Here is a 132,691-nt window from a genome sequence, read left to right as displayed (position 1 = left end):
CCACAAACTACATCCTCCTCCACAGAGTTCAAACCAGGTTCAAACTCTTCGAGATCTTTTCTTCTTTTCTTTTTAACCCACAGGGATTTTCATGCTTTCAGTTGATTTTAAGTATTTCATGCTTCTCATGTGTTGAGGTATTTCTTTAACCCCTCTGAAATGACTTTAACAGCAGTAGTAATTGGATAAAAAAAGTATTCACCTGAAAAATGGTTTGGACTAAGACCTTTTGTTCTAATGAAGGGGAATCTTCTAGCTGGGGTAGGCAACTTTGTAGAAATAGCAAGAGACAGCTAGATTTAGAAAGTATTGAACCGCAAAAAAATCCCGCCCCTACCCTCAAGCCTCCCTCCAAAACCATCTGGTAGGCAGGTAGTCAGTCCGAATGAAATGATTGGCTGTGCTTATTACAGTCAGATATACCAGATTTCTTTCAATTTTTGTGTCGAAGCATTTGATTTATTGATTGCTGTCGGGATGTAAAGAGAATTTCAACTAAAATAACAAAAAATAAAATAAAAATGCTACTCACCTTCCTCAGCTTTAACGTAATTATAAGTAAGATTATTGTCAACAAAATACAACAACAACAAAAAACCCAGAATAAAACAGAAAGGTACAGGATTTACACTGAGGGTTAAATTATTCAAGCAAGTGAAAATAGACAGGTCTCAAGGTCAGGTCTCAATTTAAAGGTCTCAGTGGTGTTTGCCTCTCTGATCAAGTGTGATAAATTATTTTGCAGTAGTGGAGGTCAGAATGAAAATGCTCTGCTGGCAGTGGAGCGCATACTAATCTTCAGGATACTTAGACAACTAAGTCGTCCTGTGATCTGAGTGTACAGGGTGGAACATTGGGACTGAGAGGTTGAGGGGATGACAACAGTTACAGTCCAGGTGGTCCAAGATGTTTGTAGGTAATAAGCAGTAGTCCCAATGTACCTGAGTACATTTACTCAAGTATTAAAATTTGAGATACTTTGCTTGAGTATTGAGTGTTTCATGAAACTTCTATATATACTTCTACTACGCTATATTCAAGAAGGAAATATTGTACGTTTCTGACAGCTTTTTGTGACAGCTTTAGTTACAGTTACTTTACAAAACTTATGAAGAGCTGTATGAATCATAATCTACAAAACAGTATATACAAGCACAGCTTAAACGATTAGTTGGTAAAGCAGTTTGTCAATTGACATAAAATTAATTGACAACTATTTTTGTTGTTAGTCATATCCCATGCAAAAAACATGTCATGGTTCCAGCTTCACAAATGTGAGGATTTGCTGCTTCTCCTTTTATTTATTTTAATAATTTTGAGATTTGTACTGTTGGTTGGAAAAAATACATAAGCGTTGTTAAGGTGTCACTGTGGAATCTGGGTAACTTTAACGCCATTTCTCACTATTTTCAGAAATTTTACAAACCAAACAATGAATGGATCAATGGAGAAAACATGATGAAAATAATCATTAGTTGTAGTCTGATACAAAATAGTAAAAAAATTGCTCGACCTCAACCAACTAGCAGCAGCGATTCTGCATTTAATACTTTTACCACTTTAAGTACTATTTCTTCATATTACTTCTATAATTTTACTTAACTAACATTTTCATTGCATGACTTTTACTTGTAACAGAGTATTTATTTAATAGTGATTATTACTTTTACCACAGTAAATAAGAAGACTTCCTCCACCGATGGCAAATGTTTTGTGTGCTCATCAGTCAATGCATGTAAAATGGGGTAACTGTGTCTGCTCCATTCAATGTATGCAATGAAGTTAGACAGACAAGCATTTTGTCTCACACTAATATATTTATTTACTCATTTTGTATGTGCTCAGTATCTGTGAAGACTACCCTTTTTAGAGCATACTGTACCCCTATGTATACTGCCTATTTGTGTTGGTGCTACAGAAAGAGCAGTAGGCAGAAACTCAATGTAGCATATAATGATGGCTCGAGGCTGCTGCTTAAGGTGCCACGATGGAGCAGTGCAAATGTTTGTCAGTGTTGGCGTGCCCACCTGCTCTGCTGTGCTGCGCAATCTCATGTACAGATGTAAGTGTAGGTTATCTGACTCTGCATACAGTATACTTTCAGCACTGATGAGTCCGGCGCTAAGATCATTGGAGTTTTAGCCTATATGTAAATATGCAATATTGTGGACTGTTTTTCTTTTGTTTATTTTGTGTTTGTCTGATTTTATTGTATGTATTTTCACCAGGTGTGTGTGCTTAATAAAGCTTTGATTGAAATACAGTCTACTGAGATGGGGCCGTGGTGAAGTGAATACAGAATCTGTGTTGTGTGTATTAGTTAGATGTATCCTGCTGTGTTTTGGACTGGTTTGACTTTTTTATGATGCAACAAGGTAGACCTGAGAACAGCATGATACAATTGAGCTTTGTGGCAGCTGTTTGTGTTTGTCACTTTCCTGTTTCAACATGTCAGTGTTTTGTGGTAAGAATTGCGAGAGAGAGTGGAAGCGGAGATCAATGGCCATAGTTTTGGAGTGGCATGTTCAACAATTAGGTGCAAAATGTTCAGATATACTCAAAGTTAAGGCATATTTTTGGCATGTTTGTCTGTTGTTGAGCACCAGGAGTGTGTCTGATTTTGATTGTTTTGGTGTTCTGAGTAGCATTATTCATAGTTTTTCTGTGTATGTATTCCATGCTCTTCTCATTCGTTTTTACCACCAGCTAGTCACAACAGAATGACAAAGGGTCACAGACACATGACCTGAGCTGCCTCATTAATATGCCGTGTGTCCAGATAATGCCCCTCTGTGATTTATAATAATGGCTCAGTGTTTCTGAATGTGTGGACGTTGCCCTCTCAGTCCACTTCGCAGGGGAAGTGGCTGGATTACACGCTAATCCCATTATGATGCTGCTGCTATGTGAGGGCTGCTTGGAGGGATTAGGAACCAAAGGCTCGAGCTCCAGGACAGGATCAGCAGCAAACCGGGTGACTCTAACTGTGACACAGACTCTAATGGCACAAGTAAACAGTTTATATGATACAGTCACAGACTGACAAGATAGGGCAATGTCTCTTTGCAATATCATCTGGAGATACACTAACATGGTATGTATAATTTGTTATCATGGTTTGATGTTTTTGTAGCTCTAAGGCATCAGCAGTTTTCAAATGGACAACCCAGCAAACAGTTGATGGATGATGACGTGCAGGAGGCAGCCAAGTTTGGTGTCAGCTTAAATGAGCAGTAAATTCACAATATGTTATGGAAGGGTAAACAGAGTTTGTATGGAGTCTGGAATGTGCCATCAAAATTATTCTAGACATCAACGGTGTTTAATTAAAATCAATTACAATACAAAACTTATTTTTTAAAGGCAAATTACAAATTGATTTAATAAATTAATATTTAAAGGATGCATCAAAAAAAGAAATTAAATGTTCCCATTCTAATGCCTTATGGTGTTTTAACATTATATAGTTATGCATGGTGTGGTTGGAAGGCGATTTGTAATATTTTTTGTACTAAATTTCTTCTTTAACTTCTATAGAAGCTGTTCAGTTACATTTTGAAGGACTTTCCTAAAAATCATCAGTAAAATCAGTCAGAGACACGTTATTCCTTGAAGAGCAAATTAATTAAATTAAACTTTTTAGGAGACTGGCTTGTTGCTGGACTTTCCTGCTACATTCTGTGAGCAGAAAACCAGAAATCACTCATTTGTTCCTGTAAAACACTAGCCCACAAACACCGCCCACATCTATGATTTGTTAAGTGATTCAAAGAGTAAGTAAAATATAGGGAATCTAATTAAACAAAAGGAAATTCTGTTTGATTATCGGGCTGGTTAAACACAAGACTGCTTCAGTGATTAATGCTATCCATGAACATGAATTTACAGTCATAAGGCTACTTAATTATAGCTGTTCATTCCAGTCATATTTCAGGATCTTTTTCAGGTAAACAAAAATGTTAATCAATGTGGTGGAGCGATTTTTACCTGTGCACAATTACTCGTCAAAATAACCTGTACAGAACCAGTGGAAATTTTTCTAAACTACACTGTTTATATTTTACTTTACCAAAACCACTTTTAAAAGTTATTTTTATTAACATTTTCTCATTTTTAAACTAATGCTAATTTTACTATTGTTTAACATTTTGTATGCTAAAGTGTTAACATGGACTATAAAGGTAAAAGTTTAAACTGGGAGATTTTGGTGTGTCATGTTAAAAGGGTGATTTGACAAAACAAACAACACTTATTTACTTACTTACTTTATTAACTGTTTTTGATCTCTAGAGGTTAGTCTTTTGTTGAGCCATTGGAACTGGACAAAAGACTCTGAGGACAACTGATTATAGACTTTATCAATGAACAAAGTCATGAATTCACTGACTGAATCATGAGAACAGAGCAATATGGGAAGGAAGGAAGGAAACGATAAATTAAAATTAAAGTAATGCCCAGACAAACACATTGTTTAATGTTTACCTTTAGTCTATTGTCTTATTTCAAAATCATGTCACACAGACGGAAATGTCTTTGTTGAAAAATGCAAAATAAAAGATGTAAAATAAAACAAAAAACTATTAAAATAAATGAAGACACACATTCATCCTTCCCCATCTCTCTTGCTTCAGGCTGGTTTGTTCCATTGCTGCCTTTAATTAAAAACACAAAAAAAAGCTCACAAGCAATTTTTGGGATTTCTGCAGACTGAAGAGACTCGAGAACATGAAAGGATAACTGTTCTCGAGCTCTTTTCAGTTCATTATATTAAAATGACACTTGCTGAATTAAACATTTCTCACTCAACTATAAAGAAAACTAATATCCTGAAATGTTCGTACTCTTACAGGGGTGTGCATGACGATTTGTTTTTGGACAGAGCCGCTGCCGGTGGTGTATCATCTGTTTTGGAGAAATGACCGATGAGGGAATGATTAACCTGGCTGGCAATAAGGATGAATGTGTGTGTCACTGTCAGAGGTGTGTACATGACAGGAGGTGAAGGTCTGGATAAGGGACAGAGATCACACACATAAACAAAGACAGCAGAGTATCTGACCCAGACAGAGAGACAGTGACAGAGAGACAATATGCAGGAACACAGACTGTAACAGCGTCTATTATTCTGCATTACTGGTGGTTTTAAGTGGATTTCTTCTGCAACAGGCAGTATATCGAACTCAAAGGATCTTCTTAAAAAGCATTTGTTCTGAAAGTGTTTTTTGGCTCGCTTAGTCCAAATGCAGCCAGCAGAGTAGGTGCCATTTACAAGAACAGGAGCAGCACAGCAGCTGCGACTATGACAAGGTCTGAGGAAGCAGTCAGAGTATAATACAGCAAGCAAAAAAAGGAATTTTTTTTTCCACTGGAGAAGCAGGAGCAGGTTCAACAGAAATACCAGTAGTGAATACAATCGGTTCTGGCTGCTGGCTCTGCTGTGTCTTCATCCTCTACCTCCTCATCCTCTGCTCCAGCTGCAACTTCATCCCCTGCAGCAAACGAACATAATCAAACCATCAACTAGTCCCGCGCCTGGCTCTTCCATAATCTGCAGCAGTCTCAGGTAATGCATGAAAGTGGGCTGTGTGTTTGGTACATATTACTGTATTTTCAGGTGACAAGATGTTTTGAGTGTATGAGGTTCATAATCAGTTGACACAATGTTAATTCATGGAAAAAGACTTTAATTTTGAATTGATTCAGTATTTAGAAACATCTAACCTATGGGACCTGCCATTGTGCTAGTATTGCAACGGCTAATTGGTTCCAGTTAAAGTAATAGAAATAGTAAATACTAATAGTAATTAGTGGTAGTAGTAGCAGTAGTAGTAATGGCAAGGAGTTGATGTTAATTTGTATCTGGTTTGAGTTGAAACGTACTGTAGAAGTATTAATGTTTGTTGGATCTGTTGACCTCATCATATCTATCAGACCGTATTTATGAGCAGTAAAGTGGTAAAAACCTAGCTGAAGTAATTCTGAGACAGAGATAGCAGGAATTTCAGACTACAATTTTCGTCTTGGCTGAAAGATTTACAAAAGTACCAACAAACCAGTGGCTGAATAGCTGCAAGCCACCTTTGCTGGCAGTTACGTTTAAATAAAGTTTCAAATCAACAGTACTACGGTCAATTTACCTCATTACAATGGAGCTACAGTACTGTTAAAAAACACTACAGTTATAAGTGAGATGTGAAGTAATTTTTCTGTAGTGGTTTGTAAACATGATACAAATAGCTAACACACTGTCAAATCAATTCATGATCTCATGAACAAAATGGTAAAATAACCTGAGAATTTAAAAAAGTAGCAAGCTAACTAACTAGCTTTTATCTTGTAAACTATAACTATGTAATGTTCAAATCCAGTTGAAGTAAGCGTGAGTGCTTACTAAAATAGACTGCTTGACAATTAGCATGCTGACAAAGCCAAAAAACAGTTGCTTGCTCAGACTGGCTAACCTGAAGCTAAATTTTTTTTAAGATAAGGAACTTAAATTTAGAAAGAAATACTAGTTTATTTAAATTTTTGGAACATATACTTAGCTTCTATATCTAATATACACTGCCACCCATACCATCAGGTAATGGTCTTTTTCTGGTTGTTAAATATTTTGACATTATTGCACATATTATTGTGTATTGTGTATTATTGTGACTTCACCAGTTGGTGATGATGGAACCTGTCAAAAAAACTGAAAAGCCCTTATTTTAGTGTCCCTTTAAATAGTTGACAACTCACCTGACATTATCTAATCTGGAGTGATTTACTATTGCCACGTTCTCATCATGTGGGTAGGATGGTAAAAATTTAAGATGTACATTTTTACAACATCCAAGTGCTTTTGCGTCTCCTCTATCACAGTTGTTGCCATGGCATCTGCAGCTCTGGAGCTGATGGGCTTCTTCTTGGGCCTGCTGGGGATGCTGGGTACCATGGTCGCCACAGTGCTACCATACTGGCAGATTTCTGCCCACATTGGCTCCAACATTGTCACAGCCGTGGCCAACATGAGGGGCCTGTGGATGGAATGCGTCTACCAGAGCACAGGGGCCTTCCAGTGTGAGACCTACAACTCCTTGTTGGCCCTGCCTTCCAACCTGCAGGCCTCTCGTGCCCTCATGGTCATCTCCATTGTGCTGTCTGTCCTCGCCATTGCCATGGCGGTCCTAGGGATGCAGTGCACTCTCTGCTTAGAGGGTTCAGGTGGAGTTAAGAGTCAGGTGGCAGGTGCCAGTGGGGGCTTGTTTCTTACCGCGGGCTTCCTGGCACTCATACCGGTGGCGTGGACCACACATGAGGTGGTCCAGACCTTCTACCGACCCACCATATCGGCCAGCATGAAGTATGAGCTGGGGGACTGTTTGTATGTTGGTCTGGCTTCTGCTCTCGCCTCCATGCTGGGAGGGGGGATGCTTTCTGTGTCATGCTGTGAGGAGCAGGATGGAGGCCGTGGGAGACGCCATGCTGGTGGGTATCCATACCCAGTAGGAGGTGGCATGCCGGGCACAGGGGCACGGACCACCTCACAGACCTATCGCAACCCCAACCTGCAGGTGGGGGGCATCAACACAGCCAGCATGGTCCGCAATACCAGTGGCAGCTCCCAGTCAAGTGCACATGGAGTCCAGGGAGCCAAGAAGCCCAATGCAGCAGGATATGACATTACAGGATATGTCTGAGGTTACTGTTACTCCATCACACGTTTAAATGTGGTCCGCTGACAACTTTGTTTGATTAACTGTATTCATAAAGTGTATTTAAATGAATGTTCACACTATATACTTGACGGAGAATCAAGACAAATTAAATACATGACAAACGAGAGATGAGTAAACTGTATGACAACAATCTGGCTTGTCACGCTGTGTTTGATGGCCTTTCTGCAATCTGTGGTGGGTCCTTTTTTAAAGATTTGTTAAATAAAGTGCAATTGTGGCATTTCCGTACAATTAGACTGCAACAAACTATTTTACTGTTTTTTTCTCTGTTAAAGTTTCATCTTTGTGTAGGATCAGACACATTTCCATTACTTTGATAGCAACTTATCTGTTATGTAGGAAAGTCAAATGACACACACACAGAGAAGCATGTCCTCATACTTAAACAAATAATGGGTAATTTGTCAAAGCGGCCAAAAACGATATGACAATACCAGTTCAGCAACAGGCATACCGGACCTTAAATCTGCTATGGAAGTCATATGACGAATGCGCCATATGGTACAAAATGTTTTGATTGGAAATATATGGTTCTACAATTTTACATATCAGAAATACTTTCCAAAGATCCAAATTACATTACACAAACTTTTCTATGATCTTACTGCAGCCGCTGTGTTCTGTTTATACATAAAGCCAAACAATGCTTTGGTTTTGCTGCACGAGCACTGCAGACTGTAGGAAAAGAAAAATAAGTCAAATTTAATGGCATTGTATTTAAAAAATATTAATGGTTCATGGAAATACATCATTCTGTCACTGATGCCTGGACTGTTCGAACATTTTGACTTCCTGTTGATATTTGGTAACTCTATATTACTTGGACAGTCCACTGTTGATAACTGTTAACTGTTTGCTGCTTTTGTAGATATTCACCGTCACTGTCAAATCTGAACCCAAACCTGACATTTCCAATCTGAGCCCTACAGAATACCTCTCACAGTACTGTATCACCTGAAACCTTTTTTACCGACTCATTACAGCCTATCCATTGCCAGTTAGCTAATACGCTACTGGACTTCCCACATGAAGTGTAACCAAAAGTATTCAAATCTGTTTTCATACTAAATAATGTTGTGCCTTATTATTATTATCAAAGTGTGAAAATGTTATGTGCATTTTTCTAGTTTGTTTTTATTTTGAAATAAATCAGAACTTTTCTTATCATCATTTGTTGTATTTTTGCCCCCAAAACACCATTTTATATGGCACCCCATGAATATTTATGTTATAGACAACTGAATTAAAAATTAGATTATAGATTATATTCAAAATCAGCATGCATACCAAGAAGCACTTGATATCTGATATTATATATATCTAATATTGATGGGCACTAATGTCAAAACGCAATGTACTGAGAAGCTGCTCACAAAAATGCATATAAATATAAGAAAGTGTTTCCTTTAAGACATTTAGGTCTGTATTGAATAAGTATATTGCCCTCAATATGTTAAAAACACAACTTTAAAGTTTAAACATACATAAGTGGCACATGAAGGCTCTTTTATAGAGCAGTTGTTAATAAATAAAAACTGCTGGTGTTTTCAGTCTAGAATAGGAAAAAGATCACGGCCCTGAACTGAAGGCAAACAGAAGATCTACACAAACAAACCTAGACAAACAAAGTCACTACTTTAGCTCGATCAATATGCAATTTCAGTTCAACTCACGTGTGGATTGTGAGACCGAAGTGCACATGATAACACTTGTTCTCTAAACATAGAAGTACTTTAGGTGATGATTGGATCTTGATCCTCTTAAAACTAGTAGTCTGTGGTACAGGTTCCACTGGATCTGTGCAAACTTTTAATTGGGTCTGAGAGGACTAGAGTTCAGAGTTTGAGTGTGTTATAAGGTCATTAGTATTGCAGAACTCCATATAGGGCTGTATATAGGCCAGGAATTGAACTGGTTCAACCAACAGACATTGACAAAGAGAACCCCAGAGATAAGTGAACCAGACAGACACACACACACACACACACACACACTTTGTGAGAAAAGCAAACACAATCTCAAAAACACAAAGTAGAACGCTATTTGCCCCACATACAAGCTGTGCAACCAGCAGAGAGTCGTCCTTCCTCATGCATCAGGGAGATCCAGGGTTAAACAAAATAAGGTAAACAAACACCAAATAAAAAAAGATTTTAGTTCTGCAGTAAATTAATACAATTATAATATTAGGTTGAATACCAGTTTTCAGCATTTGTCTTCTGTAAATGAAACCCTGGAAAAATAACAATTACAAAACAGCAAAAAATAATTGTGTATGTATCATCATCATCATCATCATCATCATCATTGTCACAATACTGTGCATAACAACAGAATGAACATTCACAAAGAGGAAGATGCCAACAAAAAATTTAACCAACCAAATAGTAATGGTCAACAGTAAAACTTAAAAGAGATGAAATGGCAGTGGAGGAAGAATCTTACTCAGATCTTTTAGTGAAGTATAAGTAGCACAGAGTGTAGAAATACTCTGTTACAAGTCCTGAATTCAAAAGTAAAGGTACATAGGTATAATACTCATTAGAGAATATTAATATGTATGATAATACAGGGTTATAATTAGTGATGCATTAATGTGTAAGCATAACAAATGCTGAAAAAGTTATCAATCAACGTTTCTGTTTCCTGGATTTTGTTCTCCAGCTGGCGGATGTTGCCTTCCAAACATGAGTAAGTCAGACTGGAGCTCTGTCTCTTTGTAAAGTTATTAATTGAGAGCAGAGGACTTGGTAACAACACCATCCTACAGTAACTGATTTCATGTACTTGAGAAACCAGTTGAAGACAGGCACAGGTGTGTTTTTGCAGCCAAAAGTTTAAAGCAAGGGAGAGCGACTTCAGACAAACAGGTGCAAAAAATATTAATGATTGTGGAAAACATTTACATAAACATGAGAAAATAATAGTTTGTGTTGTCAGGGGAATTCGTTCACTAATAAAACATTGTGTGACAAAGTTGCTGCGTCTGATAGGTTGACATATGGTTGAAAAATTATTATTCCACTAATAAATTAAGATAAATTATTCATCCAACAATTGCTTTGTGTGGGGTCAACGCATCCATCCATCCATCCATCTATCCATCCATCGTCAACCGCTTATCCTGCATACAGGGTTGCGGGGGGGCTGGAGATAATCCCAGCTTACATTGGGCGAAAGGCGGGGTACACCCTGCACAGGTCGCCAGTCCATCGCAGGGCCACACATAGACAAACAACCACTCACACCTACAGACAATTTAGAGACACCAATTAAACTAACCTGCATGTCTGGATGGTAGGAGGAAGCCGGAGCACCCGGAGAGAACCCACGTGGACACGGGGAGAACATGCAAACTCCACACAGAAAGGCCGGGGAGGTCAACACAAATGTTACAAAATTGCTTTACAAAGAACAGGTGTAGCTCAAATTCTGACCATAGTCTACGTGTGTCCCGTTACAAGAGATTAAAATACATTAGGCTGTTAGAAAAAGTCAATGTGGTTTTCTTTTAGTGATCATTTTAGTTTCTTAAAACGTTTGACAACATTTGAAGAAACACAAAGTTCAAGCTTAAATTTCCTGCTAGCCCACCAAGATGCACCGCTTTGTGCTTCCGTACATCACCATTTGTGTGAAGATATAAAATAAAGACATTATTGGGGTTTTATGCTGAATTAAGTCTTTGTAAAGAAGCTTAATTTAACTGTAATAGCTGTATAGCTGATGGAACATACAAGTCAAAAAGCAGACTAGCTGGTAATGATTGAAAGGCTCCACCTAGTGTCCAAAAGAAGAATAACACTTTTTTTGTTTTAAACTGAGGAACTGCATACTGCATTTCAATTGACCTTCATGTTGCACTGGAGTCTAATTGGTTAGGGTATGCTGCTGTACATTTGTGTCCCTTTTGTAGTAATCTTTATACAACCAAACAGGTAAATCTGAGCACATTCATTCATGACTTACTGTAATAACATCCCTCTGACTGATGTACATGCCTGCATTTATTGATGAAAAGAGGGTTCAGTTTCTGTAAAGCCCGCTCAGTCAGTTTTACAATGAAAAGCTTTGTCTTCATAAGTATTGGAGAGAATGTGGTAAAACCGTACCTTATTTTAGTCATATTTTTTGTTTGGTTCACCTAATTATGATATTTTGCAAGATACAAAAATAATCCCAGAGCCATTTTGTTTTTATATAGAATAAATATTAATTGGTAAAATTCCAACAGAATCTCAATCAGAAATTACAAACATTTAATGAGGACTTAATGAGGCTCTAAGGCTTGAAATGTTTAACTGGAGGTTAATGATGTGGAAGATTTAACAATGGAGTACACTACGTTGAAGAGGCGATATTTAATTACATGGCAGAAGATGGAGGAAACTGTGTCGTCTGTAAAAAAAAATATAAACCTGAACTTGTTTAATAGGTAGACCTATCATGTCCCAGGTAGTGCATCTGCATTTTTGCTTTACTTTTGCCATCAACAACTTGAGTGTTATTTAATTTATTATGTTAGTTTTATTAATAGAATGTGTTCGACAGTAATGTCTAAGCCTGCTGTTTTAGCAAAATGACAATAAAAAGGCTAAGAAATGCCTTTTATTAAGATGAAACTGGCAAAGATTATCATTTTTTAATACATAATAACAAAAATAATATTACAATCACATCCATCTCAGTCTGTTATTCACAACTCTAGAGGATCCATGTTGTCAGGAATAAACATGTTTTGTTCTTCTATTTCCTCTCCTCCCACACTTCCTCTTTCTTCTGTTTCTCCTTTTCCTGTCGCTCATGGCCAAACTCCACCACCAAAGGTTTCCCTAGCAACCGGTATCCATGGACCAGCTGCAAGGCTTTCTGTGCCGTTTCAGCATCTGCCAAAGAAAAACAGATAGACGTTATAACAAATACGACATGTACTGTATAATGGACACGGCTTTTATTTGTACATTAAAACATACATTTATTTTGCAAAGCTACCAGTGTGGCTCTAGAGATGTTGGTCTGTTAGTCTGTCTGCCACTTTGGTACAGAGTGAAATATAGTATGCGAAATCTCATACAGGGCATCATGACCAAAGAATGCCCTGGTTAAAGAGGCAGCAGACAGCACCGCTTTCACCTTTTAGTGTGTGAGAAACTGTTTCTGACCTGGCAGAGTGATGAAGGCCTGCCCCTTCATCCTTCCAGTCAGCAGGCGGTAAAGGACTGGCGGCTCATTTTCCCGCTCAAACCTGGAGAACAGTGCCACCAGCTGGGCCACCGACGCCTGTGCACTCAGGTTCTTTACACACAGCACCTACAGTGAGACGCACAGCAACAGAAATCCTCAATAAGCTGCAGATGCTTTTTTGACAGCGTTGCATAGTGACAGCTGTATGTACAGCATATCAGCTCCACAGCACTTGAACCTCTTCCCCTGTGATGCCATAGAAATGACTTTAATATCTATGTGGTAATCTCTCTCATGGATAGAAAGCAAATAACCACATTTATGTAAATGCTTACCTATTTATTTCAATGTATGTCTGATGCTATGAGGGTAATATAACGCAGGAAAATATAATTACAGTAAACAACAACAATCATCCTTTTCTTTTGCCAGACTGAAACAGGTCCATCCAACATGTCAGTGGTTTTTAGCCTGCAGAACTTGAATGTGAGATGATCTAATGCTTCATTTTAGAAGCAGAAGGGCAGGTCCACACATTTTCAAGTCTGTGTTAAAACAGCAGGCATGTGCCCATTAAAGACATTTTGCTTGCTGTAATCATTTCTCCTGTTCACACTGGCCATCAAGAGATCCATTCCTAAATCAGAAGATTTTGGAAGATATTCACTTGACTTAGCGGAGTCAGACTGCTAAAATGTCATGCTAGCCTCAGATAAACTTCAGAATACATTTTCACACAGAACAAGGACTGTAGATTTTGTACTTACATTGGAAGCACATTAGTAAGGGTTCCTTCAACGGCCAGTATGAACAAGATGAATGATTACAGCAGCAAAACCTGTTTTAATGTTCATATGAGCATCTGACTTTAAAAACTGCAAACCTATGCTTTTAAGAGACATCAGTTCTGACACTCATTGGATGCATATACAGTAGGAAAAGGACACATCCACCATCATTAAAAAAGCGTTACTTTCAGGTGACAGCATGACAGTATTCTGCCATTTGATGGGCACTTCTTGAAAAGTGGCTTACAGTACCACTTGTTAATGAGTCTTAACTCATAAAAATGTGACACATGAGACAGGAAAAGGATTTTTGTAGAAGCGACAAGCAGTTATACAGGAAGTTTAGTTTCATATCTGCTGATATGGGTGCTGCTGACTGCACCCATATCAGCAGTTCTAAAACTGTGTCTCTAATCTTATTCCTTTGGAGAAAGCATTTTAACGTTTGTGGCTTTGTGGCTAGCAGATGTAGCTGTTGATACCTTGGAGGGTTTTCCCGGCAGGTAGTTTCGGAACCTCGGGATGCTCTGGATCTCTTCTTCAGATTCACGGTTCTTCAGGATTTCTTCGTCTGAGATTGTCTCAATTTCCCCTCTGACAGTCAGGGGTCCCCCTGACCTCGCCGTCACAGCTCCACGCAGACTACCAATTGGCTGACTTATATTGATGTGTTTTGGAGCAGCCAGTGGTGGTTGCCGTGGTCTGTCCTGAGTGAGATGCGCCTCTGAAGTGTCTGAACTTGGCACTGAATGTACTGACAAGCTACTTTTTTCACCCTGCAGTTCTGATTGATCAGAAGCTTCTTTTGATTGATTGTTGTCTCTCTGTGAGTCCCGTAATTGGTCAGATACAATTCTGTTCGAAGGCAGGTGTGATGCTCCAGTTGTCTCTCTCTGTGAGTCCTGTAGTGACACTTGTTGACTTTCCTTTATGAGAACGTCTCTGTAGAGAGAGTCCATGGGATCAGAGGACGACTCCCCCTGCTGGCCCTCCTGTTTATCTTCATCTGTGACAGAAAATACAACACAGGTGAGATCTTCTGATATGGACTTAAGGGACTCGACAGTGACTGTATTTCTCTCCTCTGTGCTTTTGTTTTTGACAGCTTTATTTTTCTAATTTACTAATTTGAATTTCTTTAGAATATCCATTCCATGTTGTCAGACTTCTCATTCAAAGAACACAGGATTGATTTCTCCTTTCATTAACCTGGGTTTCAGAAATTATATGATACGTATTAATAACATTATTAAAAAAGTATTGTTGCAATGTTGCAAATCAAAATACAGGCCAACAGCAACTTGTTGAATTCCTCACTGGCAGTTGCATAAAGAACCCACAGCATATTTAAGACTGACCTGTAAATGTACACATAATAATATTAAACATACTATAAACTATATATACGCTATAATTTAAGACCTGGAATGTAGATAACATCATTTTAACCTTTCCAGAAATTCTAAACTGAAGTCTATTATACTATTACAAAGTTTCTAAACTGCCTTGGGTAAGAAAATCTGTAAAGTGACTGAAATTTGATAATAAATGTGTCTCTTTTGCTTCTTTTGTGTTTGGAGTTGGAGGAGGAGATGTCTTTGTATGATTCTTGGGATTAAACAATCACCCGCAAAACTTTCTTTCTGACTTTTCTTTAACATTTCACCTCTCAGCATGTTTTCAACATGTCTCTTAAACTGGTCGTCAGAAACACAACAGTATTTCTCTTATGTCATTTATATGTAGCTTTGGCAATATTGTTGTTATACATTCATGCCAATAAAGCTGATTTGAAATGAATTGAAAAAAAAACACAACAGTACCTCTATGGTAAAGTGCAGTGAGAAAACCCAGCCGGTCATTTCCCTGGAAAAGCGCCCGTTCTATCTCCATCTCCCGGCGCGACAGTGGCCGGCTGGAGGCGAAGCGTTGTGGGCGGGACAGGAGCTCTGCCCTGGCTTCAATCTTGTCTCTGATCACCTGCAGGCGCTGCTGCTTCGCACCTGGAGCTGCGCACACACCATGGGACTGTGTGGGCACACAGCCGGGGTTAGGACATTAGTTTGTTGGATGAGGTTTATATATAGAATGTATATCAGTGTTACCTCAGAGATCATGAAGTTAGATTTGGCCCAAATGCGTACATGATTATAAAGGTATATTTAATGCTTAATCTGACTTACACAATCAGTTATATATTTGGATGTTTAATTAATTTGTTGTTTAAACGTTGAGCACAAAAATCACATAACAATACATCCTTTGCCCTGGCTACATGAGACCTCTAAGTAGTTTATTTCAGTAGACGAAAAAATAGACACCAATCATTTATACCCATGAGCAAATTCAGAGTTTTAAATCCATGTGACATGAATGTATTTTGATAAAGAAAATACATGCAGGACCCTGAAACTAAGCCAGATCCTCCAGTTCTGAGCTACCTCTCTGTCTGCAGCAGGTTTTACCTTCTCTGATGCCTCCGGTGCGTCTCTGCTCTGCCACAGCTGGATCTCGGTGTCGGTAAGGCCCAGCTCCCGCAAGCTGGCCAGCTCATTCTCCCCATCCTGCAGGGCCTGGAACTGGGAGAGGCTTCTCACTCCAGCCGCCTGTTCCCCAAACGGCCGATAAAGTGATGCCGGTGCGAAGCACTGCCTCTTGGCTACACATCTGAAGGACAGAATAAAAACAAAAAAACAAAGAAATCAAAATTACATCATGCAGGATCCACTTATAGCGCTACCTCAAAAGCAGCTGCAGACACTTTCAGGGTCCCATGGCCTAAATGTTGTTTTTCATGTTTTACAGTATGAATGTACTGATAAAAAGAGGGCTGAGTACGAATATGTAGCCCTGAGGGTTGTGTTTAAAAATCCTTCAGGCTGCACTGTGGGACCCTGTGAAGGCAACATAACAGCATTTTTTATACAGCACAGAGAGCACCGGCGGGAATAAAGTTGCAGACACAGCTTTCTTCTCCCACTGAGCTACACAGGAACACACAGGCAGGCTATATTTTTGAGAGGTTAACCATAATTTGCATTTGAATGAAGCTTTGGACAAATATTTTTGGAAGCAACAGAGCCAAAAAACTGATCCTAAACTCTGTGATTATAAATCAAATTGATCTTCAAACAGATTCATGTTTTGTGGGAGGAACAACAAGTATTTGATCATAAAATCATTTCAATAGATAAAAAAATACAGTGTTATACAGTGTCTGAGGTAAATAATAGCACCCTGCAGTATCTCTAATCTGTAGTCCTGTCTTCAGACATGATCTTCTAAACTGAGTTGAATTAAAAGACAAATTACTTAATGTCAGTAATTATTAACATAAATATATCAGTATATTAAGTTTAAAAGGCTTAAAGCACGTTTACTAGTTGTAAGGTAAGATAATGTTTTATAGTAGCTGGAATTTTATGCAACTGTCAAGATCTGTTATCAAGAGGCAGATCTGTTTTCAGAATGTACTGTAATATTGGTGCCATTGTACTGATAACATTAGGCTTGTATTGTGGTACATTTCTGTTAACAATTTGTCCCAGCACCAGCACTGTAAGAAAAATCTAGTTGGATGGAAGTACAAAGAATGTGCCCAGAGGAGATAAATTGTGCTGCACTGTAAAACCATACGGAAACCAAATGTTATCAAGGAATGTCCGTGGAGGTTTGGATTTAATTTCTCCACACATTACAATGTCTTATTTTTATGGTAAACTCATTTTACGGAGATACAAACAGACAGTTTCTGACCGATCGATGTCAACGTCAGTGTGAAGCTGCTGCAGCAGGAGGCTGTGCAGCTGCCGCTGGCCCTCCGTCTCCTGCTCCTCCAACAGTGGGCCGTCCTCACAGGACTGCCTGCTCACTCTGACCAACACAACACAGAGACATCCGTCGCTTATACAAGGGTAGGAAAAAGACACATCCAACATCATCAACCAGTTGTTACTTTCAGGTGACAGTATGACGTTATTCTGCCATTTGGGGGACACTCCCTGAAGAGGCTGGACTGGACTGAGTCCAATTTACAGTCCAAAACCCAAATATATTTAGTTTACAATCATATACAACAAAAAAAACAAACAGAAAATCCTTACATTTGAGCTGAAACTAGGGGAAATTATGCATTTCTTCTAGAATAAATGACATACATGATCAATGAATTATCAAAATAGTGGCTGGATCATTTTCTGTTGATTGACATTCGATTAAACGACATTAACATTAGATTTAACTATTACGTTTAATCGATTAGTCAGAATCAGAAACAGAATCAGAATCAGCCTATGTTTACACATACAAGGAATTTGACTCTGGATTGTACATTGCTCACGATGTGCTTACTTATACAATAATAAAATCAGACACAGGCAACAGTATAGAGAACACATATATACACACTATATACAAAACCAATATAGACAGATTGAGACAATAGTGCAATGAGCAGAGTGCAAAGGATGCAGGAGTAAATTATTATTACCATTATTATTATTATTATTATTATTATTATTAAAGTGGATGAGATATTTCAAATCAGTTAGCAGGGTTACTTTATGGCAAGGATTTTTGCATCAATATGATAAAGTACTTTAATTTGTTAGGGATTTAATCCTGTCAAAAGCTTACATTACTGTCTTTTATTTTAGCTATAAACACTTTTTCAATTGAATTTCCACATAATTGACTGAATCTCAGCATATATCGATATCACTAAAACATACAGGTGTTATAATGTAAGATTTTATCAACGTCGTTCACCCCGTATTTCAGTGAACTCAAATGAACTGAGAAAAAAAGCTGTGCAGTGGGCAGACATTTAACTACATGTGCTAATAAAACGTAACAAATATCACAATACCGTGACAGCCTCGGTAGAATTTTGCAGACCACCATAACTGGCTTTGACAGAGAAAGAGGAAAGATGTCTGTTTCTATTATAATTTTATTCAACTTTGTTTTCAGTTCTCTGTAACGTTATTGACATTTTCATGAGATAAATTGCATAAATTGAGGCAACCTGGACGAGGATAGCTGCCAGAGGTCAGACGGACTGTAGATGCTAAACTATCCATCTACAATGTAGTTTAATAAAAATGAAAACGTTAATTTTGACGTATTTATAGTTAAATCGTGAATAACGAAATATTTAACGCTAGCTTGGTTGGTTGTCGCTATCTCCACGACAACAGCAGTAACGTTAACGTTACCTGATTGATGTAAAATGTACGTAACAGATATAAACTGGTATTTTCTGGTTCCACTGGTGTCAAATTGGGTCTTAAACCTGATCCGTTAAATTAAAAACACCACAATCCTTATAAAAAATACTGGTATTTCACACTGATAACTTAAAGTTGTGTTTACCTTCGCATGCTTCCGCCTTGTGCGTCAACTTCCGGGGTGTGGAATCATGGGAAATGTAGTAGAATCTCCACATTTACAGTTATGAACTGTACGTTATGTTTCATGGTTACACTCGGCGACAAATAATGCAACAGCCTCGATTGTGGGGCATCTTGGGCTGAAAATAGAGCCTCTGGTCTTGCACCTAGTGCATACACTTTCACAATTAAAAAGAAAAATCCTAACCGGATTGTATTTTTCAGCTGTTAGTCTGTTCTTTCTATATTGGAAACACACACCAGACCTAACATGGTGCATGTTGTTTTTTTTTGTTTTTACAAAGACAAAAAACACATGAAACACTTTAGAGTGCCACACCCTGCTTTATTAGAAAGGGTGTGGTTAGAACACCATGTTTATTGCCAACTATCAGACTTGGCTGCCTTCCTTGATCAATCTAAGGTCTTTTATCAAACGTAATGCTGCAAAGTCCCGAATATATCCTACTGTGAAAAGCTCTCACCCTCCCCACCCAGCTGAAGTGTCCTCAATTAGCCTGCTGGCTGACGTCAGTAAGGTGACATGGGTGCTTCTCTTCACCATTGCCTGGCAATAAGCAGCCCGCTGCTGCAGCATGGCATTAATAGACTGGGATACATGGATGCGAGCAGATCCGTGCTGGTTGCATGCGATTTAAATCTCCCATGCATTAGTGCGCGGTTCTGCTGCAGCTCCTCTCCTCCTGCCGGTCCGCCTGCCTGACTGCCTGCCTGCAGCCGGTGTCGGGTCGCCGGTAACTCAGCTCCTCTGCAGGGCTGCGTAGCTCATGACTGACAGAGAGATGAGGGGTGGGGACGCAGGGTGGGGTCACAAGCAGGGAGAGGCGGAGGAGGAAAAGGCAGAGAGAGAGAGCCCAACCCTTGAATACACGGCAACAACACGCCGTCAGAGAGAGAGGGAGAGACACAGAGAGACTGGCTGTTTTTGGGGGAGCAAAGGGAGCCTTCGACGCTGCGGATATGAACTGAAAAGAAACACTGGAAGAGGCAGGGATCGTGTTCCTATATCCCGAAATTTTACTGTAAAGGTGGAAAACTAGTCCCCCCCAAACCCTCATCTCTCCCTTCTTATTCAGATAGAGGTAACGTTACACCCAAAGCCCCGACCGACCCCCTCCTGCTCCTGCTGCTCCACCCCTTCGCCGCTGCACCGCTCCGGCAACCGAGATGCACACGGAGACCCGTAACAAGAAAGTAAGTGCACCTTATTGACTTTGCCCTGGTCAATGAAAAAAAAAAAAGAAACACCTATATGTGCGGATGGTCTGCCTGTACACAAGCAGAGTTGACATTGTCAGCTCAACATGTGCCAAATACGAATGAGTGAGTATATATAACAGTCAATTACAAGTGTATCCTTGCAGGCAGGCAGGCTATTTTGCAATTAGGGGAAGAGTTTTGTAACAGTGACCTCATTGCATTGCTGAGAGCACTGTCATTTCCACGGTTAATACGGAAATATTTCTATCTCTGTCTTTATCTCTCTGTGCCAGGTTGGTTCAGGTTCAGGTTCAATTTTAAATTCTCTGTGATCTCTGAGAGGCAGGAAGGAAACGGAAGGCAGAAACTGCAGCTTGTAGGACACCATCTTAGCTTTTAAAGGGCCAGCAACCTCTTCTAAAACACACAAGCACACAACCCTGGGAAGCAGCCAGGTGCACTGCCTCCAGCTACACTCTGCCCTGCTGCCTACTTGCGCCTTTAAATGAGTCTTGCTTCAACAGAGTATGCTTATACTCTAAAAGCAAATTAAATCTGGTGAGTGATCAGAATGTTATGGAATGCAGAGGTTAAAGCAAACACCAGTATCCCCACTGCAGCTCCTGATCTGTTTGTTTTGATGGTTTGGAGGGAAGATGATGGAGACAAGTTACAGTTTGGCATACAACAAGTCCCTAAATGCAGAAGTGAACAACTACAATGAACAATTATTTAATTATCAATTTAGTCTGCTGATTTATTTTTGGATTAATCACTTAATTGTTAATATAAAATGTCAGAAGATAGTTAAGATAGACCACATTCCCTAGAGCCCAAGGTGATGCTCTTCAAAGTGCTTGGTTTGTCCAACCAACTGTTCAAAACCCAAAGATATTCAATTCATGAATATAAAAGACTAATAAAACAATTTATCGATTGTGATATAGTTGCCAATTGATTTTTTGTTGATTGGCAAATTGATTAATTGGCAATTGTCCAAGCCTTTCCCTCCATTGAAGTTAAAGTTCAAAGCCTGCAGCCACTTGTTTGACGTTGATGAGCAGTTGCAGGCGATGGTGAATTAAGAGGTCGTAAAGGAGGAACATGTTTCAGTTTAGTGCTGGGGGTAGCACTTTATTTCAGAAGCATTTTTGTTAAATTTGTTGAAATTCTCTTTACGTCCCAAGAGCAATCAATAATTCAAATGCCCTGACAAAAAAGGAAAGAAATCCGGTGGCTGTGGCTGGAAGCACTGCCAGCCTGCCTGTCTATCTGCTTACCTGCATGCACTCTGACCATGCATGACAATGTGTTTTTGAGGAGTGACTTTGGAGGGAGGCGGTGGGACTTTTTTTGGTTGAATACTTTAATGGCTCGTTCCATTTAAGGTAGTCAGAATTTACAGCTAGCCAGGTTAGCTGTTGTTACACTAGTTGATAAAAATGTATTACGCTGTTTTTACGCATACTAACACATTACTTATCAAGTAGCAACATGTCCACAGACAGCAGTTGGACAGTACTTTGCATGTGACAATTTCTATGAGACACAGAAGTGCTAATAAACAGTATAAACTACTACTCTTCTCTTAACTGTTGACAGCCATCTTGGATCACAAAGTTGGTGTTAGTCTGTTCTCCCGACTTTTAGAGTCAGAAATCTGACTTAAGGGCGAGGTGAAATTTCTGACTGGGAACTTGGAAATTCTGACTTCCCAGTAAAACGCACCATAAAAATCTAGCTGTGCTCTTTTCTCCAATGTTGCCTACCCTGGCTGTACGTTAGCTAACGGGCAAAAACTACTAACAAAAACACTCAAATAGAAAGGATATTTCATCACTTCAGAAAGTTAGCATGCTGGTGTTGAACATGGATAGTTATATACTCCATGTGATCAAATATATGTACTATAAGTCTTTCTTCAGTTAACAAACAGAATGCTATTCTTCACAATATTACAATTCCTCCTCTCTCAACTCTCAGCTTTTCCCACCGAGCTTCACTGGAGCGGCCTCCAGGTAAAGGTAAATTAGCAGAGCTAGCAAGTTAGTGGTACCCTCTTTGAGTGTCTCTTTTGTAAAATCTGTGTGAAGGGCCAAAGTACTTTAGGCTCCAGAGCAAACATGTGACTGCTTTGCTCAATGAAGGGCTTTTAACTGAAAGTGGAAGCCAGTAGATCCGTCTGTAGCCTTGTGACTGAAGAAGAAACGCTTTTACACCGCATAGCCATTTGAAAAGTAGTCACCACAGTAAGTAGCTTTCAGTCTGCAATAAATTTAGTGAGGTGTTGTCATGACTCCCCTTGTACAATTATAATTAGCCTCAATGAATCCATTAAATACAACAGGGGGATTTATGACTTATGACACAATGTCAGTAACCCAGGCTATCCACATGAACACCAGCATCTGAGTCACAAGCACTTTGTTTGCCAAATACAGTAAGTCTGCAAGAATTTGCAGCAAACACTGCACTGGAACAGCAACACTTTATCCTCAGTCATGTAATTAACTGCTTTTTTTTTTTTTACTAATGCTATGTGCAGACTAAAACACATTTGAAAACCAAAAGTCAAAGCAGCAAGATTGGATAAAAAGCTGCTTCCGTCATGGCAAACATTGAAAGAAGGCATACTTGTCTTTTCCAGTTGTATCTGCATGGATGCTATGAGGTCATTGCTATGGTTTTTCTGCACTGTGCTTTCATGCTGGTACTTTTTGTTCCTCTTATCGGAGATCCAATGCAGGACCCAAGTTCAGATAGGTCCAAATTATTTTCTGTCTAATCTGGGCGACTACTGTCCCCTTTAATTGGTTGGTTCTTGGATCCATATCTCATAAAGCCTGAGTGGATCCGAGCTGGATCGTTATTAGCTCTGCATCATGCAGTGTGGCATTATTATTGTAGGAGAAAAATTAGTTTTTTAGAGGCAGATGGCAAATGTGAACTGTGTGTACTGTTGCTCTTTTCGTCCGTTGCTGCTTGTTAATTGTGTTGGTGTTCTCTCTCTATTTGTTTCTTTTAACGTTTTGGATCTTATCATCCTCAGATCTGTCCTCAGACTTCTTTCTTTAGGTGGCACCCTTTCTTTCAGAGCGAATGCAAACTGCCAGCATTGTCTGCTGTTTATTCCAAACAAACCAGAACATGAAACGCATCACTTCCTGTGTGGTGGAGAAATGTTCCCTTATAAAGAGCCGTATAACAAGCGCTATTTACAACAGTGACTCTAAAAGCTTTTCATGAACTTTAATGAGGATAGTTAAATACATTTTTATGTTACATCAGTCAGTTGATGGTAGCAAACCAGACATTTATTCACTCACTCTAAATATTGTGGGTTCTTACTTCATTAATGATGTCTGTCACTATCACTTGTTTAGACACAATAAATCAGTGTAATATTGTACAGATAACAACAGGTAAGATGAATTTGATGGACCACACAGTAACAGTAGTGATAAGTGTGAAAAAGGACTCTTAAATCTGCTTAAGATGATGGTTTTCATTGTTCTTATTGCTGAATGTGTAGAAACACTCATGAAGCTCTTTCAATCTTTCCATTCTTTCTGACTTTCTATCTTTACTTCTACCTTTTACCCAGATAACTTTTTTTTTTTTCCACTGTGGGAGTGGAAATCAATTTCCTTCCATCAAACTTAAGGGCATGCGTTATTGGAAGTGTAGTGAACAGATAGCAATGCACTGATTCTGCATCACAGAAGAACAACTGAGCATGCTCCATGGTGTTTGTGTGTGTGTGTGTGTGTGTGTGCGCGCGTGTGTGTCTGGGATCAGCTGGGCTGTAGATGTGAGAGCAGGGTCAGCTGTACATTCCTGGGCAGGGCATCAGCAGCAAAGGGCTCTTGAATACAAAGTCTGCCTGTTCGTATGAAAGATGGCGAGTGTGTGTGTGTGTGTATGTGTGTGAGACAGAGCGAGAGAGAGAGAGCTGATGCCACGCAGCAGGCAATGATTAACTATGCTGAACAAAGTTTGATCAGACCACTGTGATAGTGGATACGTGTATCCCTGTTCTTTATATTACCTGTGATTTTGCATGTTTCATGCATGTTGCAGCTCATTATGTAGACATTGTGCAGTGTTTTAGATTATTGATTTTGTAGCTTGTATGCGGCCATTGGTTTCAATTCATTTCAGTAGATTATGAAAACTAACTTGTAGAGACTTGCAGAAACTGCTATGCATAGATACGTAGTTTATCACAGTGAACCATTACTCACCTTTATCTTTTGTCTAGCGTTGTTGTTATTGTTGTAGAGCAGAGACTAAAAATCCTCTGTTTTGGAATTAAAAATTAAGATTCGGGTGCTGAACAGAAACCATCTGTGTGCAAGAAATGAGCCTTAACACAACATCTATGTTTATTTATTGTTCTAATCTCATTTTATTGGTGCTTTTGAGAAAACGACAAACATTTCTCAGATGTTGGATAATCCTTGAATGTGACACCATAGAGAGTTTTAAAGATGCCGCTAAAGCCAGTAAGCTCAATGACATTGTAGCTCCGACAAATCCAAGCAGCAGATTGTTCACTGTGATGGATTTGCTTTGAATTAAAGTTCACTTAGGAACCAAAACATTCACTGTATACAAATAATTTCTAAATGCAAGTCAGTCGGACAGAGTTACATTTTTTTTATTTCAGTAATAACAAATGTATCCAATTGTGTCCCTTTAAATTTAGAAATGACTTCATAGGACGTATGGATGTTTACTTCACATTCATGAGCAAATCCTGTGCGAACAGTATCATGTCAAACAGAAGTATTACCAGCAGCTGCATGAAGTTTGATATCAGAAATATTTTCAGGGATCTAAAGTATCAATGTGCATGTCATGTTTTTTTGTAAATTATTTTATAAAATAAAGTGAGAAATCTATCATAGAAGACATAAACTGTTTTCTAAACTGGCTGTAGTCAAATATAGATTAGCATACAATGCATCTGCAAAATAGATTGGGCTTTCTTCACTGGAAAGAAATTATTCCAGTATTGGTATTGTTCAGTCCACCCACACATATATTTTATATTCCACTTCTGAATGAAACTAGTTCACAGCAGGGGTGCGTTCCTTTTGAAAGTCCTTTGTGCTCTTTTGCAACATGTCGGTTGAATTAGATTTATTCCAACAGATGTGTGACTTTGGTGATTTTGCAGGATCGTTGGTTAAAAACAAAATGTTCAATCAGTGACACTGCAGTGTTTCAGTCATCCGTTATTGCAGCATAGAGGGAAATCTACTCTAGGGTTGGGACAATGGACAATGTCATTGTCAGCCGATTGCTGATAGCCATTGACCACCGGAGTAAAAAGCCAATAAGAGTAATTTATCAAAACATTTAGTGCCTTAGAACTGATGAGTGTATATTTTAAGGAGTGTCAGTCAGAGAGCATAAAAATGAAGGATGGGCTTCTTCTAATTTTTATAGTAGCTCCTTGGAGCTGATTTACTAAAGGAAATATTTTAAAATATACCTGATTTGCACCTGCTGTAGTAAATTCAGGGGAAGTCTTTATTTGTATCACCAAACTGATAGTTACACCATGACTAGTATTTAGAATATTTTTATTATTATATGTTACGTGTGGAAAAATTTGTTTGTTGCTGGAGTATCAAGCACCAGTGGTTGGCATCAAAATGTTAATTGCACCATTATTATTTTAATTTATGGGAAATATATTTTCACTCCATGAAGAGCCAATTCATATTTGTGACCCTGGTAACTGGCAGTACAGAAGAAGTAGATGAGGCAGTTTGAGGGAACGTAGGTGCACAAAAAAATGCATTTCAACATTGATCACATGGAAGAACTTGTCATGTGTTGGATGTCATAAATCGATTCTTTGTAATGATAGGAGATAAACTATCCAGGGGTGCATTGGCACCTGTGACCTGGAGATCATGCTTCACTGACTGAGCTAAGGGCGCTCTAATAAGCATCCTGTAAGTGTTTTCCAGGTGGTGAGGAGGTGTCGGTGCTAACCGGCTCACTGCACTTTTCCATTTTCCATTTTAAATTATGTTCTTATTCAGAGTAATTTTGCAGCGTGTGTAGCAGTACAATAAGCTTCAGTTCCTTGATCACCAACATTAAAGGCGAGCGGCAGGGATGATTGCAAAGGGTTGAATGACGGTGTGAATGACAGAAATGCTTCTGTGACTACCAGATGAGATGGAGAGATTTTGTTTCTTTCTTCTCTGCATCCTCCTGCAGAGACATTGACGTTCCCTTGCAGAAGCTTGTAGTGGCCAGCTGGCTGCCTGACTGTGTGTGTGTGTGTGCGACAGGAGAGATAAATGAGACTGGGGTATGAAGACACGGTGTGAGGAATGGACTAGGTGCGTTAGGGCCATAGCAAGGGTCACTGCTGGCGGGTGCCGTTTGGTCGGGTCATTCAGGCAGCTGAATCACTGACAATTAATGGGAAGCAGGTAGTCTGAAGAGCAGAAGGGAAGTAAATGTCAGATCTGTGCTTTTCATTAGTCTGCAATCCACTATAGAGCCAAACACAGCTGAACAGAGATGCAATTTTTTACATCTTCTTATGGACACAAGAAATAAAAATTATATTTTATGATTAAATTATATGCAAAGTCATAACATACAACTACAAAGCAAGACTTAAATATATCTAAACAATAGAAAGAAATACTAAAACTACACAAATCCAATCAAAGTTTATTTATGCTATCCATTGTATGCAATGGAATTTATGCTAGTCCTAGATTCTGGACGGACATATCACAAAACCAGGACATTTCAGTCAATCAGGGGCTCATAGGGGTTCACAGAGTTGTTGGTGGTGTCACTCTTTTCTTTCTGTGTTTGTTGGGCGGCCTTGCTCAGGCTGGCCTGCCCCAGGGCTTCAGGGCTATTTATAGAGACACAGCACAGTTTATATGGTGAAGGCGTAGCAGAGCAGAGCTGGCTGATTCTCTTGTCACGGTACCAAAATTTAACCCTAGACACCATTACTAAGTTAAATTTCCAAACAGTTGAAGCTTTCCTACCTCATCACAGTGAACAAGAGTAAAAATCAAGCAACGTGAGTACATGGTAGAGCCATCTTCACACAGTGTTTATACGGAGCTGCCGATGTGTTGATCTGACCTTGATTTGGTTTCTCATCTTCGTCACCACCTTAAAGAGGATTCAGACCTGGACTGAAGTGCGTTTGCTTGTGTAGCAAAAAACACAAACACCTACTGTAATGGGGGCCTTTTTAAAAAGTTATATTATGAAATAAATAGGATTGGACTGGTTCAGTATTTGTCAGATCTGTAAACAAAATAGCTCCCTGTTCGCCTACTGGCACTAGCTTTGTCAACCACTTTTGGTGGAACTAGTATCCAGTTCAAGTCGTAATGGACTATTTGACTCTGTAACAAGATTCACTGATGCAGTACTCGGATAAGAGGCAGACTACAGCTGTCTATTGCAGGCCTCTTACTCCTTATTATTCACTACTATAGTCTACCATTTACACCATCTGGAGGTGACACCGAAATTAATACAGTTTCTTCCTCTAGAATTGTTGAAAATATTTTGTGTGTAGAATATAATCAGTGTACATGCGTTAAGCCAAGTCAATAATAATTATTTTGTTAGCCATTACAATCACAAAGATAAAATGAAATAAAATGTTTGTCAAACTTAGAAATATGCCAGTTTTAGAGCTGTTCTGTAAGGCGACTAAAAACCTTTACATGCTTGTTGGCATTTTTCTGGTTCTTTGTCTAACTCTGGCACAGAAAGATGACTCTATCTCCATTCCTAAGCTCTCCAAATTAAAAGAACAAAATACATCGTATGTCTGTATTCTCTATAACAACACACATAAACCAAAACTGTTACACATCACACAAAATAAATCAGTATTATTATGTGACACCACTATGGTAAAGGTTTGATTGGATTTAGGCAAAAACAACTTGGTTAGGTTTAAAAAAAGATCATGGCTTGAGTTATTATACTGTATGTACTGTAAAAGTTAGAACACATGGTTGTGTTTAGGGAACAATTATGATAATGGATTAAAGAAACCAACAGTATACCAATGTCGGTATAGGAACAAAATAAACAGCAGTTTCTGGTGCTCCATTCACCGACCTCCCAATGCGGTCGCTCTATAATAACGTTACCTTACTTCCTCCTTTGTTCCATCATAATTACTTCGGCTGCTAGAAGGGTTTGTCATTTAAGCATAAATGTTTTTTTTTATTGTTTTGATTAATCGTTTAGACTATAAAATGTCAGAAAAATGGGAAGTAGCACATCACAATTTAAAAGCGATGTCTTCAAATGGCTGTTTCTGTCAGATTAACAGTCCATAACATTAATGGACTCAATTTACAATGATATCAGACAGCAGTTTGGAATATAAAGTTTGAAAATAATGCATTATTTGTAGTTTACTGCCAGTTTGGTCCGACTAGCTGGCTGCTGTGGATTATACAGACATAGAATTGTCAGGTGTTTGTGAATAATTCACACCCAGACTGTGTCTCTTTTATTTTCCATTTTTAACTTGCCTGTCAATCACCAACAGGACAAGAAAAGCAGGAGGTTGGTGAGATTGAGGAGAGAGAGTGAGAAAGGTGGTGGTAGAGTTGGGAGAAAAAAATCTCTTGTTTACACATTCACATCCGAACACACTGAGTTCCTTGGAACAGCTTGGCCGGCCCAGTAGCCATCTGTGTTGACTATACATTGAAGTGACAGTTTAACTCTGTCTGTGTTAATGTGCAAATCTGTCATCCTTGTATGTTTCATGATTACTCTGAAATAATTTAATAAAGTAGCTCTCCAGTTTTCCTTTGGTTTATTCTAAACAAACCTGAAACGCATATGATTTCCTATTTTTCATATGAGGTAGCTAATTGAGTGTTTCAAGGTGGAATATATTGTCATTTTCTACATATTCTGTATTCAGTGGCATTAAATTGTGTTCCTTTGGGGCTCTGGGGTACACAGCAACGAAAAAAATGGGTACGAAATACAAAAGAAGTTGGGGTAGGCAATATTATATTTGTTGAAATTCTCTTAAGCATCAATCAGTAAATCAACCCAGCTCATTGTTTTTGTAGTTTTTGTAGTTTATGTGATCAGTCAGGTATCCAAACCTGTTATGTTGATGTCCACAAACATAACCACAGAAGAATACATTTAACAGTTTATTAATTAAATCACATATTTCTTCATTGACCTGCTGGTGCAGAGGAGGACAGAAAAACTAACTCGACTGGACATACATAGAGCTCACATACGCACTCCCACACCTCTGAAGGGACAGGGCGGACATATTTATGTCAGTCTGTGATTAAGCTAGCAGTGCGTCAGTGATTTTCTTACTGTCTAATAAAACTTAAAAACCTTCATTTGGGTTTTGGAAAGTCTTGTTGGTTTCTTTACTCTTGTTCTCCCTCCTCCTCCTTTCTGTTGGGTCATGGTTTCTAAGTCTCAGGCTTTTGTTGCTCCATCCCAGCATCAGCGCCATTACTGTTAGCGGGCTAACTGGCTCTTCATGGAGTGAGAGGTTAGATTAAGTTGGTTGGCTGACCACTGACTATTTTTCTGACCACGTTTATTGACTTGTTGGCTGTCATTTACTGACTGCCTTGTTCAGCTGTTTGATTGGCAGATAAATGAATACCACTTAGCTCATTGGCTTGTTTACTAGTGCAGTGAGTGAGACTAGTAAAATGCACTTGGACACAGAAATCCCATGCATAACAAGAGTTAAGGAGCACATACTCAGCACAAATGTGTTTGATCCTTCATAGAAGACTACTGGTCACAGTACTTAGCTGTGACCGAAAGTGTGGTCAGAGGAGCATCTGTTGTGTCTTTACGCTGAAGATTCATCATGGTGGATTTTATTCTATTTTTATTTGCTCAGGTTTTGAGATATCTATCTTTATCCACTGAACAAAATTATGAACGCAACACTTGCTGAAGATCTAAGATTTTCTCTATGTACACAAAAGGCCTATTTCTCTCAAATATTGTTTACAAATCTGTCAAAATCTGTGTTAGTGAGCACTTCACCTTTGCCGAGATAATCCATCCACCTCACAGGTGTGGCATATTAAGATGCTGATCAGACAGCATGGGTATTGCCTTTTATTGTGGCCAGCCTAAGGCATACCTTAGACTGGCCACAATAAAAGGCCACTCAAAAATGTGCAGTTCCATCACACAGCCCAACGCCACAGATGTCGCAAGTCAAAGATCTAAGATCTGCGTTTATAATTTTGTTCAGTGTATATCCAGATTTGTGACCCCAGTACAAGAGAGATGAAGTTTATGCTGCTCACAATACTGAAAGATTATGTTTGTTATCATTCATCTTTTTTAACTGAGGATAGTCTATCTCAGGATGAATTGTACAAACTTTTTTTATTGATCTCCTTAATTTGTATCTTGCACCATCAAGTAAAAACTTTAATTCATAAATGATCATTTATGACCAAATATCTGTAAAAGTAATGACATTCCCATCAGCCTTAGTGGTACTTTATATTTAGTGCTAATTTGAAAATTTTATCATGCTAAAACTGTGTTTATGTGTACTTAGCACCTTACTATTGCTTTTTAGTGTTTTTGTGAGCACAACAAATCATATTCCATTCACCTCCACTGTATTTAAGTAAAAGAAGAAATCTCAGTTAAAGTAGGAATGTGAGTTTCAAGTAATGTTGTTGATACTTGATTATAAAGCAAGACAGAAAGCAAGAGAGTAGGGGGAGTTAGCTAGCAAAAGGAAGAAAACATAATTTGATTGGGTCCTTTTTATATAATGTATATTAAATGTGTAATTGTTTAAAATATATTATTAATCGACTGGTGAGGCTGTTTGCTAGTGTCTTGACTGCTTCACTGCTAACTGACTGGTTAAGTGTCTAGCTGCTTTTTAGAGTGGTGGCCAGTGTTAGGCCTGTTAATGGAGCCTGGCGTGGCTGAGGTAACGCCCAGAGTCTTCTGGAGTAAACAAGATCAGCTCTAGCTGTAGGAACAGCGTTTAAGTTTATCTGAAGCTGCTGGGAGTTTGTCATGTGAGCTGCTGCTTCAGAAAGCAAAGCGTTGTTAGGATTGGGGTTTCTAAAAGCTCATGTCTCTTCTCTTTCTGTGTGCCGTCCATGTTCTCTGGCATTTCTTCTTCTCTGCGTTCATCTTTCTTACCTTCCTTCATCAGTCCTTCTCTGCTTGAACGTCATTCACATCATGACATACACATTTCAGTGTGTTGATAATGGGTTTCTCTGCTACACCAGCCACATGCACCCAGCTCTGTTTATGAGCTCTGAGTCAAGTATGTTCATCATCATCCCCAGTACCTTACAGTACCACAACATGATGACGGTCACTGTACCCAAAATATTTGGTCCATTCTTGCTGCCGAGTATTAAGCGCCTTTGGAAGCTTGTAGTTTTGGCATCGCAGCTTGAACCAAAACAAGGACAGAAACATGTTTACAAGCTTTGTAAATCATTCAGAGCAGGAAAGTGTGTGGAGTGTGAATTGCACTGTGGTAGTTTGAAAGCATGCAACGTTTCCTACCAGCATACAGTACTTCCCAAGAACCCTGACAGGTAATTGTTTGTATAAGCACACACAGACCCACACAAGTTTCAGTGGAAGCTTAATTTGAATGTCATTCTGTGGAACTGGGATTCTGTATGGGCATGTGTGTTGTTAAAGGTAATTTAAAAAAATGAAATGAATCACTTTTTTATCAACTCTGTGTGGAGTGGTTGTAACCTCACATAAAAATGATCCACTTGCTTGGTTATTCTGTTATTCTGTTAACTCTGGACAGCCAGTACGCCTAATCCTATGTGAAGTCACCGGGTCGGATTTTCCTGGGAAATCCATTGGCTGTGATTGCATGCCCGCTCCCGAGCCTCTTGCCTTCCGATTCTGCACTGTACAAACAGCAACAACACTGCAGATAATGAGATGGAGTCCGCTAAAACCAAAAAAAACGGCCGGCTCCCAGCACAACACAGACTCCAACACAAACTCCACGTAAGGATAAAAACCAACCACAAAGTTTTATGTGCTGGAGTCCGTCAGGACTGAGAGAATCAGATCGACTTCAGGTGGAAACACAGTCAGCATCAGAAAGGCTTGAGTCAAGTTCATTTTGAAACCAACAAAACCGACACAAAGTTGGCTTTCATCCTCTTGGACAGGTAAACTAACATTACTGCAAAGCATGTGAAATATATTGTGATGTTTACTTGGCTCAAGTTAGATAACGTTAGCTCGCGGGCTAACGGCGAACAGATGCTAACATTATCTGGTGCAAAATACTGTAGTTGTATAGCTTTCTACAATAACGCCGGTATTATGTCAAAGTGTGAATTTTAACTTGCAAGAAATAATGTAATGGTACAAAGCAAAAGGGTAGCGATTTGTTTATACTAGCCGGTAGTGATGCAAGGGCAGCTAGTTGTTGTTACATTCACACGGATCCACCTCTGTTTGCATCATGAGGTTCAATTTAGATTAATTGTCTTACTGATTCTCACACAGATTCTCCATCGTCTCAGTTGCTGTAAGTTTCGTGACCCACATAATATAAAATAATAAAACATAAAGGCGCAGGAGAACAACACAGTGGAAGACCCATTCAGTACAGTAAGGTTACTTACTGCAGTCTAACTTTGGCAACAATTTCATTATAATATTCAGTCTAGCTCACTAACAGTTTCGCTATCATCCAATACATTTAGCTGTGCTCACATTGCTGAGCCTCGCTTGAAAGACACTCAAATAGTTATTGAAAAGGGGCAGGGGAGCTAACGCTGATGTATCATGCTAAATGCTGTTATTGTAACGTTATCATGCAACCACCATTGATTACTTCAACCTCAAGCTGATAAAAATATTATTGCAACGTTACAGTGGGAGTTTACATGAGTTTCCAGCATGTTGTGTGAAGCTGTCTCCAGGTGTTTCGGTCTGTGTGTCCAAATATGCTCGGCCATGAGCACGCGTACAAGAAAGTAAAAGTAGTGTGTTGGCAACCATACTGGGAAAAAAAAGGTCAATGGGAGCAGCAGTAACGTTGGGGAATTTCTAACGCAACCTGTGACTTGAGATTTTCTATAATTTTAAATTATCTGGGGGAATCCCAGTTTAGACAGGATACATTTCCGTAATCGATGGCCTCGATTGCATCAATGAGTCGCACCAGCCCTATTGCACAGCACAACGATTCACATGCAACCCACATACATAATCATACATAGCTGCCACTTCGTCAAACAGTAACACAGCCATTTTATTATTTTCAGCAACATGCTGACCGACTTTTACTTTTGAGCATCTTTTGAATTTTTTGACTACACCCTGGAAGAGCTCTGCACTGGGTTGCACCAGCTGTGTGTAAGTTCTCTCCTTAGTTAGGGGATAAAATCGACACTAGAGGCTCAGTCACTACTAGTTTGAAGCTAAATCAGCTACTAAAGTTAGTTTCACCATGATTACTTGGGGCATGACTTAACTAGTTTAGATGTAAATTCGTATCTAAGTCAAGTGGCCAATTAATGATTAAAGATAGCTTTCGGGCTGGCATGAGCCACTTGTATTGTAGCACATCGTACTAAGCTAGATTGATATTGAAGTATCATATCAATAAATTTGCTCTCTACTGGATGTCTGTGGTGCAAAGTAACATGCAATTAATTAAAAATGATGCTGTGTGGCAAAAAAATGGCTGTTTTACCGTTAAGAAGTATAATTCTGTGACATTTTATAAGTTACAACTATCCTTGGACCTGTGTAACTATTTAGTTGTTACGTAGATTCATGCTGTAATTTATATAGATGGAGCAATCAATCACAACTTAGTAATAGTTTACAGTATATCTAGGCTAAGTTTGAACTTGAGCTGGTACAACAGGCTGCAGAACTGTAAGTATGGTATCTGGAAAAGGGAGTTTAATGTATATCTAAAAAGTTACAACTCAACAGCCAGAATTTAAACGTCTTTCCTCTTGTAAGGAAAAGGAAAAGGAGAGGGGAAGCTTTAATACTGAGTGTATGTGTGTGTGAGTGAGGGTTCATTATTGGAGGCTTGAGTGTAGCTGAATGTGTGCTTCTGGTGGGAATGTGTGACTGTGAATTATGTGAATGAGTCTGGTGGGAGGGTGGTGAGAGGTAGGGCCTGTGCACCATGTGTGTGTGTGTGTGTGTGTGTGTGTGTGTGTGTGTGCTTGTGCATGCACTTGTACACACACAGTCTTCCCAGGGGGCTCCTGTGAATGTTTGCCGCATGCCTGTGTGTGTGTGTGTGTGTGTGTGTGTGTGTGTGTATGTGTTTGTGCGAGGATATTGGCTGTGTCACCTCAGATTAGGCCATGATGCGGCGGCGGTGGTGGTGGTGGAGAGTGACCCCCTACCAACCACGCCACAGTCATTAACGAAGGGAAAGAATCCCGTCGCCATGGCAACCAACTGCGCTGCCAAAGCGGCCACAATGAAAAGAAAAGGGGACGTGGGAGGGGGAAGGGGGGTGTTGGGAGTGAAGGAGGAGGAGAAGGCGGAGGGTGGGTGGAAGTTAAGGTGGGGAGGGTGTGTCTGGAATTGTGTATGTGTGTGGTGAGAGATGGAGGTTATGGGAATGATGGAGAAACATGGAGAATCGCGACAACGATGAGAGGGATATGATCAGACAATCGGGTCACAGTTTTTCAGATGAACACACATACTTGCAGGTTTTCTAAGGAAATAATACTGATCTCATTTTGTGATGTTTTTGAAGCATTTGTGTTTATTTTTTGCGTTTATTTTCGCACCAGTGAAGCCAGATTGAACTGGAAGTGGAAACGGGGTTAAAGGTGATTGAGGTCGGCTAATCATCATCTTTATGACCACACCAGGTTTCTTTCCACATAATACAGGGGATAATAGCACAATCAAAAACACTAAAATTGTCTGTACTTATGTAGTGTCTTTCTAGTCTTCTGACTACTCAAAGCACTTTTACATTACGTCACATTGACATTGACAGTACATTTGATTGATTATTTTGTGTTTTCAAGACATTCCTCATTGTAATCTTCCAATCTTCCAATTTGGACCTTAAATGCTTCACAGAACCATCTTAGTGGATGTTTCAGGACTCCCGCTGTATGTGTTTGCTTTCTTTATGTAGACTTTACAGTCACGTGAAATCAAAGGCGGTGGTGATGTGTGTGCATGTCTCTCAGACAAACAACTAGAAGTGTCTTCAGAGAGCTACAGTATACATAGCTGTGTGTGTGTGAGGCTTATTTTCACACACACACACACACACACATACAACAGACACAGCGGAGAGCACTTTCTCTGGCTGTGATTGATGGTAAGAGGCTGCTCTCAAATAATACCCTGGACACAGGTAAACAGAGCTACATGTACATGAGACCCTCAGAAAGAGGAGAAATCACAGGGAGAGTAACGTAACCACCAGCTGGTCCAGGACCTTCGTCTGGATGATGGTTGGTTTGAGGCTTATTTTAGGATGAGTCAGGGACAGTTTGATAATCTGCTGTCAATACAGTTGCTCCTGCCGAACGGCTGAGTATTTGTTTGTGAAAGGTTATTTTTGTTTTAATGTCAACAGTATAGTTTAGATTTAGTCCTAGTCTATAGTTTATCTAACAGCCTAAAAATCTGTGATACCTTTTTACTTTGTTACAGTGATAATGTTGATGAAGGTGAGCTAACATTAGCTTAACACAAACCATGAACTAAATGCTACCAGTTAACTATTAGTACAGTTTACATAATTGAAAACAACTTACCCAAAATCTTAAAAAAACTGCACTAATTTGCTTCCAGGCCTGCCGTTTTCTATTCAAATCATGGTAACAGCAGTTGGTAATAGCATATAGCTTTGGGTATCCAGCAGCAGCCACCACTAGTTTGTCCTCTGCTATTGTCATATTATTGAACACCAGGCACATTTCTGCTCTGAGTTTAAGTTTTCACAACTCAAGGCGTTCCTACAAAAACGTGATGCAGTCTAATCATCTAAAAAGCTAAGGCGACCAGTGTGCATTAGCAGCATGCAGAACGCTTACTGCCTACAGAATACAACTGGAAGAAGGCACTGATTGCTACTTTAGTAAGGTGAGTCCTCCTCAATGTGTACAGGAGGAATCTACAGGTGCAAAGAGAGCCAAGTGTGAGCGTTTGCGTCATCGTTTGTAAAGTCCTCTGTTTTTACCCGTTGTCACTAAAACACCCTCCGGAGTTTCAAAACTAAAAACGGGGTCGGCATTGTTTCCAAACATCTCCATTTTAGGTCTTCGTTATCGCCGTTTCAGTCTGGACGGGAGGTGCAAACGTAGCAAAAGGTCTCGGTTTTAAAACGAAAACACCCTAATGGGGTGTCAGTCTTATCCAAGGCTCACACCTCCTCTGAGATATCTGCCAGGCAAGCAGTGATATGCACCTGAGTGTTGGATGTGGGGGAAGGAGTTGAATTGCCAAGTGTGTTTGTGTGTCGTTTATGTTGAAGAAAATGCTTCATGTTTTCAAAACTTAGTAAAATGAGTGATTTCACAGAGCACGTTTTATCGGTGATTGTCAAAGATCACTTACCTAAATATTTCTTCTTTAACCATGTCAATGTCCAGGCCACTACATTGCACATCCTCTGGAATGGAGCCTGACCTATAGCACTTAAGAAATGAACCAAGCTAAATTAATGATGATTAACATAACCCAGGGGACCCGTGATGATCTTTGCTATGGACACCTGTTGTCCATTACATTTGTTAAATGTTCCTTTTTTCTTCTTAGCATCTTGTCGCTGTCTACTGTTAAAAGAAGACAAAACACAGTAATAATAAGAAAAAAAAGGAGCTGTATTAAATCTCACTTGTATTGTGTAGAAGGGGTCATATTGGCATTTGATGGAGATGGATCAGCTTCTTCTTGAAAACATCTGCTCAGACCACCTGACATACATGAGACACCCCGTAGCAGTAAATTTGTTGTTGTGTGCGTGTGTGTCTGCCCACATTCACTCATGTTTGAGGTTAGTTCTGGCCTACATACGCTTTGAATTCAGTGTGAGCTTTAGAGAACTGCTCTGACCACAACTTTGTGGTTTTGGCACGTGTGTGTGTGTGTATGTTTGTGCTTATTCTCTGTGGAGGTAGTATGTATTTAACTTAGAGTCGAGTACACTAACTTTGTTTAGTGTGTGTGTGTGTGGATAAGAGGGTGTGTAGGGAAATGGTGGCAGGCTTTGCGTCAACAGGGTGTGGCATGATAAGCCAGGCAGCTTTTCTCTCTCTCTCTCCTGCTCTCTTTGTAGGTCTGTCTCTCACTTGCTCTTTGCCAGCCAGATGGAGACACACCCAGTTCCTTTCTGCACTTCTCTGCATATATACAGTGAGTGTTTGTTTGTGTGTGTGTGTAATATTATTTGTTTTGACCAAAATTTTAAGGGATCACAAGACAATAGTATGTCACTACTTTTTGACCAGCATGGAGGTAGACAAAATAATGTAAACACATCATGGAGGAGGTCTAAAATAACTAAATTGCACTTACAAGTAATCCTACAGAGATGGGTCATATTTGGCTGGTTGCCAGCTAGATGCATCTGTTGGCCATAAAAGAACCAATCAGCAGCAACATGAGTCAACTAGCCGAGCTCCAGATGATGCCAAATAATCTGAGCCTAAACAGCATGATCAAAAAATCCATTGTGTCAACATGGGAACATCATGGTACCTAACTGCATCAACAAAGAACAGCAGTGATCACAAGCTGAAACTAAACAACAGGGTAGGGCTGAGCAATAAAACAATGACAAGAATTATTATAAGTTTGATTTAATTCCTCGAAATCACGAATAAATCAGCACTTTTCCAGTATTTGGCAAGTATTTGTCATGTTCGACTATAAAGGTTTAAAACCCTACTTGACCATCTGGTTTCTTCAACTTTCACTTAGGAACAAAAGTCAGCCTTCGAACTTAAACTCAAAATAATGATTTAACATTTACTGATATGATATGAAACATTTTTGTCCATATCGCCCAGCCCTACAACAGGGACAAAAAACAAACACATATTAATAAACTTATATTACAGACTCAAGTGACCATGTGTAATATGAAAGGGGTCACTTGCATTGAGTGTGCACAGAATAATCACTAAGTCTGCTTCTCTACGGACCTCTTCACCCTCTTTTAGCTTGTGGGTTTACTGCACATTTACTGTGTGGTCCAGTCTCACTGCTCTCATCAACCGTGTTTCCAGCAGCAGCAGCAGCTGTTTTAGAGAAGAAGCTCTGATGAACCACATTGCCTTCCCACCACAGTGAGAAAAAGTTATAAACTAGCTGGCAAACATGTAGAGTGTTTAGCAACTAAAGAACCAGATAATTCCCTCAAAGGGTTGGTGGAGACCAAAGCAGAGCTAAAAGGAGAGTGAATATTGGACTTGGAGTCATCAGATGGAAACAAACACAACTCCAAATGAATGCTAATGTTGCTCTGTGTCTGCTGGCTGTGCAAAGAGGCAACTTTTTTGGTAATATGTTGGCCAAAACAATTTTAAGTGATATTGTGTCATGGGCTTGTGTTTCTCATCCTGCTTTTTCAGTTATTCTGCAGCCAAGAGGCCACAAAATGTACTTAATTAACTTACTTACATAATTTACTTAAAATAAAATAATATAATATATAATAATACACTTATTTTGTAAAGCAGCTTTCATACATAAAATATAACTCATAGTGCTTTACTTGAAATCACAAAGAAGGAAAACATTTTAAACATTTGAGCAAATAAATTCTAAGGTTCAAAGCAAACAATTTGAAACTAAATATTGATAATATTTAAATAATTAGTGCAAAGTGCTTCACAATACAACAAGTTTAAAAACATAATAATTAAGGAAAAAAAATATGGATAAATGGATAAACAGTAAAAGAATTAGTAATGAAAAGGCAAATAAGACAAAAACATGTACAGCATGGAAAGGGTTAACTTTACAGCTAAATGCAATGCAACCTTAAATTACCCGTCTGTGGAGCAGTGTTTGCATTAGTGCTGATGTTACATGTATTGTAACATCTGTTTTTTTGTGTGTGTGTGTGTGTGTGTGTGTGTGTTTGTGTGTGTTATTTTATGTTAAATATGAACCTGACAGTGAACCAGCGTTACAGGATTCCTCTGGGTCAGTTTCCTCACAGCTGAGAAAAATCCCTGCAGCGTTTTGCTCCCAGACATCAAAGAAATGACACCAAATGTTTTATTTATTTTTCTTATGAATGTCAAACGTGCACAATTTCTCAGCTGATTTGGAAGTCAGCAGTGAAAGTGAGCGGAAAGTGATGCTGCGATGCCATTGAATTACCGGTTACGCTGCACACAGATAATTATCCTGATGGTTTGTTTGTGTAACTGCAGTAAAGGAGCCGTTTATTGATGTCCGCATAATGGAAAGAGGTGGATTTATGAATACTGATATAAGATCATGTGATAATGGTCAATATTTAGGGTTTTATTACAAATGCAGGTGCTTAAAGTAGTTAAGCTACATTGGATTCTAATAAAACACAGTGATATATTCATAGTGTTTTTTAAATGTAGAATTGCACATTTAAGTTTAGGACCTCATTACTTTTTGACTACTGAGTAACTGATGTCATATTCTTTATCTTCTCATCTAATATTGCTTCATTTAGTTTAGATTTTTGTTAGTTTTACACTAAAGTTTATTTTGGCAAATTTCTTCGCACAGTTGTTCCTGGTAATTCAACATTAAATGATGCATTCGATGTTTTAGATAAACAGTGAAAAATGAAGAGAAATGCCTTGGGGTAATACAAAAGCAGTATGAAATTGCTATTGAAACTCATAGTTTTGTTTTTAGTAATGATACCCAGTCTTAATAAAAATTATTTACAACTAGAAATGAAAATAAACGCAAACACAAAAGTGACAATTTCATAATTTGAAATTATACAGTTAACGTTAGTTTGGGAAAATGTGCGACAAATAACCATGATAACACCTAAATGGAGAATGTGCAAGTGTGGAAATAAATCCTCAACCAGGCAAGAAAACCTCCAGTCAATCTGTTGTTAAAGTAACAAAGAACAAAAACATAATGGTGCTAAAAGTATTTGCAATAAAGGGGCCTTACAGAATGGAAAGGAAGAAAAGGAAAGGAAAACCCAGACGAGCACAAAATGTTACTTTGTTCAAGCAGAATGAGTCATCACAATGTTCCTCAGAAATGAAATTATTAGTTGTGATGCTCTCTGCCTGATTGACAATTATACGTTTTCTTAAATGTATTGTGAAATCAAATGTGTACCCAACTGAAACATTTGGAGTCATGACAACTTCTGAATCCCCGACACATCCGTCCACTCTGTCTTCTTTCTCTTCATCCGACTACTCGCAACTTTTCTTTGGTCTCTCTCTCTCTCTCTCTCTCTCTCTCTCTCTCTCTCTCTCTGCACATTTCATGTCCTCTGCATGACACCCAAATATTATACAAAAACAGTGACCTTTGACTCTGGGTAGCTGTAAAACATATCTGGTTGGTCAATGTTGACTTGTCCCTCCTGTTGTTGTCAGGGCCTGACAGATGTTTGAGAGAAGGAGAGAGAGAGAGAGAATCAAGTCATTGTGATGCTCGAATTTCATGAATTCTTTGAAAAAATGCGACATTAATTGTGCAAGTTCAAATTGGACCTCAAACCCCCGGCAGTGCTCTGTGTTTCCCATATTGATGTTGCCATGCAAAAACCTTCTAACAAAAGATTTTGTGATTTTTATTATTCCAGTTGAGTAGAAAGACAACACTCTCCTTTATAGATTTAGATTAAAAAAATGTTGGGATTACAGACGTTCAAAAAAGAAGCAAGGTCCAGTGCACTCTTCTGGCAAAAAGTCTCATCAGATGGCTATTTCATGGTGGAATTCTAAAAACATAGACTATACTTTTACATTTAAAATAGAGCAGAGTAACACCCAGGCGTAGCTGCATAAACGGCCTTTAAACTTCAGTTTGTTTTCCATATTCATATGTCATATATAAATCACTAAGCTCTTAATTTACTTAAAGTTAATTGTACTGATTTTGCCATGACGTCTGATTTTTCAAGATCACCAAGGGTCTGTTGTGACTTGGGCTCGCGGACTGAGCACATCTTATCTGTCAGTATGTGTGGGATTCACATCTCTCGTCTCCAATGAGCGTCAGAGCATCTCCAACCTCGACCTCTCTGCCGTACCTCCTGCCCCGGCCCTGTGCGCAGCTCCAGGGGAGGCCCCTCTTAGGAGGACCGTGGCCCCTTTAAGAGGCGGTGGTCTCTCCTCCGCTGAAGGAGGGGTGGAGGGAGTGAAACTGTCAGGGAGTGGTTGGGGACGGAGATAAGTTTGTCTTCTCTGCCACAGCGCAAAGGAGAAGTAGACGTGTAGTTGATTGCGTGTGATGATGTAATACCACAGCATCATGTGACCACCCCCTTTCCCTTCGTCTAGATATTTCTTATTTTTGAGTGAATTAGAAATAAATTTGTGTAATTACCATGTTGTGATGGAGACAAAACTGAGATATGACTGAAGGATAGTGAGAGGGTTGCTAAGAGGAGAGTGGTATGAGTTAAAGGAGGAGGAGGAAGATGACGAAGACATTTGCTTGTAAGGTCACAGCTGTTTGAGAGAAGGTGAGAAAATGTTCCCTTCTTTTACTCCTCTACCCTTTCTGTCTCTCTACAGCTGGTTTTAAAAATGTTGTTACACTTCTTCTGTCTCTGGTTTGTGGTTTTCTCTACCTTGCCTCTTCACCTCGCCCCTCCCCTCTTTAATCTCTTTCTGTCGTCTTTATACCTCCACTGTTTTCTGACTCTCCTCTCCTCTCCTCCTAGCTCCTAATTAACTGTTTTCTGACTCTCCTCTCCTCGCCTCCTGGGACTTTTGCTCCCCTCTTGCAGGCCAGTACAGAGATGGCACTGCTTGGTACAGCGAGCCTTGGGCCACAGCAACATGGCGGCCATTTGCATGCGATGTACACATTTGAAGGGAGAGGCGATCAAGGCTGAGAATGAATGAATAAAAGTCACAGTGTTACTCTGGTGATCCCCTGAATTTTCCTCTAGTGCCAGCGTGACGTACATATTTATGGTTTTATGTGGGATGTCTTGACATATACTGGATGGTTTTGATTGTCATGAAATTTGGGGGACACATTAATTACCTGATTAATTGTAATAACGTAAGTGATCTCTTAAGAATAGCTCTGACTTAAGTAAGTTTAACCTTGCCTGAAGCAATATCCCCCATCAACTTAGCCCAATGTATAGTTTTAATTCAGGAAGGTTTTTGGTTTGAAGTCCACACTCATTTCGTTTGTTTCTTATACCTCAAGTGATAAAAAACTGCGAAGACTGTAATCACAGGTAGTCCTGTTACACTGTTACAGTTGGACCTCAAATTCTCTGATGACTTTTTTGTGTGTTGTTTGTGAAATAAAACAGATTTTCACACACACACACACACACACACACACACACACACGCAAGCACCAAACCAGGCTCCACCAAACACCCAACTGCCCGTCTCATCTCTGTAAGTTATTAACCAGACCCCACCCTTTCACACATACACACACACACATATATATATACAGACACACACACACACAGCAACAGAAAGTAAGGGAGGTTAGGAGGAGAATGAGTGAGGGAGGAGCGGGTGAGCAGAGCAGAGAGGGGTGTGTGTGTGTGTCTGTTCGTGCATGTGTGACTTTGTCTATATAAAGGAAGTGCAGGCCAAAAGCTTGTGACCCTAATAGCTCGCACACCATAAGTATGTAAGCACACACACACACACACACACACACACACACACACACACACACACACACACACTGAGTTTTCCTTCACTTTTCTTCGAAGCCTCCTTCCCTAAGAGGGGGTCCTCTTATTTCTCAGGGTGGAGGCTGTTAGGGGAGGGGCGGGATGTGTGTGTTTTAGTGGTGTGTGTGTGTGTGTGTGTGTGTGTGTGTGTTAGGGACTCCAGTTACAGGAGTTGTGCAATGTTTGGACCCTCAACTGGAAACCAATGGGAACTGACCTCCCTGCCCTCTCCCAACGTATCTGCTCCACCTCCTCTTCTCTTCTCTCCGAAAGTTTGATTCTGGATTTCAGTTTGCAGTTTTCTTTTAACATTTAGCTGATAGACACTGCTTAAATGTCATTGGCCAGCTGTGTGTCACAAATATCAGCCATGTTTGATTTGGACAGGACTTGCTCAAGTTACAGTTCTCAGAGTCTCAGAAGTAGCAGGGCACTGACCCTCCTGACCTGCACTTGAACTACTTTTGTCTGTAAGTGTACGACTGCCCTCAGTTGCTTGATGTAGCTTTCTTTTTCCCATTAATAACTCGCCAAACATGAACAATGTGGTGTCACATCCAGATTCTCCAGTACTTTGTATGTAAACGCTCCAGTGAGCGTGCACAGCTATTTGTTTTGAGTTGTTGATGATGGCTGCTTTGCTTCATCTAATAAAAGCATGACAATTCCTAGAAATACCTTCAAAATCACAAAGAGACGTATCGGGATGTTATCTTTGTGTTCATGGGTGCTAAAAGCCAAAAACTTGGGACCCCACCTCCAAGATTTCAAACTCGCAGGAGCAGCGAATAAAAAGAAATGTGATGAAGCCTTGGGACAGGCTTGGTTTGGTGTAAGGAGTGACTCTGCGCTAACTCTTCCATTATTAATCAACCTGTAACCGACCTGGGACTCCTGTAGCACCTCGTCTTTATTTCTCTCTCTACTGAAATGTGCCCAAATAATCCTAAAAATACCAGAAAGTCTATAAAGATGGAACCTCCATCTATGACTCAACCTGAGTTTTGACAGCTTTGTATTCAGTGCACTGAAAGAATGAAGAATTTATATCTGAATTCTATCGACACCGTGTCGGGAGGATGTTAGATTGCGCTATGAACTGAGATTGAACCCACAGCGGAATGAGCAGGCGGCCATGATGGGGGGGAAAAAACCTCTTCTGTCTCTCTTTTCATTTCAGTTATTTCTCTTCCTCTTTTCATGCTGATTGTACTCTTAGTTACAACAAATGATAGAGAACCCTAAACTGAAGCTGCTGCTGCATATTTTAAATAACAGCACTATTAAAAGAAACTGAGTCTAACAGGGGTAGGGTATAGACAGAAACACAAATCTGGAGCCATAGAGAGCAAAATTATCTTCATCTGCACTTCTGATGAAAAGGACTAATTGGTGTGTGTGTGTGTGTGTGTGTGTGTGTGTGTGTGTTCGATGTTTTTTGGAACTGCTTGGGAAAATTGCTGCTTGTGCGTTAATGGGTGTGGACATTACCAGACGTGAACCGTGCACGTATACATATGTGTTTGTGGATTCTGTGGGGGCTTGAACTAGAATGAGTGTGGCCGACTGGGGCAGTCCCCCGACCGCCCATCCTAAACACACGCACACACAAACACACATGTACACAGAAGGCCGGGGGGTGGGGGGGGTGGTCTGGATAGAGGCAGCAGTGACAGAAAGGAGAGCGCTGACCCAGATAGTGTCTCTGTCCCACCCTCTCTCTCTCTCTCTCTCTGACACACTGTAAAAAATAAGCTCAGCATGTGTGATTCTCCTGTAATAACGGATTAACATAGGACTGCAACTAACCAGTTAATATGTACTAATCTGCTAATTATGTTTTTGAGTATTCCAGAAATGCCTGAAACAAAATGTCAATCCCAAGTGCCAAAATCTAAGAGTACGTCTACAGTAAGCTTGTTAAATTAAAAAAACATGATATGTTATGTTTCTCTCTGTTTCACTCCTGCAACGTTTTGCTAAAAGACAAAAAATGGAAACTCTTTTAAAGTGGTCTCCAGAGTGTATAAATCTTAAAGGGTCTACTAGGTGTTTTAGTGCGTATGGGGAAAATGGACTAGCTTTCTTTTAATGTCTCATTTTAAATGTCAGTGTAGCCATCTCATATCTTTATCTTTATGTACTTTATGTTGGCCATGTCGATGGGCTGCGATTAAATCTACTATAACTATTAAATCATGAATTTGGATTTATTAAAACACAGAGAGCAGAAGGGGACAGATCAGAGGTCTAACGGGCTGTGTCTGTCCCACTCATTACCAGGTGTGGGTTGTGATGCACAGTTGTATTGTCTTTCTTCTGTTGTTTGGGTTTTTCACTGTGCACAGAGGTTGTTTAAAAGACTAGTAGACTTCATTTTTATTTAATCAGTTTAATTTAGTGGGGACAGTGTACATTAATAAGCGTAGATGCAAATGCGCCAGAGTTAGCCAGAAGACTATTTTTCATCAGTAGTCCCTGGACAGTTACATAGTCAACCTATAAAACTTAAAAAACTATTTTAAAACATCAATCTTTTAAAATGAAGTCATACATTATGAATGCATGCATTAATGCATAGTGCAATGCGATGTCTTGTCCGACCAACAGTCCAAAAACCAAAGATGTTCAATTTACAGCATTATAAAACAGATACAAGCAGCAAATCTTCACATTTAAGCAGCTAGATTGACTTAAATGATTGAGCAGTTATTGTTAAAGTTACAAGCTGCTGATCACTTATCAGTCCCAAGTGGTAAAGTTAAATGTGACAAAAAAAACATGTTCCAAGTTGCAGCAAAAAAGACATCATCCAGATCTGTCTTCTAATAGGATGCAGAGACACAACGTAATTTCTGTTACTGAATGTTCTTGTATGGGTCCAGATAGGCTTCGACAACATCCTGCCTGTTTTTATTACTTTGTTTTTGGCCGTCTACCACTGAACATGAAGCCTTTTGAAAATTCTAGGGAAGATAAAATTTGAAAACCCTCTTACACTGTGATGCAGACACGTACATTGTGTTTTAAAATATCTGATCACACGATACATGTGGTGTTATTACCAGTCTGTCTCTGTTGCTTGTAAAAACTACATTAAAACACAAAATAAGCCTATAGAGACCTGAGGTTACCGTGCAAATGTGTTTTACTTGTGTGTCTGAATACAAAGTAGGAATGTTTGGGAAACTGTCATTTTTTGCAGCAAGTTCATCCAGCACCCGTCCTGTCAAGTCTCCATCCTGTCTGTCTTCTTGGAACTGCCATGTACTTTCACTGTCCCACATCAGAAAAACTGCCTTGGCTAGTGGATGATCTTAATGTACCTTGCTTTAAATCCTATTTATTGTTTTTATGTGTTATTTCAGCGAGGTAGTGACAGGGTTTGAATCCCAGGCCAGCAGACAGAATTTGAATGAAAAACCTGCGACATGACTCTTCTCTCAGCTCACTACAGCTCAGAAGTAACAGACTGGTTGTTCTGAGCGGGTGTGAATGTGTAGGACCGTATGAGGATGAAGCAGTGTTCAGTTCACGCTCAGTCAGCCTTCACCGGATAAAAATAGATTTAAAAAATGTTGAGATTGGCCTGTTTGAAGCCCAGAAACAGATCCTCTAGTGGACAGCTGTATTACAACTCTATAAACACAACACTTTTGTTTTGGCCCCCATTCATTATTAGCTGAACTTAAAGATCTAAGACTTTATCTATGTGCACAAAAGGCCTATTTCTCTCAAATAGTGTTCTGGACCCAGTGGCCTTTTATTGTGGCCAGACTAAGGCACACCTGTACAATACCCATGCTGTCTGATCAGCATCTTGTTATGCCACACCTGTGAGGTGGTTGGATTATCTTGGCAAAGGAGAAGTGCTCACTGACACAGATTTTGATTTGTGAACATTGTGAACAATATTTCACAATTTTCCATCTGGTCTCATTTGCATTTACAAAGGCAAAACTCAAACAGTCAAGAAATTGTGAACAAAAGCCATGTGGTTGAAATGGTGTTCGATTATTGGTCATACAGTCGGATAACAAACCCCTCCAAATTTCTACCTGGATATCGTAAATCATGGAGCACCGTCAAGTTATGTTGGTGTTGGTCTGGAGCGCATATCAGCGGCGGGCTGCATGTATGAACGTCTTGTTAGGCAGCGGGTAGTAAATAAGGCGTTTCGACAAAGATGCTCTGCCATCAGGTGGTCTCGTCACAGATCATACCATAACTTGCACTTGCCGTACAAGTGGACCGGTGAAGTAAGTAGGCCACAACCAACCACAGCCAAGAATAAATACTACATATTATAATTATTATTATATAATTTGTACTTATTTGATGGCATTTATAGTTTCTTTTTCATATTCTCATTGTAATTTTTCTATTCTATATTTATGATCGTTAATACATTGTAAATAAATATTCTCTGTTGATCGACTACATTTAACTATACAATGGCTTTGCCTACTGGCCCTTAAAGAGGTGGTATTATGCTAATTTTCAGGTTCAAAATCTTATTTAGGGGTTGTACCAGAACAGGTTTACATGGTTTAATTTTCAAAAAACAACATTTTTTTCATACTGCACATTGCTGCAGCTCCTCTTTTCACCCTGTGTTGAAGGCTTAGTTTTAGCTATGGAGTGATGCATCTTGTCTCTGAATGATCTTTGTTGGGAGTTGCACGTGCACCGTTCCTAGTTAAGGACTACTAGCCAATCAGAAACAGTAAAGGCCGGGTCAGTGAGAAGCCGGTAAACACATTTTTGGTTCAGCTGTATATCAACAATCAATCAACATTTATTTGTATAGCACTTTACAGCAACCAATAGGTGTCCAAAGTGCTTTACATCAACCAAGAATAAACAACACAGCATTCAATAAAAGACTAGAAGAAAACACATGAAGCCTAGAGAACAGTAAGTCAGATAAGGTTGCCTAAAATCATCATCAGAAGAGGGAAGTTGTTGCACCACTACTCTGTATTAAAAGCCATTCTAAATAAATAAGTTTTAAGTTTTGATTTAAAGTGAACAACATCCGATATAGTGCAAATGTCAAGGGGGGAGCTTGATCCAGAGTTTTGGGCCAGCAACAGCGAAGACCCGATCGCCCCCACTGTTTGTACCTGGACCTCGGGACTTCTAAAGTCCGTAGATCCAAAGACCGCAACAGCCGAAAGTTAAAAGCTCGGACAAATACTCCGGGGCTAGCCCATTTAAGGCTTTGAAAACAAACAATAAAATCTTAAAATCAATTCTAAAACGCACCGGAAGCCAGTGTAGTGTAAAAAGAACGGGAGTGATGTGTGCACTTCTAGATGTATTTGTTAAAAAGCGAGCAGCAGCATTTATCCAGCAGCAAGTATATCCCCTTACCAGCTTAGCAACATGGACTAGAGCAAGAGTTTCAGAGTGGTGAGTTATTAATTTGTACCAAAAGTATCTTTCATCCATAAAGTTTTAACTGAGCTCTCTCTATATCACAGGAACAACTTTATGTTCACTGACTGCCTGGAGGGTAGCTAGTGTTTGGAAGGGAGAGGAGAGGTGTGTGCTGCAGCTCAGTGTTTTTCCACTGTTTTTTTAAGGGTGTGTCGGAGTAGCCGTTGGCGAGCATTATATGACGTGCTTTTTGCTTTCATCCCTGTGACGTTACAGGGATGAAAGTGAAAGGACAGCCTAAGTGAAAGGACAGCCTAAGTGAAAGGACAGCCTTCAGAACAGAGTTTTCTGCGGGAGATGGGAACTTCCTTTGGGGTGGACTTTGGGCTTTTTCACTTTGCAGACCTGTTACATGCACAAAAAAGTATATAACTCAATAAAGGAGAGGGGAAAAAGCCAAAAAACTATACCACCTCTTTTAAAAACAACAAAATGAAAACTTTCTGCCAGACAGACATGGCTGCTGATTGATCCTTCTTGCACATTAACACTGATCAAGCGTAATAGTCTAATTATTTTTTTGTTTTTATAAAGAGACGCAAAAACAAACACAGTGCCCATGTTATTCCTGCAGTTTTTGGTGTGTAGACAAACCACTCACTCCTTTGTCTTGACTCAATATTCATTCGAGCCAGTTATAAAATATGCTACACACCTTTTAGAGCATGCGTTGGCTAGGGAACACTGGGTCTTAGCTACTTGTCAGGGGAAAAATCGTCTCTCACACAGAAGCCGGCGAGTCGTTCGCCACCGACACATCACTACTAGCTTTACTGTTAGTTGTTCACACTCTGTGTATTTTGTGTGAAACAAAGTATGTAGTTCACCATCGCTACTGTTATGCCTTATATATTTTACATCCTTCATTTGATGATGTTATTGTTAAGCTATCAAATCAGTGTTGATGTGGGCCATGTTGTAGAAAGGTTTGCTGTCTCCTCAACTCGGCAGCGACGCCATGTCAGTAAAAAAGTCCCATCTCTGTCTGTCTCTTTCTGTCCTCCTCATCCCTCTCTGCCCCCATACTAACTTCCTGCAGTCGGCTCAGAGGCTGACAGAGAGTCACACCCACCCCACCCTTTTTATTCCTGGAACTCCACAGTGAGACCCCCTTCTCTGGGGGGGGAGCCACACACACACACACACACACACACACACACACACACACACACACACACACACACACACACACACACACACACACACACACTCACTCACTCACTCTCACTCTTGTCACTATTCATTTACACACACACAACATGAGCATATACACCCACACAGTCTCTCACTATCACTACTCATTAGTGCTGCTCTCTCCACACGCTCACAACTCCTGACCCCTTCACTGTACTCCTTCCCCTTGACTGCCTTGTCTGCCAGCAGATGTGGATCAAGTAGGATTTGCAAAAGATTTTCAGTGTTTGCTTCATTGTGTTCTGAGTGGTAGAATGGGTGTGGTTTGTATGCTGAAGCACAACTCCGGAAAGTTCAGACAGCTTAAAATTTCAATTTAGTGCGTTTATTGCTGTGATTTACTGCTTACGTGGCTCTGCCTGAACTCCACCTAGCTCCCTGGAGCTCCAGATTAGGCGAAAACACACACTTAAGAATTATTTGCAAATCCTATTCGATTCAGGTCCGGCTGCAGCACTTTTCTCTTCCAATTCAAAATATTCAGGATACAAGACTGAACTGTGCTAAAACAAGCAAGTTTCAGGTTGCTCATTCCCAAGAGGGCAGCAAATACAGAAAGTTAGAGATTTAATATAATAACTAAACTCAGGATTGATATTTGAATGGACTAATTTTTATATGACATAAAACATGAAGGTTATAACTTTTTAAATGATCAAAAATATTTTCTGTGAATATCAATCACTACCCCGGTAGGTTTGGTGACTTTAAAAAGTTGGTTGTTTACTCATTAAAGGCCTGGTTACTGTACTGAAATGAATCTGCCTTCTGATGTATGGACTACTGGCAGGGCTAGTTGGTGAAATACTGCAGCATAGGAGCTAACCTCTAACATGCTAGCCATTTGGGAACATGCTAGCACTAGTCAGTCACAATGGCTTTCAGAGCTTCTTTCTATTTTCTGTCAACTCTGCCATTTACTCGTCAGTGAAATTGTCCTCAGGATTGTTGGCTACTTCTATTCATTCAATAAAGAGGTAAAAAATTAAAAGTTCTCCAAGCTAATACACTTGCTAACTGTCAGCTGTTTGAAGTTCGTCGCTAAAGGGAAAATAAGCTCAGGCAGTTTTTTTTATTTTTTGTTTTTTACAATATGTATTTGTAACAGTGACTCCTGTGTCTGTAAACCATTCCTCTTTTGGGAAACAGCTCATACTCTGACAGAGGAGGTTAAAAAAAAACTGTATGGTGACACACAGGGGCGGCTGTGGTTCAGGAGATAGAGCGGGTTGGCTGTTAATCGGAAGGTCGGCGGTTCGATCCCTGGCTCCCCCTGGTTGCGTGTCGAAGTGTTCTTGGGCAAGATACTGAACCCCGATTTGCCCCTGGCGGCTATTACTCAGTGTATGAATGTGATGTAAAAGCGCTTTGAGTGGTCGAAAAGACTAGAAAGGCGCTATACAAGTACGGAGCATTTACATTTACACAGCTAATAAGCTACGATAGCTTCCTCCAGTTCTTCGTCCCATCAAAGGTCAGCACTGTCACAGCGGCTTGCTATTGGTCTTGGGTGGAAACTTCAACCAAGAGTTATATTTGAAGGAATGTGTTCGACTTAAAGCCGTTGGTGGAGGGTTGCTTTGCTGTCCGCAGCCTTCAGCTGTTTCAAGTAGACAAAAACAAATCCTCCCTCCTCTAGACTGACATTCACCTAAAAATGTCAACAGTTGTGCTTTCACAAAAAAAGTGCACCAAATCTAATATATTCGTAAAAAAATATGTTTTTCAATTGCAAAAGTCTCCCTATAGACTTCTCCAGTCATGAGAGAAAATGTCGAAGACAGAACGTGATTTGGTTTAGCAAAGTGAGTTGAGTGAGCACCTCTTCCATCTTGTGAGTTCATTCATTCAGGATTGTCTGATTGTTCGGGGGGATTGTTTTTATTCATGCTACCTCCTGCAGAGCCGAATAGACAGGTTCAACATGAAAGACAGGTAAGAGATAACCAATCACAGAAAACAATATGCGATAAACGAGGCCATCAGAAGAGTCTAAAAAAACATCACACTGGAACAAACCCCTAAAACAAACTAAAGGACTAAAGGCCAAAAAACAACAGGTTGTAAAATATGGACACACATTTTCACAAGTTAAAATTCAGCATGTTTAAATAACATCATTTCCACTCACTTTTCTTAGTTTTTCTGTGCGCATGATGCTATTTCTTGGAATTTACACTTCTTGAACATTTTCCACTCATATGGTTTTAATTTACATGTAGTTAAATTTGTAATGGGAGGTTAGCATCAGTTCCTGTTTCCTCTTATATCATCATCTTAGCTCTGTACACAACTACACAGGATTTTTGTCCTTTTAGTATTTTTTGTCCTCCTTACTTCATCCATCTTCTAGCTACAGTGCATTGTCTTACTTTTCCTGCTTTTTAAAAATCTGACTGTTTCACTTTGATTTCATCCTTTGTTATTGTTGAATGTTGCTGCAAAACCCGATGTTACACTCAATGTTTTAGCTTGGATAAAAATTAAACTCTGTGGTAGCGTTGATTGAAATAACTGGATCTGGCACATCCCCTGTTTTTCCTTTTGTATAAAATAAATTAATTGTCCAAAGTCCCATGAAATAAAGAGATAGAAAGTAAAGTACAAGATACTTTCAAATGTTTTAGAGAGGTTGTTTGGTGTAATTTCAGACTGGGGCTGTGTATTGGTTGCCGGGTGGGGGGAAGGTGTGACATCAAGCTGCCTTTACCTTTGTTTAGAGACATAGAGGGGGCTCTGTCCCATCACAATGGGACTGAGAGGCCAGTGTGTGTCGTCTGTGCATACGTGTGTGTGTGGGTTAGCTGCTTGCTGCCACACCCAGTCTGATTGGCTGAAGCCACACCTTACTGTGGAATCCACTGTAGCTGGGTCACATGTCGGCATGCAGTCCCTGATATAACAAAACACAGCACCCCCCCCCCCCCCCCAAAAAAAATATTAAAAACACTTGTTAGTGGTTTGTGATTGTTTTGGTGATTATGTCTCATTTAGGCTGACATTTTTCTTCATGGCTTCACTCGGCACTGAATTTGGGATGAAGAAAGACTGAAAATTAGCTCTGTGGCAAAGTTTATTTTCAATTCTTGAATCCCAGATACTGTTAATCTTATGTAGACAAATGTTTTTAAAATGTCATGTTTGAAGTATTGACTCTATGCTGTAGAAGAAAATGTAAAACTCAGATTTTCAGTAGTTTAAGATATTGTTCATAAATGAACAGCTGTGTGAAAGTGAAACAGTAGAAATCTACTGAAAGAACCTGTGACAGACATTTTAATACCGTGACTGATTACTACCACTCCTTTATATTATTATTATCTTGAAAACGTTCCCTTTGAAAACTTACCGGCGATGCATCATGTGCCCTAAAATACTCCCATCCATTGTTTTCTATGTTTGTCGTCTTGATACTCCATTGTCCATGTTTCAAGCTCTGTGTGTCAACACTGTGTACATCCCCGCTGTACCTTTGCTACTTATTCCTTCTGTATGATGTACCGATGCATTGTTATTGTTTGGTAACACACACAAATGGAAAGTACAGTAAGTACATTTCCTGTAGTACTGTACTGAATACAGCGTCGACCTGCTTTACTTGAGGACAGTTAGATTTCCTTTTACCCCATTACATTTTAAACTAAATATTATAATACTTATTCTCTGCTACATCTATGGATGCAGTTACTTTGCAGGTTATAGATGTCACAGGCAAAAATAAAGACAAGCTTACAAGAGTGATGTATTGCTGTACGTTGATCTACCCAACTGTGTATAGAAGTTAGACCCACCTAGACCAGTTACAACATTAAAATTCTGCCTACAGTTCAACACATGTATAATTTCACAGTCTAAGACAAACAGCTAAAAGGTTTACCTCAGTGGTACTGTTCATTTAGATTATTTAAATACATTGTTTGGGTGGTACTGTTTAGTCCTGTTTAATTCCTAGAGGTTATTATAACACCCCTCATCCTTACAGTACATGGTGGACTCTACTGTATAAAGCACTACATTTGCCATGGCAAGCAGTGGGTTGTACTGCAAGGTCGCTACTGCAGACAGGAAGTTGAGAACTAGTTTATGTATTATAGTGTCTATTTGCGCTGTGAGAAAGAGAAAAAGGTTTGAAGTCAATTCAGCACCACTTCCTGTTTTAAAGCCGGCTCACATAGGATAACCTGATCAATACTAAGCCATGCTGGATATTCCTTTCCATCAGTGTGATTGTCCTTTAGAGGTACAGCAGAGATGCTCACAAGTCTAACTCAAGTCTCTTATGTTGTAATGAGTGTTTTATGAACATACAGCTAAAGTCGCAACTTCAAATCCCCATCTGTGGTGTACAGGTTCAGCAACGCAACTACCTTCAGGAGACCCAACAAGATGTGTCCCCTTTGTTAAGTCAGGTCAGTTTCACATTTAAAGCCTCTTGACTTAAAGAACTACAGCCCAAGTGTGGGAAGTCAGATTTCTTTTTAAAACCACAGCTTTAAAAAATTCCGCTGAAATGTCAGCTGTAACCACATTTACATCAGCAACAACTGAGCTCAAGGGGGAAGACGAAAAAGAAAGAATTGAAAGGGAAGTAATCTTCTTTTTTTTTTTTACAACTTCCACTATTGTAGATCAAACTGGTCATGACCCAGCAGTGGGTCGCAGGGTGGAGACAAGTGGAACAATAAAAGCTGTATCAGTCTGTGTACAGAGAAAACGATATTGATATATAAATCAGATTTCATATCTTGTGGTTTAAATTAATGGTCTTGCTGCTTTTGAAGTACATATGGTTGGAAGCCTGAAATTACAACATGATGAAACTAATTCTTGAGCTTTAATTGACCTTGATTTGTTCATTAATCAAGAAATAGACAGCAATTTTGATCATTTATTAATAATTGAAGCCATTTTTCAAGCACAAATGCCAAACATCCTGTGCTTTCAGCTTCTCTAATGTGAGAATTTGCCGCTTAGTTCTGTTTTATATCAATATTAATTGAACATATTTTAGTCTTGGACTATTTGTTGGTTAGAAATTTGAAAAAATCACCTTGGACTCAAAGAACTTGTGACAAACATTTTAAATCTTTTTGACATTTTATAAACTAAAAGAGTGATCACCATTAAAATATTGTTTGCTCAATTCACACAGCCTCACTGTTATATTTCCCTTTCCATTATTATGTTATTCTACTATACTGTTCAATGGAAGAAGTCTGAAAGTTTAACTAACCCTTTTATAAAAAGTTACATTCATTAGCTTCACTAGCACAGGGGGTGAAACCTTTAAATGTAAATGCTCTGTACTTGTATAGCGCCTTTCTAGTCTTTTTGACCACTCATAGCACTTTTTACACTACATCTGCATTCACCATTCACACACATTCATTCACTGGCGGAACAGCCGCAATTCGGGGTTCAGTATCTTGCCCAAGGACTCTTCAACATGCAGCCTGGGGAAGCCGGGATTAAACCGCCAACCTTCCGACTAATGGCCAACCCGCTCTACCTCCTGAGCCCTTTACACTTTATTGGTACTGACTGAAAGGTGTCCATAGTACAGAATATTGAAACCTGTCAATTGAAGAAAGCTTGCTCAGATTCAAACTCTTCTTTACTTACATCTTTTTGAATTTTAGATTTTTAGACAAAGTCATGCATTCGACACCATTTGACATTCGAGAACTTTGGTGTGTTTCGTTGAAGGTACTGGGAAAATAATATTTTTTTTTGTTATTGGCACTGGGTTTTGTACATATTGCCAGAATCAACACATTTGATAACAGAAATGATAACCGACGCTACACCTCACCAAATATTTTGGATTCAGAAGAAACCTAAACCTTTAACATAAGTTGTATTTTAGTTTTATTTGAGCATATCTCAGATAGAGTTAATACACATCTGAGAGAGGAAGAGAAGAAAATGGAGACAGAAAAAAAGGGGTGTGCATTATTAGAAGTGTGTTCGCGGAGTCCCTCTGCCTCGACACTCCCCACACCTCTCTCGCTCTCTCTCTCTCTCTTTCTGTGTGTGTGTTGCTCGCTCGGCTTCCAGAAAAGGGTGTGTCCGCCTGCCTGCTGCTGAAAGGGAGGGAGGGGTCAGTTCACGGCTACTCCTCCCTGCTCTATCTCTCTCTCCCCTGTGTTTCTCTGTTATTTCTCTTTCGCTCTCATTCTCTCACTGGCAGCCTCAGGATTAGGCCTTTGTCTCTCTGCCTCCTCTGTCTCTCTCATTGCCATTTTAATTTTCTATCTTTTTTAAACAGAGTGGTGGTCTCTCTCTGTGTGTGTGTGTGTGTGTGTGTGTGTGTTTTTACCTCCCCCTTCTGGCAGATTTTTGAGAAGGGGTTTTCTTTAGCCAGCTTTTAGAGCAGAGGTAATGCTTGTTGTCATTTTTTCCCTCCAAACTCTAGCATGCCATTTCCTGTCTTGCTTCCTCTCCTACCTGTCTTCCTCCCCCTCTTCCCTGCCTTCTTATCTATTCTCCTCCATTCTTCACATTTTTCTGTTGCTTCCTTCTTCCCCCATCTGCCCACTTTACTCCTCATTCCTTCTTCAAATCCTTTAACAAATCCTCTCCTTTCACCCTCTCCCCCTGGCCTGGAAGTTTTGGCATCCCCTTCCCCCCTTCCTCAACTACCCCCTTATCACCTCCTCCCCTCCCTTCCTCAGATACCTTCTTCTCCTTCCCTACCTTCTACTCTTCTTCCTCTACTTGTCAGAGACCCCTCTTTACACCACTCATCTTCTGTCTCTTCTCCTCCTCAGTGCCAGTCGACTCCTAAGCAGAAGAAGAGTGCCATCGGCGCCCAGAAGAAGCAGAGGAGCCCGGCCAAGCAGAGCGCCCTGACCCCACAACAACAACCGCCGCCCTCGTCATCACCACAGCCGTCCGCAGCCCGGGAAGAGGAGGAGAAGGAGGAGGAGCCGGCGACCGGGCCTCGGCTGCTGCAGGAGGAGGAGGAGGAGGAAGCAGGGGAAGAAGAGCGAGAGGAAGTGGCGACACCGTCTGTGAAGAAGAAGGAGGAAGAGGAGGAGGAGGAGGAGGGCGAGATAGACATGCCCTCCATACAGATCAAACCAGAGCCAGAGGAGATGGAGTGCACGGTGAGGTGGGGGGGTGGGGATCGATGTGATTTTGTTGATTGATAAGAAGTAGGTTAGGGATCTGTGGGTGAACAAGCAGTAAAAACTGAAGGACTGGTGGATGGATGAGAGTCAGGTGGGTGTGGGCAGGTGTGGCTTGCATCACTCCCAATCAGACGTGTTTGATCACGTCGAGTTCCCACATGCAAGATCCTAGTCAGTCAGACAAAGATTTTATTTTAATGCCAATACTTACCTTGGCATCAGGAAGCTGAACAAATGAGTCAGAGATAAAATGAGTATTCATTTGTAAAATGATTCAACTCTCACCACCTAGATCTGATAGATTTGTTTAGATTTCATCTTATGGTTTTCATATATATCTAAGAATGAACAGCAAACATGGCAGCCAAATGTAAATCAGAGCCACGGCCTCCATTTCATTCCAATATTCATTCATGCAATCCTCTGTAGATTAGGCAGAGGCAATTTTAAAGGGGGAGTTCTGGTTCATTACAACCTGGGTCTTATTTTCATAGTTTTGGCCATCATTCTTTTATATAATGATAATAATAGTGTTCTCACCAATTTAATTGCTGAGATCTGGGAACACGGGAAGAGCGCTGAAGGGTAAATGCAAGAAACAGGAGTGGTCAGACAATCAGACAAGGTGTAAACAAACAGGGTAGCCAGAGGCATTTGGTAGAGAAAGCAATGTTGTGTAATCATTACCCAAATTGTCTGTTTTTAACTTCCGTCACAGTTTCTTTACTGACTTCCTGTTTCACTGTTGGTTTACCGTACTTGCAGTACTACTACTACACACAGTTTTCTGGTGTAAAGCTGGACCATTACCAACATTTCAGGTGTGCTTAGTGTCAATTCAAGCTTAAGTTGAGATAATTTTATATTTGCTTGTTTACAACCTGTTTGACTATCTGACTGCTTGTGTCTTGTGCCATGGTAACTGATACGATGGACAAAACTACAAAACGACACAATAAAACAATATAAATAAAAGTCCCTAAATCTGTTTTAGTATGTTGAAAGCTGGAATAAATCCATGTTAGAGGTCAAGATGCTTTATCGGATTGTGTAGACAGAAAAACATATACAAGGCGCTGCCTTGGTGGTCATGTGTTGTTTCAAGTACCAGGGAGATGGTGAAAGACAGTACAGGAAGTCCAGTTTGAGTGCCCTTAAACTCTGCACAGTGGTTTATAATACTTTGATTAAGACTTTTACAACTGTAAGTATGGTGTTCACGTTACAAAATAATCTTCTGGCAATGTGCACAGGTAGTTTATTTGAAATGATAAGGCAGTGTCATGCTCGGTGATGTCACTTTGCATTGCGTTAAATGTTGAGCCAAATTCACCTTTGTTGCTTTTTTTTTGTGTTGGCACCCCTGCTGTGACATTGCAATGGCCCCATTCAAATGAAAGAGGAGGTATCCCCATGCAGTGCCTGTCTGACCGCAGCCCAACTTGGTTCCGTCACTGTTGTATGTTCATGCTTTTATAACGCAAGTCTTTAAACGAATAGAGTTACTGCACATTTTTCGAGGTTACCCTACAGTGTAGTCTCATATCATAAATTCTACTCTTTTCAAAATATACTCAAACGTGATTGTTGAAGTAATTTGTGGCATTAAAATTTCATTAGGTGACCAAATATAGAAAAAAATCCCATAGTTTTGCATCTCTTTACCTGCTTCATAACACTCATTATTCAGTGTAAACATGTCAGTGACTACTTTTGGATATCTATCCTGAGCAAATATGTTTGTACAAGGGCTGTTGTAGTTCTGCGGTTTGGTAGCATTGTGTGTTCTTTGTGAGTGACAACTCCCAGGTGACAGGTGACTTGTGACAGAAGTCTGTTATGACAACTGTGAGTTTCTATATCCCTGTGTCATACATGGAGTTTGCAAGTATTATTAATTTCAGTTACTGCTAAAAAACTAATTTTTTTGGCAGAACCTCAGGATTCAGTTAACCAAACAAACGAAATGTTAATCAGTTGTTTCACACCTTTTCTGTTTTCAAAATTAAATGGAAATAGTTTTTTGAAAATCCTGCTGACAGACAGTAGAACAGGGCAAAAGCATTTTTCAAATCCTTTAGAAAAAACACACGAGTGGCTCCGACATTTTGACTTTGAATAGATGTTGATTTGACCGCTTGCTCCAAAATATTCAAAACCTTTCATTTTGTGAAATTGGACTTTACCTATGAGTGATACCAACTCAAAACTATTTCTAAGCCATTCTCCTTGAACTTTGTCCGACTGTCATATTTTGAGGGAGCTTTGCTTAAAAGGTGCCCTCAAAGATGGGCGATTTGTGATAATTCATCCCACTGAAAAACCAGTGACATCACTTGAGTCATTTGGGATTATTCCGAATAATCACCACACATTTAGTAAGAATTAGCAGGAATTTTATTTTGGAAAATTATATTAAATAGAGGAAGGTTTCTATGAAGACAGGGGATGATGGCAGAGCACAGTATGAGGGATGCATTAATGATAAAAGGAGGTCTGTAAAAAGATGGAGAAGGAAGTGCAAAAACAAAACTGTTGGAGGAGTGACTGGTGAGGTAAAGGGGTGTTAGGTGGGAAGGATCAACGGGGTGATTGGATGTTATTTTTATGAGGAACAGGAGGAGTGTGGTGATGGCTGTGTTGAAGGTCAGGAGCATCAGATGCTTTAGTTTCCTTGAAATGTACAAACGTGGTAATGTATGATAATGTATGTTCTTTTGGTGAAGCAGTTTTCTTTGTTCAGCTATGGTGACTATCACAACACGTGCTAATTACCCAAATCATCATAATCTTCTTCTTCTTCGGCGGCTGCTTATTCCAAAGCAAACCAGAATCATAAAAAAACATTACTTCCTGTGCTGAGATTTGTTCCCCTGGAAATGACCTACCTCGCATTGAGAAAGAAAAGCTTTCTGTTAATTAGTCAATGATTTTTTTAATCTAACTAATGAATGGTTTAGTCTATAAAATGTCAGAAGATAATTAAAAATGCCTGCCACAGATTTTTCCAGAGCCCAGGATGACCAATGTCCAACAAACATTTGAAATTCTAAAGAAATTTAATATCTGAGAGAGGAAATTGGCAAATTTTACAGATTTGAAAAGCTAAAACTTGATAAATATACTATTAATTTTTTTTATATTGTAGCGATGGTGATGATGCAGCAGGCCTTTGAGAAAAGGTTCAGCAGTTTCCAGACCAGTAGGAAATCTCTGGACAGGCAAAGTGAATGAGAAACACCCTCATTGTTCTCTGTAACTGCTGCTGTTGGAGAGCCTTTGAGCTAAGCATTTAACTGCCTTATAACTCAGGGGGCCCTATCTTACACCTGGAGCAAAGTGTCACTGCTAGTTTCCGACCGACACAGTTGTCATTTTCAATTAAGAGACTAAATTCAACCCCTTTGCGCGTTCCACCTTACTGTGGACCCAGATTATGCACCGTTTATCTAGCAAAAGTGGAGCTGGACATGCTTTAAATGCGTGTGCGCCATGCACTTTTCTCCAGGTGTGATTGATTTTTAAATATGGCCCAGAGTCTCCAATAGCAGTGAATGAAGGAATGGTGTGAACTGTGTGACTGTGAATCGAGGCAGCTCCAAGGAAAAAAGCTTGTGTGTTCTGCCAGGGTTCTCTGGATATATATATACTCTGATGAGTCCTTTTTGCTCTGTTGACGAGACGTCGTGAAAGGGAGGGAGTAGGAAGTGCAGGTTACCCTGATGGTACCCCGGTAATGATAGATTGATGGATAGAAAAGAGATATAAAATCGTGTACACGAAAAAACACTTAATAGCTCTCACAGCGTGTTGACATTTACGGTTTTGCATTTCGAGCAGCAAAGTTGACCTTTTGTTTGTTTTAATCCTGAGTGACTTTCAGGGACAGTATCAAGAGAACCAGCTTCATGAAATAAATAGTGAGTAGGTCAGAGGTCACAGCAGCTCCAAAGCGCCCTGACAAGAGACTGTGTGAATCATTTTGAGGAGAAAAGCTCCTCTTGAATCCAAGCTCCAGCTAGGGTTACGCAGCATGTCGCCTCAATGACCCAGCGGATTCATTTCTTTCTGCTATTTTGGTCTGCTAATAAATTAAGCTAAGCTGAGCGACATCTTTTTTCCTTATTATTTACACAGAACCGGAGAGTCTCATGGAGCATGGGAGTGCCCGTATCTTTCAGGCAACTCCTCTATTATTTATTTATTTATTTATTTATCTTTTGCACAGGACCTTTCATTATCTCAGATAAATCCCTATGTCATTTACCAGTGTTAGTCAACCTCATATATAGTGCATATGTCTGTCCTACCGGTGTTGGTTAGTCTGGTAAGTGTTCCTCCTTCTACACTCAGTCTGTGTTTGGCAGATGTTGTCATGATTTTCCAGATTTCACATGTTCTTTACCTGTACAGCTGCATTTTGGACTCTGATCTGCAAATTTCTGGAGCTGTTTTAGTTGTCTTATGTTTCTTTGAAAACTGAAACCTGAGTGCCCACAAATTCCCAGATTTTAATTACACCAGATTCTGATTACACTGTTTGGAATTTAAATTCTCTGCCAGTAGGTAGGTAAGATTATTTCGTCTACCTCTTGCCTTCCAAAAGGCCACATTATTTTGGTTACCTGGACGACCTCGTGGCTACACGGTCACAGCTCATATTTACGAGTGTTTGTCTGCCAGCTGGATGTAGTTCCTCATCCTCATTAGAGACACAATGACAATTGGTGGCTTGACTTTGTAAAGGCTAATTAAATATAATTATAAGTAATAAATAGTATGTTTGCACATAGCCCTGGTCGAGCTTGCAGGTTAACACCGCAGGCATGTTGCTACACCTCTGCACCTCTCATTTCTAGCTTTAGTGTTAAGTTGATAGGCAGGTCCACATACCTGTTATAATTGGAGACAGAAGAGGATATTGAATAAAGGGCGTGAGCAGTGATGATAACGTGAGGCCTGTCGGAGTCACGCCACAGTAGCCATTAGCCCAGCCAACATACTGAGGAAGGACGGATGGGTGTTGCAGCTGCAGGGAAGGACGGGTGAGGTATGAAGAGAGGAAGCTGTAGGAATGTAGAAAAGCAGAGAGGGAAAAGAAGATAGGGAGAGAAAGAGAAACGAATTGGCGACAGGAGACAGATGAAGAAACAGTGCAGATGGAGAGAGGAGAGATAGGAGGGAAGGTAGAGTGGTTGAGGTGGAGAGGGTGTGGATGGTCAGATAAGCAAAGGCTGCACTGCAGGATTATGATTGCCATCCATTTCGCCTCCTCTGTTGCCTTCAATGTTTTTTTGTTGCTTCTCATGCTGTTGTTGTCACTGTTGGCCATGTACTGCCAGCAGCAAGAAGATGCACACTGAGACAAGCTGTTCCCTTTAGTTTTTATTAGGAAATCTAACAATGCTAACAGGCTTTTTTTAGAGAAACTACTAGAAGTAGAGAGATGTTTTTTGTTTGTGACTAAAACATTTCTATAAAAGTTAAGGTTTTGAGTATATCAGGTTTTTGGGAGATGGGTTTAGGAAGACCTACCGAGAAACCTAGATAGGCGGAAATCATTATGAAGGCTCTCAGGGTAAAAATGAAGATTATATTTTGGTTCAGTGATTACACATTTTCTCTCCCCAGAAGCTGCAATACCGGTGGGGTTTTGGTCAGAGGTTTCAACTCTTCACTGTACCTACAGTAATGACAGATCCAACACACAAAATGTTCTCGGATGGTGTCCGAGTCATGTCAATGCTTGTCTGCGGCTGGCTCGCTGCCTGTCAAATTGAATGACAAGACCATTTCATAATTATAGAGAGGAAGACCACATTCTCGGTCAGTTAGCTGGACGTTCAATGAAGGCATGGCGACACTGGAGTGTGTTTATTGTTCTGTTGCTTTGATTGAAATTGCCTTGACATGCTGGGCAATGTTTGAGACATCATTGGACCCACAGTCCTAGAAATCCCATAAAATTACACAGTTATCCCAACTGCAGACTGCAGACTTAGATTTGCATTTGTGATGGTATGTGAGAATGTGGAATAAGCAGGACTGTGTGGGGGTGGTATATTGAGAGAGGAGATGGGAGGTAAAGTTAAGGGGGAAGTCCCATACAAGACAGGAAACCAGCTGCTCTTTATCCTCAGTGATATTCTTAAACTAAAGAACCTAATGAGATGTAGAAAAACCATACGGATGGCATCTGTGCACCTTCCAATGTGGTTTTAAGTCAGAATTTAGCAACATCATGTTGAAATTGTGCTCCCAGGTTACATGATCAGGTCAAGTTAACTTTGTTTAGATACGAGGCAAGTGACAATCTGGACCGACACAGAGCAAGCTGCGGAGAGAAAAGAAGAGAAAACCAGACAGGCAGATCAAGGTCAAGAAAAACTTACCAAAATGAAGACGATGGAGGTTTTGGTGTTTCGGAATGTCTCACAGGTAGTGAGTCAGCTGATGTTCCTCTGTTGTTTTTGTTTTGTGATGACCACATATAGGAAACAGACACAAAGTTGCATCATACTGTTCTGAATTCATTATTTTTTCATGAAAATGACCAACATGCTTTTCTGAGCAGTTAATAAATCTGCACTCACTACTCACACCAGTTACTCACACTAAGAAGCCAATTACATGTCGCCTCTTGTTCTATGATGGCTGGATTTGTATTTTTTTTTAGTTAGAGATGGGCGGATGATACCAAAGCTCCAAACCTTGTTTTACTCTTGTGAAGCAGACTGTTTCAATATATTAAGGTTGTGTTAAATAAAGTAAATTATGTGACTGATGAGTTTAAATGTCACTGGTGTTTCAGAAACAGCTTCAGTCAGTTTTGCAGTGTGATTAGCACATTAGTGGGATAAGAAATAAGGAGAATAATTGATTAATACCAAGTAAGAATGTAATTAAAATAGCTGTGTGGCTAGTGCTGCTGTATGTTTTACAAGCCACCAGATGTTCTGGCTGTGTTTGAAGCTAGTATTAGTATCCTGTGTGGAGTTCCCCTAGACTCAGTATTTGGGCCTCTTTTACTTATCATTAACATGCTTCTATTGGCAAAATTTGCCAAACACTAAAATTAGAATCACCTAGCTCTGTCACCAAGTGACAACAGCCCCACCGATTCTTACCAAATCTGCATTTTCACTTTTTTTGAAAACAAAAACAGAGAGAACTCCTATCAAAGTTGTGAGTTTTTTTCTCATTCTCAAGTCTTACATACATACGTACACATACATACGATACATGAGCCATTCTGTGGTTCAAAACTCTTCTGAATTTCAGCATAATGCTTCAGTTATTAACTTATTGATTATCTCAGCTTGTGTATTTAGATCTCCATTAGTACTGTAACAGTAGCTACTCTTCCTGGTGTCCTCATTCATTGATCATTTATTTAGCTGAATAGAAAAACTGATAATGTACAGAAAGAGTGACATCAAACTGAAGCATTGGTTGTCAAGAGTGTGACAATAGAGGTGGTGCCTGCCGAGACTGACCTAGAATTCGACCCCGTAAGAGTCAAACTGTCCACCTGCTGATAGAAAATAAGCTCCTGATTGGCTGTTTTTTTAAAAGCACCTTTAGATTTCAGAGAAAAGGCCAAATTATGTCAGTGTGTTCACATTAAGGCTCTGTGGGTTTGGGGAGATGGGGGGAAGGGTCTGGTAGAGCCCTATGTGTGTGTTGTGGCATGGTTTGGGTTAGTAAAGGGTGGGGGCTGGGTGGAGTAGTATTGCGTAAGGGATCATTAAGCAGAGGGTGTGTGTGTGTGTGTGTGTGTGTGTGTGTGTGCTGACCACACCTCTGTGGTTGCCTCGAACAGAGGGGAGTGGTGTTTCCTGTCCAAAGATAAAGTCTCTAGGAAGCAGATCCTCCTGGTATTCGCTCCACTGGGAACGCCTCACATCTTACGTTGAATGTCATGAAGTGATGAAGGACACAACACATTCAAGAGTTATAGCACAGACATTAAATCAAGAAGAAATACAGATATCAAGACACAAAGAAGCAGAGAGAGCTCATCCAAATAACATTTATTCATTTAGCTGACGCTTTTATCCAAATGCGACTTACAGTTGCTAATTATGTCAGAGGTCACACACCTCTGGAGCAACTAGGGGTTAGGTGTCTTGCTCAGGGACACGTTGGGTGTCTCACAGTGGATTCGAACCCAGATCTCTCACATCAAAGGCAGGCGTCTTATCCACTGCCCCATCACCACCCCAAATCTTAATTTAAATGCCACATTTAAACACAAAATAATTAATCAGAAGAAGTTGATGGCCTCTGTGCACGCCCCTCTAAATATGAAACATTGTGGCCTGCGACTGCTCCGATTGCACGCCCTTCCTCGCAGATGATTGGCTCTTGGTCTGTGTGACCAACAGATGTAATCTGCTGGTGGTCACACAACAATCCTCATTTGTCCAGATCTTGGTACTTCTTTTCTATTTGCTTCCAAACGGGGGACAATTTAAAGGATGTAAAACAAACATCAAGATGTATGCTGGTTGAATTGTTAATAAGAGTCTCATTGTTCAGTGTCTGGGAACGCTGTCAAGATATGTGTAGCCCACAATTCACTCTGTAGTGAACTCAGTAGGCCTGCAACAAATGATTATTCTGCTTACTATTTTCTCAATTTATCAATTGGTCTGTAAAATATCAAATGGTGATGTCTTTAAATACTGTATCCTGTCTTGTCCGACCATCACTCTTAAAGATATTCAGTTTATTATCTTATAATATTGAACAAGTGGAATCCTCAGGTTCTTGGCTGATTTTCTGCCGGCTTTCTAGTGTGCCTGCTGTACATGTACATTCACAGACAACTCTGGACACATGGAGTGCAATAACAACTCCCACAAGGATGAGAGCGCTGCAGTATATACGTGTTGTGGACAGAGTGCAGGAAGCATGAGACCCCGCTGAAGTTTTTAGAAGTGACAGAATGTCAGCTGACAATCTTTTTTTTTTTTTTTTTTTAAAGAAGAAGAAAAAAACATAATTTTTGCTGACTTGCTGTGGCTTTCCAGATAAAATTTAGCAGAATGCTTCCTCTTTTTTTCAACATCACACATACACTTTTTCCCACAACACACACACACGCCTTTATCTCATCTCGTCTCTTTTTCCCGCCGTCGTTCTTCTACTACTTTCTCTTTTCAAACTCTCACTCTTGACTCTCTCTCTCTCTCTCTCTTTCACTCTCTCGCCTTAATAGGATATGTCGAGGGAGGCTCTGCTTCCGCTCGCCCCGTCACCATAGCAACGGCGGCTCTGGCGGGAGTTGCCGAAAAGACTGTGTAGCCTGACCCCTCCCCCCCTCCCTTCTTTTCCTCCTCCACCTTTCTAGACCAGCCTCTCTCTCTCTCTCTCTCTCTCTCTCTCTCTCTCTCTCTCTTTCTGACTCGCTGCTTCAGCCAAAGGCGAACACACACACACACAAACACACACAGAATACCTGCCAGCACAGCACAGTGAATAGCCCTCTCTCTCTCTCTCCCCCTCTATCTGTCATATACACACAAATACACACACAATGAGGCCCTCTGTGTGTGTGTGTGTGTGTGTGTGTGTGTGTCACACTGATGTATGCACATAAACAAGTCAGTTGTCCTCCAGCAAAGAGGAGCACTCATGCACAAAGACAGGCCACAACACATACGCACATACTACACACATATACACACACACACACACACACACACACTATATTGCTCCCCATGTGTTTGTGTGTGAGAACATCAGCCATGAGAGGTTAGAGGCCCATTTGCTGTGCTTTTGCCAGGAGGGCTTTGCTAGCATGTGTGTTAGTCAGTGTATGTGTGTCCGAGGAAATTGTGTATGTGGATCTGTGGTTGAGCATTCAGTCCATTCAAAGGACAGCACATTCACAATTTTGGGCTGCAGAGAGAGAGAGAGAGAGAGAGAGAGAGAGAGAGGAATGCAGTGCAGATATTGGACTGATGCAGTTCCCTCTGCTGGTGCAAGATGATGATGTCATTGTTGGCAGCCCACTTCCTCCAGAGTGGAACTTCCAGGAAGTAAAAGCAGCAGCTCTGATTTGGACAGGAAGCAGGTACGACTGGTGTGTGTGTGTGTGTATTTATTTTTATTCAGAACTGATGTGAGTAACGCGTAGTTCATTTCGTCTCAGCTGATGTTTGACGTTGTTGTCTGTAGTGTATTGAACTCACACAGACCTCGCAGCAGATTATTCCAACATGCATATATTAAAGTGTCTTCAAGTGTCTGTTGATGGATCTGAAACAGAAATATTAATTTGCTGACACTACAGATGGAAAAAGTGCAATCTTCTGCTGTGCACAATTTTCACTTGCACCCCTGCTTCCCTTCCTTTCTCATTGCCATTAAACTGCAAAAGTCTCCATGTTAACAGGTAATCTAACCTATTCAGCTCTAAAACTAGGAGGTTATTAAACCAAGTGGAAAAAGATCTGCCAGTGTGGTGAGATAAATTCACCTGCTTCCAACACAAACAGACTGTTTTTGAGTTGAGCCGCGGTGTCAAGGGTGCAGACACTGTCTACAATGAGCATTGCTGGTGTTGAAAGTTTCTCTGAGCAAAGATGTTTGTGGTTTTCCCTTTATAAAGGTGTTGATTTTGAAATAATGGCCGGATCAACAGACTTGTCTCAGCGCTGGTTTCTGTTTCTATTGTCGTGAACAGATGAGTTTATCTGTCTCCACCCTCGTCAGTATCTGTCAGGAGGGAGGCTTTTGAAGTTAAGACACAAATGGTGTAATTAAAATTTTTTAATTTTTGTATTTATTTTACTCAGAATGCACCATGAATTGTTTGGCTATCATTCCAAGGCTTTTTTCTTAGTCCCTAAATAAAAACTTTTAATTTGGCAGCGATGATGTTTTCTTCACCTTTAGCGTGTGACATGATCTGTGAGCAACCTGAAAAGAAGGCATGCTTTGAGTACAGGAGAACTGCCCAGAGGAATTTCTACGGACAGCATTGACGCGAGTGATTCTGAGGCGTCAACTGAGAAGTGAAGTAACGAGCCATGAGCTTCGTTGAACTGTTGACCTTGTGAGGCTCGCTCTCTTCACCTCCACATTCTGTACGGTTCAGGCTTCTGTCAGAACATTTTAAACAAGTCCAGTTTAGCCCAGCTATGTTAACCACTTCTTCGGAAGCGAAAACAAAAGATAAACAGTGATAGTAAACTCATATGTTTGTTGCAGACCTCCGTGCTCTATACTCTCTTGTCTCACCAGTAAATCTTTTTAGCCCAGTTTGTTGAAAAAGAGATGTTTTCTTTTGTCTTTTGTCACCTGTAACTTACTAAATGCTGTGTTTTGTCTTATATAATTCTGTCATGTATACATGTTTTTAAATTTGTTCAACTATCTTTGTTCTTCCCAGTGTTTACAGGAAGGACATTTGGTGTTCTTTTGTAGTATTGTTGGCTAAAGCACCAATACATTGGCAAGTTCATTACATATTAATGGAACTCCTTATTGATGCTTTATTAAAAACAACAGTTCAATTAAGGTCTACTGTAATCACGTACAGGGTTAGTATTAATTACAAGATGACTATACATAATGTGGTTTTCTGCTGATGCATAATTAGACATCCAGACCCTACACCTACGCCTATTTCCTACTCAGACTGTGTTATATTTTGATTAACCTCAACCAAAATGCTGAAATATGTCATGTCTAATGAGGATGCATGAAGATGGATTCATTTAATTGGGGAAAGTTCACATTCGTGTGCAATGAACTGCACAGCTGTAATTTGAGTTTGCTTTAAGGTTAGAGCGGGGCCTGTACTGTGTGGGCGTTTGGGACGAACAAGTTACTAAGCACCCAGGAAATCAACACTGGCAACTCTTATTAGGTAACATTAGGCTGAGAGTGAGTGTTAGCACTGGCTAACAGACACTGCAAGCTGTGCTGGGATCAGCCTGCTAACAGGTGGGTGAACCAGAGAGAGAGAGATAGAAAGGAATTGACTGTAGGGTGGGGGTAGTAAGTTTTTCAGTGGGTGGGTGGGGCTGTAAGGGGTGGAGCTGCATTATGTGTGTGTGTGTGTGTGTGTTTGCTGGGCGGGGCTGCATGCTTCGTGGTTAATATCTCCCGCAGCTGTTGTTTTTGCTCTGTCTTTATTATATCGTCCACATCTGCCTTCACATTTCACCTTCTCAGACACACTGACAGAGGGCATTATTAAATACAGTATATGCACATACAGATGCAGCCCCCAAATATCATAATTATGTAGTGTTAATCACAGATGACATTGACTTATACACACTCCCAGCAAATGAATACCAAAGGTGCCGCTCCCTTCATCTCTTTTCCACCCTCTCATCCTTCACTTCTCTTTACCTCCCGCCGTATCCTTGTCTTCACCTCTAACATATACAGACAGTTACCGTATTGTTTGGCTCACCTCGGGACCTATTGATTTCTTCCTGTAGAAAAAATAGTGACATAGACTGAAAGCTTCGGGCTTCGGTGGAAGTCAGTTTTTTACTCCCTTTCTTTACTGTTGTGCAGCGGTGATATTGGGTTGTTTTTTCTTTTACCACACATGATTATATTTTTCGACCAAAGGCCAGTATAGGTGCAACAAGGGTAGTGTTACCAAGCCTATTGTTAGTCCCTTCTGACTCCATCTGGGCAGTAACTTTTTGGCCCTTTTCCACCAAATACCCAGGAACTAAAAGTCAGTCTTGCATTTGCATTTTTGTTGCATCTGAAATACTGTGAGGATAAAGGCTATTAAAGTGATAATGCCACATTTAAAGTGATAATGCCACCTTTTTACAATATAGACAACAACACATTGTCATTTGGATGACTGTGATGTTTGAATGGATGTTGGAAAGGAAATTTGCAAGAATTAAAAGGCTAGTTGTAGTGGAGAGAATCTGCTGAGTGGTTTTTGTTTTTCAACTTTAGTGCATAACATGAATTAAGCAAATAAAATAGGCCTGCCACATGACTTTCTTTACACACTTTACACTCGATACACTGCCTCTTTACATTCTGAATGATGCTGTAGATGTGTAGCTGTGATCAAAGCTTGTGTTTGACCAGCAATTGAAGTTCAGCACAGCAGACTCCACGTAATGGTTCCAGTGCCATCAGAAAGTACTGCCTCACCAGGAGAGACTTTTTGGGAGGCTAAATAGCCTGGTTACAGTGGTTTCTAGAGATAAAGTAAAAAATAGTCTATTTTAGAGTTATATCACAGGAGTTTACACAAATGTGACTGCATAGTTTATTTATCATGACATTGGAGATGAACACTAACATAACAAAAAAGAATGACAAAGTCATTCAAGACACATCAAGCCAGCTAATATTATTTACTAGTCCAACAGCAAGAAGGCCAACTCGGCATCTGTCTTGCCTTTTATTTCGCCAACGAAAAGGCAGTCCAGCTTCTTGATTGGCCTCTGTCGCTTTTTCTTTTCTTAGCTTCCTCCGTCAAAGTCAAAGTACCATCAAAATAATTTTGAAGCTGTTTATTTTTAAGTAATGTTGCATGAGGTAGCTTTGAATCTAGAGTTAAATGTATCGGTCTATCAAGTCCTGACACACGTATTATCATCTCTTTAATATTAAGGGACACAGGCAAACTAACATTAACATTGTGCACACACCATCTTTTTTTCTACTAACTGAGGCTTGGATGCATTAGATATCTGCCACCTTACAAAAAAAGTGAGAATATGACTTTAACTAGCGGCCTTTATTAAGGCAGACTTTAACATGGTATTGAAAGGCTGCCATATCAAGCGTTACTTGTTAATCCTACGTTAAAATGGCACACTCACATTACAAGGAACTCAAACAGACTCGGTGACGCAGTGACCCGTGTCAGTCTGTGGCTGCTGTGCCTCTGATCCAGCCAAAAGGGGAGAAAACAGGAAGGATAAAATACAAAAAGGTGTATTTTGCTGTTATTATACATACTGTACCATTTAAACAGCCTTCTATGGGCACATAAGGTTACTGTTAGCAGAGCTGTATTGCTAGTGTAAATCACTCTTTACTTTATCAGTAGGAGACCCAGTGTGAGTACCACACGATTAAAATCCTCTGGACAGATTATGTCGTTCTCTCTGCCTGGCTTTTTCACCACTGCAGTCCCAGCTGCTACCCGCTTCCATTCAAGCTAGAGATCACATGAATTAACTGCAAGGCGACTGGGTGACCCATTTTATGGTGGAGCAGTCGATCTGAGAAGTGCAGGGGGTAGAACAGAAGTACTCTGGCGAGCTCCACTGCAACACGCCTGGCTCAGAGAGGGGTTGTTCATGTTGCATTTAGACACGACGAGTTTATTGTTTTAAGGTGAATTGTGTTCCAGCCCTGACAGATTGTTGTGATTGTTTCAGACACAGTTATTTTATGGCCCTGTGCTGTTGTTATCTGACTCACAAACAATGCAAATGCATTTTACTTCAGGGCAAGTTAAAGGTTAGGATGTACTTTCAAGTGAAGTTCAGTTTTCTCGCCTTTGTGTTGAAACTGAACTGAAGACAGAGGCAGATGGTCTGCGTGTTGATATTCGAATCAAGATTGGTGAGGAAGCATTGTCTAGCCATTGAACTGACAGTGCTGCATTGTAGTAAAATGAAGGTAACTAGCAATTTACTTAATAAAAACAACGTGTTTCTGAGGTTGTAACACCTTTTAATACTTAAAATTTGAATAATTTCTTCTTCTGGGCTCAAAAGATCTCTTATGCTTACAATTTTAACCTTGAATCCTCTCAAACCTTGGCCTTCAGATTAATTGCCATTTAAATATCTTTCACATTAAGAACTTAAAAAGGCCTGTTTGCCGATGTGGGTTGGGCATAAAGCTGCTGGCTGAAGTGGTTTGTGTATACCTGGCAGAGAAGATGAGCTGTTATACATCCTCCTTTTTGAGCTAATAACTCCATATATCAGAAAGTTTCTCTCTTTCCATCTTCCCTCATTTTTTCATCCTCATTCTGTCTCTCAGATCACAGAGCTTGAGAGTCCAGCGAGGTTTCTCTTTTCTTTTTTTCTAGTGGAGTTCAGCTTCTCAGCCTCTTCTTTTGGGGATTTTGCAAAGAGTTGTGGGTTTAATCTGAGCAACCGTGAAAAGAGGAAAAGAGGAGAGGAGCGCGGGGGGGTTGTTGAAGAGAATGAAAGACAGAGAAACACAAGAGTGAGTGGGTGGAATTGAAGCCGATGAGAGGGTGAGGTGGGAAGAAAACAAGGGTGTGGCTGATGTAACGAGCCAGAGATGGTGGAGGGGGGAGGTGGGGGGTGGGAGAGAAAGGTGACAGAGGTGTGGTCAAGACGGAGAGAGATAGAAAATATCCGGTTTAGAGAGAAAGAGGTTTGGGTGAAGTGATGGAAAGATGAACAGAGTGGGAGAGGAAGGGAAGGGAGTTGGTGGTGGGTGGGGAACGAGTGGAAAACATGGAGTCAGCTGATAGTTCCCAGTTTCCATGGCAACGCTAGGCCTTTCCCACCCACTCTCTTTCACTCTCATCTCTTTCTCTCTCGTCACTACTTTCACACTTCATTTTTTTTTGGGGGGGGGGCTGTGTCTACGATCATTTTATGGCCCCTCTTCCGTTTGGTTTCTGATCTCCCTTTTTCCCCCTCTCTCCTCCCTCGTCTCCTCTCTCGCTGGAAAGCCAACAGAAGGAGATGAGGGAGGGGGAGATAAGGAGATAATTTCAAGTACAATGAGAACTCCTAGTATGAATTGACTCTTTATAAATTAAAATACATTTCCTTTACATTCATTTCCTTTCCCCCTTCCCCTTCCCTTTCCTATTTGCCTGTTAAAGTTGTTCCTCCTCATGCCTGCTTTACATGTCCGAATAAAAAAAAAAAAAAAAGGTGGTTCAGTTGTTTACTGAAATCACAGGCAATTTCAAATCCTCTGCAAATTTCTTTGAGTGAAGAAACAAAAGACTGAAATTGCTGCCTGGCGTTCTTTCTACACACTAAAAGTGACATGTAGTGACCTGTAGCACTTTAAAACATGCAAATCCACTGGTATGCTCTTTTAACGGTGGTTATTTGCATATGTAATGATAGTTGACTGCAGGTAGATGTTTACCAACCTTTGTACTTGTTCCTTCGTCTACTGTCACACAGCCCAGCCTCCAGCTGAACTGTGTGACCCGATAAAAGGGCGTAGCGGAGTCTCCACCCTCTCCTCCTCACCCAGAGCCAAGCTGAACTGGATGGAGGCCAACTCCTGCACTGAGGCTTGCTGCTCACTTTTCCTCTTATTTTTTTTTTTTTACTCTCTCACTCTCAGTCAGTACCAGTCTCGCTCTATACCCGTCCAGCCCTTCTCTCTCTGTCTCTCACCTCCCCCCAGTGTCCCACACAGCCGCCATTGTTTTCTGTGCTTTCGAGCTACATGGCAGCTGAGCCCTGGGTGGCTGTAGAGGCGAATGGGGTGCTCCGTTCCTCTGAGAAGGCTGAGAAAACTAGGCCATAACACAAAAAGGCCTGATGGCAAGTTATATGAAAGCATAGATCCAGGATGAAGCAGTTCCTCAAAGCAAGCTTTGCAAGCAAATGTAGTCAGTCCTAGTGGATTGGAAAATGAGTTCACGCCTTGATAAGATATGCAGTATGTATGGGGTTGAGCTGGTTTCAGAAGTATTGTTCCCCTCTGGAAATGCTCTGCTGATGATATCCGCAATATTCCTCAACAGAGAAACACACGACTGTCATGGATGATTTAACAATATACAGTGATAGGTTTATGTTACAGCCATCAATTTGAATTTTTTCCTCTGTGTTTCTGAGACATCAGCAGCAGTTGTTATGGAGAACATTCCTGTTAGTGCTGTTTTGCATGTGTTAACAAAACACTGTGCTATATGAAACCCCTGAATGTTAGATGAGACAAAGCATAATTTTTAGCTTTCCCTAGCCGTTAGTGGGGAATGCAGCAAAGCAAGTTCAGTCTGGACAACTTTATCAATGACTATTTGCTTGCAGTAGTTGTTTGGTGGTGTGGCCATTTCGGGACCCCCATGCCTCCATGTGCATACACAGAAAGCCTGAGGCATGCGAGAGAAACAGCAGCAAAGACCCCCCCCCCCCCCCCAAACCTCCAGGAAACAGAACAGAGCAGCATCAATAAATACAGAAATCTGTTTTTTGGTCAGGAGAAAAGGAAGAGCTAGGTTGGCAGTGGGTTACAAGCGGCTCGCAGAGAAAGAAGCAAGGATAGCCTGGCTAGAGCAGCTTAACCAAGGTGCCTTGGATGGCCTTGCCAATGAATGCTAAGAGACAAGTCAGCTGAGCTGTCAGCTGATGTGGGCTTGACTTGATGTGGGCTCTTATCAGCTGATGTACTGGGATTGTGAGCTGAGCTTGACTTTGTTGCCTGCCTGAACTAACTCTATGCTTGAATTCTGTAAACGAGTGCTTTGTACCAAAATGCACCCTGGGAGTTGAAGTTGTACCAGATATATCCTAAAGATGATGGTACTGATGGATAAATGAGTAGAGTTTCTTGTCCATCCAAGCCTTGAAGTGCTCCAACAGCCACCTAAAACCGTCTGTGCAGAAAATGAATGGGACTTTTTACTTCTGGAACCCTGAACATCTGAAATAACTTCCTCCTACTTTGCACTTCTATAATATAGATGAATAAGTGTTGGCATTACTCCCATTGCCACTGCAATGAAACAGCCAGGTGGCTGGGTATCAGGCAGTGACAGAAGTCTTTACAACCTTTGCTGCTGTGTTGCCATTGGCAGTGTGTCTCCAGCTCAGTCTCACTGCATAAAAGAAAAAAGATGAACTAATTTTTGGTGGATTGTTTGGCTCCTGCTGGCTTTTCAAACAATAAAGCAGCATGTGTCAGCATTTTTTGGCACGCTCCACTTAACTGTGATTACACCAGTCTAATTAATTCATCGGTTTGCCAATAAAATTAGGTCTATGCTGTCCTTAAGAATAGAAAGATGAGTTGAGGATATGAGTTGAGGATATGAGTTGTCTCAGCGAAGTGCAGAAGTCATTATGTAAAAGCTGGAATAAGACCTGCCACACCCTGATGTATGGACTCACCAACGGTCTCATCAGCAGGAGTTTCAGAGTATATCATATTGATGTAAATGGTCTTTAGGGGCTTTTATACCCCGAAATATATATTTCTAAAATTTTAAATGTTTGTAATTTTGTTTTCCTTTTCTGTCACGAACATGGTCATCAAAGTCCACAAAATATCAGTTTCAGGTTCTAGCCAAAGTATAATCCGCTTTCTAAATTTCTCTTATTTCCCTTTGCTTTCTAGCAGGCAGATGAAGGTGACAACTGTTCGCAGCCAACAGACCTGAAGGTGAAGACGGAGCCGCCAGTTTGCAAGACAGAGCCCTCTTCACCTCAGCCATGCCCTGCAGAGGACCAGACCGAACCTGTTGACCTGTCACTCAACAAGCCCCGCTCCTCTTCGCTCCCTGCTTCCACAACAAGCACCACAGTCAACCCTGCACCCAGCGGTGCCGTGACCCAGCCCAGCCTGTCGGCTACACCGGTCCCATCTGCGGTCCAATCGATAGGCTCCATGGTAACTACAAACTCCTACCTCCTCCGTTGAAGCTGTTGTACTCTGCAGGTTTGGCGTGACCAATCATATTCTCCTTCTCTTACCCCTATAGGTCCTCTCTCCAGGCTCTATCTTGGCCACTCAAGGTGCCGGGGGCCAACAGATCCTCCACGTTATCCATACAATCCCCTCGGTCAGCATGCCCAGCAAGGTGGGCCAGCTCCAGACCATTCCCGTGGTGGTGCAGTCGCTGCCTGTTGTCTACACCACCATGCCTCCTGACGGCGTCGCCACGGCAGCCATTACAGTGCCGCTCATAGGCAGTGATGGGCGCTCAGAAGGATCTGGTGAGTGGTACAATGAAAACTTCCAGTAAGGGGGGGATAGTGGTGTAACTGATCTGTTACTACTGCACTACTACAGTACTGCTACTACTTTTTGTCACATTAGTGGTGGCAATGCTATTGTCAAACTTTTCATGTTGTGGATTGGAACTTCCATTTGTCCAATTGTTAAATGTGTGATAGGAATCCTCTAAAAATCAGTCTAAAATCAGTCTCAGCTGTAGTTTGAGATTTATATTAAAGGGTAATTTTGGTATTTTAAAACCTGGGCCCTATTCTCACAGATTTTGGGGTTGAAATTACTAGTAGGTACAAAAAGGTTTGGAATCCTTGCTTCAGTCGGCAGTCGCGAACCTGCTGCAGTGCCTACAGTATATTTCTTTGGGGCAACTGCGCCCATCAAAACTACGTCCACAAAAAGTGCCTCTGTTACACCAGGTGTCTGACAACATCATGGAAAGTATCCCTATAAGTAACACTTGGTAACACCTTTTGTTTTGAACAAGAAAATGAAGTCTCGCTCAAGGATAATTCTCACTCTGAAATCTCATGAGAGGTGAGTTGTTGCAGGAAGGCGCCGGTGGACACATGAGTCAGAGTTGGAGAGAGGGGTTTGTTGTGTGGGAGTAACATTAGGAAATAGTCTGGCTAGCAGTCGGTCTGCAATACTGACTCACATTTCCACCGGCGTCTTCCTGCAGCAACTTGCCTCTTATGAAATTTCAGAGCGAGAATTGTCCTTGAGCGACATCTACTGCATTCCAAAACCTTTTGTACCTACTGGTCATTTCTACCCCAAAATATATAAAAACAGAACGAAATGACCCTTTAATGTGAATATGCTAATCACAGGTAAACATTAACATACAACATTAACATACTAAACATGAAACAGTTCAAGACCATCCAACAACTTGTGAGTAGCCTGATAATCAGACTGATATGACAGTTTGTTTTCACTTTATTGTTCACACAATTACATTCTGTCTACATGTACCTGTAGTGCAGGGGCTGTGGAAACAGCCACCAATGAATGCAAAACCAGACCTATTTGAATCACTGAAAATTACTGAGATGTTGGCAGCAATTCAGAGGTCTGGAGCCAGGCGGGCTTGTTTGTATATGAGCATGCTAACAAGCTAACCCGCTAAACATTACATACCGCTACATTTAAGTCCAAACCATGCTGACAATATATGATGCCTCAAAACAGCTTCCATCCTTTCTATATTCATCTATAGCAATTTTCAATAGGCTACTTAACCTTGACTCTTTTTTCAAGTAATGGCACGTCTTTCTCTGACCAACAGTTCCAGTTATTTAAATCAAATGATTGGCTTTTACTGTTACTATTAATGCTTCTACTACTACAAAGACTATTAATTGAATACTGCTTTTAGTCCCTTTACTAAATTGCCTTTAGCACCACCACAGCACGGACTGGATGCTGTTTGGCATTGTGGCCTCAGTTTACCTTTTAGGCTAATATGACCAGTGAAAATCGTAACGTCAAACACTGTGAATGAAGGTGTCACAATAAAACAGCATAGACCATCTTCCTTCTTTGTTAATGTCATTCGTATCATGTTGAAACAGGATGTTGGGACGGTGCATAGCACACAGAGTCGTTGTTTGAAAATTTTGCAAAGCTATAGCAGTTAGGAAAAGGAAGGCAATTTGAGATTGTTGTGAAGATTTCTAGACCTCTTCCCTTTTATCCTTTCCATCTTTGACTGTCACACCCGTCATTATTCTTCCATGGTTCTGTCACTCTTGCCCACACTATCATTTATGGGGAGCTCTCTGTCTCAGAAGAGTACAGTGTGTCTCTCGAGGGATATGGTGTGTGTTTGTGGTTAGTGGTATGTTAGACTTGCCGTCTGTCTATCTTTGTCATTTTGGAAGCTTTCCATATGTGCCAGATGATTGATATTCCCACTTAAATGAGAAAACTTCTGGAGAAAGAAAAGTTACATATGTTGAAAAATGTCACTGACTGAAATGCATCTGTCAATGTTTCAACAGCTGATTTCACCCTCTAATATTTTGTAGGGGAAAGTCTCTAGATATCTCATTATGGGAGCTTACAGTGTTTTTTCTGGTTGCTGAGTAACTAATAATCCGTGTTTTGTTTTTTTTTTTTACTTGTACCTGAGCGTCTACTCAAAATAAGTTCTGCTGCTCAAGTGCCCTGACCTTCTCTGACACTAAGATTAATCAGTGCGTGAAAAGGTAATCAATACTGAAGAACCAGTGAAAAAGAAGTGGTTTATATAAAACCACTCTCTAAAGTCAGAGTTTGTCCTGTCATCATGTCAGCAGTTAATCTGGACCACTTTAAATGCAATCCACTCAATTCCCGTTAGGCAATGGTGAACGGAAAGGTTGAAGGAGGTGTAATCCATCGCTGAGTAAACATGAGAGGAAGCTAGACATTTACTCAGTCAAGCTGGCAAAACAGGCCTCCACCCCTTTGACAAACTGCAGTAAAGTCCCTCTGTAAAGTCAGTTTAGTTCACCGTGGTTCCTAATCTAAACCAGCGTTGCCTCGACTCAGGAATGTAAACGATGGAGGCAGTGACTCTCGGAAACATCTAGAAGATTCTCCAGCACACAAACTAGCATGAAGATGCTCTCATACCTCATCATTCTCCAAAGTGAATGTATTCAGTTATAAGAGTACTATATATACTTTTCAGGGCCATTTTTAATATTTTGATAAATTCAAATTGACAGTATGTTGTGTCTATGCAAAGTCTATGCTCTCCTCTTCACTTCCCCTTTTCCTGATGATTTCTAATAGATGCAGTAGCTCACAATACTTTGAAGTGAAAAAAGCTTAAAGTCCTTTTAGCATTTTTTCTTCTATGAAGTGGTACTTTAAAGATCCTGTGAAATGCCGAACTTGAACCTTTTGGAAAGCAGTGCTAGTTCAGTGACCGCAGGCACCTATCTTTCAGCCTGTCCAAACTAATCAAACTGCCTTTCACTCCATAACTGACACCTGATTGGTTTACAAGTCTGATCCCTCATGGTCATTTATCACAAGGAATTATATGGCAGTATATTAAAACCATTTCTGTGGCCTTTTAAAGCTGTGGCAACTTTTTCATGGTTTGTAAATGTCAGCAAGTGGTAGCAGTAATCTATTGGTATTGAACAGTGACTTAATACTATACTGAAAAGCAGCTCGTTTCACAGTGTTACACCTGTAACCTCACCAAACAGTGATGCCACGGTGTCCTTCTGTGTCAATGCATTTTCTATTGATATGACAACATCACTATAGCCAAGACCATCGGGGCAAGAAACACAAGCAGTTAGTCAGGCGATCTGAGAGATTGTAAACAAGTAGTTTATGCAAATGATCTAAACCAAAAAAACACAAAATGTTGATAGCAAGGGAAGTTGGTCTGTAAACTGCGATGGATGTTTAGAACAGTCCAATTTTACTGTTTGTCTTTGTTTCTCTTCCAGTTACGTTTTGCTAACTCAGGGGTTTGTTTCCTGCCCTGTCTGACTTTTTAGTAATGTTTCCAGATCTAACAAATTATCTTGGTGAACTGCAATGAAAGGAACAATGGGCAAAACTATGAAAATACTAGAATATAAGAAATAATATAAATAAGTATCATATTTATCAACCTGACTAGTCTGTTTACTTTATACCAAAGAAATCTATGGGTCAAGAACATCCGATCTCATGCATATGTTTCCTCAGAGGGACCATTCTGGTGGCCTTTAAACCAATATAATCTTGTAATCATCAAATCTTGTGAGTAGGGCCGGGTGGATTCTGAAGGTTCAGCTGTGAGCCTGTTCTGGTAGTAGCCCATGTTGAAATTCAGTTGTGTTGCTGCATTTTATTGCCCAGGAGTGCTGTACAACACTGAAAAGAGAAACGGGAACAAAGAGTGAAGATGTGAGCCAGACAAGGGGAGTCAGTGAGGTAGAAAACGGGAGAAGGAGATGGGAACTTTGATATCATTCTGTGTCTTCCTCTACCTGCAAAGCGAACAAGCAGGAGGCAGCTGACATTCGCTGTTCATGTGCTGCGGTGTTGTGTGGGAGGCAAAGGAGGGGGAGGGCTGGTTAGGTAGGTAGGCACAGAGGGAGGAAGGGAGTGAGACTGGGTGGGTGACGTGGGGTAGGGCTGTTGAGGAAGGATGAGGGGGATAGGGTGCAGGGGGTCGAGAGGAGAGGAGATGGGTCGTTTTTTGCCTTTGAAAAACGAAGGCTGCAATGGCGGAGGGGTGGGGGTGGCTTAATTGTCTCCAGAGACAAAGAACATGTCTTTTGGTGTGTGACCCTCTCCATACCAACACACACACACACACACACACACACACACACACACACACACACACACACACACACTCCACCCAAATTCCTTGCGTCACCCTTCCAACTGCCCCACCCCTCCTCGCTCTCTCTAGTCTGGGTGGACTTTGAACAGTATGGCTACCACATTCCTGCAAAGGAAGGGGAGGAGGGGGAGCGGTGGGGGGGGCACCAGTAATTTGCACTTTTGTTTTCATTCATTATGTTTTCATCTGGATGCATAAATGGTTCTTTGTTTGCTCATGTTGTGTTTTCCGCTTTGGTAATATTGTTTCTGATGAGCAGCAGCCCATGAAGTTGTGAAATTGTGAATTTAAGGGGAAAAAGAGAGGCAGTGATGGAGGAGCGAGAGACTCTGACTTACACAGGGGGAGAGAGAGAGTGAGGGTAATATACCAATGGACTAAATAAATTAGCGCTGCTGTCTGGTCCGGACACAGATTATTTGACAGAGGAGAACTTCAGAGTAGGCTGATAATTTATCTGTGGGTTCGTTCACTCTGAGTGACATCTTCCACACACTAGGTGAAATCATTTGATTGTTTGTATAAAACTATTGATTGGAACAGCTTAAAATATTAAACGTTAGTGTAGGAACTGGTCATGTCCCTTCTGCACAATTGCTCATGCAGACCTGAATTTAAATGTCCAAATCCATATCTTACGAGCAATTACTCTCAGCTGTCAAGAATTAAAACTTGAAGGACTGTCCTCCTCAGTGAAAACCCAGAAAGCTCGCAGAAACTTGAGGACAACCAGCAGAGGCTTTTGATAGCCTCGAGAGAATTGTCTTTCAGTTAATTGCTAATTAGCATTGTCATTGAGTTCTACAGAATACTTTTTCATTAACATCTGTTCACATTGTCCTTCTCTTGCTTTGACATTGGAAAAGAAGGTTGTTGAAATGGGAGTGAAAGAAAGAAAGACCTTTTCTGTTAACAGAAAGTGAACGCTAAAACATTTTTTTTGTGAAAGATGTAGAAATGAGGAGACGTGCAGAGAAATCCAGCATGGGGTTTGGCCACAAATTTGATCCATCAATTCTGCAGCCTAGCAGACCACACCTAAACAAACACACACGCACACTTGGAAGTCTTTGTCTTGCTAAATTGCTGTAATCCAGGCATCACTGTTAAGAAGTTTTTAACCCCCTGCTGTTCTCTTCTGTCTGTTTCCACCCCTCCTCTTCTTCCTCTATTCTCCCTGTTTTGCTTCTTCCATTTCACTAATTTATCTCTTTCTCTGTGCCTCTCATGCTCTCCGTCACCCTTCCTGAATTTATTTCCATCCTACCTTCCATCTGTTTGCTTTTCAATATTCTTCCCTTTGTGTTGGTGCCACTGTTTCCCTCTTCCTGTTCATCCTCCTAATGTCATTCCCCCACCCTGTCCTCTCTGCAGTTCGTATTAAGCCAGGTTCAACGTCTCCGGTGGAGTATCAGAGTGACAGCGATGCAGAGAGCGGCACAGAGTCCGGATCGGCCTCCCTCAGCGCCCAGAGCCTCGACGCCGGGTGAGTCCAGCCACACCTGTGTGAGTTTACGTACAATCATTAAATATCCAGACATGGCAATGGGACACACTCAAACACATTTGAGGAAATGGATCAGAAAAGCTGCATTTCCTGTAAGTTTCTAAACAGCTTTGCCCATCTTTTGCGGTAAAATGTATCTTAGCCATTCAGACCTGGGGATCTGTGTGATTGTCCTCCTCAGGGTTCATTGAGCATGGCTCTGTTTTGTTTGAAGCTTGTTCTCTACCAGCCTGTGCATTAGCATGTAAGGGATGTTGTCTATATCGGTGCAAATGCAGAGGATGGCAATGCATATGTATGGAGGGTTGTAGACCTGCAATGATTTGAGTAGATTTAAAGATTTAGTTCTAGAAAGTTCTTTAGTTTGAGCACGTAACAAACTATCCTTATCTACAGCTGAGTTTACTGTTATATGTTTTGACTCTAAAATATTCAGTTGATCAGTCCTGTTAATATCAGTGATACATTTTAACTGTGGGTTGAAACATTTCATCAGTTGCTTTCTGGGCCTACAAGTCAAGTTTTGACGTGTTGCTAAATAAAACTGCTGCTTAGCTGGAAGTCTGTATCTACTAAATACCAGACAACAGGTCTATCACTCAGTTTATTACAGCACACATGGGCAGCGCGTCACAGTAATGCGCCTTAAACAGTACCATCATTCATTAAACAAACAGAAGAAGACTGCTAGTTGTTGTAAACAAAACAGGGTTTGACAACATTAAAATACTTTTACCACCTACCAAAGGTTTTAGAAGAAGGCACATGTCTAGTCACATTTCTAATCTCACTCTCGGAAAGAAAGCTGATAAGGATATTTCCAAAAATGTTATTCTGATGTTAATCTTCTGACGATGTTGCGTCGTATGTGCTTCTCCGTAGAGCTCCATTATCAAACTGTTGACAGGACACAAATACCATAAACCATGCGTGATGTAATCTCAGTGTAAAGTCCATGATACGAGACGGCAGGCTCAGCGAAAGAGACAATAACGCGCAGCAGGGTTTCTGGGAAATGCAGTCTTTATGTGGATCACCTCCCTCCCCTGCAGCCTCCTGACTAATTACATTACTGCAGCGCTGTCATGACTGGACACTTATATAACCTTATATAACCCTCTGTACAGCAGAACCCACTGGAGACACCTTGGCTGTATCACAGGGAAACGTGTGTTTGTGTGTGTGTGTGCACACCCAGTACACACTTCACAGCTGAGGACATTTGGTCCTCTCAAGGAAAGTGTGGACATATGAAAGGTTGTTACAAAGCTGCAGAGTGAAGGCTACTGTGCCAGTGAAGGCTCTTAGTACAGTAATACTGTAGTAGTGTTTGTGTGAGTGTGTGTGTCCATCCTGTGTGTTCATTAGTAAATCAGGACTCCTGCCACACCCAGTGGGCGAGGCCGCCTGACTGTAACTGAAATTCCGGGTGTGGACGCCGACGGTTAGCTTAGTGCTGTAATCTGCTCTGTGTGTGTGTGTGAGAGAGAGGGAGAGAGAGAGACAGAGAGAAACAAAGTGAACAAGTGTGTTTGTGGGTTGTTTTTTTTAAGGAAGATTGTTTGTGAGCTTGCTTGTGTGTGTGTGTGTGTGTGTGTGTGTGTGTGTGTGTGTGTGCGTGTGCTCGCATGCATGAGTGCAGGCGTGTGTGTGTGTGTTGCTGGGCAGGGCTGTCCCAGAACTGGGGTGTAAACATGGTTTCGTAATTCAGTTTGTCGTCACACTTCCTTTTTTTTTTTTTAAATCAACTTTATTTACATCAGAATGATCAAATGAATATTAAAACTATTGAATTAAATCAGAACATCACATTACAGACCTGACTTCAGAATATAAGTTTAGTAAATAAGGGAGGAGGGAGAGACACAGAAGGAGAATGAAATGGAGAAATAAAGAGTGGATGGGTTTAGTTTGTCAGATCCTCTTTTGATGGAGGGAAGAGGGGAGTAAAAAACTGAAGGGTGTGAAGATAGGAAGGAATAAATGAGAGAGATACAGTAATGCTTAAGTGGAAGCTGTGTTGAACACAGTGCAACTCTCTGACGCCACCCAGTGGCCCAATTATCACTTTCAAATGAACCTGAACCTGATGATAGGCAGTTTCTCTGTTGGGCACTGATGAAACACATCACATGAATTTAGTACTACAGGTCATAAAAGGAAAAACTGGTTCAGATTTGACATTTTACATATTAATTAACAAAATTAACTTCAACCTAGATTGACAGTTTAAATGGCAATTTGCAAACACATGTTCCTGTTTTTTTCACTACACTTACATTCTTACTAGGGCCAGCCAATAATAGTACCAACATCTGAGACTTCAATAAATGAAATAACAACAGATTGGCCGATGAATAAACCTTTTAGATGAGGATCCCTTAAATTTGTTTTATAACTAATCGTGACCAACATATGTACTGAGCTGGACATTTCACAACATTGAGATATAAACATGTCAGTGCTCACTGTTGGACAAATTAATTAATGGCTACAGCCAGGCTTTGATTCTCATATTCATACAAAATGTGGTCTTCAAGTTACATGTGAGATTTGCACGTCCCTTGGATGAGGGATGAAACGTCTTCCAGTATCTTCAACCAAGTCCAGTTGACCTTGACTTTAACCTTCGTTGGTCTCAACATAATGTATTTTAAAGCTTTAAGATGGCGTGTCCAAAGCTCAAAGGGATATTTTTTTGGAAACAGGACAATCTCCCAGAAAGTTGTTCCCGTTAAGTGTCTCGATCGGGGTCACTCACTCATTTTCCTTTCTCAGGTCGGTTATGGACTTAGAGCCTGTCGATCCAGATTCACCAGACATCAAGAGGAGGCGGATCCACATGTGTGACTATGAAGGCTGTAAAAAAGTTTACACCAAGAGTTCCCACCTCAAAGCCCACAGGAGAATACACACAGGTGAGACCTGAACAAAACAAACAACAACCAAATGCTTCTTTATAGTAATATATCTTATATATATTCATAATTTTCTACTAACAATAAATAATCATACAGTGAGAAATTCTTTGTAGAATAGGCTGAGACTAATTTCACTTAGCTAAATTGGGAGTTTTGGGAAATAACTAACTGAAGTAGGATAACCGGGGTTGTGAGATTTTTCCCCAGTAAATCATTCATGCTTTTTTGTTTCCACCAGTGTCCCAACCTTCATCTTCCTTGTGTTGCTTCCTTCCATTCTTTCCTCTCTCCTCACTCTTCTCCTTGTTTCCTGCTTCCTTAAGGAGAGAAGCCCTACCACTGTACCTGGGAGGGCTGCACCTGGCGCTTCGCCCGCTCCGATGAGCTGACTCGACACTTTCGCAAGCACACGGGGATCAAACCTTTCCGCTGCACCGAGTGCGACCGCTCCTTCTCCCGGTCCGACCACCTCTCCCTGCACCGCCGCCGCCACGTAATGATGTGAACTCTGACACCCACAACTCCCCACAAACCTGCCCTATAAACCAACCTCTTACCCCTCAACATCTCAAAGTCCCTCACAGCACATTTTGTACCAGTACCCTCCACCTCACACGAATCTCTACTTCCTAGGATTTTAAACCCTATCAGCAGATAAATAAAGACACTGTACCTCCTTCCTCCTTCTCCTCTTCATCTTGAAATCACAGGAATATCAGGAATGTGTTTGTGTGGTTGTGTGTGTGCGCGGTGGAGTTTTACCGTGTGTGTTTCAACACATAATCGTCATCATCATCACCGTCCACCCAACAGCATTCCCACCACAAAACAGTCCCCTACCCATCCTCCTTAACTCAACCTCACCTGTCACACAAAACGTCACCTCCTAAGAAAGAGAAGGATGGACTGAAGGACATCCATCAGCAGGGACGTTCATCCATCCATCACATGCATCCATCCATTCATCCAAAGGAGAGGAGGAATGAGGAGTGACGTGTGTGTGTTGTCTTTGAACTCAAACCAGAAAGGGAGTCTTAAGCCGGATGTCACTTCAGCTGCACATTTTTTTGTTTTTTAACAGTATGAATATGTACATATCCAGAGTTGGGAAGTTACGTGACTCCAAAGCAAAATTCCATATAAAGGATTTTTGGAAGCAATGGTCACTTCCAAAAATACCTCATATAGCCCCTTTTCACCACAGGAACTTTTCCAGGAACCTTTTGAGAGACTCGAGAACTTTACCTTTCTCTCTGCTCGTACCATTTTGACATGAGGAACTAGGGCAAAATCTAAATCAGGAGCTGTCTGATCAAAGAATAGGTAATTAAGACTAGAAAGGTTTGATACACAATCAGTGCTATGGACACATTTCAGTTGGTGCCAGAAAAGTATTAAAATTCAGTTTCTGATCTTAGTTCCTAAGCCCCAAAAAAGTCCCTGTCCTCCATTAAGTGCTTGCTATGTGGGTGTAGCAGAAATAAATAACCACAAAACACCTTTGCAAACTCCAGTCAAACATCACTACAAAGACCAACACGATGATTCTGGTGTTTCATCACGTGCAAAATTCAAAATCCTTTTTGGTTTTCCAGATGCAGTGGAAATGTGCAAAAGGGACAGAGTTCCTGGTAATGTTTGGAAAAGGGTCTAAAACAACCGACAGTTGGATTAATTTAATTAGTAATCACAATATTTGGATAAATTTTTTACTAAACTGTAATGGCCCTTGAAAGTAAAGGCTTCCCAACCCTGTGCACATCAGTGTATGAGTGTGTGTGTGTGTGTGTGTGTGTGTGTGTACGTGCTATTTCACAGCAGCTGAAGTGACGTCAAACAATATATTTCTTCTCTCTCTTAAAGTAGGTTATTTTGTCCCCTCGCCCCATCTCCTTTGCACCTCGGCAGCCCCAACCCCCTCACCTGGTACAGGGAGCTTCAAGACTGTGAACTTTATAAAGATTAATTTGTTTTCATTGTATCAATCACATTATTGTCATTTGCGTGTTCTCCCCCAGCACACACCTTTCTAATTCTTCTTCGATAACAGTATTTGCTTTTTATGCGTCGTTGTTGCTGGTGTTTTATGAAAAAAAAAGGCCTTCAGTTCTGTGTTATTTTTTTTTTCTTCTTTGCCAGGTTTGGCACTCTTAACAGAATGGCACCGTTTTGTTGTTGTTGTTGTTGTTGTTGTTTTTTTTAGGATTTCAGATCCTTTTGTTGTGTTCTGAGGCTGTGAAAAAGACTGAGGAGATACAAATAGTTTGAGATTACAAGTAAAACTCTCACGCAGGGAATAGGGGAGTGTATTTTTGCGTGTGTTGTTTGTGTGTGTGTATGTGCGGGTGAGTGTGCATGTTTTGAGACAAACACATAATCAGAATTTAAGATTTTTACGAGTGTGTGTTCCGGGCACTTGTTGTTGTTTTACCTCTTGCCCGTTGAGCCTTAATAACTGAAGTCAATCTGTAAGGGCGAAACCAGAACCACTGATAGAGGACGCTTGGCCAAAGATCAGCTGTGAGTCTCCATTCATTAAGGACATAACACTGTACCACAAGTACCCGATCTTTGCAGCGTTGGCTTGTTTTTATCATTGCTTTCTGTGAAAAGGACATTCCTCACAGCTGTGAGAGCTTAGCTTGTTTTTAAGTATTAATACAACAAGAAGTTAAAATTTACATTAACAGACAAGACTGTTGCTGGGATGCAGTTATAGTCGGAAATCTGGTGGATTGATTTTTTTGGCACAAAACATGAAGAGGGGCCCTTCAGAGCAAGCAGATGTAAAGCTTTTAGAATGTTTGATGATAGCAGAAGATAAATATTGAAGCAGTGACAGTCTCATTTGTGTACCACTACAAATATTTTTAATTTTTTAAAACAAAACTACTCATTATCAGAGTTGGCAACATCAGCCATTTATAACTATCATGCTGTAACACCCAACAGTGTAAATGGCATTTGCACTCTAGCCATGGAGCAGTGAGCCAAGGAGCCAACATGGCTGCCACTGAAAGTCACAGTGACCAGGCCGTCTGTCAGTGGTTCTGGGAGAAACCAGGCACTGTGTCGGGCTGTCAGGGTCCGTAGTGCCTGCGGTTTAAACCATGGGGAAACTAAGCGCTCTCCTCACTAGCATTTCTACCAGGGTCGGGGTCAATTCTCTTTCAACTGTGTTTGTTTTCAACAGAATTTAATCAAAAAGCTAACTCCCAATATATTCTAACAGAGAATTTTGTTTTATGCCTTTTCTAAGACCTTCCTGGCATAGCTCCCCTGATATATCCAAATGTAATCAGCACGTTTTTTAAGAGATTTAGCCAGTCGGAACAGAATTGAACCCCTAACCCTGCCTTCTAACCCACGTTGTCCATGTCTTATGTGGGCTGTTTGTCAGCTCCTATACTGGACTGAACTTGATTATGCAACATAACGCAGACCTCACTCCAAGCGCTGTTCTGAACTGAAGTAGTAGAGCATTAGCTGGTAGGTGTACTGCTGATGTACAGCTCACATAGGTTGTAACAAGAACCTGAAAAAGGGAGGTCAGGATGCGTAGATTCCTGTGTTGTCGATCACTGAACAAAGCCACCACTGAAACTGCTTTCAGAAATAGACAATACGAGTTGTGACTGTCAATTGAGTCAGAAACATGGACAGGAACTCAAACTTGGGTAGGGTGATCTTAAGCAAACAGGGGGCTGCGTATGTGATCAATAGAACACACTTTTCACAATCCTGACGTGTCCCTTTACAAACAAAAAGGCAAGACACATTTTGCTTTTGCGATGCTGTTCTCGTTAGTCATTTGGAGTTACTGTCGTTGTCATTTCAAAAGCTAGTAAGCGAGAGCAAAATGTTATACACCTGACTTTTCATAGTATGATAAGTGAGATGGACATGGAGGCTTCCTTTGAGCTGAGTGCATGCCATGAACGGGGTAGATTGTTGTTTGGTCTGCACACTGCAAAAAAACAAAAATATCCGTCTTGCTAAAGTGACTGAATCTGGTTTTAGACTTTTTTTTATTTTAATGTTTTGTTAAAGAAGAATCTGAACCAAATTCAGTTACTTGTTTGGAGGGATTTTTTTGCAGTGCAGAGCGATGTTCCCATTTCTCTTAACATCCCCTTCTGCTTCAACTTAAAAAAAACATAGTTACTAAGCACATCTTTCTAGAAGAGTATATGCATTTGATTGCAATTTTCTTTCTTTTGTAAACTGTTGATAAAGACATTAAGGACAATGACAGATAATTAAGATAAATCCATGTACATAAATGTATATAATCAAAAAGTGCAGAGTAAATGTAACGGGTGAATTTCTATTTTTAACACTGACTAGATAATGTGAAAAAATTGTTTTTCTTCTTCCTTTGTTGGTTTGATGATGTGTTTCATTGTGTGTTTTTTGTTCAAATCTAATACATTTGTTTCGTAGTTTCTTTAAAAAAAATGGTCCCGCTTGTGTTGTGCACACTTGTCGCATGGAGACTAGCCTTCTTGTTTTCTTATAGTGATGTTGGTGAGCATGTCAGTGTGTGTGAGACGTTGGGTTTTGCTTAACATTGATGATCTGAAGGGGGGCGGCGGGGCACACTGAAAATGATTAATTAGGGATTCATTTATTATAACAGAGCTTTATATTTCTCAGCCTATTTCTCATTTAAAATATCCCCCCAAAAATGTAACTGTTGTTTTGGGTGAGAAAATATTTTTTACAATGAAGCTCAAAGTGTATTCAGACATTTCGGGTCATATGGGGCTTAAAATTTATATGTTTGATTGCTAGTTTACACTGAGTAATCATGTTAAAAAGTAACAAAAGTAGTAGATACAAACATGTCCAACCTGTTATACACCTTGCTTTATTACAAAAAACAGGGACAACCTATTGTCTACTACAGAAATCCAGTTTGACCTTTTATTGCAGCAAAGTTTCCCCGATGTAAAATAGACAATTAGAATATGCTAATATATTTTAATATTGTACTGAAGGAGTCAAATTTTTACATAATAACCAAAATCATTCATGGGTAATTGGTTGATAGTTCGCACAGGTGCCACATGCTAAAACTCTTGCTGACTGGTGATCTAAAATAAATGATATATAATCAGTAGACACCATCCATCCATCCATCCATCGTCAACCGCTTATCCTGCGTACAGGGTCGCGGGGGGGGGGGGCTGGAGCCAATCCCAGCTGACATCGGGCGAAAGGCGGGGTACACCCTGGACAGGTCGCCAGTTCAGTAGATACCATTTCAGGATAAAACGACATCAACAAGAACTTATCGCACAAGACTGACTGCATATCAGCTGCTAAGGCTCATGGGATATGTTATTGTTGAAAGCTAACAAAATAACATTTATCTTGGCTGAAATTAAGATTCACATTTTTCTCTCGATTAGAGAAGCAGATGCCCATTTAGCTCAGAATAAAGACAGAAAAACCAAGAGCGTGTTTCAGCTGAAAAATTCATTCCTCTCTCAGAAAACCCATTGAAAAAGGAGACGGGACTTATTCCTTTGGAGCAAGGACCCAAGGTTGATTTGATCAATTGTGAAACAGCTCAGAGGCCTGTACTACGGAGCAGGATTTGACATTAGCGAGGTAACTTCAGCTTTAACTCCTGGATTTTCTGTTGACTGTTTAAAGGCTACTTTTATGCTGTGGGTGATGCAGAGAAACATTTGTATACCGATATCGTCACACAACAGAGACTTATTGAAGCTCTAAAGCCTTGTACTTGTTGTACTTATAAGATATAACAATAAGCCTACTTACCACTTTAAAATGTGTTTTTATATTTATTTTTTATTTGCTCCCAAGTGGGTTTCATATAGCCTTTTATGTTGCTAAATATTATGAGCATATATTTTGGTATTCAAATTAAGTTTAATTAACATTTTATTATAATTTTAGCTTGCATTTTATTTCCTATAGGCCTATTATAGAGACACGTCATGTCTTTTGCTATTTGGGCGCAGGTAGTAGATGGGTTTTCAGTAAATGTTGGGGACTGTGCCTTGGTTGAGATTCAGTCTCTCGACCGCTATTTAAGCACTTTTTATGGCACAAATGATTTTTGTTGCCTTTTGAAGTTAGTTTAGAACAATGTTTGGAACATTTTTGAGTACATTAAATAAATGAATCTGATTTTTGAAGTGAGGAGAAGCAACACATTAATTTAACGGAATACACAATGTAATTATAGTCTGATCTATTCGTGGCCTTATGGTGCCCTAAAGTGACATTATAAGGATGTTAACTTTAAATTTTTGCCAGCTGTCCTTCCTGCATGTGGCAGTTGTAGCTGTGTTGCTTTTAGCCTGCTTTATATGTTTAACGTCTTCGTATTTGTCTAATATTATAGTTTGCTGTTCCTTTGTAAAATATGTCGCTCTCCTGCGATTAGACTTGTCCACGTTTGCAATCGGTCATGCAAACACTGCCCCCTTTCATGCGATTGGGAAACCCTGGGTTGATTCACCGAGTTGACAAATGGCATCCTGTGACCGCTTATCATGATCGCAATTGTTAGGGTTAGCGAAGCCAGATAAGGAAAAGGTATGTTGAACATGCTTCGTAGTACAGGTTACATTTTCCTACCAATAACTTAAAAAGAAGCTCATCTGCAGTGGCACCTTGCTGTGGCTAGTTTAGGCATTTTTCATTTAGGTTTTGTGAAATCTGAAATTTCTGCCTTCAACACAATACAGTGGAGGTGAATGGATTTTTTTTGTGGTTCTTGCAGCACTGAAAAAACGGACAATCCAGGTTTGATGAAATAATCTTAAAGCTTAAAACGTGATTTATACTTCTGCGTCGGGTCTACTACATGTATTTGTAAAGCTCAAATATATTGATCCACCGCGTTACAACCGCTGGTTTGGCCGCTAGTAAAATTTCTTTTGAAGCACGGAGCACTTCCTGTCGGCTCGGAGGCATTGCAAGGCTACCCAGCTGACCAATCACAGTTCATGCGGTCTGTGTCGCCTTGACTTGTAGTTACATTTTTGAGGAGGTGCAGGCTATGGCGTTGGCTACTGGGTAGGGCACGGGGTCACGGGTAGGCTACGCCATCGATTCAACGCAGAAGTGGCCTATAAATCACACTTTAACTCAAGGTCCACTTACTAGCATTTGCAGCAGATTGGAGTTTGCTCAGTTGTCATCACTTCACCAAAGTATGAAACTTTGGACATGTGATAGCATGTTTATCATATTCCATATTATATAGGAGGGGGTTATAGCCTCTGTTTTTGTTTAGGTGCAAACGGCCTTCTTGATGTTTTTCCAGCCGTTCACTGACAATCTCATCCAAAAGTTAATAAGTGGACTGTTAGTTAAGATTATTTTATAATTATTTCCAAGGTCAAGAATGCACTCTCATACACAGTTTTCATGGTAATTTCTTCAGTAGAGTGCAAATGAAAACTCAAAGACAGTGGCATCTGTGGAATATTATCAGGATTCAGGAAATTGTTTTTGTAAAGACATGTTGCTGTTTAACATTTTAGAGACATTTCTCAATCCTTAAAATACCAAAAATCAGTCATTCATATCGAAACCTGCAAAAAAATAAGATCAAAGCTAGAGGTTAAACATATGTTTGTTTTTAATATAATGTGGGGGAAAATGTTTGTATTTAATTAGATGGATCCCAAGCCCCTTTATTTCTTGGAGCCTTCACCCCGTGAAGCACATGTATGTGTCATTATGTGTCTGAAAACGATATTGACCCATCGCTTTACAAGCACATTGATCATCTCTGGTGACCATTTTAGCAGCAAAATTGGTATTTTATACACACAGACCGAGACAAACACACACTAAAACCTTCAGTGTCACACTGAGGATAGTCAGATTTTGCATCTCAGAGCTTGTTGACGATTACCCAGACAAAGTCTTATCGCTGTGTTGCAGTTCTTGCAGGGAGGCTGATGCATGTGTTTGTGTTTTTCCTGCTTCCTGTTGTTTATTTTTGCGGTTTTGTGCAAGCTTGTTTTCCCTCGGTATTCTTCTAAATCTTCTGTTCATGTATGAAGCAGGAATGTTCATCTGTGAACAGGCTGTGAAACATTTAAAGAATTTTATCCCCATTGAGACCTTAACAGGAAAGAGTTCATGTCTGAGGGTGATGTCACTGACTGTGTCCGTCTGTGTGCGAGTGCCTCGACTCACCACCAATCACTTCCTCTACAAAACAGAAATTTTAGGTATTTTCTATTGAATGCAGTAACTTATGGGCCAGTACTATATTTACTCAGTGCAATGCAGTTATCATTATAATAATACATTATTAATAATATTTTTTTCTCTTTTTTTTTGTATTTGTACAGAACAAATGTGTAAAGATCAGTGAGGAAAACGTGAGCTTTTTGATACTGTGACTCATAGTGTTTAAAAGTCGGTTTCTCCCTGTACAGTTGTGATTATTTCCCCCTTTCTCCCTTCTTCTTTTATAGAATAAAAAAATGTTTTTGGTGCAATTTAATGCCTGGTGTCTCTGTGTTGTTTATTATATTTTGGTGATGCTCCCTCCAGCGGTTCATCAGTGTTATGGAAGAGGTAAAAAGTCAAATGTCAATAAAATAAATACCTGGGAAAATAAATATAATAGATTTTTACCATGTAATGAAAAATGTTTTTGTTTTGTTTTTTATTTCTGTCCAACAACAAAAAATAAAAATCAGGAAGGCAGTATTTTTACATCAGGGAATTATTACAGATTTGTTAGAAGACATTTTAAAAACACGAGACAAGAAGGGAATACCTCTACTTGTATTTGTAAAGTGTTCTCGTTTGTATGTAAACATTTACAACAGACAGCCATTCTAGCAGCTCTCTGAGTCTGTAGCAACAACAGTGCAAACAATGAAAAATAGCAATGACATGCTGATGTTTAGTAGATTAAAAGCACTAAAGGTCAAGTTGATTTTTGTTTATATTATGATGATGATGATTATGGTAGGCTGACACATTAATATTCTACTTTTTATTGCATTGCAAATAATACCATACTGGGCTGAAGGTTGTCTCAGTAGAAGTAAAGTGTGACACAACACACGTGCAAGTTGAAATGTCCTCCACAAGAGGGCGCGCTGGAACAGATAATGGGAGGACAACTGAAGGAATCCCACCAGTGAGGAATAAGAGGAATAAGAGCCAGAAACATCCAACTCAGGTATGAGAGGGTCAGCAGAGGTAAAGTTGCAACTAGTAAAAAGTTATAACTAGCTCATCTTTAAATGTTAATTACTCACTTTAAAAGTTACTGACCTTATATTCACAAAGAGGAAACTATCTAGGTTTACACGGGATCCTTTAACTGAGATCAAACTAGGTTAATAAAACAGAATAAAGTGCATGAACAAAGTCATAAATTCAAATATTCTTATTGTGTGTGTGTGTGTGTGTGTGTGTGTGTGTTGGCTCTGAGTGAAACTTTCTGTCTTTGCCGTTTGCTCTAAATGGGTTTATTGGCTTCACACTGTCATGATCAGGCCAATCATTAACACACACAGCGTCAGTCGTTGGATCAGATGGAGACCGAGACAGACACACACCACATAAATGCAATAAAGTATACAACTTTGCTGTTTTGTAATTTGGCAACCCGCACGACAACGTCAGATCACCATCATGTATCAGTTCGCTGCATCATTTTGACAGGGGTCACACTTTTGTACCTCTTTGTCTCCTAAATTTATGTGATTTTTTATGTTAAAATGCTACACATATACAGGGAACAAGACCTGCCACAACCTCAAAGGTAAATTGACAAAGGTAAAAGGTACCGAAGAATAATTATTGAATAGTTTGTGTGTTCCCTTCCCAGGCGGTGCTGTGACATGTTGGTAAGGCAGTTGGTAATACAAACAGGGACAATTTCTGAATGAATGTTGAAAAAGAAAAAATGGTTTTGCCTCCCACACAGAGAATCAATGGTCGGCGAGCAAGCTGAGTCATTTGCTCTTCAGATGTCTGTGTGCAGTTTAAGAGCAGGACTGGTTTCACAAGACAGTGAAATGCTCACGGACACGCTGTGTAACTGGAAAGATATAGCTAGTTACACGTTTTATATCGGCTATCAGCCACCAAATATTGGTTTATAACACTAACTGTGCTTGGTGCAATTGCTGATGACAACTCTCCACAACCCGCAATCTGTGTGTGACTCAGCGAACTTTCTAACAACTGGTTCAGATCAGTTTCAAACCACCCACGGGCTCTGTGAAATCAAACTTTACTTTTGGTGTTTGAAACAAGCTTCGACACAGTTTGAACATCACTGTTTCAGAACAGTGAAACAGGCCTTTAAGCTCCGGTGTCTGATGTAACGTAAACTACGTATGTAGGATTTGGACCATGAAAAATCATGCTGAATAGGCTGTTAGCAGTGAATGCTTGTGGGGGTAGATAACTAACAGTGGATTATTTATGATAGTGACAAAAACTTCCAGATGTGTGATTTTTAGTAATGTTTTGTAGCTACTTACAAGAAGTGTCTTTGTTCTGCATTTACCATTTATTTCCAAACATACGAATGTTTATCTTCAATAAACAGAAATATTGAAATCACTCTAAAAAAGTCACTCTAAATCTAAATCTGATGATACGCAGAGCAACTTTTAGAGCAATCGTGCAGGGCAACGTTGTTGTCAGTGGTAATGGCAATGAAAATTCAAAACATAGTCGGACTTGCCGCTAGCAAGATTGCCCAGCAACATTGCTCAAGAAGTTGCCCCGTGTATCATCAGCTTAAGAGTATTAGTATCATGTCTGTGTTCAGAAGTGACCATGTTTTGACACTGAGAAGAAGGAGAGCAATTTTGCTATCCCAGCACAAAGGGTTAATGCATCCATGCTCTGTTTTTCTGAATTAATGAAATCATTTTCTAATTTTTTGATATTTTAAGTGTACTTTCCCCTTCAATTATGCAAGTTATTGTATTTAAAATCCTTTTAAAAAGGCACTGCCCTATTATAACACTTGTATTTCATCATGTTACAGACAAGTCACCTCATTCTCTCCAGGATTATACTCAATATTATTTCATTTTCTACCTTGGTTATCTCCAAACCGGGCAAAAAACTACAGTCTAAGAGAACAGAAGACAAACCATTTCATAAAAGGAAGTTGCGTTTTTGTAGAGATATGCATCTCCCCTATCCCAAGACATATGTTGATAAGCCATCTGTTAACAGGTCAGTTAACTTGCAAAAAGCTGCGATTGTGGATGATAGGGTTTCTTGGAGGCCGTGCAGCCTACGCTTCTGTGAACATGAACGATTGCGTGGTTGTTTTGACAGACAGACAGAGTTACTTGTATACACTTTGGTGCTGCCTGTGCAATACAACCACTTTGAAATCATAGTACAATATATACTTTGTAGGTCTGGTAGGGTTTGTCCAAGCAACTCTTTGCCAAACCATGGAGCCTGATCCCTGCATGTCTTAGTGACAGACACAGTTGCAATCTGTGGGTTGTTTTGACAGAGAGTTAGGGTTAGAGTAAGCCAGGGATAGGTAAAGTATTTTGGCTGGTTTCCCTTTTTCATCTTCTCAAACGTAATGTGGGCACAGTACCATGTGCAAGCAGCTTTTGTCTGCAACACTTTGTCATAAATGCAACCGGTTAAAACAAAGCCTGTACGCAATGATACCGGTCCAGCCACATTGGAAACAAAAAAAGATGTTGAAGCGGTTCACGTGTTTTTTTTTGTAATCAAAAGGATCACCTCACCTTGAATGCACTGTGAGAGACACAATTGTGAGATTTTGTTGTCAGTTCTTTCTACTGTTAGTTTTAAAGTTGTCAACACGCCTTTGAGCAACTGAAAATAAAATTACAAAGAGAAAGATTTTTTTTTTGCAGCTGTCTGATAAAGCAATTCTAGGAATTTAATCTCAAATATGTCAAGTGATTGTCTGGCTTTTGTTGAGACAAGTCGTTGATAACTGTACATCATACATGAATTTCCTTCCTCAGTCATGTTTAGGTGAAACTGACAAGACAAGAAGTTATCTATGTTAACATTTTCCTCCCACTAGAGTTACTATGATAAATATATTTTCAACCTTGCAACCGCCTCCTGCATGTCATTATATATCTGATGAAACGGAGAGATCCTCAATTCGACTTAATTTTTAACATTTGTTGGGTTTATACATTGTACACACACACAAGCCCTTGTTCACCTGCGCAGGTGTTTGCACTTATTCCGGCCGATTAGACCTCTGCTCAGGTTAAAGTGGGGTAGAGTTATTGTAATAATAATAAAAAATAATGAAGATAGTAACAGAGTAAGTTGTCTTTCTTAACAGATGCAACTAAATTAACAGGACGATGAGGTTGACGTTAATAATGACAAATCTGTACAAACTCAAACAGTCCAGAGAGGCGGTATGATCTGGCATAGTGCAGATCCTCCCCTTGTCTCCATGTGGCTTAAAGAAACATCCATGGCATCAGAAAAACATTATGTTGAATCTCAAAAGAAAACCACATCTCTTTGATTCATGCTGGTCTGGTGTTTGGAGCTACAGGTGCCCTTGCTGCATGTCACACATTGATCAGATTGATAATTTATTAGAACGTCACAGCCAAAGTTACCTAAATATATATATGCATATGTACAGTAGCAATCACCAGATGGAATATCTACACAGTATGTAGTAAGTGCTATCAGAGGACTACATTTTACCCTGCAGAGTCACGAATTCCAAAACGGATATTAACAGCTCTAAAAGATTCAGGCAACAGCTGTGTGTTTATTTTGACGCTCATATCACACAATCATCTCTAAAATCTCTATGTTCTTCAATGCCTGTTCCCTAGAGGGGTATTTAACTCTTCAGATAGGAGTGCAGGCGGTGCTGTAGAATCAGTCGGACAAGTTTTAACAGGAGTTTTACTGCTATGACGGTGGAATGAGCTGTGAGCTAAGCAGCCAGCTTCACCTGGCCCCAAAGTGAACGTTCAGGAGACTGAGGCCAAAGAAAATGTTCCTGAACAGCAAATGGAAAAGCAACTGAATGGAGATAAACAGGTGAGTCATCTGGATACCTGTAGGGAACAGCCTGTAGCGCTGCTGTTGCCAACTCACATATTGCCTGTTCACATCTGGGAACATCAGAACAGGCAGCAAATATGCAAAACACTGTGTTCTATATTTTACTTACTTTAAAAGTGAGAGTTCACTGTCTGTATAGAATTTCATGGCAATCCATCCAATAAATTATGGAGACTTTTCACTCCAAATGTCAGCCTCACTGTGGCACCAAAGTCAGGGAATCAACCAAATCATTAGTATGGCACAAAATGTAGTGCAGACATTTATGGTTCCTAATCCATCTAGTAGCTGTTGCAATATTTCACTGGATGAGTGAAAAGTCTGGCCCACTGGTGGCACTAGACGAAGAGTAAGAGTATCACCAAAGTCAGTGGGATTCATTCTCTGAGAACCATCAATACATGTACAAAACATTTAATGGCGATCCATCGAACAGTTACAGTCACATTATATAATATGTTATCATTGTATGTATTTATGTGAAATATATTTAAATATATAATCAGTATCTCCATGTTCCACCATTAAAATAACACTATAACTGACACATACTAAAAAATGTAACACCATGTTATGATGGCAGTACCATAACATTGAAATAGGATGTCTTCTGCATCATTTTAAACACATTTTCCTCACAGTCACACCTGGGAAACCTGGGCTCTTGGGTAGAATTTGATATGAAGGTTCTGTGGGATTGCTTGGTGGCACAACATGTAACCTATTTCTAATAATGGACTGATCACTGGGTTTACCAGGGTTGAGGAGGTTAAACAGTATGGGAAAAGAGAGAGATGGAACTAAAGCAAAGATGTTCCTAATGCACATTTATAAACATGAAAAATAATAAAGATCACAGCAGAATACATTCAGCTGCACGAGCTGTACTGAGTAGATTCACAGGTATTCACATCAAATACATATTTTTTTGGTAATTCATGTTGTGTATTAATGTTAACACGTAAAGTACTCTGCATGCGTACACATGCACACACAGTACATTACGTGTTAACATTAAGGGCGTTGTCCCAGATGATGAGGCAAATCTCTGAGGCTTCTCTGCCGAAAGCATCTTGGCACAAACATAATGATTACTTTCCCTGCCAGCAAAATGCATTGGCGGACTCCACCCTCTCTGTCTCTATAACTTTATATTCCGAATCATTCTTCTTGCTTAACTGTTGAATCCCTCCACACGCACACCGTCAAACCAGTATGTTTTGTGTCACACAGCCCTGGAAGAGCTTGTGGGTCACCTTTCACTTGTCCACAAAGACAGTCAGTTATCTCCAACCATCTCCAACCGCAGAGCGGTCGATGCAGGGAAATGATTTCCTCTCTCTCTCTAACCTCTTTTTAATATTTCACCCAATCTATTATCTCTTCACAGACAGGATGCTATCAGCGTCATGCAAAAATCACATCACACCACAAGAAAATCTTTGGAAGATTAACGCTAAGATGGATGATTAATGATAATCATACTCCAGCTTGAGTGCTAAGATCTGCCAATCTCTTCCTCCTGATGTACCCAGAAGCAGGCTCAAAACCAGAGGCGATCAGGCCTTTGGTATAGCTGCCCCTAATCTGTAGAACAACCTGCCAGTCCATATCTGAACTGCCCCAACTCTGGAACGCTTTAAGTCACTGTTAAAAACACATCTCTTTTCTCTGGCATTTCCTCGAGTTAAGACAGTTATTATCCCTGGCGATTTTAACATCATATCCTGTACAGGTGCTGGTCATATAATTAGAATATCATCAAAAAGTTGATTTATTTCTGTAATTCCATTCAAAAAGTGAAACTTGTATAATGTATACATTCATCCCACACAGACTGACATATTTCAAGTGTTCAGTCCTTTTAATTTTGATGATTAAAACTGACAACTAATGAAAATCCCAAATTCAGTATCTCTGAAAATTACAATATTGTGAAATGGTTCAATATTGAAGACACCTGGTGCCACACTCTAATCAGCTAATTTACTTTATAAGTTTTATTGTTGAATTTCTTTACCTGTAAAGCACCTTGGTTGTTTTAAGTGTGCTATATAAGAAAATTGATCATCACTGATTTGATTTGGTCTGCCTCCAAACCAAAGTCACTAATAACCAGCTTGATCATTGTTCAAAGCTTTGGGACGTCAAAATAATATGGTGTACCTTCAGTTCAGTGAGATGATTCACATATTTAAAACAAAACAAAACAGAAGGTTCAGGTTCAGTCAGAGACACAAGGAACATACCATTTATATCAAATGGTTATATAGTTAGAATTTTCTCTTATGCTTTACTTTCCCACAATGTTTTTTTTTTAATCTTAGAGTATCCAAAGCTGAGGTGAAAAAACCTGCTCAAAGACTAAAGAAACATTCCACTATTATTTTATGAATCCTTTTATTTCATTGCAGCCTCTTGCACAAACAGAAAACAAAAAATACACCAGTGTTGTTCTTATCAATTTGTACATGAACTCAGAAATTCTCTTACACACATTAAGTATCAAAACTAAATTAAACAAGCATTCACATACAACCGATCTAAAATCCCATTAGTTAAAAAAAGAAAACAATTAATATTATAATAGGAAATAAAACCAAACAAATATTTACAAAGTCTTGTGTTAAAACTACAGATATGTACACAGTGGGTGGTCAGAGCTCCCTCCTTGAGAGAGACAGGAGAACTTGTTTCCTTGGGAAGAAACTTAAAAAATAAAACATATCATAGTGTTGAAATAACAGGATATTTTTCCCCTAATAGAACACATGTTGGACAGACCTGGGTCAATCAATGCTTCACGCTTCTTTTAACTTCCATGGAGTACCAAGTGGGTGGAGCCTACAGCCTAAGCCCTGTACAAACAGGGTCAGGATGCAATGACAATAAAATCAATCCAAATGACTTAACAACATTCCTGTGACAGTTTAAATGTTCTGGCACCACCATCCTCTTACACTTAAAGAAATGACCAAATCTAAGAATCTGCTTGTAAACAACCCGGTCAGTGTCATCCAGCTGCAGAGTGGCAGTGCCAGCCCATCCTGTGCCACCTACAGGCAAGAAAAGTAACAGCAGCAGCACATCAGAAAGGCACATGTTGACCTGCTGAGCCACGTCATCCACAGGTAAGTAAGGTAATTGTATTAACAAGTTCCATCGTTTGGTAGACCGACTCTAGAGAGGTGACACTTAAGAATCTGTTGTTAAATCTGTTGCTGTAAATCTGTGGCGTTTGCATTAGCTAGTACTTTCTTTGCCTGTAGGGGGCATTATCAATTCATTTTTCAGGTCTAAAGTGCTGCTGTTGTTACAGTCCTTCCCTATAGGTGGCGCAGGTTGGGGCGGCAGGTGTGGAACTGGTCTGACAATGACCGAACAGCTCCCCCTTGTGGGGAAGCAGCATGCCAAAAGGTTAATGACTGAATTTGAAAATGAGTTACAGGCCAGTTCGAAAAGAGCTGCTTCATGACGTTTAGGGCTGAAACGACTTATCGAGTTATTTGAATAATTCGATTACTAAAATTCATCTACACAAATTCTTTGCATCGATGCTTCGTTTAATCCACATGACTATACAGCGCACTGTTTCGCACCGACATTTATTACTGTTGCACTATCGCTGTGATTAAGTGAACATGACGTGATTATGATGGCGCTGTTTGCAAAGTGGAGGAAGAGAGAGAAAGTGTCCAAAGTATGGGATTATTTCAAGCTAAAAGAAAACAACAACTTTTTTGCGCCGTCAAGCAAAAGTACTTCTTATACAATTACTTGATGAATCAATGAAATAATCTGCAGAATACTCGACTACTAAAACCATTGTTAGCTGCAGCCCTAATGATGAAACATTTTTTGCTCTTAAAATCTATTTGAGCTACTAAAATATTACAACTTTGGCCACAGTTGATATGTGTCACTGGGACAACAAATCTTGTCTTATACAGTCTGCAGAGAAATCTAAAAATAAAGTGAGATTAGGTTTGGGTGTGGCTTAAACTTCATTGATTCAGCTCAAAAAATGTGTGGCCGTGCCATGCTGGAAGACAAGACTTATTCAAAACCACAAAAGAACGCCGAAGCCACAACTGACAGTTAATGTCATGTTATCAAGACAAGTCAGGTAACCTGCCATTCATCCAGTTAACAGGGCAGACTCTGCAATCAGGCACTGTACATTAAAACAATCAGGAAGGATTACATAACTGGTTTATCCACCCAGCTCTGTCTTTTTTGAGTTGAACAAATACAGGAGGGAAAAAAAGCAGGGGATAATAAACAGCGCTGAATAGAAACTGCAAGCAAACGGCAAACTGTCGTCAAAGGAGCTTGGTCACTGTGGAAACGGGTAATGTCATGGATACAAACATTGGCAAATCGCTCTGCTCTCTGAGCTCGACAGGTAGTACCTGTGCTGAAACAAGCATAACAAGCCGATTATTAACTTTTCCATGGAGAGTTCTCTGATTGTGTCTGTTGATTATTTGTTTACTCATTTTTTTCAGGCCCTTAAAGGGAGATTATATCGCAAAGAAGCGCACATTAACATTTGATGTAAAAAAACAAAAAAAAAGTCAAGTATAAATCTCAATACATTCGTTGTATTCTCAGATACACATACGCACACATATACAAAAAAGTATTTACAAAGGCAGGACGGAGGGAAATGGGTTTCCACATCTCCTTTGAAGGTTCATACCTCAAAATGATAAAAAATAAGATGGTGACAGTGATGATCATGATGAAATTGGCAGCAGTTTTGTAGGAAAACAAAATAGTTCATGTTGTTTACAGAAGAAGGAAGTGTTTCCAAGATGTAATCACAAGGAGTCCCAAATGCTTCGTAGAAGCCTGACACCACAGTTCTGTAATGTATAAGTAATGCATGTGTGTGTATTGTGTGTTTATATGAGCCCAGTTCATGATTTAAATCGACATGTCTCATCTGTTCAGTGACGAGAACAGAGACCAAAATCATCTCTGAGTCCCTGGCAGATTATTAGCTCCGGTGTTAAGACTTGAGTAAACATCGTGTTGACTGATAGTAGACGACAACTATTATCTCAGAAAGGAGAAAACAACAACCTGGAGTCGCTCTAAAGCTATACAGCAAGACACTTTGCATGTTACAGAGCTGGAACTACTGATAGCTCATAACAGAGCAGCTCATTAATACAAGACCAATTCACCTGAAATGTCTTCAACAAATATGCTAATCTTCAGATTATTTAAAATCTCGCTCTCGACATTCATTCATCTTTTGATTACAATTCCTTTTATCAACCTCTTTCCCTGTTGGCCTGTGGATGGAGTTTCACCAGATCATAAAGTGTAAAGAGAGCAGAAACCCTGAACAACCAGCAGGTCTAGCAACAAAGACGTGAACCCTCCTACCTGCATACATCACTACCTGTGTATGTTTGAGTGTCCGTGCTGGTAATTTATCATTATTAGGTTTATCATTAAAGGTCAGTTATACTTCGGATACTGCTAGATGCCTACTATCAGTCAACCAATGTTAGCAAGAAGCACCAGAGTAACCACGGGCGGACAGGGATGACTCTGTATCTGTATCTGTGCATGATTCCTTTAATGCTGTTAGGTTCAGATGGCTGTCACTAATGTATACTGCTCCATCTGTGTGTGAGAATGTGTGTGTTTGTTTATACAGGTATGTCTGTGTTAATTCTGGTGACGTTTCATGTGCAGGGCCAGGTGGTCGGAGCGTGAGAAGCAGCGGCTGCATGCGATGCATTTGAAGGGTTTGGCTCCGGTGTGTTTCCGGTAGTGTCTGGTAAGCTCATCCGATCGGGCGAAACGCCAGTCACAGCTCTCCCATGTACAACGGTACGGCTTCTCACCTGCAACAGAGAGGCAGACAGGACGTAAGCATTCGCAATATACAGAACATTTTCTCTAAATTGAAAAACTATTATATCTTTTTGTATTTAAAATCTGTTTAGTAAAATGTTTATTTCCAGCTGCGCCCTGATTAATTCAGACAGGCTCATTCTCTGCCACTGTGTTCTGCTGCTGGTCACAGAAAAGCCAAGCAAAGTGGCTTCTACAAGGACACCTCAAAAATAGTTTTAAGGCAAGGAGAGAGTGTTTCCTAATCATTTATCCATTCAAATTTTCACAGGTACTGATTGGATTTGGACCAGAAACTAAAGTAAGAGTAATTTGAAAAAAAAAAAGCTCTAGCTGATTAACTACAAATTAAAAATAAGTATTATATAATAAAACAGCTTTTCCTCTAAGATTGACTTCCTTCCTTCCAGTTAGTGATTGGATTCTGTTTATATAGATGTGCCAAGAAAATCAGTTTCCAAAGACTTAAAGTTGCCTGAGATGGATAATATAAATATTTCAGATAATTCATCCCAGTAAACAATGTGCAAACTTTATTTTCCTTTTGTATATCTTTCATGGTAACACAGTCAAGCAGGTGCCATTTTAAAAGCACTATGATTTGAGAACCTTGTTAATGCAAGAAACAACCTCTCTTTGTTTACTTGTCATATGTCTTTTTAATTCAATTTACCAGCAACATAGTTAAGTGCAATGCTTTTCAGTAAGTAACTGATTTCCTAAACCAGGCACACAGAAAGTCCTCTCGTGTGGTTTTCCACCCAGTCACAACTGCACAAACTACTACAAACCATATTGTTGACGGAAAGTTTTTTTTGTTTCATATCCTGGGTTTAATTTGAGTAATTAAGTCCACATCACTTAACATTTTAATCACGGTGTCACCTCCCCAGTTCTCACTGATGCCAATGGTGAGAAAAATGTTTCTTTTAACTTAAAACAAAACCAACGTGTGAATAATAATAATTAATACGGCAAAACCTGAAAGTGTGAGTGAGAAAGTGTGTCAATGTGAACCTGTGTGTGGCTGTATTTCTAAATGGAGCGTAATCAGTATTTAGACATTTTTAAATGGCAGTTAGCTGTGTGGGCGGGAGAGTATACTTGTGGTTTTCACGGCTCCCTTCTGTAAACACTGCGATGAAATCGCATTGGCTAAAGGTTCAAAACAATGGGCTCAATTATTGTGTCAGGTGACACGCACATACACACATACTTTGCACACACAAATATGTAACAAGATGCCATGTTGTTGTTTTACTCGTTGAATACCTACAACATTTATGGCGTGATTTTCCTCAAGAGACAAAGTGGGAGAAAGACAGACATTATGGAGTAGTTGTGGAAGTCTAATTTCAAGTCATTTTCATGTCTTTACTTGAATTAACAGAGGATGTGGTTGCTTCATTCACAAACTGTTGCAGAATTTTAAAAATGCACTATTGCAACACCAGTATGTTGCAGCAGTAAGCACTGTGTGTGTGTTACAGCTCACTTTGTTAATAAATCTTAAGTACTAATGACAACACAAACTGTACAAAAAAAACCATTCCAAATGGTGTTGATATGTGGTTTTGATGTAGCTGTTTTCTTCCAACTATGGTCTTGCTAAAACTGGGATAAGCAAGCTTAAACTTTAAGATATATATAAGATAGCAGTGTTACTTTGACCGGCTCTCAGAGTCTCTGGTTGGATTTTTGTATATTCTTGCCCTGCTGTTCATTAGTAGTTTGCTTTTTTTAATAACTGATGAGACTGACCAAGAAGTAGACCGACTGAAAGGTGTCATCCGGTTAACCACATTGAAACCACTTATTTACGAGATGAGGCAAGTTTGGAAGTTCACTATACATTTTTGAGGACATTGCAAGTTATTTTTTTAAGCGTGTCTAACTAGGGCTGGAAAATATGGCCAAAAATGTTGTATGTATTTCGATAATTATCACGATAAGTATCAATTGTTATTTCTTTCGAGTTTAAAGACTGATTTTTGCTCCTGAGTAAAAGTTGAAGAAACCTGATGGTTAATTGTGGTTTAAACTCTTCTTTATGGTCAAACACTTGATGCCAAACAGTGGATCACTTCACTAATCTGAGGTAGAACATTCAAAACAATTATTTTTTTCAATAAATATATAATCTTGAACTGTGTCATTGCTGCAATTAGAAAATCATTACACATGGTACCTTTTAAAATGAACCCAGTTGACCCTTTGTGAAGCCACGCCCCCCTTAGTTACGACCACCTTTCTGTCTCCTTTGTTTGCATTGAAGGTTATATTCAGGCTGTCAAACTGAATGAAGAAAAAAAAAAAAAAAAAAGCTAAAGCCTACCGATGACAGTGTAATGTGAACCACTGCATCCCCTGGCAATTCAGTTTTCACATGACGTGACATTCCAAGGAAAACGCTCCCTTGGGGGGCAAAAAAGACATTATTTTCCACTGTATTAGCTAACCTTACATTAGGAACAATCCAGCCTACATTTTTCTGGATTTGTTTTAGGTTTTGGAAAAGGAATAAATCATACTTGTCCTTTCAACCTCTCCTGGTAGTCCATCCATCCATCATCAACCGCTTATCCTGCGTACAGGGTCGCGGGGGGCTGGAGCCAATCCCAGCTTACATCGGGCGAAAGGTGGGATACAGTGTAATGATTACACGTGCTGCAGGAACAGCATTTGACCATATCTTGAAAAAAGTTGGAAACAAAAGCTAGAAAACTACGTCTTATGCATACGAGTCAATGAAGCACCGCCATTAGTGTTGGAGCTCAGTCAGAGCGAGCTCTATACTGCGCTGTGATTGGCCAGCTTGCGTATTCGGAGCGTGGCTTAGCGAAGGGGAAATTTGAGCTATTGAGCTTTGCTTTGATGTCAACAGTCCTTCTTTAACTAAATGATTTTGTTTTGTAAATAATGATAACACAATCTAACTCTTCCACTTGCTTACTGTACCCATAATATTGAACATCTAGGAAATAAAGCATATCCTACTGCTTAGTAATTATATGGTAGTTCTGAATGTTATAGTAGGAAAAGAGAGAACTTCTTAAATGAAGCACTGAAGAATAATGTGTCAAACAAATCTAACATGACACTTATCCTTCCCCACCCAAACATTGACATTTCTCTGCTGTGCCACAACGTGCTATTTCCAAACAGTGAGCTAATCATCAACAAAGAAAAATAGCTCTGTTGAATAGGCTAGTATGCACACAATAGGTAAAAAATGTCATCCTTCATAGTCGAGGTAGAAATTAATGTCTGACAATCAATGCAAGGCATGAGCCCAAACCAAACTTAAAAGGAGATAACACAACAATAAAATTCTGCCGAAGCCAGATTCCTCAAACTGTGGTTTGGTACTTTCCAGAGCCAAAGGAAAAAAGTTCAGGATATAAAAGGATCGAGTTTGTGTTTTTCTGTACTGCCCCCCACCCCCCCAACAAGGACTAAAATTTATGTTTTATCATGTTGACGCAATGTCCCCTATCTATTTCAAGAAACATATTATTGTGTTTTGAGTCTTAACTTCATTTGTCATGTTACCCCGTATATGTTTAATGCCACAAAAAGTACTTTCTAAGTTGTGTCCTGTGCTGAAAATCATGAAGGAAACTCTTCTATCAGCCAGCGGCGAGGGAGTGTGACGTTTGGGTCATCGAGTGCTCATTACCAATGTGGGCCCCGTTAGTGCTGATTAGATAGCTTCTGCTATTGACCATCAATCAGTTAGTGACAGCTATTAGTGGAACAAGGGGGTCCAAAGAGCACAGGGTTCAGGTGACAGGAAGAGCAAAAAAATAGGGACAAACAGAAAAGCTTCGTTAGTGTGTTTTTGAGAGTTTCTAAAACCACCCTGAGTGGTCCATTTAACATTTAACAACTGATTGTGGGATGGCCAGAAGTTTAAAATTATATTTCACAAATGCTTATGAGTAAAAATAGGTTTTGCTTTTTTATAAGTAGACACATAATAATAGCTTTTAAACACATTTTTGAGAAACAAATATCCCCCCCACACACACACACACACACCTTTAAACCATACAATTCTTCTTTAATCCAACAAGTACCTAAATCCCACATCAGAGGCTCAGAAGCACTCCAGCCGCCTATCAGGACAATATCCTGTTTCTAGAGTTAACTGCTCTTGATGTGTGTGTAGAGGTGGAGTGCAAATGTATAAAAGGGTCGAGGCTCTCAAGCTGCAGGTGTGTTTGGTTTTTCTCTATAGCTGCGCTGTCGGGGTCAAAAGCACAGACGCCTCTCTTAGACTATTATCCCCAAGGACGGTGAAATACAACACACACACACACACACACACAGAACAAACACACTTGACTAGTATATATTCCTAAACAAGCTGCTAAAAGGTCACGTGACAACCAGCCATACATGTTTTCAGTTTATTTTAGTCTAAACCCATTGCTCTCAGGTTTTGGGGAGATTTACCTGTTGGTCAACTTATTACCTCTGGAGTGATAGGATTTCTGACTGTAGCATCACTCATGTTCTCTCATGGTTAGATTCCAACATAGTTTGAATCCTCATAAAGCAAAGATGAATTTGAAAATACTGGTCTTGTGTTTTGACATAAAGGGGAAAAACAAGGTGGCAAACATTTTGCAAAAGTAACCAAAAGTAACCAGTGTTAAAAAGCCAACATAGTTTTTTTCTAGTAAAACCAAATTTTTAATAAAAAATATAACTATAAACGTACTGATGTAATAATCTTATGGAAATCTTAACTAACACATATGGATGATTTCTCAGTTCACTGGGCTGCTCTCGCTGCAAACGTGGATGTCGCATTTTAAACTAAATAAAAGACTTTGGAGGCATTTGTACACTGTCTGTTTGATCAGGTGGCTGATTAGAAACGGCCAAACTATTATCTCTCCGTCTCAAACACACACGTACACTAATAAGTGCATGTATGAATACATCGTAAACCACAATGGACAAACACAGTCTCTCGCACACAAACACAAGAAAACACACACTCAGAAATGTACAAACAGTATAACAGCTACAGCCATCAATCACACAGTCGGACAAAAAAGCCTTTGTTACAGGCTGATGTGTACTTTATAAGGAACATATATATTTATTCTATAGGAGGCTTCAAGTCTCTCTGCCGCACTGAATCCACTGCATTAAAACTTAATACCTTCTCCTCTGATCACTGTTTGCCGTTTAGAATATAGACAACATTAGATTAAAATAAAGTCTGTATAAAGAGGATTCACTCCAAAAAGTTTTAAATGAAACGAAGGAGAATGATATGTTCATCACTTTTTAATATTTACTTAATTTTTAGTTAAGGTACTATTTATTAAAATTCAACTCGGATGGTGCACATACTCTGACCAACACTTGCTTTACTTAAAGAAACACCTGTTGAAAGTTGTTTTTGTGCATACGTAACGACCATCTTTAACAGGTCATGTCACATTTAATCTAAAGTCAATTTACATTTCAAATAAGGGCATTTAGCTGATGGTCTTACTTTGAATGTGTCTAACATTAAATTAAAGAACCTTGTGCAATCTTATTTCTTCAACTACTTCTACTATTACTCTTTAATGACTACACAGTCCAATATAATACATCAGGAGTACAACAAACACATTTTAAAACCATCTGTGCCAGGTTTTACTGAGTCAAAGAACAAACACTTTCAGGCTTTCCAGGACGCCCATAAACTCTTTGTCGACCTCTTCGTTTTATCAGCTCAGTTAGTGTTTGTAAAGAGGGCTGGAGGGTTCCCTAATCAGGCTGATAGCACTACTACTCTTGACACACACGTACACATGTACACATGTACACACACACACACACACACACACACATTAACATAATTACAAAAGTCAATGTGCAATGTGCTCAAAAGGCTGCCGAGGCCATGGTCATGGGTACCCCCCCCCCGTAACAGTGGGATGGGCAGATTGCTATGATCGCAGAGCTGTCAATGACCACAGATAGTGATGCACTCCAACAACATGCACATTTCAGATGGTCCACGCCTTGATCAAAGACCCTATGGCAATGGCTGCTGTTCCCATTGAGGACCATTGGAAGCTGGTAATTCGCAACCTGTATGTGGTCTGGCCTGATAGATATAGTGGTGGAGGAGTTATTCAGATCCCTTACTTAAGTTAAGGTATAAATACTACCGTCGAAAAATACTCCATTACAAGTACAGTGGGGAGAACAAGTATTTGATACGCTGCAGGTTTTCCTACTTACAAAGCATGTAGAGGTCTGTAATTTTTTTTATCATAGGTGCACTTCTGTGAGAGACAGAATCTAAAACATTCAGAGTGGTATATCATTAGTGATACAGAGTTGTATTGGATAGTATTACCTAATGTTGTAATTTATCTATTTGTCTTTTGTTTATACACTACTGGTTAGTTTAAGAGTAAAGCACTGCATCAAATTTTATAAACTCTCTATTTGTTTTCTATGTAAAATTTTTTTTGTAACTGAAGATGTGTGTAGTGCAGTAAAAAGTACATTTTTCTCTCTGAAATGTAGTGAAGTAAAAGTACAAAGCAGCATAATTAAATTACTCAAGCAAAGTAAAAGTACCTCAAAATTGAATGCAAGTACAGTACTTAAGTGAATATATTTCTACCACTGTTTGTTAAGCAATGTAGACCAACAACAGATTCCCAGCAGAATGACCCAAAACTACCAATTCATCATAGTCATATTTAAAAGTTGCGTGAGTTTAGTTTAACGCTCTTTACACATAAAGCTCTTTACCGGACTCTCATGCAGCATGAGCAGCATGATTCAGCATGCAATGTGTGGGATGCGTGTCTTTGACCTGTGGGAGGAAAATGCAGCAACCTGGAGATACTCAAAACTGGAGTTTTCAAATCCTTTATGTTGTGAGGAGACAGTTGATGAGCCACTGTGTCATCTTACCCTATCCAAGATAAGCAATTCTGAACTTACGTATCTACAACAGGAGCTAATCACCTACTACGTTGGCTAAACATGAGGCCTACAGTCAGTGTGACTTGATTTTTTTGGCGAAGAACATTAAGAAAAGTAAACCAACATTTCATAGAATATTTTATCATATCATCATGCTGACACACACACGCACAAGCACCCTCACAACTTCCTGATACTATTGCTTTAAGAACAAAAAGACAGTCAGAACTTCCAGTTAATTGAAACGCACATGAGGGATAAAAATTCTCTCTGTTTCTCTACTAAGTCCATTGATCACCGTCACATCTGTGTTACGAATGTACAGTACGTCAGGAACGATAATAAAAGTAAATTTTTTAAATAAACTGAAAGCTAATGTAGAGAGGCTATAATGTGGATTATCTGTTATCCCTTATATTTGTGCTAGGGAGAGCAGACTGGAAGCCTTCTGTATGAGTTAAAAGGTGTGAATAGGCTTCACCACTCAAGTAGGCAAACAGAGGCTTGCATTAATCAGTTCTGGAAAAGATAAAGCATGAATAACTTTTTACAGTCAGAGAATGAAAACAGAAAACATCCACATTTTGAAATGAGTTAAAGCTGATGCAAAAAGGACTGAGCAGTTTTCAAAAGGTACATTTAAAAAACTAGATTTTTAATGTAAGGTTAGGTCAGGTTATCAAATTCATAAAAAAAATGAGCTCAGTGAGCTGAACAAGACTGTTTATCTTATAGAGTTGGTGAAAGTTATTGGACATCTAAAATTTGATTATTAGCCAGACAGAGTCAAGTCTTCAAGTCAGACGTTCACAGATACATTAAGAAGTTTGTTATCTGTGTGGTGGGAAAAAAAGTTTTACAAAAAGTTGTCCTGGAGGAAGCACATAAATACAAATTATAAAGGGGATCTAAGACAGAGCCTTGAGGTACTCCAAAGTTAAGAGGATACAGAATTATCCTTAACATTGAGCTGTCTGTTTGAGAGATAGGAGGTGAACCGGTTTAAAGTAACAGTGATGGGGGATGAATATCCATCTCAATCACCGTATTTGTGCAGGATTTGTTACAGACAATGAGAGAATGGGCTTCGTATAACTCTATGGCATGTCCACACTCTGGTCAGGGTTTTGTTAATTTTGCTTGATTTGCCTGAAACGTTTCCGACAGTTTAGTACAGTCAGCTCAGTTTTCATTACATGCTCAACTCATGAGTCATCTTCAACTGAATGCAAAGCAAGAACAGGCAAGCCTGGTTTTGCCAGATCGCCTGTGAAGCCTGTGAGATTCACTGACCAGAATGAGTAAACCAGGCAGTTTACTTTTCATACAAGCCCAGAACACACTACATGTTTTAGTTTTGCAATCGCCTAAACATGGTGCGATTATTTATACAGTGAACACAGCGAGCAGAAGAGACAGCTAATTCACAGCTGTCTTCAAGAGGAAGTTACTTCTAATTAGCAGCAGTGGGGTGATTGTGTGCCTAATGGCTGTGCTTTCCAATCGGTGGGTCAGGAAAACACATTCAATGACCACTTTGCATTGTAGCCCAGCAATAAACCTCCTCTAGGTAACCAACTAATTGTATAGCTGTGCATTAATAGTCTACCCCAAAGACAAAGTGATGTCAACTTGTTTGTCCATCTTTGCTAGCTTTGCAAAAGGGAGACGGTGACGGTGAGTGTCAATCTGACCATGTTATATAGGCTACGGGACAATGTACTGTATACAATACTGTGATGTTTTCATTGTATTTTAACTAAAGATTATTATTGAAACCTAGATGACCATGGTAATAACGCAGAAGCATCTTTATGTGCTGGTTGACTAAAACATGCAAACCTCCAGAAAAAACATACATGAATCCATATGCCTTTTACACACGGACTCAAACCCTACTTCCTCACTGGGATCCATAAAGTGTAATCTTATCTATTTATGACTAGAAAGAAATCGGTTGCTATTTGCACATTCATTCACATGTTCACTCTTTCTCTACGGCACTATTTTCACACTGGAGGAGCTCTACAGCTTTTATCGCATGAGTAAATCTCTAAAATCCAGTGCTGAGGCTGCTGGGAATCCACAGGTTTCACGTTACAGATGGGAAACACATCGAAACCAGCCTTCCCCCATTCTGCAACTCCCCCACCTTCCTCATCCTCCATCCTCCAAAAAGGGACTGAAAAGCAGGAGTAACTGGTTTGGTCTTCATTTAACTGTGTGTCTTCCCTCTTTTTTTCACCTCTTCCTTCATCCTCCCCTCCTCCCTCCCTTCTTTGTTCTGTCTCTCTGGGGAAGCTCGGAGGACAGGTACGAGCATGTATAAACACGGCAAAGAAAAAACAAAAAACTCTTGAGCAAACTAATGTTGCTTCTATGTTGTTTCTCATTTTCATTGTGTTCATCTCTATTATAGTTCATGGGTGTGTCGAAACTGGCAATAGGACAAAGTATGCAATGTATAAATAAATAAGCTGAGCCAACTGAACTTGGAGCTAAAAGGTTACAGTGGTGAGCACGCACGTGTTAATTTGTGCAAGACTGAACACATGCTTCTTCTAAATCCTCATCAATGTCGCCATCCTGTAACTCGGTGGAGCACACACCCTTCTGCTTGTCTTGTTTTATAATTTTCTTTTATAAGTGTCATCAGGTTGCGTTGCACCCGAGGGAGCCGATTTCAAGTTGAAAAATAAAGGTAGTTGGAACGAACCACTCAAATTTACTCATCAGAAAGTTAATGGATAGAAATGTGCCATTATTTATAGTGGCAAAGAAACACCAATATTTAGTTCCTGTCATGTCAGCATCTATTCCAAGTTAAACCCACAGAGACCTGTTCTCTTACCTGTGTGCGTCCTTTGGTGTGCCTTCAGATGAGAGCTCTTTGTGTAAACTTTAGTGCAGCCTGAAAAGAAATTACAGAGAGAAATCATGAGCCAGGCTGAGACCGAAAATGTGCTCACCTGATGCAAAGTTTACCTTGGCCATAAAGCTGTTAAGCAAGGAGAAAATGAGCCATTTCTTGAGTTGTTTTTCACTTGTGACCCAGTGAAAAGGGCATACCAGTGGACAAACACAGGGACGCCTTGTCCCTTGTCACATATTCACCTACCAGGATCTTTGGCAAGGGAAGCTAAATGAACTATTTCAAATGGTTGGTCTCGTACACCCCCAATTCATTTATGTAAAATATCTCCAGTTTAACAAGTCATTAGTCTAATTTGGAATCCTAAAATTCTTATTTTTTGACATGAAAAATCCGACAATGTGTCACCTGTTTCCCATACAACTGCAACTTGGGCTAAGGATTTTCTCAGTTTTCATGGTCTTGTGTGACAATTTCTGCCTTGTTTCACGGCCCTCACACAGGAAACAAGGAATGATGATTCTCATTCAATCTCTTTGATGTCTCAAAGAGACAGAGATGTCCCTTTCTTGCATTAAACAAAACCTGAACATGAAACTAAAATACTTATTGAGATCAATGTTTTTGCAGTGTATTATCAAGTATGCTAGCAATCTGGTTTCTGTTTTTCCTGTGTTGATGTGTGTGTAAGAGAGAGGCAGTGTATTACTGCCAGATTTGCATTTGTGCTTTAGCTTTGGGAGCTGAGCATATTTACACATCAGTGACATTGGTAGAAAGCAATTTGAACCAACTTGTTGATACTTGTTTTCATAAGCTATTTGTATAACAAGCCACTTATGGCCCAGGACATCTTGCAGGGCTCAGGCTGCTGACTGTGTGTGTGTGTGTGAGTCTTGTGTTAAATATTTAAGTATACTGTACAGTAGTAGTACTTCAATATTTACTCTGTTTGTGGATGAGCAGATACTGGATTTCATGCTGTTTTTTTTATGTTGCCTAAAGCGTTCTACACAGGATCAGTGATACATGCTGTGCTCACTTCATCCAGCATGGGTGGCTTTCAGGTTACATCAGAAACCTCATCGGCTGCACACTGAAAAGTCACTCAAACAAGGCCAAAGATGAAACTGATTATTTATAATTATAACTTTGTGCGCTAGGGCAAAGCATAAATCTGTGTGGTATGCAAAAACCAAAGTAATGCTGCTGTGAACTTTGGCATCTTCACTTTTATCTTGGGTGGTTTGATTGTCTTCTGCCTCAGTGATACTGTTGTTAAACTAGTAGAACAATCTGTTTAGTTTCAAGACATTGCCACTAAAATCCTTGACAGAAGTAGAAGACCTGTAGAAACCAAAGTTTCTTGACCCAAGGGAGAATTATTATTACTCTCACTCTATGAAACATTATTCTTTAATGCAAATAAACCACGTACCTTGGAAGTCACAAAAGTGGATCCTCCTCTTCTCCAGCTCTGGGTTGTTTCGCCTGTTGTATTTAGGACCTGTCAGGACACCCTGACCATGTGTCATCAGCATGGCATGTTGGGACAACCCCATCACCTTTATCCCTCCCATACGCTGCTGGTATGGATGCACAGGTTGGGGCGCTAAGCTGAGCAGCTCTTGCTGACCATCTGGGCTCCCTGGCTGAGAGTTTGGAGGTGAGGGTGGCAGGCTGTGGGGCGCTGTGTGCTGGGATGAGCTGGTTGGAGAAGCTTGGTAGTAACCATGGTGCTGTGGCAGGTGGTGCTCTGCCATCATGTAGTTGCTGTTGGTTGTCGGCAATGCAACACTGCCGAGGTTCAACATGGTCCTGCCACTGGTGGAGCCATGTGCAGAAGGGCAGGTGTGGGACATGGTGAGGTCAGCACAGCTGGTGATGGGCATGTGGTAGACCTGTGACTGGGGGCCCGGGGGTCCAATGTGAAGCTCTGTTTCCAAATTTGGCTGCTGCTGCTGCTGTGACCCTGTGGGCACACTCACCACTTCTCCAGAACTCATGTCTGGTTTGATGAAAACGTTGTTGATTACAGGCTGCATGCTGAAGACAGAGGTGAAGTCCGGCAGGGCCTGGGTGGTGGTGGTAGGGATGGAGCAGGGCACCTCCAGTCCAGGCTCCGTCTTGATCTGCTGTGGTGTGAGGGTCTTGGTGTTGGGCCGGTAGAGGCCTGTGCGGAGGTGAGTCGTGCTGGGAAGGATAACATTGATGTTAAAACTGTAAGGGGCCATAGGTTTGTCCTCTGAGAAGTACTCATCGACCACGGAGGCACTCTCTCGTCTGTATTTCTTGTCACCGTTGTCGGTTGAGAGACTCAAGAGAGGACTGTTGACCTGGGGGAGGTACTTGTCCAACTCTAGTTGCGTCTGAAAAGAAACAAAACAGAGAGTAGGAGGAATTCAACATGTATAATCAAACTGCAATTTATCACAACAAATATTTTACTCAGTTATTTCCCAAATTTCTAACCACACCTTTTGGTATACACAAGAGAAGATAATGGAGTCGTTCTCTTCTTTCGTACACATGTAACATACTACTTTCTCCACTGAAGCATTTCATGATAAAACCCTGTAACACAGCACTCACTTTGGGTAAAAACATGTTAATGTCAACCAAATGATTAACTAAAAGATTTCAATAGCATTCAGAGAACACTGTGGAAAAATCCACAGCGGCAGCAGCAGCAGCAGCAGCAGCAACAGCAGCAACTACTGTTAGGCTCAGTATTTGTTTAACTTCGACATGGATGAATTTGTTTAACTGCTGTAATTATTTTCTGAGATTACTGGGCTGCAGATTGTGATAAGGTGACTGTGAGATGGCTCATTTGCACACAATTCACAGTTAATAGAAACGTTAGGTATGGTAAAACAAAATATATATATACATATTGGGGGAGAGAGACAGAGTAATTAAAAGAGAGTGAAAGCTATTAAGAAAAGGATAAAAGAAAAGGTTCAGAGAAGTTGGTACCAGGACTTGCTCCTTCATCCCCTCCTTCATACCACAAATTCCTGTTTCCCAGTGGAGCTCACTGTCCTGACAAACCCCTCAAGGCTGCAATATGTTTTACTACATAGCACCTTCAGCATGTTTGGAGATGTATTAATCAGTGATCAATAACTGTTATTGGGTTTGGTTTGAATTAAAATCTGCAGGCTTTCAAGTCATAAAAGCAAATCATGAAGAGCTATTGGTGTTATTGATCTTGCTTCAATGTTGCTCAGCAGCTGATTATTGGCTAACACTGATGTAACTGCAGTTAAGACTTTTTCATATACATCAGTTTGGAGCTGGTAAAGAAAATTTCAACCTACTACCTTTACAGTTAGTTGGTTCCCTTTGTTAATTTAAGCTTGCACAGCAACAGCTGTTTCCCAGGAAAAATCCACAGGGACAGAGGAAGGGATGTGTTTTACATTTTCATTTCATTGGGGATGAAGACAAGAAGATGCAATCAAGCCACAAGAAGTGTAAAGCAGAGTACAGTGCAATGCAACAAGGCAAGTAAAGAAAAAGGGAAAAGGGATAGAACAACAACTTAAAATCCACAGATACAATTTGACCTGTAGCTGAAACTTTGACTTTATCAAACAATTGTTGCTACAGGTGAGTGAGTATCTTATTCCAATTTGAATCCATTGCATGTGTTTCTCTTTCCTAATTCTGCCATTCCTGTCTGTTGTCAGTCATTTACACTCAGCAACCTAGCTAGCTGCTAACTACCTGTCTGGAAATTATGTGATCACCAAGAGTGACAGATGCATCTGTTAGTCTTATTGAAACAGCAGTCCACTGCACCTTTTCAAACATTTAAACAGCACAGAATGCTGTTTCTTTCATGAGGAAACCACCTTTAGTTAAGAGGAGATACATACTACAGACACATAGCAGGCAGACAGCATATTAAATCAGTAGAGTTTAATTCTGTGCTTTAATAAACTCACAGATTTAAAATTAATTACACTTACCGGTTGCGGCAAGCATTGCTGACTAAAACTTTCAGCTCTTGTTGTTGCAACTTCCTGGTTTACAAAATCACATATGTGCTGGTTATTTCACATAAACCATTACTGTATTTCTGTTTTTATGTGCTGTTCTCACTGGTTTGAAGTAGGCGTGATGTGCAGGTATTTCCACGCATCCAACAGAGCTGAACAATATCAAAGTCTGATGATAGTCATTGCTATGTACCAGGGAGATTCAACTGTCAATGTTGTTTTTTTCTCTGTGTTTGTCGCTGGATGGCATTATCTGATTAATCCTGATTAACTAGTATGTGTATGTGTTTGTCATTCAGAGTCATTCATGCAGAAAGCCACTGCTTCAGAGGAGCACAAACCCTTACATGAAGAATCTACGCTGCAGAGACCACACACCCACAGACACAGAAATACATACAAATGCATAAATACATGAACCACAAAAATGCAACAGCAAATGTATGTTTGCAATGTACACAAATGAAGCAATGCACCCGCAAACACACACCAACACACAAGCACACAAACATACAAAAACAGAGTTCACTCCATGGGTGTGGCCGGTGGAAGTGTTTTAGTTAGGTTGCCGCTTGATCATACCAAAGGCTGAAGGCATGGGAAAAACGCAGCAACTTAAACACAGGCAGGTAAAAATAGACCTGCCAGACAAATCTGATCCTCACAGTGACAACAGATACACAGCAATAAAGAAAGGAATTACGGAGGGAGGAGAGACCAGAGGGAGAGCAAAGGTTTTTTTTAAAAACAACATTTATGACAAATGTCCAGCAGAAGTTACAAAGCTCAAAAATATTAGATTATAATGACATGAAATGGGATAGAGGAAGCAAATCATCAAATCTATGAAGCATACCATAATTAGAATCTCCTAATTTGCAGTTAATAGACTAATCCACTTATTATTTCAGCACTGGTTTATTGTAGTCAATAAATAAAGTTATCCAATTACAGTATTTTATATTTTACATCTTTGTTGTTAGTACATTTTGATGATGTTATCTTGGCCTATCAGCAGGAGCTGTACTGTATGAACTGCACCCCTGAAAGAAATGGTAACCTAGCGAGTGCAGTGGAGTCTGGGACTGAATCAACTGATTTGGAACAAATGACCTAACGAGGTGCTGATGTGCTCGAGGTCATGTCCAGCAGCGGAACAGGAAGCACAAAGCAGCAGAGGTGGCCTGTTTCAACACTCTCTATTCTGCAGCACTGCTTCAAGTGCCAACACCCCCCCCCGACACACACACACACACACACACGCGCGCACACTTTTCATTGCTCAATAATTTCACTTTAGGTTCCTTAGAATTTTGAAGAGTTTTTATTTACTTTTTTAAACAGGTATAATATCAGTTGTCAGTATCTGCAACAGGTACTGTATAGTTATTAAAAACAATGCAGCAACAAATCTTTTTCAAAAAGGTATTTAGGCTAGATTCACATTTTTGTTCAGTAAAAACAGCAAAAATATCTTTGTCCAAAATATATTCTTTACCTGTACTTTGCATATTTGCATATGCATGTGTCTCTGTTTGTACGTGTCTGCATGTATTCTTAAGTGTCCGTGTATGTGTGTGTCTGTGTGTGTTTATTCAGCTGTGCCTGCGGGGCTAGATGTCCATCGTTTGTCGCTGTTGAACTCACACCGTCGTGTCATCAGTGCAATCTGAGCAGTCAGTGAAGTCTTGGGTATTTATTGAGGGGGGGAAAAAAAAGAAAACAAAAACAGCCTCTCTGTTTCCTCCCCACTGAGGGCTCCTGTGTGCCTTTCAGGACAGGACACAAACAGGCCCTGTGCTGCTGGGATGCTGGCAGCTGTAACCCTTGGGTGCCCTTGGCCACGTCCCCTGCTGCCCTGCTGTTGATCCCTCTTGTTGTCGACCTCTGCTCTCTGATCCGCTTGCATCTTTTCTCACTACTGACATTTCTCTATGCAGGCTCTTAGGCATTAAAAATGTGACGATATTTCTGGCCGAGGTAAAAAGCTGTCTCACAGTTTAAGTCGAATAAAAGAAAGTTTTTCCCGTCATATATTTTGTCAACAAAGATTTCTTAAAAATAGTGTTAAAACATCGTCTAGTCTCATTCCTGTAAACCCAACATTGTGTGACATCTCATCTCATGAGCTAAGTGTATCGTCACAACCCTAAAAGATGACACTGTGCAGTCTTACGTCTATGTAATTTTAAACTTTGCACACATGTTCAGCAAACTTTCCCTTGATTAAAAAAAGCTAAAAAGAAAACAACCTTTTTTTAAATTAATCCCTGCCCAAATACCTTCTGATCCTCCCTTTCCATATTATATGTTAACAGCTAGGAGTTAGGAGAAATGTGTGTGTATTGTGTTTTTATTTTTAAAAGTGCCTTGTAAGTAATGTTAACTGTCCTCGACACATCAAACAAGAGGTGCCGCAACCTCAAAGCAAACTAGTTGATGAGCTACAATTTAAAACGTCTCTATCATTTTATGTGGTAAACAAGTAAAATATCTTCGGGTCAAGACTTAGTTAATAATTGGAGAACATGTACAACTGCGCAGCTATGAATCCTTCTACCTGATAACAGTCTCTTATCAGTTCTGCTCGGGTTTATGGGATGGAATGGGAGTTTCCACACTTCCGGCCAATATCCATTTTTAAAAGGACCTTAACATGTTTTAGCCCCATTTACTACAAAGAAAAACTGCTATCCATTTTACAATTACATCTGCATTTTAGATTTTAATCCTTGCAGCCACTAGTTTCCATTTAGTGCACTAACATGTATGAAGCTTATATGAGCACTGAACATCTTGTCTGCTGCTGCTATGATTTTGAAGTCTGCACTTTGCTACCACACAACAGCACGAATATGAAAACAATTCACAGTTCACAGTAATGCCATAACTAATTCAAATGTATCCACACAAGGTTCAACCTTCATCTTTGTAATATTCACTTGCCCACGCTGACAAAGAACAAAACTCATTCACCAAGTGGAACTTTTCCATTCACACTTTTCTAACCAATCGGGACTCTCCATGTTGAATGAACAAATTGGCTGGTGGATCCATACATCTGAGATCTAATCTGTTATTCACAAATCTGCCTACAAAAAAATAAAAAAATAAATCCTTGGAGACTCAGTGAGGAAAGCGGTTTCACAAGGACGCCTCCTAATGACATATTTAATAGAACTATTTCTATTCATCTTGAATTCAGCTTATTTAGATGTCATTGAAGTCCTCAACAGGTGGTTAACCACATCTACCCATGCCAGCTGCATACCGGAGCAGTCATCTTAAAACAGAAAACAAAACAATCAAAGCAGCACTTTGGCATCTCTCTGCGTCCTCTGAGCCAAAAGCCCCCAAGCTACAAGGTCAGCCATCTTCATTGGACCCCTTCCTCTGCTAATTGCAAAACAAATGGCTTGATCTCATTAAAAAAATTAACTGATAATGCCTTCTGGTCTGCTTGCTTTGAATCAATAGAGCAGAAATCACAACAGGGTCGTCAGAGCAAAAACAAAACCTTAAAGACTGTGGTGATGTTTTATGGCCGTTGAAGGAGAAGAGATAAGGAGGCTTGTTTTGGCTTCACGGGACAGTAATAAGTAAAGACAAGAGTTAACTGCCAGGTGGCCAAAATCCACTTTGGCTCTTCTGGGAAAATCTGGTAAATTGAAAATATTTCATACATTTTGATAACATTTAATGATGCGTTGGTGTTTCAAAAGGTGTTTACCTACTTTTATTATACTTAACATTGATTATATTTTAAACTAAGGTCAGGCTGGTTAAACAACCAGAAAACATCCAGAAAGATCATTCCTTTGCTCTGAATTGATTAGCTCAGTTGGAGACAGTGGTCAGCAGCCACACTAACTATGACTGTTCACCTCAAGACTCAGTGGACAGCAGTTTACAATAATGACAATAAGTGCACACAATTAATGGGATTCTGTGAATACATATAATAAATAGAAATCTATCGTATCTTCATATATGCCTCGATGTCCATTCAGTAACCTATAAAAGTGAAAAATATAAGATGGATATCAATATATGCATCACCCATGGAAGGTCAACATGTAAAAGTAACATATTGATTTTTAAATATATATGCAATGATGGATGCCTGAATTAAGACTTGGTATTTTATATGCGACATAACGTTCCAACTACTGGAGTTGCAAATGATGCATGTATGTCACAAATGATAATTACATATGTATGTATGTATTCAGACACAATATATGATTTCAAATTATTTATACCCAAATGTCCATAAATTAACTTGTATTCAGTATTCCAAGACACTGTATGTACATAAAATGTATCCCCATATACTTTATGTACACATTCTGTATATGGCTGATGTATGACATGTTTATTGTTTAATTAAGATGTTTTCGTGGTTTACAGTTAATCCGACTTTCAAAAATGGAAGAGTTGGCTACTAATGGACTTTCATTTCTCAGGGAACTTTGTTGGTGTTCATGGTTCGCTGTGTTGATTACTTTATGGAGCACTTTCATTTCTTGCAATGTGCTGTAACACCTCTCTAAAAAACACCTCTCTAAAAAAATCCCCTTTGACATTTATCATTGTGTAAATATAACTCAACAATAACCTCTCTCTCGCATGTTATCCTATTTCTGTCTCTTATTTTTTTGTCACTCTTTGTTCTATATTGTCCCACAAAACAGATTTAGCTTACAGAAAGGGGATGTGGTGTCTGGGGGCATTTCTAATTCTGGATCCAGGGTTCCTCTACTGGTATTTCACATTCGAATGTCCCAAGATACTTCAGAATCACTGCGCATAAGGACATATGGAAATAGACCTACTATTATTTTACATTTGAAGTTCAAACTGGCTGAAGCACTTTGTCAGGACAACAGACTTTTATAGTTGACGTTATGCAACTAACTTTATCTTTAGAGACACTGAAACCCCCCCCGAACAAAATGATTTCACCTTCACCAGAACAATTTTCACTGTTTTTCCAAACGGATGAAGGTAAACAGTGGTAGTCATTAAAAGAGATTTTGCAGATTTAGTAGATGAGCTTGCAGACCACAGGCATTATGAAATAGCAGAATAGGACTGTCTGCGGGCGCCATGTGTTGTCTGGTACAGAGACACGGCCGGGCATGATGGATATGACATCAGCGGACCACGCAATCTGAACAGAGAACAGCATGAGTTAAATGATCAATCTCTACTGGTCTGCTGTTAAACTGACACTCAGCAAGAAGATCAGAATGATTTATGGATTTGCATTTACACCTGGCCGATATATTAAAAATATTTATCAGCGGTGATGTCATTGTTTTGACAATCCAGCTGAATAAAACTACTTTAAAAAAGCTGCCAATGTAATTATTTAATGTGCACGACAGCCAATTTTATACTAAAGGTGTTTAAACGGTCCTGAGAACATTTGACCTGTTAAATAAATTAACTTGCAGAATAGTGTAAAGTAATCTATTTTACTTTGGTTACTGCTGCTGTCTACCTAAAACTAAAGCTTTAAACTACAGGCTCAGCTTGCTATGCTGCTCTATGTCACACAGTTTTACACCCAGTTAAGTCTATAGTCTCTTTTTTAAAACAATGAATAAAAAGGCTGAGGTGTATCCATGCCAAGAGTAATTTAAAACACAGACAAGTTATTCAGGTCGACTTTTCCAGTTATGCTTGTGATTAATAAAAGTCACGCAACCTGGTTTAAGGTCTTTAATAACAGTTGCAATGATCTGAGCATTGCCTAACTCTGATCACTTCTGACTTTTACTGATTGGCACTGTGACAAATGATTGCAGCATGCAGCCAAAGTATCTATAGAGTCTGTGGGCTTTTTGAAGACACTAAATAGACAAAAGAGTATGGACAACGGATGTGAGAGCTGAGATGACATAAAATAGCATTGACAGACATTCACCAGAGCACAATAGCAACACTCAAAGAGGATTTTATACACATGAATCCATACATTGAAAAGAATCATCTATAGTTTGTTGTGTTTAATGACACCAAATCAACAAATAAGGAGACCAACAAAGTCCCTCAGTTAAAAGCTGCAACTCTCCTTTTGCTTCAAATCCAATTTCCAATATCAAATCCAATCTACATTTTAAAAAGGTAAAGATTAAAAAGTCGATTAAAAAAATTGGCTCAGTCCTCTCAAATGCTTGATTGTCTCCCAAGAATGAACAAAACAAATTAATCATATTTCCTCACATCACTAATCAGTGTGGGATTTTGCGAGCTCAGACTTGTTGTCAGCAGACATTTGCTCAGATGCAAATCAGCTGTGTTTGTTATCCTAGAAGTCAAATCATTAGTCAAACGAAAACCTTTTCAGCCTTCAGTAGCATGAAAAACGTCTGTCAGCAGCACGAGGCCGAAAAAGACGAGGGAATGTACGACAATTCATTCAAGTTGACATGACAGGAAACATGTGGAACAGGGTCAGTCCGGTCAAAACGACGACATCAGTACAATCCCAGGATGAAAAAAAATAAAATAAAGCATCTTAGAAACCAAGTTTAAACCATATCTGAGTATTGATCTTCAGGAATCATTAGGCATGAGTCTTGATCTGTACACCATAAAGTTACTCTGTAACTTCTCTTGTCGTCTATGCAGTCTTACAGGAAACCCACTGATGATATAATGACAAAAGAATCTGGAAATAGGTTTCATATGAGTTACCTATTCTGCTTTTACTGCTGAGGTACATTAACAGATTAATTACACAAAAAAAACATGTTTTGATGAGCAGTCAAACTTGGGCTCTGAGAACTTGTGATGGCAAGTTTACTTAGATATTTTATATAGACTAAACAACTAACCAGATAATTGAAAAAATGATCAACACACTGTTGGATAATGAAAATATTAGTTATAGGCTACTGGATATTGCTAAACTATTACATGTCCTTTCATTGAATGGATCTAATCCAATCCAGCCAGGTGGTGTCTGGTTAGTGCAGAAACCTCCCAGAACAAACATAAAAAATACTGGACCTCCAAGTTGACCTCTTTAAATTATCACTGCGGTTTTACATCTCCAAACTCAGCAGGCAGATTTATTACCAGTATGGTTAAATGCCACTGTTATGCCACTATTCACTGAAACCACCCACAAAACCAATGTTGCAGAATAGTTTTCCAGATCGATGGCGTGTGACCAGCATGTTTTTAACTGGGATACTGTAATATTGTCCAAATACTTCAAGTGTGAAAGTGGCAAAAGGGAGTTCCTTTGAAAGGGGTTGCAGTGTTATAAGCTGACTCTGCAGTTCCCCTCTGTGCATTTTAGCATCTTTCAGATTATTGTTTTGGATTTGCAGCCTGCAAATGAAAGATTTGGTTCACTTTCTCAGCTCTCATCAACATCATTTCCAGTAGCAGCAGGCGGCTGTTCTCCCCAATATATAGCATTTATCATCTGAAGAGATATTTGCTTCAGGAGTTGGTGGAGACAATAACAGAGCTAAAAGGAGAGTTAACGCTGGGCTAAACATTCGACATGTGGACACAAATAAGACTCCAAATGAATGCTAATGTTGCTCCGTGTCTGCTAGACGTGTAAACACATAACACGTTCGCATAACACGTTCGCCATTACACTTTATAAGTGGATAACGTCAATGTTGGATTGACAGTTTTTGCGCTGCACCCAAGTGGCTAAGTGATCAATAAATGCAGGTTTAATCATCTTTCCAGGACTGAACCACTTTAACAGCCTTATTTAAAACAACTGTGGAAAAAAACATAGGTGCAACAGACAGCTTTTGACAATTAACTCAGCAGCAAAAGAAACCTTTTGATACAAACACACCAAAAACACTGACAAAAAAATTAATACAACAATATTCGAGCGACCTAAAGACCTGAATGTGACGAGTGTTTGAGCCTCATCAGCCTTTCACTTCTGCTGTGACTTTCTCATGGAGGTTGGCCTTAATCATCCTCTCTATTGCCTCGAGGCAGCTTATGGAGATGCGGGCCCTGCTCAGACAGGTTGGGTAACATACTGCTGTCACGACACCGGCTAAGTTAAGTGCTCTTTAAAACCCAATGACACAAAGACATTTCCTCTCTTTTAGGAAAAAACTGAAAGTGAAAAAAGACAAAAAGCAGCATTTATTTTACCCAGAACTTCCTGTTCCAATTCATTGATTTGTTATTGTGTTTTCTGTACAACAAGCTGCTCAAAAAAACATTGCTACTAGTGTAATGAATAGCTGTTTGTATCATATTGTATTTTATTGTTGTGCTTTGCTTGAGTTGGAAACCCAGTGCTGAAACAAAAGTATAGACAGGAGAAGAAAAATGATGAAACAGACAGACAGAGAATGACATGTGATCGGTGAGGAATGTGTTTGAGAACCTGCCTCATGCACATTCATGGTGAATCAAGAGCACATAAGGTAAACCTCTCAGCCTGCAGTTGGAATTAATTTGCCTGAGGGGTAACTATTTCACTTAACCTGACTTCTTTGTTCTTGACATCAAGTCATGTTTTGCATAACATCAAGCACTGCATGTTACAGCAACAAGAAACAAGAGAAAAAGCAATTGAATGTTGGCAATTTTGTCTAGGTAGTATCACATAGTGTTTTTAATGTTAAAATATGTACTTGCTGTCAACATGCTTCACTTAAAGCAATAATCAGGTTTTCAGCTGCATTACTTTATGATTCATGGAATCCCACAAGCAGACAAACCAGTTAATTTAGGCTATAAAATAAGTTGTGTTTATGACAGTCATTGTGACCTACATTGATCTGCAGCACGATAGGCAGCCAAGGTACACAATGTTCATCACTGACGACACAGGATGAAAACTAGAAAACAGAATGACTAAAAAAAATACAAGAAACTAACTTAAAGCTTTGTTGTGCAGAGACAACCATCCATAACTAGCAGTGGCTTCAGCACCTCTTAAATAAACTTGTGTTGCATAATCAGAATTTATACAAAACTGGTTGGCTTAGATCGAAGAGAAACCAGACATCAAAATAATGAGACAGACTCATGATCCAATACAGTTGAATATCTGAGTAATACTGCTGCACAACGCCCACCTAGCATACAGCGCTACATTCAAACTGTACAGACATGAGGCAATATCAATATTCACTGCTACTGGGAAATGTTGGTTAGCTTCTAATGACACCTGTCCCGTTGAAAATGCCAATAAAGTTCAAAACAGCTGCACTTTTATTCAATGTTTGCATAAAGATCAACAGCATATGACTGGGCCAACTCAACACATAATGCTTTGTGTGTTGCACACAGGTACAACACATGACAAAGTGCACATCATCACCATGTGTACAAACATCTTTAACCTATCAAATCCACTGGGGTCTTTGCATTGCTGGTCTGGCACATGGGACACATAGAGGAGCAGAGCCGTTTCAGCCTTAGGTCTCAGGGTCTGCTGCCTGTTTACCAAACACCCAGCAGGAGGCCAAACTTAGTGCCGTATGCAGGTGTCCGGTTTCTGTTTGTGCTCTGTGGTCACACATACAATTCACAGCCATTTAACTTTAATGCAGCTGTCATGTATCTACTCTCATCAGTTGTTCATGTTTAACAAAGAAGGTGGTGGAGTGGTCATAAGATTTGTTTATCCTTTTGTTTTACTAATTTTCTGCCTCATTTTCTGCCTGCTTAATCGTGACACGAGTTACTTCCTGAAATGTGTATTTCTGGCGTCAGAGCTACAAGTATTCACTGACAATCTTGGACAGACAGATCTACAAAGGAATGCGATGACTGATAGAGAAGACACCATTTTGCAGATTTGTCTAAAATTAAACCTGCCTCTCCATCATATGATCACATCCCATGACTGACTGGCAGGCAGTGTGGGTCATCATAACTTGATGAAACAAGCAGGAAACCACATGTGCGCTCAGGTCATCTGTGACCAAGTTGAGTGTATGTGAAATAATCAAAATAAATAATAAGGCCATAAAGGCCAGAAGGGTATTAACTTCATACAGGCTGTATCCTATCAACAGTAGGCCTACACCATGTAGCCTACAGAGCTTGTTCATTCACTGTTAACAATATGTTAACAATGTTGGACTGCATGTCCAGAAATAACTTTGTATGGAAATACAAATGCCAACAATGAATGCCAACAGTGAATGCCATTAGCCTATTAATACAACTTGAATAGCAACTTCAAAAGTAAATCTGATAGAACTAACAATACATAACTACAAATAAAGTTTGATTGGATTATTTCTATTTCTTGCTTCAAACACAGTTTACAGGTGAACTTTACCTGCGTTGTCTAACATGTCAGATGTCTGCATAGGACTTTAACCTGCCAGCCAGTGCAGGTGAGCTGCTTCCTTTGACAGGTAAAGCAGCCTGGTATGTGCATAACATGCAGCTCAACGGTCATTACATGGATTTTAGGCGCTATCTTTTCCACCAAAACACGCAGAAAGTGCAGGTAAAAAATACGGAATAGTTATTAAAACACTCAGAGAGGCCGGACCTCCGGTTCACCGGAAGCCCGCCCGTCCCCAGCGGGTCGGCGGAGACTCTCACCCCGGGTTTGACGTCCTCAAACACGGATGCGTCTTCAGCGCCGTCAGCTCCAGACATCCTCACCGGCTTCAGCTGCGTGAAAACCGCCCTTTCTTCTGTCGTGTGCGGCGGATTCATCGCCAGTCCTACACTCGTTGCCATTAAAATTGTTACTTAAACAAATATATCTTCTAATGAATTTGGGTTATAAGTGCATAAAGAGTTATTACAGTCAAATGCGCCTTATTGGAGCCAAAACCTACGTATTGATTCCACTGCCCTCCCCGCTCTTCTGTCTCACAGGTAGTTGTTACCTGAGCTCAAGTATGGACCTGCTACCTGGAGGCGACTGTCGACACACAGCACAGCCAATGAGAGCAGAGGATGAGTCTTGCGGTCCAATCAGCTGTATGGAAGGAGGCGGGACTCACCTGAGAAACTCCAGGAAAGGAGGAAAGACAACCGAGGTCATGAGGCCAAGTGCTGTCCCCTCAACCACGCACGCGCACGCGCACACACGCACACACACACACACACACACACGCACATGTACACACACACTCACTACCTAAAAGCTTGATTTTTTACAGTAATGCTGATCTCAATGTCTTTTAAAAAAAATAGAAAGATAAGATAAAATAAGATAAGATATAACTTTATTAAATTTCGGTCAACATAGCAGCACAAAGGAATACATTAAAACAGATGCAGTATTGTAGAAGTATTAATACACTATTTACACTATACAATCAATAATCATGAAAATGATGACGCTCTGATTAAAGCCAGCAAACCAGATTATTTTAAAAAATTTCTATAATAAGCTCTTTGCCAAATTGATGCCATGTCTATACTAATAGCCTACATTACTTTTTAAAACAGTGCTTTAAAAGAAAAAAGATATCCATATACATGAATGCTTTCATACAATTTCAGAAATAAGATGTTAACCCTCCTTCATGTACACTGGGCATGCACAGGGATTTAGAGGTTGGTTGCTTGGTTGCTGCAAGTACTATGAAGGAAGAACAGAAATTATGAAAAGTAAGACCAGATAGGCTATGTCTTTGCTTTGAATGACAACAACAAGGTCAGCAACGCCAGGAAGTTTTTATCCATGTTGAATTAATTGCTAGCTGATGTTTGTTTTCTTCTTGATTGTGTTAGGTTTGTGACAAATCAAGCGACACGTCTTGACTGATAAGACCAACTCAGGCAGGGAACGTGGGTGTCTGCGCCAAGTCACCTTTTCCGTTTGTCCAGAATAAAACTAAAATTGGGCCAGCAGTGTTTACAAAAGCCTCTGATTTAGGGGTTTGAAAACGTCGGAGTAGTGTGGACGCTATGCATAAACGTGGCAAAAGTTATGCATCTAAAAACAAAAGCGTATTTGTGTGGAGGATATCGGTTAAGATCTTCTTTCCTGGAAGTGTTTTTTGCAAAAATGTAAATCCCCGGTCACACAAAAAAAAATAAATGAGTCATGCTGATAAAATTCACCAGTGTCTGCACACACTGTTTAAAACCTACTGTATTCAACAATAGGCTGGAGAATTAGTGGAGTTAGTAGATTCAATTTTGGACGTTACAGACAATAAACCTTTACAACCAATGGCTCTAGCCTATTTTTCAAATATGTACTGTTGTACATCCTACTGTGATAATGTGTGCGGTCTTTGGTCATCACTCCCTTTCTTTCAAAATTGGATTATTACACATGCACACAGGAAATATCCATAGTTGCCATGACTGTGCATTTCATCTCATGTTACAGCAGGTTCAGCAAATATTAAAGGTTTAGTCATGTTGAGTAATAGAAGCAACACACAAGAATTGTTTAATAGAATAATACATCAGGTACAAAGATCAGGTTAATGCTCCAACAAAGAGAGCTGGAAAGTAGTACAATGCCAGGCAGTTTTCATCACTGATCCCCATCAATTTCATTTCCTTAACTGAGTTTATGTTTTGCAATATCAGTATTCTAAGCATCTTGACTGCACTACACAGTGCCAGCAGTGACGCGGCTGTTTTACCCAGCCGCCAGCATCAGCATTGACAAATGACATGCCACTTATTTTGTTTTCTTTGTCACACACATACTCACAACTGAAACCTTTTATTTTCATCACCACTGATTGCTTACAATGTGGTTTGTGTTCTCTATTTATTTTTTTAGCTGCACCTAAATGTCAAAAGATTTTCATCCTCTTGGTGCAAATCAAGCGTTTATACCACTTGTATGTGGTAAGGCAACTTTATTAGTTTAGCATCTTTAAACAAGTTAATCCAACGTCCTTTACACAAGACATAAAAGGCATTGTGTCTAAAGGGGCACTGCACTGATTTCAGCTAGATTGTGTCAGATTTGTTCGTGTTCATATTCAGACAGAGCTCTACACCGTTTTTAGGGCAGTTACATGTGTTACATAGAAGCATTTTAAAGCCGTCACTAATTAACACAGCAGGTGTGGCTTATTAAAAGTAATGAGCTGTGTAAGATATCATAAACTTTCATCTGAACTAAACCTATGTACTGTTATTTCATATCACGTTTAATCTCGATCCATCGCCATCCAGCATATGTTAGTTTATTGTACTTTTCTCTTATGGCCAGGAGCATAAATGATAAAGCCAACCAATGTTTTAGACAATCTGCACATGCTGTCCAAAGTTTCCCCACATAAAGGGGGACAACATTTGTTTGGCAGTTTGTTAGAACAGGTGATGATTCTCTTGTGAAACCTGATTGCAACATTGTGTTACTGCAGGAGTTAAAGACATACCACTGTGGCGTTATCATTTGATCATGTCAGTTATTGCTGTCAAACCCAAGGCCTACGTGTGATTACAAACCGTGAGAAAATTTAGTGCTGATGCGGATTCTGTTTACACTGTATGTACCGGTAATAACTTTTCTTGCTGTTGTTTATTTCACTGGTTGGCCATATTTGAATGATACCCTGTGCATGTTGAACAAATGTCACTGGAAGAAATTCCAGGAAGGCTAGTACGCTATAAAAACTACCAGCCAAGTTTTGCACAATCAAACACATCACATTCCTTATCACCCCTCATGGTGTTGAACCTCCATGAGGGATGATGGGGGTGAAACCAGCAGCAGGATCCTGGCCTACCTACAGTCTTAGCACATAGCTGGTTATACTTTATTTTTTCTTATTGTCAGCAAACGCCAGGAAAAGACCCACGTCTTTAGAATCTGACTTCCTTAATCTGTCTGTGGTGTCTCAAGCCTGTTGGTTCCTACTGAAGATGTAAACCCTTAAAAATACATCACAAATACCTAGTTTAATTTCTAACTTTACTCACTGAGCTGACACTTTTATCCAAAGCAAATTATAATTGCTATATACGTCAGAGGTCACACACCTCTGGAGCAACTAGGGATCAAGTGTCTTGCTCAGGGACACATGTCACCTTGAACCTGGGGCTCTTACACCAAAGGTATGTGTCTTACAACAAGTCCTACAGCCATGTTAGAGGCTCTGTGAAGCAGTAAGCACAGCAGTGGTTTGAGCTAAATGCTAACATCACAATGCTAACATGCTCACAATGACAATGCCAACATGTTGCTGTTAAGCAAGTGAAATGTTTACAATGTTCACCATCTTAGTTTAGTGTGTTAGCAAGCTAACATTGGCTAATTAGCATTAAACATAGTACAGCGGATGCTGATGAGGATGTCATTCATTTTGCAGTTATTTAGTCAAAAACCAAAGTAGCCTATTGGTGAGTTTTTCTGTCTTCAGATTTTTATTTTCAGGTTGCAACAAGTTTAGAACATCCGGGTACTATTTAATACAGCAATGTTAGTATTTTTGTATTTTTATACAAAGGCTAATAAAAGAACTCATTAAATACTCATTGCTAGACTTTATTCAAACCCACAGAACAGTGAAACTGAGTTTTGTAACTGCCTTCTGCTACAATGCTACAAAAAATGGTAAACAGAAATAAACTATCATCAATGGAGCAGTGCTGAGGATAAATTAGAGTTTAAGAGTCTGATAGCTTGGGGGAAAAGCTGCTCTGCAGTCTGGTAGTGTGGCAGCAGAAACTTCTATATCTCTTCCCAGAAGGCAGCAGGGTGAACAGGCTGTGGCTGGGTGGGTACTGTCCTTTAGTATCCTTTGGGCTCTGCGTAGGCACCTCACCTCACCGATATCACTGATGCTTGGAAGATGGGTACCAATGATCTTCTGAGCAGTTTTACTCACACGCCGCAGAGCCCTCCAGTCCTGGACTGTGCATATCCCATATTGGTGATGTTTCCAGTCAGGAGGCTTTTTATTGCTCCTCTGTAAAAGCTGACAAGAACTTGGCACGGGAATTTGGCCTTCTTAAACTTCCTCAAGAAATACAGGTGTTTCTGAGTTTTCTTCACCAGCGTGGGGACGTGAGATGATCATGTCAGGTTCTCTGCGATGCTGATTCTCAGGAACCTGAAACTATTCACCTGCTCCACCTCAGCACCACTGATGTAGACAGGAGCGGGTGTCTTTATCTCCCTTCTTCCTAAAATCAATGATCAGCTCCTTACTTCTGCTGACGTTGAGCAATAGGTTGTTCTCTGAGCACCACTCGTTTGAAATCTGGCCGATGATGGTGGTGTCATCTGCAAACTTCACAACAGAGTTC

At 40.0% G+C, this 132,691-nt stretch overlaps 4 protein-coding genes and 1 long non-coding RNA gene across 7 annotated transcripts; 2 read left to right on the top strand and 3 right to left on the bottom strand.

Annotated features, from left to right (window-relative positions):
- Window positions 1-4,994: 4,994 nt before the first annotated feature.
- cldn2 (claudin 2) lies at window positions 4,995-8,891 on the top strand. Its single transcript, XM_038708749.1, has 2 exons — window positions 4,995-5,563; window positions 6,865-8,891. The coding sequence occupies exon 2, from the start codon at window positions 6,873-6,875 to the stop codon at window positions 7,680-7,682; it is 810 nt and encodes a 269-aa protein (XP_038564677.1). The 5' UTR covers window positions 4,995-5,563; window positions 6,865-6,872; the 3' UTR covers window positions 7,683-8,891.
- A 3,425-nt stretch (window positions 8,892-12,316) lies between these two features.
- Window positions 12,317-19,718, bottom strand: rbm41 (RNA binding motif protein 41). The gene is made up of 7 exons (XM_038709565.1): window positions 19,067-19,718; window positions 17,450-17,566; window positions 16,159-16,360; window positions 15,517-15,721; window positions 14,176-14,699; window positions 12,884-13,031; window positions 12,317-12,607 (listed from the first exon to the last, which is right to left on the bottom strand). Exons 1-7 carry the CDS (start codon window positions 19,072-19,074, stop codon window positions 12,468-12,470), a joined length of 1,344 nt encoding a protein of 447 aa, XP_038565493.1. The 5' UTR covers window positions 19,075-19,718; the 3' UTR covers window positions 12,317-12,467.
- Window positions 19,719-19,892: 174 nt separating this feature from the next.
- On the top strand, window positions 19,893-93,191 carry klf8 (Kruppel-like factor 8). Of its 2 annotated transcripts, none has more exons than XM_038709568.1 (7): window positions 19,893-20,298; window positions 56,626-56,964; window positions 75,301-75,570; window positions 75,662-75,896; window positions 81,635-81,746; window positions 84,546-84,685; window positions 85,012-93,191. In XM_038709568.1, the coding sequence occupies exons 1-7, from the start codon at window positions 20,272-20,274 to the stop codon at window positions 85,191-85,193; spliced, it is 1,305 nt and encodes a 434-aa protein (XP_038565496.1). In that variant the 5' UTR covers window positions 19,893-20,271; the 3' UTR covers window positions 85,194-93,191. The 2 variants fall into 2 exon arrangements, with proteins under 2 accessions (XP_038565496.1, XP_038565495.1); XM_038709567.1 differs by having other exon boundaries at window positions 19,919-20,298; window positions 75,298-75,570.
- On the bottom strand, window positions 75,758-82,683 carry LOC119896093. 2 transcript variants are annotated; one of them, XR_005443172.1, is made up of 3 exons: window positions 82,511-82,683; window positions 81,528-81,762; window positions 75,758-75,893 (listed from the first exon to the last, which is right to left on the bottom strand). It is a non-coding gene; the product is annotated as an uncharacterized LOC119896093 (long non-coding RNA). The 2 variants fall into 2 exon arrangements; XR_005443171.1 differs by lacking the exon at window positions 75,758-75,893 and adding an exon at window positions 76,839-79,782.
- A 6,964-nt stretch (window positions 93,192-100,155) lies between the features above and the next one.
- klf5l (Kruppel-like factor 5 like) lies at window positions 100,156-128,338 on the bottom strand. Its single transcript, XM_038709134.1, has 4 exons — window positions 128,054-128,338; window positions 114,913-115,843; window positions 113,454-113,513; window positions 100,156-103,638 (listed from the first exon to the last, which is right to left on the bottom strand). The coding sequence occupies exons 1-4, from the start codon at window positions 128,192-128,194 to the stop codon at window positions 103,460-103,462; spliced, it is 1,311 nt and encodes a 436-aa protein (XP_038565062.1). The 5' UTR covers window positions 128,195-128,338; the 3' UTR covers window positions 100,156-103,459.
- Between the last annotated feature and the right edge of the window lie 4,353 nt (window positions 128,339-132,691).

The sequence above is a fragment of the Micropterus salmoides genome, unplaced genomic scaffold (genome assembly GCF_014851395.1).
Source record: "Micropterus salmoides isolate LMB-PRFRI ecotype aquatic unplaced genomic scaffold, ASM1485139v1 Ms_hic_scaffold_9, whole genome shotgun sequence".
NCBI lineage: Eukaryota > Metazoa > Chordata > Actinopteri > Centrarchiformes > Centrarchidae > Micropterus > Micropterus salmoides.
Note: the sequence above shows the minus strand (reverse complement) of the source record. Positions and strands in the feature narration are given on the sequence as shown.

Bases quoted from the DNA above. Each gene is read 5' to 3' on its own strand.
- cldn2 (XM_038708749.1), top strand. From the start codon at position 6,873: ATGGCATCTGCAGCTCTGGAGCTGATGGGCTTCTTCTTGGGCCTGCTG.
- rbm41 (XM_038709565.1), bottom strand. The intron at 16,361-17,449 runs GTCAGAAACTGT...TCTGTCCTTCAG, and splicing joins ACTGACGTTGACATCGATCG to ATGTGTAGCCAAGAGGCAGT. The intron at 15,722-16,158 runs GTAAAACCTGCT...GTGCCCACACAG, and splicing joins CACCGGAGGCATCAGAGAAG to TCCCATGGTGTGTGCGCAGC.
- klf8 (XM_038709567.1), top strand. From the start codon at position 20,272: ATGCACACGGAGACCCGTAACAAGAAA. The intron at 81,747-84,545 runs GTGAGTCCAGCC...TTCCTTTCTCAG, and splicing joins GCCCAGAGCCTCGACGCCGG to GTCGGTTATGGACTTAGAGC. The intron at 84,686-85,011 runs GTGAGACCTGAA...TGCTTCCTTAAG, and splicing joins CCACAGGAGAATACACACAG to GAGAGAAGCCCTACCACTGT.
- klf5l (XM_038709134.1), bottom strand. From the start codon at position 128,194: ATGGCAACGAGTGTAGGACTGGCGATGAATCCGCCGCACACGACAGAA. The intron at 115,844-128,053 runs GTGAGAGTCTCC...GTTTCTTTTCAG, and splicing joins TTGAGGACGTCAAACCCGGG to ACGCAACTAGAGTTGGACAA. The intron at 113,514-114,912 runs GTACGTGGTTTA...ATTTCTTTTCAG, and splicing joins CCACTTTTGTGACTTCCAAG to GCTGCACTAAAGTTTACACA.